Source organism: Pipistrellus kuhlii, unplaced genomic scaffold, assembly GCF_014108245.1.
Source record: "Pipistrellus kuhlii isolate mPipKuh1 unplaced genomic scaffold, mPipKuh1.p scaffold_m20_p_4, whole genome shotgun sequence".
Lineage (NCBI taxonomy): Eukaryota > Metazoa > Chordata > Mammalia > Chiroptera > Vespertilionidae > Pipistrellus > Pipistrellus kuhlii.
In genome coordinates, this window is record NW_023425540.1 from 88,329,394 (window position 1) to 88,451,310 (window position 121,917).

The window sequence follows — 121,917 nt, forward strand, 5'->3', positions numbered from 1 at the left end:
GGTGTAGATAAGTAAAAATTTATCTGTATAAATACAGATATACTTTCTGAAAGGAGACTAGAAACTGATAAAAAATAAAAAAAAAGAACAATTTGCCTGGGAAAACTGGTGGCAAAGAAAAAAGGATGGAAGTCTAACTTTTCAATGTGTACCCCTGTCTAAGACCATGCATGCTGCTCTAAAAAAAAAAAAAAAAAAAAAAAAAAAATATATATATATATACCATACACTATATGGCTTATAAATAACAGGCTAGAAGTCCAGATTAAGGTGCTGCAGATTCAGTGCCTGGTGAGGACCTGCTTCCTGGTTCATAGTTGGGTCCTCCCTATGTCTTCACATGACATAAGGGCCAGGGAGCTCTTTGGGGTCCATTATAAGAGCATAAATGAGAGCCACACCCTCATGACCTAATCATCTCCCAAATGCTCCATCTACTAATACCATCACATTGGGGGTTATGATTTCAACATATGAATAGGGAGTACAAACATTTAGCAACCCCTTTGTACCTTTTGAATGTTATGCCATTTGAATGTATTGGCTAGTGAAAACAATAACATTTCAGTTAAAATAAACCTCCCTCCATTACCATAGCATATAGAGTTTCAAGGTTCAGATTATTTAAATTGTATCATTCAAGAAACATAGAAATAAGAGTGATCACTACCCAGAGGTTGGGGCTCATGAAAGACCCCTGATATCTGGAAAGGAGAGACAAAAATAGGAGGAAAATCTCACTAGGTTTCATTGGCTATCTGGCATGCCCAAACTCAAAGGGACTCAGCCAAAGGCCCCTTTCAAGATGACCCAAAAAGAAAATTTCTTCCAAATAATATGTAAGCCCATATTACAGACCCTCTCCAGTCTCCTCTAGAATTCCCTCCCAACACACCCCAAATTAGCTGGTGGAATAAGCTTCGATGCCGCCTAGAGCATGTCCTTCAATGCTTCAATCAGGCACCAACTAGACTCTTCCACACTCCTCATTCTAACTTTAAAAAATCCTCAATTCTTCTGATTTTATATATCAGCTAAGAAAACAGTGAAAGACTGTAATAGCCCCAGGCAAAAATAGCTTCCAGACCTAAAGTGATTAGCTTTGTGGAAGCCATTATGCAAATTTATGGCCATTTCAAAGCTATTCAGCCTTGAGGAGACCTACCAGAGAATGTGGAGTAGAACTGAAAAGTTTTTGATTATCGAAGTTCACTCAAATTCTAATTTGAACATTAAAACTCGCTATGATTACTATGTGGTCCCTGTACCATCAGATCTTTTTAAGTTTTACTCATCTTGTGCTCAAATTCAGGGCTGTGGAGAATTGAAAATAGTGATGACTCAAGGAGCAAAGGTTGATCCTGGTGTCGCCAATCTTTAGGGGGTTTCTCCTATCTCACCTTTGTACCTGGACCACAACATCAGCCCGATATTACCACTTATCTCTTGTTCAACCTGGATCAGGCAACTGAGGATACACCCAAGGCCAAAGACTATGAACCAGGATCCAGAATGAGATCCTGACAACTGAGAAAGACAGGGAAACATTTGCTGAGCACTGTTAGCAAACTGTCTCACTTGCATTAACTCCTTTTGTCATCTCAGCAGCCCTAGAAGATCAGTACTGTTATTAGCAACCAGATTTGCCAAATAAGAATACTGAGGCACAGTTGACGAGTGGCAGAGCAAAGGTTCCATCCAGTGATTCAACCTCTCTGCCACACAATCTTCTAAGAATTTGGGATTTCTTAGGTATGACATATCCTACTTGGATAGACAGGGATCTGGATAGGATGGGATCAGGCTTGGGCTCTGGGTTCAACCTTGGCCCTCACAGTGCTCTCTATGTTGTTGCAAATGAGAATCTTTTTTTATTTTAATTGATTTTAGGGAGAGGTAGAGAAAGAAAGAGATGAGAGAGAGAAGTGAGAGAGAAACATCAATCAGTTGCCTTCCACACGCTCCCTATCTGGGGATTGAACCCAAAACTGGATATGTGTCCTGGCAAGGAATTGAACTCCTGACTTTTTGGTGCACAGGACAACGTTCCAAACAACTTGAGTCACCTGGTCAGAATTTATTGTTTTATTATTATTGTTGTTGCTGTTGTTATTATTAAGATACTAGAGGCCTGGTGCACAAAATTTATGCATGGGAAGGGGGGTATTCCTCAGCCCAGTCTGTGCCCTCTCTCATATGAGACTCCTTGGAGATTTCAGACTGCTAGTTTAGGCCTGCTGACTCCTAACCACTTACCTGCCTGCCTGCCTGATCACCCCTAATTGCCCTCCCCTGCCAACCTGGTTGCCCCTACTGCTCTTACCTGCTGGCCTGATCTTGCCCCCAACTACCCTCCCCTGCCGGCCTGATTGTCCCTAATTGCCCTCCCCTGCCAGCCTGATTGCCCCTATCTGCCTCTGCCTCAGTGCCTGCTACTGTGGCTTTGTCCGGAAGGACATCTGGAAGGATGTCTGGAAGATGTCTGGTCTAATTAGTATATTACCCTTTTACTAGTATAGATGCTTCACATACCATAATATTCATCATCTTAAAGTGCACAGTTCAGTGGTTGTTGCTTTTTTTTTATTGATTTTTTTTACAGAGAGGAAGGGAGAGGGATAGAGAGTTAGAAACATTGATGAGAGAGAAACATCTATCAGCTGCCTCTTGCACACCTCCTACTGTGGATGTGCCCGAAACCAAGGTACATGCCCTTGAATGGAATTAAACCTGGGACCTTTCAGTCCACAGGTTGACGCTCTATCCACCAAGCCAAACCAGCTAGGGCTAGTGGTTTTTAATATATTCACAAGATTGTGCAATAGCTACCATTCATCAGTTGATGAAAATTTTGGGGTATTTCCACTTTTTGGCTATTATGAATAATGTTTCTATGAATATTTATGTAGAGTTTCTGTGTGGCCCTCCAGCTCCAAGGCACAACTCAGAAATGTATGAGAGTGGTCAGCACTTTCTCTCATGAGCAGAATCTCTAGAGCGTAAACCCTGCCTGATGAGCCCTGGCCCCCACACCCAGCTAAGGGCTTGAATGTGGCAGCCTCAAACTGGCCCAATCATCCCAGCTCTTTTCTTAAGAACCTTCAGTGTCTCCCCATTGCACAAAGATGAAAATGCATGCATGACTTTCCACAGTCTTGCCTCGCCTATTTCCTTGAATGATCACTTATTGTTGGAAAGATTCCAATTACTTTAGATAAGCTCCTCTGAACTCAAGCAGATGTGGTATCTTCTTGTGCTGTTGGTGTGACCTTGAAAAACCACTGTATCCCTAAGCCTAAGGATCCCCATCTTTATATGACTCCCTTTCAGTGCTGTGGTTATTAAATGAGAATATAATTGAACAGTGCTGCCATAGTTCCTGGCATACAGTAGACCAGCGTTTTTCAACCGCTGTTCCGCGGCACACTAGTGTGCCGTAGGTGCAGACAAGACAAGAATTTTATAATTTTTCACTATTTTGTTTACTTAATATTTCATAATAAGGTAATTATAAAATACTTTCTTTGTGTTTATTTGATTCCTATTCAAGAGAATTACTTTATATATAGTCAATATAGGCACAGAGTTAAATTTTTTAACATTTTCTAATGGTGGTGTGCCTCGTGATTTTTTTCATGAAACAAGTGTGCCTTTGCCCAAAAAAGGTTGAAAAACACTGCAGTAGACCAAGGGTCACCTATTTTTTTAAAGGGTGGATAGTAAATATCTTAGATCTTGTGGGCCATATAGCCTCTATCACAGTTACTCGAGGTTGTAGTTTTAGTGCAAAGGCAACCATACACCTTATGTAAATTAATGTGTGTGACTGTGTTACAATAAAACTTTATTTATAAAACAGGTGGTAGGCCAGTTTGGGCCTGAGGGCTCTAGTCTACCAATCCCTGCAACAATTAACTATCTCTTGTGTTCACCCACAATGTTCTATTCCTGAGCCACACCTGATTCCTCAAAGTCCTTTGCATACAACCCTACAGCCTCACAGAATACCTCCACTCAAGCTAGTCCACCATCCTAGAATGTCAGCATGGACATCCCCCCTCCGGGATACTTGGTACTGGCTTCCCCATGCTCTGCCAGTTCCCAGAGCCCATACGCCCTTATCCACTCATGTCCACATCATCTCATGGTAAACTATTTACAATTCTCCCTTCCAAACTGCCCAGGGAATATCCATAGTCTTTATATTCTCATGGCCCAGCTCAGCATACGGCTTTTCACAGGTGATCAGTAAGTGTTCTTGGGAAAATCTCAGTACAGATCTGCACAAGGAACATGAAGGAGTCTCACAGATGTGATGTGTGAAAGCCAGACAAAGAATTTCTACCAGATGACTTCAGCTTTACGAAATTCGAAAAGAAGCAAAAATGCATCAAGGTTGTTAGAAAGCAGAACAGATGGTGACCTTGGGTAGAGAAAGAGGTTCTAATCAGGAAGGAACCCAATGGAAACTTCCAGGTGTTGAAAGGTTCTGTGTCTTCATCTCAGAGATAATTACACTGTTTATCAGTTTGCTATGCTGCCATAATCAAGTGCCATAAAGTGGGTGGCTTAAGACCACAGCAATTTGTTGTCTCGCAGTTCTGGAGGCCAGAAGTCCAAGATCAAGGTGTCAGCAGGGCCACACTCACCCTCTCTAATGGCTCGAGAGGAGAAGCCCTCCATGCCTCTTACCACTTCCAGGGGTTGCCAGCAATCTTGACTTGCTTAGCTGGCAGAGGCACCATTTTAGGCTGTCCCTTCTTCCCATGGCCTTCTACCTGTGCGTGTGCCGGTTTCCAAATCCCTGTCCTCTTACAGGGACACCAGTCATGTTAGACTAAGGGCCCACTCCAATCCAGTGTGATCTAACATTAACAAATTCCATCTGCAGCAACCCTGTTTTTAAATCAGGTCACATTCTGAGGTTGAGGGGGTTAAGACTTCAGCATAACTTTTTGGGGGACACAATTCAACACACAACAATAGGTGTATTCATGTGTAAAATATCGAAGTGCACATTTAAATGAGTGAACTCTACCATATACATATTACATCTCCATAAAACAAAATGAAAGGAAAAAATAAGCAATAACCAACAAGTCACACATCCTTGTTAGGATCTGAGAAACAACACCAATAATAATATCCTCTGCTCACGGATAAGGTAGTGTGTGTGTGTGTGTGTGTGTGTGTGTGTGTGTGTTTTAATATATTTTATTGATTTTTTTTACAGAGAGGAAGGGAGAAGAATAGAGACCTGAAACATCGATGAGAGAGAAACATCAATCAGCTGCCTCCTGCACACTCCCTACTGGGGATGTGCCAGCAACCAAGATACAAGCCCTTGATTGGAATTGAACCTGGGACCCTTCAGTCCATAGGCCGACACTCTATCCACTGAGCCAAACCAGTCAGGGTGAAGGTAGTTGTTGTTTTTTAAAATTGTTTTTCACCCTCACTTATGGCTTTGGACATGCTCTCCCTCCCCATAAAATCTTCCAGGGCTCCTGGGATCTGCTTTTATGGAGATTGGGGAGTGACCGATGGTGAAGCAGCCGTCACTTTCACAGTGAAGCTGCCTTGATATTAGCAGGACCAGCCAGCTGCTCACTTTCCATCCTCACGTGCCGCCCTTGGCAGTCGAGAAGGAATTTTTAAAGGCTGATTACACATTCTTTTTTATTGGTGCCATGTAGTATTTGCTGTCCCCAGCTGGTGCCACAGTGGGTGATGTAAGAAGATGTATGAATAATGGATACAACAGCTCCAGAGTCATCAGCGAACCTCACTGCCAAAACAGGAAGGTAGAGCAGGCTGAGATGGATGAGAGGGGGAAGTGGGAGAAATGCACATTCCTGCCTAGATTTCCCTGTGGGCTGTGGTTGGCTTGAATATGAGCAAGTGGGATATGCATCAGGCCCTAGAAAAAAGCTCAAGAACTTATGGAGTACTCAAACACAGCAAACCCACAACCAGAAAGCTAACCTACCAAAATAGTCACAGATGTATAAATATTTATGGACAAGGATGTTGATTTCAGCACTATCCTAATTGGAGAGAAAAAAAATTTTTTTTTAAATATATTTTATTGATTTTGTACAGAGAGGAAGGGAGAGAGATAGAAAGCTAGAAACATCGATGAGAGAGAGTCATCGATCAGCTGCCTCTTGCATACCCCCTATGCCCGCAATCAAGGTACATGCCCTTGACCGGAATCAAACCCGGATCCCTTCAGATCCCAAGCCGACGCTCTATCCATTGAGCCAAACCGGTCTCGGCTGGAGAGAAAAAAATTTTAAAGCTACTGAATTAATAGTGTTTCTCCATAAAGTCCCCCCTCTTGAGGCATGAGTCTTTCAAATAAAAGCTGCCTGACACAGTCCCTAACACGAGTTGATACACAAAGGTCTTGAGTGGTAAACGAGGTGATATCTTGTTGCAGTGAGGTAGGTTGAATGTAGTGGAATAGAAGAGTATAATGGATAAGTTGGTGATTTGTTTGGAAAAGTAGGAGGATTGTTTGTCCATGGGTAGAGGCCTCTTCTCAGCTCTTTCTTTCTTGCCTCTGTCTACAGAGACTGAATAAAAAAAAGGCGCTTAATTTCCTGGCCTCCCTTGCAGTTAGGTGGCCATGTGACTCAGTTGTGACCAAGGAGACATAAAGGGAGATCTCCTGGGAAAGATATCTTCTTCATAGGAAGACCAATGTCTCCCTCCCACCATCTCTCTTCTTCTTTTCTCCTGCTCCTTCTCTTCCTCTTCCTTCTCCTCCTTCTCTTCTTCCTCCTCCTCTTTCCTTTTCCTCTTCCTCTTCCCCGTCCTTCTTATTATCCTTATCCTCATCCTTCTCTTTCTTTTCTCTCTCTCTCTCTCTCTCTCTCTCTCTCTCTCTCTCTCTCTCTCTCTCTCTCTTTCTCTCTCTCTCTCCCTATCTCTCTTTTTCTTTTTCTTTTTCTTTCTCTCTCTCCTGGTGGTGTAAAGATTTCCTGCTTGGGTCATAGCAACCATCTTGTAATCATGAGGTAAAAGGCAAGAAAAGTGCAAAATCCCCAACCCAGAACCCTAATATCATGGAGCTGCTAAACCACCCCAGAAACACCAACCTTCAGTTCTCTTGTGAATTTCCCCACTCACCTACTGAGAGTTGAGTTCTCAGTTGCTTGCAGGTGGATGCTCCCTAACTGCTCGGTACCTAGCCTATACTGCCTGAATGCCACAGTAACACCTAATGAGCCTCCAAAATCCCTGGCCTTTTGCCTGGGGCAACTGAAAGTATCAGGACACTCTCTGTAGAGAGCTGAAATGTATCCCAAAAAAAATCATGTCTAGCCCAAACCTTAGGATATTATCTTATTTGAAAATAGATTCTTTGCAGATATACTAAGGTAAAAACTGAGATGAGATCTTTAGGGTGGGCCCTGAATCCAATGAAAGAAAGTGTCCTTATAAGAAACAGAACAAGACATACAAATATTCAGGGACGAAGCCCATGTAAAGGCAGAGGCAGACTGGGTGATGTAACCACAAGCCAAGAATGCCAGCAGCCACCAAAAGCTGGAAGAGGCAAGGAAGGATTCTCCCCCAGAGCATGACCCTGCCAACATCTTGATCTTAGACTTCTGACCTCCGGAACTGTGGAAGAACAAGTATATGTTGTTTTAAGTCACCCAGGTGTGATTTGTTGGGGCAGCTCCAGGAAATAATACTCAAGTCTGTTCTCAGGTCCTAATACTTGCTGGGCCCCTTTGGTGACACCAGTGTGCCTCCCTAACCCAGTGGCCTGACCCACACCCTTCTTGGGCCTCTCAAGAGGATGACCTCCCTGCCCCACACCTCATGGCCAGCAAACCTCATCCCTTCCTGCCCAGCTCAGAGGCCCATCTCTTCCTTCCCGGTGGGTCTGGAAGCAGAGGAGGTAGCATTGAAACACACTTTTGTTTTACTCAAGTCTAGAGAATCTGTGCCCCTTTTATTTTTTTTTCAGAGAAGGAAAAAAACCAAAACTTTCATTTAATTCCACATTCACAACTAGAACAAAATGCATCTTTACCTCCTAGATTAAACACAGCTGAAATGTCTATGAATAGGAGATAGGCTAAATAAATCACGGTATATTTATAAGTGGAGTATCATATAGCAGTTAAAAAGGAATGATGCAGCCCTAGCTGGTTTGGCTCAGTGGATAGAGCGTTAGCCTGTAGACTGAGAGGTCCCAGATTCAATTCTAGTCAACGGCACATGCCCAGGTTGTGGGTTCGATCCCCAGTGGGGGGGCATAAAGAAGGAAGCCTATCAATGATTCTCTCTCATAATTGATATTTCTATTTCTCTCTTTCTCCCTTCCTCTCTGAAATAAATAAAAATATTTTTTTAAAGGGAATGACATGTGCTGGTACATTCATAAATGCAGTGCTATGGTGTTTGGGATTTTCTTCAAAATAATGTGGAAAGGAGGGAGTAGATGGGAGGAGTTGTCCTCATAAAATGTGTTTGGATAGGAGTTGGCAATTACTGAAGTTGGTTGAAGGGGGACTCATTTTACTATTCTATTTTTGTATAGTTTGAAAGTTTCTGTCATAACAAGTTTGTTAAACTGAGGCAGTCTTTATGTACTCTCTTGGAAAGTCATCCATGATATAATCTAAAGTAAAATAAATAGCTAGTTTAAAAATAATGTATATAATATAATCCTATTGATTTGTGTATTTTATATAAATGTAAGAATGGATGATAATCTATAATTATTATTACAGATAATAACTATAATATCTACAATGACTTCATTATGTAATCTATAAATTATATAATAATCTATATAACAAACCCAATAATGATTATAAAATTTGCCCAGCTGTCATTCCCTCTCATATCACCATTTCTTTTCCAAAACATTTCTTGTGTCTGTAGTTATACATTCACAGGCCTGTGCATATTAATCACTCCATAGCTATTTAGCTAGTGGGTGTCTGACTTCCCTTCTTCCCACCTGAGGAGTCAAGAACTTGCTGAATTCATCAAATGAACAAGGGAGACCCTGGACCTAAGAGGCTCTGGAAGTTATTACCATTCCAGAGCAGTTTGTTATTTATTCTTTTAAACAGAAATTCTACTCTTGGCAGAATAGCCTGTGGGCTCAAGTGCAAAATTATAACATGAAGGCAGACCTTGGGAACAACCGGGACAGCCGCGAACAAGATCATATATTTGAAATCAATCAACACAAAAGCCCTGGAAGGCTCTCCCACCAGAAAAAGCTTATTTTGAAAGAAACGTTTCACTGGGACCCAGAGATCAGTTCACAGTGGGGTTGGGGAGTTTTTGCTAAGGCCAGGAGCAGTGGGACAAGGGGACATGCCACCAAAAAGGATCTGTCTTGGTTGGAGTCCACTCTGACAAGTTCAACTCAAGTTGTCAAAAAGTTAGTATAAGCCAGGGCCAAGGTGGGCATGTTGTCTCACAATAGCAGCCACATCTGAGGTCAGAGTTCTAGCCTTCTCTACCTGTATTGCAAATTTAAAAAGGTGCATCATGAACACCCCTCTCAATTGGAATGGGAGTAACAAGAGAAGAAGGAAAGTTCCTCCAACCCAAACACACATCACCTACCAACTACCACTTATCCATAAACTTCACAAGTATAAGATACAGGCTGAGCTTGACCATTGGTGCCAACAGACCTGGATTCCAGGTCCTGGCTCAGAAACTAACTTGGTCAAATAGCTTCAATTCTTTAAGCCACAGTTTCCTCAACTATAAGAGGGAGCTGATGATGGTTCCTCTTGGACAAGGCTGATGTGAAGATTAAATGAGGTAATATGCCTAAAGTAGTAGAAGTACATGATGTCCCAGAAGCAGAGCCCCTCTGGTAGGAATTTGGGCACAAGTAGGGAGGTGATCCTAAGAAGCATTGATAGGGGAGTAGAGACATGAGATAGTGACATCAAGAAGCCAATGCTGGAGGTCTGATGAGCAGGTCTCTGCTATTGGCATCTGAGGCTCAACTGCACTGGAAAACTCAGAAAGACTATGTAGATCATATTCCAGAAGCTTCTCTCCTGAAGGGGAAGGGAGCTGGGGGTTATCCACCAATACCTGTGGTTGGCTAGGGACTGCTCCCAGTGAGGTAACTCCCTAATATATCTGATCTACCCCATGCACTGGCTGAGCAAACAGGTGGTCATGGGTGCAGGAAGGAGCACTGTGCACAAAGGAGTGCAAGTACTGAGCCCTGGAGCCAGGCCCCAGAAGTCTGCTAAGAGAGCCAACCCTGAAGCCAGGATGCCAGGGTGGAATCCTAACTCCACCACCTACCAGCTGCAGGGCCTTGAGGCAAGGGTCCCCAGATTATAACCAAGGCTGTTGACAGTACATGAGGAAATGAAAGTGGGCAACAAATGTCAACATACTTGGCCACGGTGATCATTTAAAAAGTCAACCCAGTGATCCCTGAGAAACACAAGTGCTTTGTAATATAAAGCATAAGTATATTGTATACCCAAGACAACCACCCACAGATAGGTGGAATGACCCAGCTGACATGCAGAAAGAAACCTGTGAGCCTCGGATTCTCCAGACTCCCGTGCACTAGGGTCACCAGGAAGAGTTGATAAAAAATACAGACTCTTGGGCTCCAGCACCAGAGAATCTAGTACAGCAGGTCCCCAGGGCCCAGTAATCTGTATTTTTGTAATCTCCAGTTACTTTGACGCAGGTGGGCAAAGGACAGTGTTTGGAGACATTTGGTGCTGATAGAACCCAAGGCATTGGTTTTTCAAATCTCCTGGCAACACCAAGTAGGTAAGAGACACCTTCGGGGAGATGTCACTATTGGACATTTAAAACAAGTGCACACATATGAATACCCACACCATGCACATACATGTGCACATCAACAATACCAGCAAATAGGGCTTGGATCACCAACTATGTTCACTCAACAAAAGAAATGACTCTGCTCCCAACATACTCCAGAAATTATCAAAGAATAGTGCATAAGCTCTACGACCACCACAACCACCACCACCCTCCCCACCAAAAAAAAAAGCCTCCTGAGAACAGCCAAGGTTAATGAGGCTGGTGGTTAACTGCTGAGTAAGTGCTGGCCACGCAAGTTAAACTGCCTGAAGGCAGATTCAATTTATGGGTCCAATTTTTCCAGGAACACAAAGAAAAATGCATGAGAAGAGAGGCCAGATGCCGCAGGCCTGGGTGAGAGGGAGCGACGGCAGGGCTCCACCAGGCTGTACTTGGAATTTAGTCCAGGGAGAGCATCTGGCTCTCCAAATGCCTTTGTTTCCTCCCTATCAGACTGGCTCTTTTCCCGCTCCATCTACTGAGCCAAAGGCAGCAAGAGGAACCTCTTCAAAGCTTTTTGTCACATTGCTTCTAAAGGTGAAGGTAGCTATGGTTCCCACCTGACCTGCTTAGTCCCCGATCCACCCCCCAAGGCAGTGGGCAGACTGGCGGAGTTCAATAAGTGTCAGCTAGAGAATTTCTCTTCTGTTGTGCATAGAGGTAGCACAGATCCTTGAAAACTTTACTGCTCAAAGTGAGGTTCTCAGCCAGCAGCATGGGCAGCGGCACCAACTCAAGAGCTCTTCGGGAATGCTGTACCTCAGGCCCCACCCAAAATCAGAATCTGCATTTTAATAAGATCCTTGGTGACTTGTCACACACATTAAAGGTCCTTGGTGTCCTCCAAAGAGAACCTGACATGCTTTCCATGTGTAGGGACACCTGCCTTAGAAAGTATGGGTGGGGAATCACAGACCTTAGCTGTCTCTGTGACAGTCATTCTAGGTCCCCCCAGAGACAGCACTCTGTATATATTTATTTTAATACTAATGGGAAATTGGTTATTTTAGTACTGTCCTAAACCAAACATAATTGTGTGTGGCAATTTACAGCACTGATTTTAGTTAATTTAAACTTTTCTCATGATGTCTCAAATGGTTAGATCACAGTTTAAATCAGGGCTGCAACCTCATTTGGTTTTGCCTGCACAGTGTTTTTACATTTTTGTTAATTAGTTGCCCATATTTTTAAATGAGGATTTTCCACAATTTTTTTTAATTTGCTTGTTCTTTGCCAGTGTAGCTCAGTTGGTTAAGTGAAGTCCCATGCACTGAAGGGTTGCTAGTTTGATTCCCAGTCAGGGCACATACCCAGGTTGTGGGTTCAATCCCCAGTTGAGATGTGTATGGAAGGCAACTGATCAATGTTTCTCACATCAACGTTTCTCTCTCCCTCTCCCCTTCTCTCTAAGAATCAATGAAAGCATATTTTAAGAAACACTTTAAAAATAAAAATTAAAAAATCTGATAGCTAACTTCTAAAAAAACAAAACAAACAAACAAAAAAACAGAACACAGGGCTCAGTAGCTGAAGCTGAGAGGTGACTGTTCCTCTAGATGAGGCCTCTGTTTATCCCTCCTCCCATCCAGCCCCTGAGGACAATTGAGTCGGCAACCCCAGTTATTACCACATTTCTGGTGTTTACCCAGCTTTCTGTAACTGAAGGAACATGTATGTCCCTCCCACATATTGTATCGCCCTGTGTTAATGTCCTGTGGCTGCCATAACAAATTACCACAAACCAGCTGGCTTAAGACAACAGAAATTATCTCCCAAGTCTGGAGGCAGAAGTTCAAAGTCAAGGTGTCAGCAAGGATGGGCTGTCTCCAAAGGCTGTAGAGAAGGACCTTTCCTCTCCTCCTCCTGCTCTGGTAACTCCCAGCAATGCTTGGCATTTCCCGGCTTGAGGTTGCATCACTCTAACCTCTGCCTCCATCATACATGGCTGGCTCCCTGTGTCTGCTCTGTGTCTCTACCTAAATCTTCCTCTGCTTTGTCTTGTGAAGACACCAGTCATTAGATTAGCCCTCCACACTACCAATGCAGTATGACCTCATCTTAACTTGATTGCATCTGCAAAGACCCTATTTCCAAATAAGTCTATACTCACAGGTACATAGCTTTTAAAAGGACCCAATATAACCCACTACAACTCTAACTACACTCACCTTTAGCCTCATTTCTTACACTTCTCCCTTCCATCCCAGCTGTCACACATGACCCTCATAAGCTCCACTCTGGCCCCCATGCCTTCACAGGGATGCTTTTAAGCATATTTCTCTGGCCCCATCTCCTTCCTGCACATCTTTCAGTCCCACCCCAGCCATCACTTCTCTTGGGAAGCCTTTGCCCTGGCCCACCCACTCATTTAAGGGCCCTCTTCTCTTCCCAGCTCATACCCCATACCTTGAAATTGCCTTTTTAAGCATCTCTCCTACCATTCTATGTAAACTCAAAGAGAGAAAATAACTGTGTCCATCTGCCCACCATTTTAACTCTAGTACTTGTACTTTATAGATATGTAGCAAGTACTGCAATATTTGTTAAATGAATTAATGAATGAATGAGCAACAGAATGAATAAAAGGGAGGAAGGAGGGAAGAAGGGGAGGAGACAGTAGCATATCTCACACCTCAGATTTACATGTATATATGCTATGGCAAGAAATACTTTAAACAAAACTGGTCAGTGCATTTTATTTCTTCTCTTAATCAATACTGCCCAATCTCAGTGCTGGCTCCTGTCTCATTAACATTCATCAACAATACTTGATGATATGCGGTCTTTGCAATTGTTTACCGACTCTGGATTTTAGTTCATCTCACAGGCAGACCATTTAGCATCAGGCGAGGACAGAGGCTGCTTCTAATCTGTATCTCATTGAGCTTGCAGTCTTCATCAATGTCATTCCAAACCCAGGCTGGCTGACGCTCTTCCTCCCTTTTGGGAATTATATCAATTCTAAGAATCCTTCACAATCCAAGCTGATGCTCCATCTTACTCTATCATGTCACCTTTTTTGTTGACAGGGGAGGGCCCTGCTCTATCCTGCCTGGCAGTGATGTACAGGCAAGTGATTCCCATCCATTCTGTAGTGCTAGTGTTGACAAGTATTGAGTGCAATTTCAGAGTGCAGAATGGAGCTGCATCTGCAGAGGGAGGGTCAGGGGTTCCCGGGCAATTTCCTCCACTGCAGTCCCATTAGGGACCTGTGGGCATCTGTCACAGGCCTCTGAAAGGGGTCTCAGAATTACCATCTCAGTTCATTCCCTGGAAATGGCCTTGTTGTGCACAAGGCTTGGCTGAGAGGAACCTGGATTCCTCAAGGTTGGTGGCTTTTTGTTGCTAACCAACACTAATTTCTATTGTGCTTGTTAGCAAGTACCCCTGACCCTGTGAACAAGAAGAGACTGTTTTCTGGCACAGGTGGTTGGTAATTTGGTTCTCGGTACATCACACCAGCTTCTCTGGACCTCCTTCTGCAGAACTGAGACAGCATTTGTTTTGCTTCAAAGAGCCTCTGACATCTGGCAGATTTTTTAAAAAATCACCACCTAAAATTTGTTTTCTCTCTGGGTTTTATTTCATTTGAGGTTCGTTTTCCTGTGCCTTCAGTTTATGAAGCCATTGGGAAGAACTATCTTGATATTTCTTTATTCCCATGATCCCACCTATTACTCACATGCATCACTGATCATGACGCCTGGCAATTCCAGCTCACCCCTGGTGGATCTCAGAGTGGGAGGGGAAGGGAAAGTAACTGCAATTGTCAGCCTCAGGAGGGAAAAAGAGGAGTCTAAATGGCCTGGTATTACCTTGGTCTTGGCTGGTTGGGAAGGTACAACCCCATCAAAATGGACCAAGTTTTTCACACTTGCCTCTCAGTCTCCTCCATCCTAGCCCAACTCCAGGTTGTTTCAACCTCTGGGCTGTGCTCATCTGTGTTAGCTTCCCTCTCCATCTGCTCTTATTGGAAGGAATAAGTTGTCTTAGAATTCTGAAATGGATGCCAAGATCCCCACTCCCCAAGTGTTCATGCCTGTACAATCTCCTCTCCTTGAGTGTGGGCAGAACCAGCCATTAGGTTACATAACAAAGGGGAAGGAATTTTCAAATGCAATTAAGGCCCTTAATCAGTTGACTTGGAGTTAATCAAAAGGGAGATCAGCCCAGCCAGCATGGCTCAATGACTGAGTGTCAACCTATGAAACAGGAGGTCATGGTTTGATTCCTGGTCAGGGAACACGCTGGTGTTGTGGGCTTGATCCCCAGTGTGGGGCCTGCAGGAGGCAGCTGGTTAATAATTCTCTCTCATCATTGATGTTTCTATCTCTCTCTCCTTCTCCTTCCTCTCTGAAATCAATAAAAATATGTTTTAAAGGGAAATCATCCTTTTAAAAACATGGGCCTATCCTCATCAGGTGAGCCTTTTAAGAAGGTGAAGTTTCAAAAGAAAAGAAAAAAGCAAAAGAAATAAAAAATAAAGAAGGTGAGGTTTCAGAAATTCAACTCTTGGCCTCCAAAGAGAAGCAGGTAGCCATGCTGTGAGTTGCCTATAGAGACAGGCAGTTCCTAGGAACTGCGAGCCTAAATCCAACAACTACAAGAAACTGAATTCTGTCAACAAACTAAATAAGCTTGAATGAGGACTCTGCACCTTGGATAAGAAGACTCACCAACTGATTTTTTTTTTTTCAGGGGGAATATTGTAGTTTATTATTATTTTTTTTTTTTGAAAAACTGTAGAATGGTAATACATGTTCATTATAACAAACTTAAACAATACATATGTGTATAAAGCATGAAACTCTTCTCCCCCCCCCCCCCACTCCCCAAACAATCTTAAATCTGGCCCACACATTAGCAGTTTGGTTTATATTCCTACAGACATATCTCACACACACACACACACACACACACACACACACACACACACACATACATTTTGTTTTACCAAATTGGGAAATTCTTAAAATAATAAACAAAGAGAGACACAAAGAAAAAAAAGGAAAAAAAGAAGTAGAACAAGCCATTAGCTCCCACCCATATAACCCCTTTTGGAATTTTTTAAAGTCATACTCATTTATTCCTAAGGCAGTAAAATTCAAACTCTAGAAAGATACAAAATACAAATTAAAGACCCTCTGCCCACACTTGATTCTCTCTTCTCAAATGCAACCACATTAAAAGTGGGAGATATGTCAGACAGAGAAAGACAAATACTATGTGATATTTCTTATATGTACACCAACTGCTATTTAATTTCAGCCTTGTGAGACCCAGGTAAGCCCTGTCTAGACTCGACCCATGGAAACCATGAAATAATAAATGCATGGTGTTTCAAGCCACTGAGTTTGTGGTAATTTGTTACACAGCAATAGAATCTTCATATAGAAGTTAACTAACACTTTTGAACAACAGTGGAAGTTATTGCTATTCCCTCTTCCTTAATCATCTTTATCTGAGTCCTGAAAAACAAAGTGGATGCTATTAACCCCATTTGTTACTGATGAGGCTGAAACCCAAGGAAATGACAATTTAGCAAAGGCTGCCCTGCTATCTGGTGCTTAACTAGAATTCAGCCACAATCTTTAAAATACCTCACTCAGCCTTTTTTCCCCTCACTCAGTCTTATTCTTCAGAAACCTGTTCCTTCAATGACAGATACCAATTAAGTGTTAAAAGTTACTCATAATTTTGACAAAATTTAGTAACTACCTACCAAAAATAATAATAATAATAAGTGGTATTTTGAACCAATATGTTTTAAGCACGAGGCTATTCCTATTGGGATAGATATTATTATTGTTGTATTATTATTGTTGTTGAAACTGAAGCATGAAATAATAAAGAATCTTGCCAAAGATCACACAGTCAAAAAGCAATAGAAATAGCACAGCCCTGCTTTTAACCACCACACCATACTTTCCTCTGATAAGACTCAAGTCTGACCTTCTGAAACAAAATTGGGCACCATTTTGTTTGTATAATAGCTTGGAAATGCACATATCTTCTGAAAATTATCAGATTACAATTCACTTTAGGAAAATCACAACTAAGAGGCTACATTAAATGAGTTCTTCTGATAGGAGTATAACTGATAGGAGTAGTCAACAAGGCTATTCACAAACATTTTGATTGGCCTTCCAGGCACATGGAAGTTGGGCATGACCATGTGATCTATTTTGTCCAATGAAACATGAGCAAAAGTAATTTGTTTCACTTCCAGGTGGAAGAGTTAAGAGACTGCAACTTACCACATTCCCTTTCCCTGCAAAGTTAATCAAGAATATGTACACAGATTTTTTCAATAGCCTGGATTCCTGAGTGTCTAGAATGAACAGACCACCCCCACAATGCCCAAATACACAGTCAACATGGAACGTGACCAAGAATAAACCTTGCTGAGTTGAGCCACTGAGGTTGGGTATTGTTGTTACAACAGCATAACCCAAACCATCCTGACTAATACATTGCCCTAACTGGGGCTTCTTATCAAAAGCAAAGGCATTTTAAAATATGATGAAGGCCTGGGGAGTAGGGGGGTAGTTAGTGGAGGAAGAGTAAAGGGGGGAGACATCTGTAATAGTGTCAGCAATAAATAATGACCCAAATAAAATAGCAAATGCCAATATAATCTGCCACTTTGTCAAGCTAACAAACCCAAGCAAAGCCATCAGCCATAAGTTAAAAGAAACAAATCATTAGGTTGAAAATAGAACTGTCAAAACAGGCACAACTGACTAATCTAGTGATTGGTGGTGAACATCAGGCAAGACACAGATGTTATAATCATCATTTATTGTATGTCTAATTGCACATAATGTCTGACTAAGAAAAACACAGTGTTTAAGCTCATTGTCTGTAGTTCAGAGAAGTAATTCTCCATTCATTTATCCCTTCATCCTAGATTTATTTATTAAGCAATCATTATGTTTCAGGCATTATGCTGGGTGCTGGTGATATAATGATAAACAAGATAGGCATGCCCCACCCTCAAAGACCTTATGGCTATTGGGGGAGACAAGGATAAAAATAAATAAATAAATAAATAAATAATTAAATAAATAATAAAGATTCAAAATGATAATAAAGAAATATAGAATTTTAAAATAGAAAGTCCATGAAGGGAGTAGCAAGAGGCTAAAATAGAGAATAAAAAGGGTCATGAAAGACCACTCTGTGTAGACATTTAAGCTGTCTTAAAGGGTATTAAGAAGCATATCTGGGGAAGAGCAAAGGAAAATCATTCCCTGGGAACAACAGGTCCTGAGATGGGAAAGAACCAAAAAAGGCCAGTGTAACTGAAGAGGTGGAAAGGTGGGCAGGAGCTGGCAGGTCTTGGTTTTTCCCTTCTATGCAAGGGAAGCCAAAGCATGGACCCTAAGATCACTTTAGCTTCCAGGTAGGAAATGTACTGCTAAGGGTCAAGAGTGGAAGCATAAAAAAAAGTCAGCAGGCTGCTGCCATATCTGGCTGAGATATGGTTGATATCCTGGACTAAGACAGTGACAGTAAAGATGGAGAGAATGGATAACTGAAGATAAAGTTCAGAATCATAGGACTTGCTTATGGGGAAAGGGCAAAGAGAGAAATGCTTGGCTTTCTGCCCTGAACAGCTGGGTAGATGGCTGTATCATTTAAGGAATGGAGAAGGCATGGATGAGGCACAGCTTTCCTGTGTTTTTGGATGATGTCCATTCTGATTTTAGGTGTTGTTTTGATGCAGCTGTTTTAAGCAGCTTAGATGCTTACCTAGGCCGCCATCTTGGTTCTCCCTGCAAAATGATTTCAAATGCCCTGCCCATAGTATGTTGGTACTCATCCTAGTTCCACCCAAGACAGAAGCACCTCGTTTTGGCCTTCCCTTCCTTGAATCACTTCCCCACTCCCCTGTTGGTGCTCCCTGAGATCATCCCCCAAATAAAGCACTTGCATGCCCATCTTTGTTTCAGGGTAAACCAGACTAGAGCATGGTCCCTTTTCTTACCTACACTAGTAAGATTCAGCCAAGAGTTCTATTACCTCCATCTGGGATGATTCCTGAAATGTTTGTGGAATTTCCCCACCTCCATACCAGTGAAATATGTAGGTTTATTAACAAAATTGAATGGTATTCTTTGATCGATCTTGAATTTCACAAATTTGTTGCACTTCTATAACAGTTCCCCATGACTGATATGTCAGTCATGCAAAAAGAAGGTCAGAGTCAGAGACAACTCTACTGGACTTGTAAGGAAGAGTCTACTTCATGGTGGCACTGTTGGGACATGCTTTTGGCACTCTGGGACCCTCAAGCCTGCATGTCCCACAGGTGAGTCCTGAGACAGCTTGAAAACACACTGGCAGAAGAAATTTACTCTCCTCCATATTTTATCCTCTGAGCTCTCCGAAGTGCTCAAGAAATATTTGCTGCTGAAACAGGTTTGGCTCAGTGGATAGAGCGTCGGACTGAAGACAGAAAAGTCCCAGGTTCTATTACGGTCAAGGACATGTACCTTGGTTGTGGGCACATCCCCAGTGGGGGGTGTTCAGGAGGCAGCTGATCAATGTTTCTCTCTCATCGATGTTTCTAACTCTCTATCCCTCACCCTTCCTCTCTGTAAAAACTTAATATATACTTCGCAAAGAGTCAAATAATTTAGTACAAGTATTCATTTTCCTTCAGAGAATTTACACACCAGGGACTCAAAGTTCTCTCCAGACCAAAGAGTGCTTGGCCTTGGACAATCTCAATCCTGGTATCAAGAGCAACTCTCCCCTGGGCCTGGCTGTCTCAGAGCAGCATCAGCTGTTCATTGTCACCAAGGGCATCTAGGGACCCAAACTGAAGATAATGATGTTATTTATTGGCCTTTAATCGTCTGTCCCTCCCACATGCTGGAAGGAGTGTCAAGTCAAATTTGTCCATCATTGACCTTATCAGATCAGATAATGAAACTATCAGTAGTAATTTATCATCATACTAAAAGTAACTAACAGTACCACTTTAAATAATAAATAATTTAGATTTAAAAAATAATAATAAAAGTAATTAACATCTTTTGGTCAATTCTAGTACTAGGAATCAATGTAAGCACTTAACATGCTACAATAGTGAGGATAAACTAGGTTACGCCACAGTAACAAATTAACCTCAAAATATCAGTGTCTTGGCAACAGAGGTTGACTTCTCACATTCCATGCCCACCATGGGTTGGTTGCAGACTGTGCTCTCTGTATGGTTACTCAGAGACCTAAAATGATAGAAATTCTTCATCTCAACATAAAGCTTCCATAGTTACTGCAGAGAAAGTGGAGTGGTTATGCACCAACCTTTGAGAGCTTTGGGCTAGAAGCTGTATAAACATGTCACCAATAGGTTTTCTACTCATAGCACATTGGCCATAAATTACAAGGGGTCTGGAAGATGAGGGGGAGCACATGGATACCCCATGAGCAGTAAGTGTTCCTGCCAACATGCATGATCTAATAGGAGCCTCCCAACCTCAGGAAACACATCGGCATTCCTTCTTACAGAGAAGGAAACAGAGGCATAGAGAGGTTGTGGGACTTGCCCCAGGTGTGATAGAAAATAAGTGGCAGAGCTGAGCTGTAAACCCAGGCCTGGCATGCTTCAAAACATTCCCCAACCATGATGCTGCATACTCATCACAAAATCCTACAAAAATCCCTTATATAGCAAAACACCATGCTAATTAATTATAGCAAAACATTGTGCTAACAACCCAAATTATGCAACTACAAAATGGAGCTCCTTTGACATGCCACCTCTTCACCCCAAAGATTCAACCTAAGCAAGTGCCTGGAACAGAATTCTCATGCCATTTTGCAAGAGGGAAATGTTTGATCTCATCTGAGTCTGACATCCAGCCTTCATCCCAATCCCACCATGTCAAGACAAAAACCTTACAAAAGCCTATAAAAACCTTACAAAAACATGAAAACCCAGACTACTGTTATACAACTGAAAAGTCTGCAGAACTTTCGAAAAATGCAAAGGTAGGTTCTAACTGATTTGGCTCAGTGGATAGATCGTCAGCCTGCGGACTGAAAGGTCCCAAGTTCTATTCCAGGCAAGGGTATGTACCTTGGTTGCAGGTGCAGCCCCAGTAGGGGGTGTGCAGGAAGCAGCTGATCGATGTTTCTCTCTCATCGATGTTTCTAACTCTCTATCTCTCTCCCTTCCTCTCTGTGAAAAATCAATAACATGTGTTTTAAAAAAAGAAAAGTGCAAAGGTAAGTATCACCCACAGGAAAAGGCCAGAGGCAGGGGGAAAGACTGTGGTCATATCCAAATGAGTGGCTGAGTGAATGTGCTTCCAAGAGGCAAACTTCTCCCAGCCTGCAAAACTCAAGTCTAGCACCACCTTCTCCAGAAAGCCCTCCACTGCCCAGCTTCTCAGGGTTAGGATCTGCTCCTGCATCACTTCCCACATGAACCTCCAGCAGGGCCCTTCCACTGCATGTAACCCTTTCTTTGTTCCTGGACTCTGAGATATACAGGCAACCCCTGTATCTATGCCTCTGTGTCTCCTGCACAATAAATGTGGAGTGGATGGGAACATGCTTATACGTGTTCTCTTGGGGAATTTAAACCCCCTGTGCCCAGCAAACATGTAGCCAACTATTGAAACTATAGTTCTGGCCTCATTTGTGCTATGTGACCTTGAAGTGGTCCCGTAGCTTCTATGAACTGTTTAGTCAATAAAAAAATTAATAGATAAATAAATAAATAAATAAATAAATAAACACCCATGCACTATAAAAAATAAGTGGAAAGCAAGATTATTCAAACCAAACCCTGTACACTAATGTTCACAGCAGCACTTCTCACAATAGCCAAAGGACAACCCAAATGTCCATCAGCTGGTGAACAGATATATAAAATGTAAAATATCTATACCGTGGAATATTATTCAGCCATAAAAAGGAATGAAGCATTGATTCATGCTACAGTGTGGATGAGCCTTGAGAGCATTATGCTCAGTGGAAGAAGCCAGTCACAAAAGACCACTTTATTGTATGAGTCCACTTACATGAAATGTCCAGAACAGGTAAATCTGAACTGATAGAAAGCAGTTTAGTGGTTGTTGGGGACTTGTAGGAGACAGCAATGAGGAATGCCTGCTAATGGTATAGGGTCTCTTTTTGGGATGATGAGAATATTCTAGAACTAGATAGTGGTGATGATTGCACAACACTGAATATACTAGATATCAATATATTTGTATATTTGCAAATAATTAAAATGGTAAATTTTATCCTATGTGTATTTTACCACAATGATTTTTTAATTCTTATAGGGAATTTTCAACTAATAACCTTCCTAAGATTTAAAAAATAATAATGAAATGGACACTTATGACAATGCTGGCTGTTTTCATAATCTAAGGAATGATCGTTTATCTTCCCTATCAAAATAGAATCTACTGAGCAAAAGAAAGAACCAATCTAATTTGTTCTCCTGTACCACAGTATAGGAATTAGTATGGAAGTCCAAAATATTTCACATTTGACTTTTCTTAAATTTATTTTACTTTATTGTGTTTGTGTGTGTGTTGTTGTTTTTTACAGAGAGAACAAGAGAGGGATAGAGAGTTAGAAACATTGATCAGCTGCGTCCTGCACACCCCCTACTGGGGATGTGCCCACAACCCAAGTACATGCCCTTGACCAGAATCAAACCTGGGACCCTTCGGTTTGCAGGGCGATGCTCTATCCTCTGAGCCAAACCAGTTAGGGCCATTTGACTTTTCTTATCGGAATAAAATACATACAACATAAAATTTACCGTTTTAAAGTGTACAATTCAGTGGCACTAAGCGTGTCCATGGTGTTGTGCAAACATCACCTCTATGAATTTCCAGAAGTTTTTCATCATGGAACATGTGCCACACTCCAGGCATTTTGATCCTCAGCAGAGCTGGGGCAGAATTATCAATGTGGACTTTGTTCAACCGTAGATAAAAAAGGTAGAAAATGGGAGCGGGCCCAGGAACTCTGCCATGTGTGAGTATAAGGTGCTCACAGTATGACAGGGCTCAGAGTCCTCGGGCTGCTGCTGCCCATCCTACTGGATTGGGCCAGCGGCCACCCCATCTCCGGGAGGAAGAGCTTCAACAAGCTGCTGCTCATCTCGTTTGATGGCTTCCGCTGGAACTATGACCAGGATGTGGACACCCCCAACATGGACCGCCTGGCCCGGGAGGGAGTCAAGGCCAAGTACCTCACCCCACCCTTCGTGACAATGACCTCCCCATCCCACTTCACCACAATCTCAGGTAAGTTCCTCTCTGCAGCCAGTCTGCAAATGCTAGTGGAAGGTCCGGCATCTGCCATTCCCTGAGGGAGAGCCCATTCTGGCTCAGCTCTGTGGAGATGAGGCAGCTCATGCAACTTGGGCTCACTCCCTGGAAGAAGTACAAACTTTAAAAAGTTTGGAATCTCAGGGCTGTTTCTAGAACCCTGTGGGCTAAGAACCCTGACCTACAGGCAGGATCAGAACTAGGACTGTAGCCTCCTAAGGGACCTCTGCACTCCCAGGTTCACTTTACCCTCCACCCTGACATTCACACTTTGGCTGGTGATCTTTTTAAAAAGTAAGTCAATAGCCCTAGCTAGTTTGGCTCATTGGATAGAGCATCAGCCTGCGGACTGCAGGGTCCTGGGTTCAGTTCCAATCAAGGGCACATGCCCGGGTTGCAGGATGGCTCCCCAGTAGGGGACATGCAGGAGTCAGCCAATCAATGATGCTCTCTCATCTTTGATGTTTCTAGCTCTCTCTCCCTCTCCCTTCCTCTCTAAAATGAATAAAAATATTATTTTTAAAAGTAAATCAATAATCAAATTTTATAAAAATAATAAAATCTTAAAGTTTACAGAATTCAATTAGATCAGGCAACTTCCCTGCTTAATGTTGGTGAGTAAAAGGGGCACCAATGATCTTCGAGAAAACGCAAATGTTGCCTTTCTGTAGCCAGAAGGTCCCCACAGCCTGGTCCCTAGTCTCTCCTGGCCTTTCTCATCTCTCTTCCCCTCGAGTGCTTCTGTGCATATCACGAAGGCCTCCTACCTGTGCCTCTACTCAGCCCCACCTGCCTCAGGACCCTCGCCTAGTGCTGGTCTCCTCAGCTCATCGGGAGCCTATAGTCCACTGGGGCAGACAGACATCAGACTAGCACACATTCTAATAGATCTCATTACAACTTGGAGAGGCACCAGGAAGGAAGACAGCCAGGGTGAGTGGATTTGTAATTAGAGAGGCAGGAAAGTCTCTGAGATGGGGCTGTTGAGCTGCAAGGGAAAGACACCTCAATCGACAGGAGGAAGAAAAAGTATTCCAGCAGAGGGAACAACATGTGTGGGATCTCTGTGAGAAGGAACATGATTGTTCCAGAATCCACATTGCAAAGGACTCCATTATGATAAGAATAACAATAACTCCCGTTTCTCCAACATGGGCTTGATGTTGGGCACTGAGGTGCTTTCCCTTTTTATCTCCAATACAATATTGCAAAGCAGTATTGTCCCATTCCATAGATGAGAAAACTAAAGCTACAGTCACTGGGCTGGAAGTGGGAAAGGGAGGAACCAGGCCTGGACCCAGGATGCCACACAGCACTGGTTCTGCCTAATTCTGAGCTATGAATCCACAGACCTCTCTCCTGAGGCAGGGAGAGGTGTCTGGCAGCAAGAGCCTCCCCTCTATTCTGAGAGTCATTCCCTGGGAGTTCAAGGACAGTTCAAGGAACCTCTGAATGACATGCAAACTGCTAGCGCCATTTTGGGGGGAGAGGGTTTTATCGCTCCCATCAGACTCTCAAAGGAGCCCTCAAATCAGAAACTTAAAAAATAAAGCTGAACATCCACTCAGAAGGAGATTTGCTGAAAGAGATTTTCCTACATGTAAACTCTTCAAGAGGCTCGTCACTTGGGACCTATTAGCACCAGGAATCAGGAACTAAATAGCCCTTTTCTGGAGAAAGCAAATGCTGCTTTCTGGCGGCTTTAACTTCATTGCACTTAACAAGATCTCCTGCAGACAGATTGGGGGCGGTGGGGTGGGGGGGTGGTCCCTGGACATTGAGAATATGATGGGCACAAAATATTATAAGGCTCGCCCATGACTTATTTATTCCCAGAGGACTTTGATGAGAAGATATAAACAGTGAGAGGAAACTTTTAAAATTACAAAATTACTGAACTCCTCTTCTATGTTCCCTGCCAGTGGGGAATGGAAACAGAACAGCTCCAATGGAGGGTAATTTGGCAACTTCCAACACGATCACGAATGCAGGGACTTTCTTATTTGGCAACAGCACTTGTAGGACTTTATCCATCATATATACACACTGAGTGGCCAGATTATTATGCGTTCAGAGATCATAATAATTGGGCCACTCAGTGTGTGTGTATATATATATATATATATATATATATATATATATATATATATATATACTAGAGGCCTTATGCACAAAATTCATGCAAGGGGCTCAGCCCTTGCAATCACAGCAGCTGCCTTGGCCCTCGCAGCCCCAACTTCATCCAGAAGGTCATCCAGAAGGACATTTGGAAGGTCGTTTGGCTGTCTGGTCTAGTTAGCATATTATGCTTTTATTATTATACTAGAGGCCCAATGCACAAAATTCGTGCAAGAGTAGGATTTCCTTCCCCTAGCTGCCAGCACTGGCTCCCTCTGGCATCCAGGACCCGGGCTTCCCTCACAGCCCTGGCTTCATCCAGAAGGATGTCTGGTCTAATTAGCATATTACACTTTTATTTTGGTAGAGATATAGAGATATACTAGTAGATAGAGATAGAGATAGAGATAGAGATAGAGATCTGCACATTGGAAAACCAAGTATTTACAGTTATTCATTACATTAGTGTCTGAAGCCACAAAAGATAATATCCAGATAGACATGGCTAAATAAAATATACCCACAGAATGGCATACTCTGTCACCTTTAAAAGGAAAAATGAGGAAGGTCTTAGTGCCCAATTAGAAGCTATCCCCAAGATAGATTAAGCAACAAAAAGATAAAAAGAATATGTATAGCATGTATATAATACATAAGTGGGTATATGCACATACAATTGCTTCTAGATGCACAGAGGACCTCTGGATAAATAAACTGGTTCCTCCAGGGAAGGGGTTGGGTGGGAGGAAACTTCAGACTGTATGCCCTGTGTACCTTGTAGATCTTGGACCATGTGAACATATTAACTATCAAAAACCAAGTGCTATAACACACACACAAAAAAAATTTTTTTAATTCACCCTTGTGGAAAAAGCATGTCCCTGTGCCCCCTTATTTATAACCAGCCGCTTCTCAATTGACGTTTGGGACCAGATTGTTTTGTGGTAGGGCTGTCCTGTGCACTACTCCCATAATGACAACCAAAAATGTCTCCAGACATTGCCCAGTGCCCAGTGCCCACGTGAAAAACCACTGCCTTGAGTGGTTGAGCCCAGGACCCGGCTTACAAAATGCCCAGCAGGTACCACAATTATCAGGACCTTCAATTCTCATAACACTGATATGAGAGGTCAAGATAGTTACCCTCTTTAAAGGTGAGATATCCAAGGCTCTTCAAATATACAAATATTCCCTGGGGCAGGAGCAGGATTTGAACTCAGCCCAGAACAGTTCAAACATTGGGTCTTCAATCCCTTCCCCAGTCTGTCTATAGCCCTCTGATATCTTTGGTTTAATTAAACAATCAATCCAAACCCCTCTGAATGTTGCCATCCTCAGAGTTTCCAGGTAATGTGCATATATGCTAAATACATTGTATTAATGAAAGAGAGGCCATCCCAGACCCAACAAAACCACTGGTATTCATTTTCATGTGGTGGGCTCAAGCTGACCTCTGTCTGACTCCAATGTGGAAAAGAATCATCTGTAATCAGAAAAATAATGGATAAAAATTGGTGCTGCCAGCACCCAAAGACCTCATCAGATTCCAGGGGGTCGGCCTGACACAAACTATGATAAAAGATGCTCTCTTGGCCCAACAACTAATTCACTGGTGTTCTAGGAACACCTCCGGGCAATTTAGCACAGGAGAAAGGTGATGATGGGGAATGTTGCTTCACTGCTTCACATCTCAGCTGTGAAGTAGTATGGCACAGCTCCAGCAAGGGCTCAGGTCTGAGAAGCCACATGGCCACCGCTCCTAGCGTCCTAGATAGAGTCCAAAGAACCAGGGCCAGGTGCCCCAGGCAGGGAGTAAGGCTGGAGGGGACATGCCCCAGGCACAGGGCCCAGGAGCAAGACCCCTAAAACATAGCTGCCCAAATCAGAACCCTGGGCTATATCTGAGAAGCAGATATATCTGAAGCTGCCAGCTGTGCAGATACCTCAGCCTTCTCCAGAGCCAGGATCTCAGGACCTTCATTATTTTCCCTACTGCTGGTGAAGAAGGTCTTCCATTGCACAGTGTTTTTGCAGTGCTCCCACCATATGTATTCTTTCATGCGGCGATTATTGTTTGAACATCTTCACTGGGCTAGACAATAAGGACAGTGGCAACTAGACACATGTGTCTCTACAGTCTTGCCATCTTTCCAGGGCTTGTCCTACCACACAGATTCATGTTCCCTGTGCTCCAAGATCCCACAGACCATTTGGGGGACTTGCTTCTGTTTCTCTGTAGTTCAGTGAGGGAGAGAGACAAAGAGCTGCTTTCGTAGGGATCCATCCACCTCTGCTTCCTTTCTCTGAAAGCTCAGGGCATCAGACTGGGAATCTTTGTTGTTTCTCAACTGTGTCCCCCCAAACCGTTCTCTGCACCCTAACTCCCCTATGGCACCCATAAGGAATCAAGCTTGTGACACTCCAAAGCCAGAGGAGTCTCTGCCTTCTACCCTTTCTTGTATGCCATCCTTTCCTTGCGGCATGGAGGACAGGAGTCCTGGCTGTTTGAAGGAGGGAAAGGCTAAGGGAGAGATAATTTTTTAATGGGTTATTCAAACTATCCCACTTTATCATCTTTCTATTCAAGAAAATCTTTGCATCCTTACAAAGAGGGTGTGTTTTTCCTTCAAGTATCTGCCTCCCAGAACCATCTGCAAGAGGGGGAAGTGGGACCTCTGTCTGGGATCAAGGATTCCAAGTGCAGCAAAACCTGACTGTGGGGTGACATTCTCACTCCAGCTCCCCAAGGCTGAGCACTGGGTGGGCCTGCATATCCATTGAGCTCCTCCCCACCATCCTCGGATGGGCCATGACTTCCTCTAAGATGATTTTCTTCTTCCCACCTCGCTCCATCCTCTTACTCTTCCATCTGCCCCACCCATCCTCCCACCCCCATGCTACACACATACAAAGCAGGGCTTGGCCACAACACCTGAAAGTTCCTTAAGATGTAAAGACACATTAGTTTTCTTTTCTTTTTTTAAAAAAAATAAATATATATATATATTTTATTGATTTTCACAGAGAGGAAGGGAGAGGGACAGAGAGTTAGAAACATCGATGGGAGAGAAACATCAATCAGCTGCCTCCTGCACACCTCCTACTGGGGATGTGTTCACAACGTAGGCACACGCCTAGGACCTTTCAGTCCTAAGGCTAGTGCTCTATCCACTTAGCCAAACCAGTTAGGGCTGCATTAGTTTTCTATGGCTGTGTAACAAGTTACCATGAACTTAGCAGCTTAGAACAATAGCCATTTGTTATCTGTTTCCATAGGTCAGGAGTCTGGGCATGACTGAGCTCTGTCCTCTGCTCAGGGTCTTGCAAGTCTGCAATCAAGGTATCAGCCAGGCTGGGATCTTCTCCCAAGCTCACATGGTTTTAGGAAGTCATTTCCTTGCAGCTTAGAAGTCACAGCAGTTTGCTTCCTAAGGCCAGCAGAAAAGTGTCTCTTTCCTCGAGACTCTCTTTTAAGGGCTCACCTGATTAGATCAGGCCCATTCCAAATTCCTTCCCTTTTGATGAACTCAAAGTGAACTGATTAGGGGCCTCAGTTACATCTGCAAAATCCCTTCAACTTTTCCATGTTCTATTGGTTAGAAGCAAGTTGCAGGTAACCCCCAGGTGCAAGGAGAGAGAACTAAACAAGGTGCGCATATGAGAGGGCAGGAATCTTGGGGCCATCTTGGAATTCTGTTTACCTCAAACAGGTCCTTGATGAAGCTCAGTTTTTGTTTAAAGGCAACAGAAAGCATGGGATAGTTCCCCAGGGTGGAGCTCCGGAAAGCACTCAGAATTATGGTTTAACTTCTGAGCCCCAGAGGTCAATGCAGGAGGGACAGTGAGTGACCACAGAGGCTGGACTCCCCACATCACAGTTTGTCACCACATCAGTATTGGATGAAGATGAAAATAAATATGGTGATGACTTTGAAGAAGAGAAAAAGAGAAGGAGAAGAAGGAGAAAGAGGATTGAATGCATCACTACAGTCCTCCATGCAATCTGCGGAGTTCTCCCTGCGTCATATGGCTGTCTTCTCATTAGGACATGAGTCACTTGGATAAGAGGGCCATCCCACTCCTCATCTCTATAATGGCCCTATTTCCATATATGGTCACATTCTAAGGTCTAGGGTTTAGGACTGCAAAGTATCTTTTTTGGGGAACACAATTTAACTCATAATGGTCATTTAACACATAATTCATTGATAATTTCAGATACGGCTACATCTTCAAATTATATCATCAAAATGATCCCCCTCTCTATCCTTCTCCCTCTCCTCTCACTCTTTTTTTTTTTTCCTAAGAGTGACCACAAAGTTCCCAAGATGACTCTTATTAGGCCAATCTGCTTCTCAAAACCAATTGCTATGGCCAAGGGGATGGAATGGTGCTGAACACCCAAGCTGGGCCTGCATGCCACAGGTTAGGATGGCAGGTAGCAAGCACCACACAAAGTACATGGACTGTGAGTGGTGGGCTGGTGGGTCCCCAGGAAAAAATCAGGGACTATTATCAGAGGAAGAAATAAGGGAAGAAAAACTGTCAGAAATGACAAAAGCCCACCTCACTAGCCCAGGCCTGATGGTGCAGGGATGTGGATTTGCAGTCCTGCAACGCAGTACTCAGTCCCAAGAAATCATACCTGTATCAATGGGGCTACTCATGGAGCATGGATTCAGTGATCACATATGCAAAGAACCACCTCCCAGCACTGTTCCTCCATCTCCCTGAACTCTGTCGTAATTCCCCTCAGATCTCACCAAAATGAAGAGTCATTCTCTGAGGGTTAGCAGCTCATTGTGCTAGTTGAAATCAACCAATTCCCTCTCTATCTCTCTTGAGAAGCCTGTACTTACTGTTCCATCACTAGTAATGACAATGAACATTTTTGCAAACTCGGTTTTTATTGCAAAATGACTGAGGAGCAGTAAGAGTAAGTTATGCTACTGAAACTAAGGAAATTCTGCTAAGCAAATGGTGGGTGGATAGGAAGTCCTACGGAGGCATTATAAATATATTTTCTCCCCCAAGGAACTGACTGAACTTAAGAAGCTATCACCACTATGTTTCAGACAAAATATATCAACAGCATAAGCCATGATATTGTCATTTGACAATTTTAGATCTAGTCAAATGGATATGGCCCCAGGGTAAAAAGGAGCTAGATTATGGTCACAAATAATAAAAGTGAGGTCTTCTTTGTTCAACATTTTCTCCTTCCTTGAAAGGACCCTTGATGGTAGCCTCGGGGCCCCTGCTGGCCAGATATTAAGTCTCTCCCAGTTCCAGAACTCTGCCCCAGGCAACCCCCAAATCAGAGCCACCACTTACAGCCATATAAATAGTGTACAGCCCAATTCTAGGGGGTTGCTTTCATGAATAACATGTGGGTGATACAAGGCACAGCTTGCACAAATCATCAGTCACTTATATTCCATCCCCAAATCAATTTATAGTAGGTAAAAATTTCCCACAGATGTAATCAGTCATTTGTCCACCTTGCCTACATGAGACAAGAGCAAAAGAAGTGTGGTCAAATGTACCTGGATGATCTTTAAGACTAAATCAGAATTTCTCAACCTCGGCACTATCGAAATTTAGGGCCAGATCATTCTTTGTCTTGAGGGGTTGTTTTATACATTGTAGAGTATTTACCAGCATCCCTGGACTCTACCCACTAGTTGCAGCAGCATCCCTCCCTCAGATGTGACAACCAAAATTGGCTCCAGATATTGTCAAATGTTTCTTGCAGGGGAAAATCACCACCTAGTTGAGAATCCCTGGACTAGATATACCGTATTTTTCGGACCATAAGACGCACTTTTTCCCCCCAGAAGTGGGGGGGGGAAAGTCCCTGCGTCTTATGGTCCAAATATAGCCTACACATATACTTTTAAAAAAAAGTTTTTTTACTTGCCCGGCTCTGTGTGGTCTCTGTGTGCTTGCCCGGCTCTAAAATGGTTCTAAATGCTGCTGTTTACTATTGTTTACAGGGTTGATTACATGTGTTTATGACTGTGATGTTGGGTTTTAATGCACATAAAATATTTTAGGACACTATTTGTTTCAGAATCTTTTTTTCTTCATTTCCCTTCTCTAAAAACTGGTGCGTCTTACGGTCCGGAGCGTCTTATGGTCCAAAAATACGGTATAATATGCAAGTCACATGTAAATCTGAGAGTCAAAGGTCACACATATGACATTCTAGCCAATAGAGAAACAGTCTGCAAAATGTAATGGAGGTAGGAAAAGAGAAAGAAAATTAAATTCCTGCTGCCAATAACAATACAAGCCCAGCAGATTTGTTGGAAACCTAGTTAGAAGATATTGTAAACCTTAATCTGATCCCATAGGTCTCCCTCAGCAGGAGCTCCCCGCTAAAAAGTCCTAGAAGTCAACAAAGCCCAAAGCACAGGCAAAAAGAGCAAAGAAACCACAGATTGAGACAAAAAGATGCCCCTCCAACACCAGTCATTTCCACAAAGGGAGAAAAAAATGCAATCTTGTAAATAAAGACAGCTGGGAAACCAACGTATCTTGTAACTTTTCATTACGGAAATTTCTGCAAAAAAAGCAGAGAAAATTGCACAATGAACTGTCATGTACCCAGCACCAAGCTGCAAGAAACTGTTCACATTTTGCCAACCTAGTTCCATTGTCCCTACCCAATGCCCTTTTCTTCCTTCCCATCTTCCTTCTCTCCTTCCTTCCTTCCATTCTGGAATCTTTTAAAGCAAATGCCAAACATCATGTCAATGCATCCTAACACATCAGTATGCATTTCTAATTTAAGAGTTTGGCTTGGTTTCTACATAATCTCCATGCCATATTTAACAGATTTAACTTTGAAGTAACTAGAATTCTTGCAAGTGGAGAAAAGATCTAATTGTCAGCTCAGAATCTTTCCTACCAGTGCTATTCAAATTTGAACTTGTCTATGAACTACCTAGGGATCTGGTTAAAATGCAGATTCTGCTTCAGTGGGTGTGGGCTGGCCCTTAAGAGTCTATATTTCTACCAAGCTCCCAGGTGATATTGACACTAAAGGTCCATGGACCACACAGGAGGAAGGGTCAGCCCAAAACACCACAGCAACCAAGCAAAAAATCATGACTGCTCTGGATTCCAAGGCTTTGAGTGAGAAGAGAAGCTGAAACCACTTGAGACTGACAGCACAAGTGTATTAGTTTCCTGTGGCTGCTGTAACAAAGTACCATAAGCTTGTGACTTAAAGCAACAAAATGTCTGGAAGCCAGAAATCCAAAATCAAGGTGCCAGCAGGGCTGTGCTCCCTCCGAGGTTCTAGGCGCAAATGCTCCTTGTCTCTTCTGGTGGCTGCCAGCATTTCTTGGCTGGTAGCAGCATCACTCCAGTCTCTGCCTCCCTGGTCACATTGCCTCCACCTGTCTGTATCCTCTCCTCTTCTGGTTTTTTTTTTTTTTTTTTCCTCTTCTGCTTCTTATAAGGTAATTTTTTATTATTATTATTTAGAGCCCATAAAGGTAATCCAGGATGATCTCCTTATCTCAAGATCCTTAACTTAATCACTTTTACAAGTCCCTGTTTCCAAATAAGGTCACGTCTGCCTGTTTAGGGATAAGAATGTGGTCATATCTTTGGAAGGAAAGAGCTTATCAAAGCGCTAAGAGGAAAAAGTGAAGTGAGGAAAAATGCGGACGCAAGGACAGATCCTGTCTCTGTGACAGTGGCTAGTAAGTCAAGCCCCAAGTATAACTGTGCATCAATAGGGTTCCCACTGAAACTCAAGGGCAGCTCATCTGCTTCCAGCTTCTTGAAGAGAGACACTTCTATTTCTGACAGCAAATTAAAGGAAAAGGCAGGGGTGAGAAAGCCCATGGTCTCCTGGCCTAGTTCCTAAGGAAGCCTGCCTCTGCCTTAGAGCCAGTTTCAGTCTTATTCAAAGATAAAGTGGTTTATTGATGGCCATAATTAAAAAGCAATGTCAAAAAGAAGCAATGTCAGCATTTCTCATTTGCATTTACACATGAGCAAAAGCAGCTTAGTAAAATGATTGCATTAGGGTTTTGTTTTCTCCATCCAGAGAAGGGCTGCTATAATCTGGTGCTAGTGTTGGGGTCAAGCCTCATTTCTAGAGCAGGAGTTGATAAAGTGTTAAATTTCTATTGTGCACTAGGACACCTGTTCTCATTTCAATACTTTAATTATGTTATCAATAAGTGGTGCCCCCCAATACCAGACTTGGGATGAGTGTGGTTTTGAAATCCCATGTGGGCTGTTTTTCCATCAGTGTCTTGGCTGTGGTTTTGAATGAGCTTGTCTGCTCAAAACTGGAGCATTGGTTTGATTTAAGGTGATTGGTTGACTTGATATGGCAGTTGTTCTTCCTTGCTGATTTCATACTAGCAGGTTAATAAGATATTTTCTTCTCTGGTTTTGAGAATGTGAACTTAATGAACACTGGACTTCACAAATAAGAAGGAAAATTAAGATACATTTATAGCTTATATAGATTTAGTAAATGTCACATAGTAGGTCCTCAAATTACTAAATAAGTAAATGCATGAAAGTATGTCAATGCCCAAATGGACTATGTACAAATATAGTGTGCCCTCCCAAAAAAATGTGTTCACATTTTGAATAAGTATAAAATAAGTGTTTACTCAAGTACATTTCATTTTCAAAATTTCAAGTATATATACATTTTTTGGAACACCCTATATATATATATCCTATTACACCTGAAAATTAGTAGTCAGAAGCTGAGGAAATGTTGGGAGAGGGTGGATTTTATTGAGTTCTTAAATTATAGCATGGTTTACTTTAATCCCACTAAAGTATTTTTTTGCCAAATGGACTTTGGACTAAATAAAGTTCTGCCTTCTATTTGTTCAGATTATACCTAACCATCTGCAAATGGAGCAGGGGAGTGGGGGGGAGTTTATTCTATTAAATTCAACAGATATCTATTGAATGCCTTCTCTCAGCCTTGTCAGAGAAAAATGGTTATAAGAAACAGAAATCCATTCATGCCAGCTCAAGGGGAAGGATTGCATTACATGGCTCTAATAAGCAAACTCATGGATCTGAGAACCAAATTAAAGGCAATTAGAGAAGGAAGACTTCCTCTTTCTGGCTCTCAGCCCCATGGACTTTATCTCTGCTTCTCTCACTCTTGCCATCTTTCTCTTTTTGCTCATGGCCAACCACTGGCTGATTAGCTACTGTGTCTCTTGGTTCAAGTCTTGAGAAAGAGAGAACTGGTTTTCAGGTCAACCAATTGAATATAGGGAGGAGACGTCACATGGTAAAAATATGGTGCCTAGACCTGCCTTTCAGCAGTATTTGTGAGTAGGGGGATTGTGGGCACTGCAGACACTCCAGAATATATTTTTTCTGTTTTAAACTTTCTCCCCTTTTCCGTAGCTGTAAATACCTTGAAACAATCTAGGATAGTACTTAGCTTAAAAATATTTGAAATAGAGGAGAAAGAAAAAGTTAGACCAAACTCTGGATTTCATAGTTTCCTAAATTCACTCTGCAAGTTTGAGAAATAAATGTCAGTTCCTGAGAACCAACAGCAAAACATGTTCTATCTGGGTTTGTTCCCAGACATGAAATGCTCCGCTGGGTGAATTTACCCACACCTTGCATAACTGATATGGTGTGGGAGTCTGCATTGTACCCTGATTAAAACAAAATTAGCTAGCAGCAGAAATCTCATTCATGAGGATAGCTCATCCTACTTCCTACACTGCATAATTACCTGTATCACCAGACATTGAAATGACACAGATGACAAACTCTCCATATGACACAGCCGAAAAGGCCCTTGGAAATCATTATCCTGGCTTATTTTACAAAAAGGGAAACTGAGGCTCAGAGTGAGCATGAGGACTACAGGAGCCAAGACCTCTCCTCCAGTCCAGGCCCCCTTGTGCAGCATCATATTGCAGTGAGGTCAGCACCCCTATCCCAAGTGAAACCTACTCCTTTGCAGCTTCCAGAACTCCAGGCACAACCCACAGGGTTTCTTCACGTAGTTTTTCCAGCCAGGTCTCTGGTTGTCTCCAGAGCAGAAAATGAAATTAAAGTATAATGTGAATGCTGGTCCCTACAGCTGTTTGTTTCTCAGCTTTTCTTCTCCTCTGTCATGTTTCACCCACATTCCAGAACTGGCCCTTGGCTGGGATAAAAAGGCTCAAGCATCAGGAAGGAAGAATCAAAGGGAGAGTGGCAACCTCTGCTGGGTCATTAGTGGTCCCCAGCTGCTGGATGGATTTAGAACATGCTTTTAAGTGTCAGGGTGGAAATAACCCAAATATCCAAGAGACGGTTCTCTTTGTGCAATTACTGAGACTAGCCACGCCACAGAATGAAAGGGTCATGCTTCCTGAGCTCATTTTAGCTTAGTTGTTTGAAACTTGGGTAACATCGCTTTAAGGGGGAAATGAATTATATTATTGGTTCCCAGACTAGTCTACTTAACTGAAATTAGAATTGACCTCTGGATCCCAGGGCATGCAAACAGCAACCGTAAGGTATAGCAGGGGGAAGTTTCTTTATCCATGGCATCCTTGCTTTCTCCCATTCCTTCTCCCAATTCCTCCCGGAGACTCTAGACCCCCGAAGCTTTCCCAGTTACTGGGATGAGCCAGGTTTTGATGGCTGCCTGCCCTCCTCCTGGTTCCTCGGTAATGGGACATCTGCTAGAATTAATGCATGTATGTTAATGATTAATACACATCTGTGAATGATTAACAGTCCCTGCACCAATGGTTCTGCCATAGTCAGTGGGTACTAAAACCACCTGGGGAGCTTGTTAAACGCAGATTCCCAGACCCCATACCAGAAGGAAGGATTCAGCAAGGGCCAGAATGGGGCCAGGGAACCTAGGGGGAAGTGTTAATATATTTCTATTGATTTCAGAGAGAAAGGGAGAGGGGGGGAAAGAGGAGGGAGTCAAACAGTTATCTATACATGAATGTTCATAGCAGCATTATTCACAGTAGACAAAAAAAACTAAAATAACCCAGATGTCCATCAACTGATGAATGGATAAAAATATTCTGATCTTTCCAGACATAGACTATTATTCAGCCATGAAAAGGAATGAAGTACAAAAACATACTACAGGATGGATGAACCTGGAAAATATTGTGTTCAGTAAAAAAAAAAAAAAAAAAAAAAAAAAAAAAAAAAGGGCACAAAAAGCCAATATTGAATGATTTCATTTCTATGAAGTGTCCAGAATAGACAAACCCATAGAAACAGAAAGTAAATCAGTGACCGACAAGGGGCAAGGGGATGGAAGAATGTTAATATATACAAGGTCTCCTTTTGGGGTGATGAAAATATCTTAGAACTGGAGAGAGGTGATTATTTCACAACACTGCGCAAAATGCCACTGAATTTGTACATTTTAAAATGTTAATGGTTATCACTGGGCAAAGAGATATCTGATTGGTGGTGTTGCTCTCATATCAACCAGGAGCAAAGCAGATAAACGGTCCTTTGTTCATCCTAGCTTGATCCCTGTGTCGGTGGCCAAAGCTGTTTGAAGCCTGAGCCACATAAAGTTATAATTCCTAGGTCTTGGAGGGCAAAAGATCAGAAACACTGGCCTCATAATAAATAGACTGTTAATATTAACTGAGGCTTAGGAGGGGATGTAGTTTTAAAGTTTGTGGAGATATTGTGATTACTCTAATAACTTCTAGATAACAGTAAGTAGGTACCCTGTTTCCCCGAAATTAAGACAGTGTCTTATATTAATTTTTTCTCCCAAAGTTGCGCTAGGTCTTATTTTCAGGGGATGTCTTATCTTTCCATGCGCTAGGTCTTATTTTTGAAGGATGTCTTATTTTCAGGGAAACATGGTAGTTCTAGCACAACTCCATTAAGAGTGAACATGTCACCTACCAGTTTTTGTAGCAATTGTTCAATAAGACATGGATATATATCATTCTGCACATAAAACTGGATGCTATGAGAATAATAAGTGGGTCACTATTGGCTTTCAGAAAATTGGGTGGAGGTCTAGTATAGCAATATTGGGATTATTTTAGAAGGCAGTTACTGTGAATCATATATTCTCAGGAACCAGAAAGTGTTCAAATCCTGACTCTCTGCCATTTAATTACCAGTGTAGTCTTAGATGCATTTAACCTGCCTGTTTCTCACCTGAAAAGTAAGTTATAATGATAGTGCTTGTGAGTTGTTGGAAAAAAATAAAACATGAAAAGCACCTCAAATGGGGCCTGGCACAGTTGTAGGGTTTAGGGGGAATTTTTTTTAAATAAATAAAATGTTAATGGTTAATTTTAAATTATGTAAATGTTACCTGAATAAAATAATAAAAACTCATTGGTAATAACCAAACCTCCAAGGTTCAAAGCCTGACTCTGCTGCATGACCTAAAGCAAACTTAGTGCTTCAGTTTCCTATAAAGGAAGAAATCTCTAAAGGGAACTATAGAAATACCCATTTGCAGGCCTATTAGAATTGCATGAAGTAATGTCCCAAAGACTTGGGAGAGATGATGCATAGCTCGTACATGTGTGCCATGATTTCATTACACAAACCCTACCCTATTACATAGGCAACCACAGCCAGCATGGGTAGGGGCTTGTTCAAGTTCACACAGCAAGTTCAGAAGTCATGTCGGAGTGGCACCCAGCTCTAGGTCACTGCTCTTCCTCTGCCAACAGTCTAATTGGGTCCCTGACCGAGAATTTTGACCCCAACCTCTGGCAACAGCACAGATTCTTTCCAGTGTGGCTGGCTGGCCTACCTACTAGGCAGAAACAACTGTTTAAAGCTTTATAGCAACAATTCTTTTTGCATCTTCCCAGGTGAAAACCTTGGCCACCTGAGGGGAATTTTGGCCGAGTGGTGACTGACCCAAAGGAGAGCTTTTCCCTTCCCTGTTCCCATGACCATGAATGTCCTGCCTGCCTCTGTTTACCTTGGACATAAGAGAAATCTTCACTAACTTATTAAGTCAGTAGAGTCATCGAGGGTCTTTCTCTTCCAGGAAACAGGGAAGAGTAGGAGCTCAGTTCTACCCTTACACTGTTTTCTATGTGCACTCCCCTTTTCCCTGGTTCACAGGGATTTTTCAGACTCAGTTCAATTTCTATGTCTTCAGGAACAATCTAGCTTACTCAAGTTCTCCAGCATCCACCTTCCTCCCTCAAATAGAGAGAAATAAGTATATACCTATCCACACCTAGAAATCCTCCTGATTCCATTGGTTCCCTCAAACAGCACAGCCCATGAGAGTCCTAGGAGAAGCCCTAGGAGGTTTGTTAAGAATCGGGCTGACTGGATGTTCAATATTGAATCAGATCATCACAAGCAGAAGATAAGAGAAATAATCCCACAGAAAGTGACCAAATCCTTCTGGGTGCATAAATAACCCAAGGAACCTGGCCTCCCTGTGCCCTGCCTTCCTTCCTTCTTCATCAGCTTCCACAGCCCGTGTCAGCTTCCCCTGGGCTTTGAGGTCTGTTCCTGAGAGCAGATCCAATCTGGCATGAGTGAGGTGATGAGTCCTTCCAAAGTTTGCACTTCCAGAAAAACAAGTCTGAAGCCCCTAGGTGGCCACCTGGAGCCATAGTCCACCAAAAGATGTAGGCCAACCGGAAGGTGCTGGAGGAGGTGGTCTTAAGATCACATTAATACTCATAGCAGCACCCATTCATAGAACTTATACCTTCCCTCCTTTATCTCCAAGGTCGCTGGATTGAAGATCATGGAGTCATACACAACATGATGTTTAACACTGAGACAAAATGGAAGTACTCCTTCAAGACCACACTGAACAAGACTGAGTGGTGGGACAATGGTGTTCTCCCCCTCTGGATCACAGCCCAGAGACAGGTACAGTCAGAAATCCTAGGCTGGCTTGCAGGGATGTTGCCTCTCATTCTAAAGCATGTGGGATGGAGATTAAAGACTGTGTGACCTTGGGCAAATGACTTAGCCTCTCTAAACATGTGTTTCCTTAAATGTGAAGCTAGGGATCATGATGGTGTGCTTATTTAATAGATTTGAGGTAAGGATTAAATGGTATATGTGTGAAAGGGAGTGGGCACAGAGGAAATGATCAGTAATTTTCAGCTATTATGGATGAACAAGTCAGAACATAGACTGGCTTAATCATGATTGTATCTCTAGGGCTCTTCATAGGGTCTGGACCCAGCAGCTCTTTAATAAATATCTGTTTGTACACTTCCTCAGACTTAGGCATAAAATCCCTTGGGAATGAATTTGACCATTTAATGCATCTTCAGACCATGAAAAGCTCTTATGAGAACATTCACTTGAAAGGATTCCAATGGCCATTTATTATTGCTTTGAAAAAGCAGAAATCAGAGCTGTGTATTCAACTCCAGCCCGAAAACCTGTTGCCAGTTTGCATTTTGTCAATGAGCTTACAGTCGTCACTGTAGAATAGGACCTTTTTCTTCTTCCACATGACACCAGCCATTGCTCCAAATCTATCCTAGATACCAAGGCTGCATCTCTGTGCTCCAAGCCCACACTAAGCATGTCACATGGGAAGATGGTGTGATGTAGCAGCTCAGAATGCAGTTTGTGGACTCAGATTCCTGTAGCAGGATATCAGCTGCCTCCACCCTCTCCAGCTGCATGACCTTGGGCAATGACTTCTTCTCTGTGTTTGAGTTGCCTCATATGTAAAATAAAGATTGTCCCTGCTTCATAGGGTCATTGGGGGGATTAACTGAGATACTGCCTCTAAGACACATAAATCTAAATGCCAAAAAACTGTCAGTCATGCTTATGAATGGAGCTAAATGATTTTAACACTTTCTTGGCTGGTCACTACAGCTCTAGATCAGAACTATCCAATGGAGCATTCCATGATAATGGACATGTTCTACTGCACACAGTCCAATATGGAAGCCACCAGGTGTATGTGGTTATTGAGCCCTTGAAATGTGGCTAGTGAGATTAAGCAACTGAATTTTAATTGTATTTAAGTTTAATTAATTTCTTTCATTTTTAATCTAAATACATGAGGCTAGGAGCTGCGATAATGGACAATTCTCTAGTCTAGAATAATCACAGGGGGTGGCCAATGATCCTATCCTACTTCAGGTTCATTTTTTCCCTAGCTGTTGGGCCTTAGTTCCTCCTTCTTCTGTCACATTTTTAAACTTTAAGAAATAGATCACACAAATAAATTCTGTCCTCCCAAGAAAATCATGCTCATAACACTATGAGCCAGGCACTGATTTAAGTGCTTTACATATATTAATGTATAACAACTCTGAGGCAGGTGCTATGATTATACCCATTTAACAACTGAGTAAACTGAGGCTCAGAGCAGTGCCAAACTTCTCAAAGTCACAAAGCCAATAAGAGACAGGACTGAAATTTAAACTCAACCCTGCATTCAGTAACTCTTAACACTTAATCATGACATACTACTTCTATGGCCAAAACATTTAGCCATGGATTTCATAATAAATCTTCTATTTGCCTAGCTGCTAGGGAGGTCTGGACAGTCTTCTTTAATTCACTATTCGAAACCCAGGGCCTCTTTAGTCTCTTGCCAAGGTATTTGTTCACTGGCATGGGACCTCTGGTAGCATTCCCCTTTTCTGTTATTTTTCTTATTCACGGTTCATATCTCATTGTCATTTATTTGCAGAACTTTGTTTCCTTCTGCTCAATTCATCATCAGAGTGTTCTTCCTCTTTGCTGAATTCATAAGTGGTTATGCAAAAAGAGGATCTGGTGCGGGGCCAGGCAATTGACAACACGCCAGTTGTTTGGCAAGTGAATGTCCAATTGGTATATCTCGTTCTGCCACAGGCAGTTCCTGCCGTGGGACAGGGCCATCAGCCAGCTCCCTGAGAGCCTGACAGAAAAGCCGCTGCAACCAGATCAAACCTGTGGCCCGGAGCCAGCACCCCAGCAGCAGCATTCCAGCTGGCCCCAAACACCATTCAAGGGCACATCTGTGTTTCCAGGCAGGGCTGGAGGAAGGGGGCCTACCCCGTATCCATCACTGGGAAAATCCATCCTTCTCCCAAGTCTCCTCCTGGTGAGCTTTGTGGAGATTGATACATGAACCTTTAATATGACTAAAATGTTCTCCTCAGTGACACTAACGCTGCCTGAATCCATCAAGATGCATGAGAATGACATGCCTTGGTAGATGATGCCTAAAAGATGGGATTCCTGCCCACCTATGTGTCCATTACTCAAGCCCACAAGCACACCCACATTCCAGCAGGACTTTACTAAAGGTCAAGGTACAAACTGAGAGGCTCCATTTGGAACCTTGGATTTTTGATGAGCACCCCCAATAACTGAACTTGATCAATGATCAAGGTACTTCACCTCATTCACAAGTCCTAATTCTCCGAGAAAGGCAGGCAGCCATAACTGTATGACCTAGGAAAACTATAGGATATGCTCCCCCTCTTTCCAGAAAAGCTATAGAGCGTAAGCAGTGAGAAGGCAGAGCATGACCTGAGTGAGATTGGCATGGTGCCAAGAGTCTGTAACAGGACTACAGTAGGCGAGCACTAGGAGGGGGTTTGGGAAGAGAATGGGAAAGCAGCTTGGTTCTCAGTGTAAGCCAAACTTGGAAGAGCTGTGAGCAGGATCTGCCTTGAATAGCAAGGTAATGCATCCCAATATTGGCCCAAACTGTGTCTTTATTATGCATCATAGAGGATCTAAGAATAACAATCTCTCCTCCAAAGGGGTGGAAGGGAGAAAACAGAATCTTGAACGTAGAGCTGCCTTCTGTTCAGTGGTTCCTCCTAAGCACAGAAAGGCAATGAAAATGCTCAGAACCAATTTTGACTTCTGAATTTTAAATACATGGGGTCCATCTCTTCTCACTCGACCATTCCCTCAAATCAGTATGGAACTTGTTTCCCTAAGCCACACATATTCCCCACCAAAGCACAGGGACCTTCATAAAATGTGTGCCTTGTGACATTAATTATGTCACCTAAGGGAAGAGACAAGACAAAATGCAAAACCAAATTGACTTTTCCTCTAATTATTGGTTCTGAAGAGTTTGGTGAATCTGTACAAAACCCAATAGTCAGGATTTCCCTATGAAAGTACCAACTCTTGTTTTTAAAAAGCAACTTAAAAGTAATAGCCACATCAATGCAACACTACACTAAGGGAGAATAATGAACCTAATAAAACTAGCGATTTTGCAATTGCTATTGCTACTAGAAACACTGATTATGCTAATTAAAGGGTAGAATAGTAAATACCAACTCTTTTGCATCCAATTAAGTGCTCAAATTATTTCTCAGAAGTATTTGTTGAAAATAGCACTTTTTATTATCATGGGTCCCAAATAAACAGAGTCAAGTGTGTGTGTGTGTGTGTGTGTGTGTGTGTACATGCACACTCACACACATTTCTCTCTGGAGCTCATTTCACAGAGCAGCAAAACTCCTAAAATTCTTATGGGACCACGTGAGAAAAATCAGTTTCCTAAGACAACAGCTTGGAATATCTTTAAAGAAGGTGTGTGTTGAAAATACAACACACAAAAATACTTCAATTTCAAGATGGGAACAACTGAGATTTAACATGCAAACATCAGGAATTCAACTGGATATGCAGGGCTGCCTAAGTCCCTGGGAATTTCAATGTCAATTATTCTAAATAATAAAACAGCTGGTCAAACTACATTCTACAAAATGTTAGAAGTGTCATCCTTCCAGTCAATTCCATACTTCAGAGCAAAGTCAATTTATATGTAAGTTAAACAAAGCACTGTTGCTAAAAACTGAGAATTATGTCGATTGCCAATCAGAAATGCAATAAATAAATATTAGAGGATTTGCAAGTTAAATCAACCATAGAAATTCTATTATCAGAAAGAAAATGTGTTACCTACAGAGGTTACAAATAAGATGCTAGAACCCAAAAGAGAAAGAAATTCTATAATGATTTCCATAAGTTAATCAGAAGAGATGATTCATGCATTCATTCAGCATGCATTTATTCAACAGCACTTACTCTGAGCCAGGCCTGTTTTGGGTCCCAGTGAAAGTGTGGTCAATAAGAAAGACATGGTCCCTGGTCTCCTTGAGCTCACATTCTAGAGGAGAGAAATAGACAATAAATAAGTAAACAAATTAAGATGATTTCAGATTGGGGAAAGCACTTTAGAGAAAATAAAGCTGGATCGCATAATAGAAAATGAATGCTGGAGAGTAGAGGGGATAATATTTCACCTATAGCTACAGATAGCAGAGCTCCTGAAGCCTTGCAAAGTACGGTAGTTAGTATTGAGAATCTTAGGTCACATTTCCTAAAAGCAAAGCCTGAGGCAGGAATTCAGTGTGGGTAATGCATTGAGGGAGAAGTGTCAAGAGAGGGGAGTAAGGAAAACTGACAGGCCAGGGGAAAGAGTTAAGTGAGATGTGGTCCTCGCTGGAGACCAGCTTCAGCCTGACCCCATGGGGAGCTCTGGAACATGAACTGAACCCCAATGTTATCCCACCCTGAGGCCAGGGAACCTGTCTTTTGTCCTCCAGTCAATCACTCACCACAAGCAGCTGGGTGTGGAGGAAACACCTTCCCAGATGAGACAGGTCTTGGCTACTTGGTTTAGGGTAATTTTCTAGATGGTGAGGCAGCTGAGAATCTCACAGAAGTGGGTGTGGGTGCATTGGTCCAATAAGAGAACCTGGGTGGGGCACCAATAGCAACCCCTACAACTTCCAAATTGCTTTCCTACTTCTCAAACATACATGTGAAGTTTTGGCATCATTCTTGGTTGTATTTTTCTGCTCATTTGTTTACAAAATAGCCATAACCTAGGGGCCATTATCCCAAAATTCTTTCCTAGTAATTTATTCTCCATATTATCAACATAGTCACATGATCACCATCCCTTGGTTCCACTGAAACCAATGAACTTCAGAGTGTTTTTCAGAGCATCCAAAATCATGGGTGATACAAGGAGTATCACAAAACAGCCCTCAAGGTAATTGTTTAGCAGAAATGAAGAAAAGCACTTGCTCCCCAAATAATAAGGCCATTCATTCACTGAACCAAAAATCTATTGAGTATCTACTATGTGCCTGTTCCTGATTGAGGAGCTGCTTTGCAAAAGTAGACCTACTTAGTGAGATGTGTCCACCTCATTAATAATACATTGGTTAGCATACAGAAAATTATTTTCTTTTCCTAACTATTTTACCAAGCTTTGTCCAAAACCACCTTTCTGCAGATCACTTAAGAATATTTCCATGCCCTGGCCAGGTAGCTTAGCTGGTTAGAGCATCATCCTGATATGCTAAGGTAGTAGATTTGATGCCCAGCGCAGACACATACAAGAATCAACCAATGAATACATAAATAAGTAGAACAACAAGTTGTATTTTTCTCTATATATATTTAATTTTTTTAAAGAATATTTTCATGACTTCGTAGTCGCCTATTTTGTTAAAATAGCTCCATTTCTGAAGAATCAACTCTGCTCATGGTAGAACCTTCATCTCAAATCCAAGTCAAATTCTCCTTCCCAGATGCCCCACTACCCTCTCCATAGACCCTGTGGTGGTCCCAGCAGCCTAGAGTAGGAGCATGGCCTGTGCTCTACTCTTTCAGATACATACACACCCTTCCCTGGTTTTCTCTCTGGAGACAAGAAAATAAAGAAACATATAGGCTCTTCCCATGAAAGATTGCAGGAAGGCCATGACCCTTTTCCTGTTCACTGTAATTTGCTGTTCTACCTAGTTGCCTGTGGTCTCACATAGAGGAGTGAAGGTAACCAGGCCTCACTAACAAGAGTCTCAGTGTCAAGGAGCAACCTCAGGCCTCTCTGGGGCCTTGCAAGACTCAGCCATATTTCATAGCTAAGTCCTCTGTTGTAAAGAACTCGATGCCCTATCCTACAGTCATTTCTGCCACTACTGAAGTCCTCAATCTCACCTTCTCTCTGCAGTCCCAAGCCCTGTGATGTATAGGCACATCCCAGAAACACCTTCAGTTCCCTGCAGAAGACAGAAACTAGAGGGAATAATTGTTGTTCCCCCTTTACCTGACCATGCTACCTTGCCCAATGCTCTCTGTCCCTCTCCAGGAAAAATAGAAACCAAGCTCGTTAGCTTACTAATGTGTTCTACATGCATTTAGTCCTCACAACTACCCCATGAAGTGGCATAATCATCTCCATTTTACAAATGTGGAAACTGATGTGGAGGGCATGAGTAACATGCATCCAAGTGGTGGGAAAGACTATCACCAGGCAATCCAGCATCAGAACACACTTTTAACTGCCATCCTGTTCTGTCTCTGAGCGGGGCATCAGGCCCAGTGGTTGAGCAAACTGCACAGCAAACAAGATAGTCTCCCCTTCTTGCAAACACCCCCAAATTTTATAAGCATTAGATATGGGAACCAGTAGGGCAGTTTCTCCCCTCTCCAACATCCCCAGAGGAAGTCCCATGATTGTATCTTATTAGTTTGGACATGAGCCCAAGGCTGAACCAACTACAGTGACCAGAGGATGCAGTGTCCTCTATCCAAGCTAAAGCCTCAGCCTATATCTGGAGCCAGAAATGGAGCCAACACATCCCAAACCTGGCATGAAGCCAGGGCAGAGAGAAGAGTCTCCAGAGAAAGTCAGGAGACTCTAAACCAGTAGACAGGGGAGTGGGTGCTGGGCAAGAAAACATATTAACTGTCCACTGCACACATTGGGAAAGACCTGTGGTGGCTTGTTATATTTGGAGGAAAAGAGTGCCTACTATGTGCCAAAACATGATGTCCAACATTTTACCTTAAAATTAATTGGCTCAAACTTCATAAAAATTCAACCTACTTTTTGGCATTTTACATGTAGAAACACTGAAGCATAAGAGATTAAACAACACTATCACCAACTTAAAGCCATTTTTCCTCCATTCTAAGAAGTTTTATTTTTATTTTTGCCATCTCCGAAGTTAAGAGTATATCTTCCAATCCCTGGTGTATCGTGTTTTAATTGACATCATTGCTTTTCCTATCAGTGCATAAAATATTGGCATGTCTTTCAGTTAATGGAGTTTTAGATTCAATGAAATTGTAGTGAAGCCAAGAATGAAATCCTCCCCCATCTAACTCCAAAGTCCATGTGGTTCCTGGACAAGGGTAGGGATGTTGATCAGTTGGGCTTTGCTTGTTATGAGAAATGGCTTGATAGAATTTTCTTCTTGTGCTTGCAGGGGAGGAAGACGGCGTCATTCCACTATCCTGGGGGAGGTGCTAAATACAAGGGTGAAGCCGTCCAGAGGTCCCTGGTGGAGTCTTACACTCACCCAGACAGCAATGAGACAGAGTGGAGGGAGAACATTGATATTGTCATGAACTGGTTCACTAAGGAAGACTTTGACTTTGTGACTCTGTACTATGGAGAGCCAGATAATGTGGGACACAAATTCGGGCCCGAGACAGAAAACAGAAGGGTAATAATTCAGCAAATCGACAGAACCATTGGGTACCTGGTGGAAGCCATTGAGAGACACCGCTTGACTGAGCACCTCAATGTCATCATCACATCAGACCACGGCATGACTACAGTAAAAAAGAAGCCCAATGTCACTGAGATCCTCTTGACTAACTACATCAAGTACAGAGACTTAGTCAAGTTTGATATTGTGGACTATGGAGGCTTTGGGATGATCCTGCCCAAACCAGGAAAAGAGGAAGCTCTTTACGAAGCGCTGAAGAATGCACATCCACACCTCCATGTCTATAAGAAGGAGGAATTTCCAGAACGCTTCCACTATGCTAAGCATGAGCGGGTCCTGCCAATCCTGCTGTATGCGGACTCTGGTTACAACATCAATGGGGTGAGTTGATTTTTAAATGAATAAAGTCATCTTGGATCTGGGAGAGAGCCACTAGGGAGGGACAGTTCTGGAAAACATCAAAACATAAGTGCAGCCGAAACCGGTTTGGCTCAGTGGATAGAACTTCTGTCTGGGGACTGAAAGGTCCCAGGTTCGATTCCGGTCAAGGGTTGAGGGCACATCCCCAGTAGGGGGTGTCAAAGAGGCAGCTGGTCGATGTTTCTCTCTCATCAATGTTTCTAGCTCTCTATCCTTCTCCCTTCCTCTCTGTAAAAAAATCAATAAAATATATTTTTTTAAAAATAATAATAAAAGGAACAAAGAACTGATACATGCTACAACTCAAATAAACCTTGAAAACATTATGCCCAGTTAAATACAAAGGACCACATATTAATATGATTCCATTTAAATGAAATATCCAGAACAGGCAAATCTATAGAGATAGAACATAAGATTGGTGGTTGTCTTGGGCCAGAGGTGGAGAGGACTTGGGGACGAATGGGGAGTGACTACAGAAGGCCACAGGGTTTCTTTTTGGGATGAAGGAAATCTTCTAAGCTGGTTCTGATAATAGTTGCACAACTCTGTGCATACACTAAAAATCAATGAATTGTACACTATAAATGGGTAAATTGTATGGTTTGTAAATTTTATCTCAACACAAATTTTATTAGACTTAAATAAGCAAAATCAATGCTAATTGTGAGACATAACTGAAATGGTTTGGTTTTTCTTAACTACCAACCACTAATTCATGGCAGAACAAAGTTGAGGTGATATTTAAATATCACATAACAGAAGACCATCTCAGGTATAGCTTGACAAATCCCTTTCTAAGGCTGTGGACAGGGCCAAACATAATTATGTTTGCAGTCTGTATATCCTCAGCTTGCTACAGGTCTTGAAAAAAATTCACTAGGTTATTGTGTAATGGTGGTGGAAATATTCACAATAAAGTGTAACAATTTATTGGTCTTTTGGAATCCCTCAAATAGCCCAAACCTCTGAGGATGCGTACCCAAAGCTAAGGCCTCTTCAAGGAGAGATTCCAACGTCAGTGGCCTCTTTGTAACCCTAGTTCATGATGTAACAAGTTGCAAGTATGGCCAAGGCATTTAATGAGACAGTCACATTCCCAACATGACCAACAGGAGTTTGATGGAATAGGATGCTATGATCAGTTTAATCTTCTGGAAAACTAACAATTAAACAGAAAATCTTTTGGTCTCAGTATATCTCACTCAGATTTCCATTCAGCTGCCTGCCTTGAGGTGCAGAGTAAAGTGGATACTACTCTTCTCTCTTCAGGAACTAAAGAGCTTGCAAACCACATGAGGGCGTCACTGGGGCACTTGCTCTTGATGGGCTTCCCTATGGCCTCAGAGGTCATTGGTCTGGTTTCTTTAGGGTGGGGGAGCCTCAGCTGAGTTACAGGAGCTTTCTGTAATCACCTGGCCAAATATGAGGCCAACTTTCCAAAGCACAGAACACCATATTTCTTACCTGCTGGAACGTCTGTTGGTCCTAAGAAAATATAAACAGTGTTGTGATTGATGTTAATTAGTTATTTGAAAAGGGGCACAGATCCTACTGGCATTCATTAAACAATTACCTACAGTCCTTATTCCCTCCTCTCCAAACTCCCCCCAAATATATATATATCCTAATAAAGACAGAATATGCAAATTGACTATAATTCTGTGACCATGATCTTTGTCACAGAATTATAGTCAATTTGCATATTCTGTCTTAAGAATATGCAAGGAAATATGCAAGTTGACATGACAAGGCAACAGGCGGAAGGTGGCTCTGGACAGAGTGAAGACAGGTGGAAAGGCAGCGCTGGGCCTGAGCAAAAGCAGGCAGAAAGGTGGCTCCAGGCCAGAACTAAGGAAGGCAGAAAGGCTGCTCCAGGTTGGAACAAAGGCGGTGCTGACAGCCAGGGAAGGAAGGCCTATTCTTGCACATATCTTCATGCATCAGGCTTCTAGTATATATACATACACACACACACACACACACACACACACACACACACTCATCCTCACACATACTTTTATGCCACAAAAAACATACTTGGCTCTAGAACCATACAGTCTGGGTTCAGACACCTGCTCTAAACCTTGCTACGACCAATTCACTGAAAATCAGTTGGTGGGATGTCCTCAGTTTTCACATCTTCAAAATAGGGAAGATAATAACAGTGCCCTTGCTGGGCCACTGTGAGGGTAAAAAGAGTTAACATATATTTGTAAAGCATCTGGAACAACTCATGGTACATAATAAGCACTCTATGCTTGAGATTACTGTCATTGCCAGTATTGTTATCATTATATTCTTGCTGTTTCTAATGGATACGCTTTCTAACTTATTCTATTTTAAAGATCTTTCATTCTTCGCTCCTCTCTCTGCCAGTGTGGAAAGCAGTGTCCTTCCTTGTCATTTAAATTTTCAAACATTTCATGGATCCGATAAGCATATTAACTAAGGGGCAATATTCTTTCAGTGAATTGGGATCTAAAATGGGTTTTTTTGTTGTTGTTATTTTTCAGCAACTTATAATTTATTTCAACAAAGGAGACCATGGCTTTGATAATGATCTCGAGGACATGAGGACCATATTCAGAGCTTTCGGGCCAGATTTCAAGAAGAATCACCTGGCTGAGCCTTTTGACAGCATCCATATCTACCCACTCATGTGTAAGCTCCTGGGGGTTACCCCTGAGCCCCACAATGGCTCCCTGGCAGTCACCCAAGAAATGCTTGTGGACCAGCAACCAGGTGAGATGCAAAAGCAACCACCAGAAAATTGGCAGTTGCTTCCTGTCCTGAGAAAGAATGGATTCATAATGGGGTCTCCTGGGGAGGGGTGAAATCAAGCAGAATAATCCTGTTTCCCAGCAGCTTCAGCACCCCCAATACAAGATATCAGCAGCTCTAAAAAGATAGCAGAGGAGGTAAATGTGCTAGTGACATTTTACACAGTGCTTCAGGGGCAAAGGGAATGCTTTCCATATAGGAAGTCAGAGGATAATCCTACTGATCATCAGAAATTGTGTGCAGTCTTCCCCTTGTAGATACCAAAAATCAGCCTTCCTTCCTCAACTCCATGCAAGTTAGCGCCTGGAGAAAAGCTGCTAATCATTTCACTCATTGCTGAAGGGGCAAGGGTTCTGTAAATGAGGTTGCTAATTCTTTTTTCTTTTTCTTTTTTTAATATATTTTATTGATTTTGTACAGAGAAGAAAGGAGAGAGATAGAGAGTTAGAAACATCGATGAGAGAGAGTCATCGATCAGCTGCCTCTTGCACACCCCCTACTGGGGATGTGCCCGCAACCAAGGTACATGCCCTTGACCGGAATCGAACCCAGGACCCTTCAGTCCCCAAGCCGATGCTCTATCCATTAAGCCAAACCGGTTTCGGCAGGTTGCTAATTCTTAAGACTTCAAAATCCTAAATCTGGCCCCTGACCAGGGGCTCAGTTGATTGGATTGCCTTCCAGAACACCAAAAGTTGAAGGTTCGATCCCCATTCCAGGCTTGTGCAGGAGGCAATGAACAAACCAATGGATTTTTCTCACCTCTCTCTCTCTCTCTCTCTCTCTCTCTCTCTCTCTCTCTCTCTCTCTCTCTCTCTCTCTCTCTCTCTCTCTCTCTCTCTCTCTCTCTCTCTCTCTCTTTCTCTCCCGTCCCTCCTTCCCATCCTCTCTTTCTAAAATCAATAAACACATCCTCAGGTGAAGGTTTTTAAAAAATCCTGAATCTGGGTGACATGAAGGAAGAAAGATATCATCTCTGGGAATTCAGTGTTTGCAAACACTGGCCAGCTTTTCTTTTGCAGGGAGAGACTTAGATACCGCCTGATGATTTATTGAGTGCTTAGAGCAACCATACTCAATCAAAACAGAGTATAAAAAATAGCTTCCTGCACCCTTTTCCTTTCTTCCAAGTCACTGCCCACGATCTTCTTGTGAACTTACAGAAAGCAGGCCGTTTTGCAGAAAACTAATTAAGTAAATGACCACTTCACCGAAGTATTGAGGACTTTTAAAAACCCATTAGAATCTGCTCAACTATTTGGACCCCACTTCTGTCCCATAGCACACTGGGAGCTGGGGTAAGGTGTGTTTGACCATCAGTTATTGATAAGCAGTGGACATCCCATCAACTGATTTTCAGTGAATTGGCTTCTAGCAAATTGGTCATTTGGCAAAGTGGTCATTAGGCAAATGGGTCATTTGGCGAATAGGTCATTTAGTAAATCGTCTTTCAATGACTTGCCCTGTGAGATTTCTCTACAGTGAGCACTTTTCTTGGGTTAAATGTACATTTCATTTCCATAATTAATATTCACTAGCGCCTGGATGGGAAACTTCCCACGGACTCTGGAGCATCTGGAACAGCCTCTTAGTAATCGGACAATTAAAAACCATCTGATCTTTTTTTTTTTTCTTAACAGGAGCAGAGATGCAGAGGTCATCTGCTCTCCAAAATACAGCAATAGGTCTGGGGACTACCACAGGAGTTCTTGCAGTTCTGTTTGTCACTGGCGTGACATACACAGCCATTCGTCGGAAAAAGAAGTGAGTGGCCTTTGGGTTTCCTGCACATTGTAATCATCCATTTCAATCATGTCCTGCCACAAGGGGTCCAGCACACTGAGACCCCAGCAACCAGAGCCAGCTTGGGCCCAGGACTCAGAAGAGCCCCCAGCTTGGTTTAATAAGCTACTACCACGGTCTCAAAATTCTTAACAAGGACCCTGCATTTTCATAGTGCACTAGGCCCCCAAATTGTACACTAGTTGTACTAGTTTTCTAGGGCTGCCATAACCAAGTACCACAAACTGAGAGGCTTAAAACAACAGAAGAGTATTGTTTCATAGATCTGGAGGCTAAAAATACAAAATCAAGGGTTGGGCAGGGCCATGGTCCCTCTGAAACCTGTAGGGGAGGGTCCTTCTGGGCCTCTTCTAGGTGGTTGCCAATAGTCCTTGATGTTCTTCCTCCAATCTCTGCTTCCATTGTCACACAGCCCCTTCTCCCTGTGTCACTGACTTCTAAGAAAACCAGTCGTGGGATTTAGGGATCGATGTAATCCAGTATGACCCTATCTTAATTTAATTATGTCTGCACCCTATTTTCAAATAAGGTTACATTCCTAGGACTTTTACCATATCTTTTGAGGTGAGGGGAAACAATTCAACCCATAACATTGGTTCTACCACCCATCAAAGCATTATATGAGCTGGTGCACTGCTTTCTACAGCTCAGTAGTTTGTCATTAGACTGAGCCTTCTGTATTATTGCACCCAACCCTGACCATTTTTCTACTTGGACACAGCATGGGGACCTCCCAAATACTATAAACTACCGAAAGGCAGAACTTTACTTAACCTTAACTCCATTTCAAAGCCCACAGTTAACGTAATTTCTATTTAAACTATAAAATTTTCCTGTGAGCTGAAACATGACCTACAAAGGTCTCTACACCCTGCAGCAACATTTTAGAAAGAAATCAATTGGTCCTTTTTTGCAGAAACCATTAGCCATAAGAGAGATACAGGAAAAACTGCAATGTACTGATTGAATTGCCATGCCCACAGCATAATTTCTAAAAGGCAACCATTCCATACAGTTAAAATGCATTAGGTTTTTATTATTATTACTATTAATGAAAGCCTGAAATCCAAAAGCTGAATCACTAATTTGGCATGTGCTCATGCACATCCCTTTTGCCTCTGGAAGGACCACTGGGATGTCCTAATGCTTCTCTCCATATCAATACCACCTGGAATTTTTATTTGTGCTAAACAGTAGTCCTAAACTTCACTTACACCTGAACATACCACATCTTTGAGGGCCATAAAACCTTAAACATCCCTTCAGTGCCTTGATCCTTCCAGATTCAGACCTGAAATGTTATCACTTTTGTCCCTCCTGAGAGCCCTCACACAAAGATGAAGGTTTCTTCTGGGTGTAGATCAGTGCTGCAGCCTACTGAGGGTCTTCCCAATCTGCTTCCCATCTATGGCATTAGGTAAGGTGGGACCAGCCTAGGTTTATTAATATCTTAGTATAACATCAGACAGTGTCACTCTGGCATTAACTGTACATGTCCTTTCACTCCTCAGAGGAAAGATAATAGCTATTATGTGTGTTCCTAGAATAAGTCCTGTATTTATGAGTTTAACTGACCTATTGCCATTGATTTTCTACTGCAGGCAGAGCGCTGATCAAAACAGCAAAAGTGAACCAGTGCACCTGAATGAAATCCCAAGAGTCGCCCTTTAGGACCAAGACTCAAATCATAGTTAAGACTCATTGTTGCCCTACCCATTTGGCTCAGTGGATAGAGCATTAGCCTGTGGACTAAAGGGACCCAGGTTTGATTCCAGTCAAGGACATGTACCTTGGTTGCAGGCATATCCCCAATAGGAGGTGTGCAGGAGGCAGCTGATCAATGTTTCTCTCTCACTGATGTTTCTAACTCTTTCTCTCCCTTAGTCTTTGTGTAAAAAAATAAATTAAAAATAAATTTAAAAATCAATAAAATATATTTTTAAAAAGACTCATTGTTGTATCACTGATGACTCTATCTCCGAACATTGTGGCTAGGAGGATTTTTGCAACATCCCGGTACCTGAAACCATGAATTCCATGTGAAAACACAGCAATCGCCATAGCGCACCTTCTTTCTTTAAGTCAACAAGTGTTGAGGAATGAAAGATAAGCCATTTTTGTGTCAGATCCTGTGCTCTCTTGGTTGTGGGAAAAGCACAACAGATATGAGAGAATAAATGCATTCAATAAGAATTAATTCTCCTCTCTAGTTCTCATAGCTGAATGGGGCTCCAGTGTCGCTCATCCAAAGGGGGTACTGAGATTTCATCTGTCCTCTTATCTGCCTTCCGCAAATTAGCTCTCAAGCTGCTTCTAAGTAGAGTTTTGTGAGAGATTTGTGAAGTTAACTGTGTAGACTTTGAACACAGTTCAAGCTCCAGGGGCAGCACTGGTAAGTTGGGAACTATCTGCCCTGCCTTTCACTCAAGACATGATTATGTCACACCGAAATAATTCTTAATTTTCTTCCATATCCCTACCTCTGTACCACTCCACAACACCCCAGAATCCCCTTACTCTTCTTTCAGACTCCTTTTTCCTGCATAGTCTCACTCCCACTCTGCTCTGAGTTCGCCTGCCTGGCATCTAATGCCATCATGCTTCTGCATTTAGGTGTGGTGATTACTTCAATGTCCCCTTCCCCACAAGAGCCCCTGAGGCCCCGGGGAGCAGGGACCACGCCTGATTTTTCTCACTGCTGCATCCCTGGTGCCAAGCATGTAAGTGCTAATAAGCATTTGGTAAACAAAAGTCCCCACTGGGTTAGGGACAGACCCAAAGGCTGGGGGAGCGAGAGCTCCTGCCTTCTGTGGGAGGAGGTCATGAAGAGGACGTGCCAGCGGGCCAGGGCAGGTGGAGGCGCCTCACCACTTTACTGCCCGCGGTCCCCAAAGAGGAGCGGGTTCTAGGACACAGCCTTGAGAGAGAGAGAACTGTGGTGAAGGACCACCTGGACTTGAGTACGACTGAAGGCCTCCACGGAAACTTTTAAGATTCTGGCGAGTAGCGCAGAGACCTACTCCCCTGGAGACTTCCCAGACAAGACTCTTAAATAAGTTCCCTCATTAAACCTGCCACCTACCCACCTGCCTGCCTCTCTTCCGTTTCTCTTCGCCCTCCGTGTGCCAGCCAGTTTGGAAACCAACACTTTGACTTAAATGCTCTTTTCAAAGGAAGGAAAGGGCGGCCATGGCCGGAGCCCATGGACCCGGGGCCCGAGTTAGGTACCCCCTCCAAGGGCATAAGGGCGGTCAGGGTCCCTTTTGCTCATTCACACAAAGTGGCGCCGACGGGGACAGGACTAGGTTAGGGAGGCGGGGGCTGCCCCCGACACACACACACACAAAAAAAACCTCGGGAAAGTTCGGGAACTACGGGAATGTTTACCGGCATCCCAGCCTCAGGGGACTCTCCCAGGGAGCGCACGCGGTTTTTGCCAAGCCTTGGTGTGACGCCAAACCCTGGCCCCGCCCCGCTGGCGCCTGGCCCCGCCCCTTCCGACCCTGGCTCCACCTCCCAGATCTCAATCCCCGCCCCCTCCGGCCCGCTCTGGCCGCCTCAAGCCCCGCCCTCGGCCTCCCCGCGAGTCGCCTAGGATTGGTCCCGCCTCCTCCAGGCACCTCCCCGCTTCCGCCCCGCCTCCCGAGCAACGCGGCGGCCCCGCCCCGTCATGGCGCCGGAGGAGAGCGTGGAAGCCTCACCCCTGCTGCAGAGTTTCGAGCGCCGCTTCCTGGCGGCGCGCGCGCTGCGCTCATTCCCCTGGCAGGTGGGCGGCGGGGCGTGCTGAGTGCCAGCGGGGGTGGCAAAGGACTGGTGAGGGGGCGCTATGGGCTCCCACTCCCGCCCTCCCCGCCACTGGACGGCCTGGGCTTTCTCGGGTGTCGGGGCCTTACCTCTGGTGCTGGACCCGGGGCTGTGCTGGACCTGGGGCTGGGCCGCGCGCCCCTGGGAAGCCCACCCTTCACCCGGCCACGACCTCCTTCTCCTCTGGGCCCTTCCCCCCCTCCGCTCCCTTTGCTGACTTGGATCCCACGAATTTAAGTTTCTTCCCAACTACCTTTTTCACTCAGATTTTTAGGGTCATAGACAGTTCCCAGTAATTTTCATGACTTTTTTTTTTTGAGCCAGTTCTCCCGGTCATGAGAAACAGCTGCTGCTGCCCATTTTAATAATTGTCTACGGCCTTGGTACATACAGCTAGAGATCAGGTTGCAATGAGCGCAGTGACCAGATCACAGACAACCCCCGCACCCAGTTACAGATACAGGCCCCTAGGTGTTTTCATCTTTGTCATCAGTTTTGGACAAAATCGTCTCAGAGGCAACTTTGAGGCTCTTTAAGTCTTGGAAGGAAGTGGCAGGGAGAAACAAAGTGGCCAGAAAACAGATGATAAGAGGTCTCAGCTCCCCTGCCCTGGGACCTGCCACTGCACAGGCCGATGGCGTTCGACAGCTTCCTTCTGCCAAGGAGATTTCTAATGACATTGCCTCCTTGATAATTCATGTGCAGTGAGCTCACTGGGATGACTCAGTTTGGATATGTATTCTTCCCGGGTCTTCCCCTTCTTAGTCATTTGTATTTTATTGACATCAACCATTTAGCATTCTGAGAGCTCATTTCCAGACACAAAGAAATATGTACATTTTTAACCCAAAATTTAAACCTTTCTAACAGCATCTGTGAGACCCATTCCATATCAGCTAAAATTGTTCACCTAAAAGTGCATACTCTGTACCAGGACCATGCTATTGATAAATGCATACCTAGGCTGGCCCACAATACCCATGTGGTGGGTGCTATTACTATTATTGTGTTTTACCACACAGGCTGACTAGAAGAGAGGTAGAGTGCAGCAATGGAGAGCTCAGACCTGAGAAACAGCCTCCTGCTTGGAATCCTGGCCCAATCCCATACAAGCTGTGTGACCTTGGGCAAGTGACTGCACACTTCTGGGCTGTAGTTTTCTTATTAGTAACACAGGATGCTTCCCTCAAAGGGCTGTTATCAGGGGTGCATGACAATGAAGTGTCTGAGACAGTGCTCATGGTAAATGGATGTAAGTGTTAGCTAGTATTTTTATTCCATCCAAATGTTTACTGGATGCCTCCCATGAGCCAGGCACCAGGATCAGCAGCACACAGATGAGGCTTGTTCAGATGGGAGAGCCAGAGAATAACCACGTAAATGAATAAGAAAGTGCCACGGGATAACAGTGGCTATAAAGTCAATAAAACAAGGAAATGTTTCATCAAAGTAGGGGAATCTGGGAAGGCCTCCAAGAGGGGAAGTTTGAGCCATGACCTGAACTGTGGGCGGTCTTGGGGAGATGGGAGTGCAGAGGCTCTGCCAATGAGAGCAAGCTGCTGTGAGGAGGCCAGTGTGGCTGGAGTGGCATGAGCAGAGGTGAGATGGATGATGGCAAGTGAGATGAGAGAGAGGCCAGGGCCAGGTCTTACAGCATGTGATAAGTTGTTCTGGAGAAACAAAGGGATCTGCCCAGGGTCACACACCCGCCAGGCAGTCTGCCTGATTCTGGAGCCTGAGCTCACTACCAGGAGTGCCCTGCAGGAGAGGACAGTGTATACGCTGGGCCTGGCAGCTGCACATTAACTCAGATGTCAAGTCCAAGGCAAGCCCATTGGGCGCTGATGTCCTGGCTAACTGTAATTCCTGGCTGACGAGGGCAACCGCCAAGCCAGTCTGTGACCCAGGCGAGGCTTAGCAGCCAGGGCTAATGCAAACCAAGAGTCTGTCTCCTAATAGTCTTTCTCCGACTCATCCAGGTAGAACCTGGGACTTGTCAAGGTCAGGCTTTCAGCCGCCTGTGGCTTCTACTTCCAGTTCACCAAGGTCCCTGGGGAGAGATCACTTAGCACTTTGCCAACATGTCCTATTGCATGTTTAATGTTCCTGTGAAAATGTCTTGCTTTCTCTCTCTGCCCCCCACTCTGTCTCCAAATAGAGCCTAGAAGAGAAATTAAGGGACTCCAGTTGTGAGCTGCTGCTGGATATTTTGCAGAAGGTAAGAATCACAGAGTCACTGGGACGCAGTCACCAGCCTCTTGACGTGCCCAGGAGGACATGACACCAGTACAGTGCCTGTGCTGTCTCCTTTCAAAAGAAAGACACTGCATTTGGGTGGGAACACCTCAGAGAGCTCTGGCTCTTTTGCTTTCTTAGGTGAAGATATCAGAATATGCAAAAACTACTTTGAGGGAGGAAGTCTGGCAGATGTTTTTTAAGCTGTCCACAGAGAAAACAAGTGACAGCTGTGGGAACATCGAGCATTTGCTAGCTGTTCAGAGAATTTCTTCTTTACATTTAAGGGAAAAATAAAGATGCAAGTCTTGCCCATGTGTGTCTCTCTTCTAGATGTGGGTGGACCCCTGCTTTTTGGAGTTGAGTTTTGGATTCTAAGATGCGTGTGGGTGAGGATATATGTGGAACCACCACTGTGCCTGACCTGCCCTGGCCAAGTGGATCAAGTGCAGATTACACTGCCTCCTGGCCCTCAACCCTCTGAAGCACATGTGTCAAACACAAGGCCCGCGGGTCAAATCCGTCCCGCCAGGCCTTGCAATGTGGCCCGCACCGCGCTGTCATCACTGCACTCCGCAGCGTTTCCATCACAATGACAGTTTATGACTGTTCAGTAAACCATTCGGCCCGCGATTTAGGCTGGATTTTAGATTTTGGCCCCTTCTCTGATTGAGTTCAACACCCCTACTCTGAAGGGTCATGAACTCTTCTCAAAACCCAAAGCTATGGCTCTCCCCCCAGAAAAAAAAATGCATCAGAATACATTTGGAATACAAATTCAGGGGAGTCACAGATCCTCCTCCCACCACTAAGACCTTCAAGGAACCCAGATTAAGAATTCCTGCATGGCCCTGGCAAATGGGGCTCAGTTGGTTGTAGAATAGTCTCCTATATCAAAAGGTTGCAGCTTCGATTCCTGGTCAGGGGACATACAGAAGGCAACCAATGATCAATATTTTCAATGTTTCTCTCTCTCTTTTCCTCTCTCTTTTCCTCTCTCTCTCTCTCTCTCTCTCTCTCTCCCCCTCTCTCTCTCTCTCTCTCTCTCTCTCTCTCTCTCTCTTTCTCTCTCTCTCTTTCTCTCTTTCTCATCCTCAACTCCTGTGTGGAGGATGAACTAGGAGTAGCCTTCTGACCACCAAGCAGGGAAGGTGGAGCTGTACTAGGAAGGACTTCAGGACAATCTAGTATTTAGGACTGTGAGCTCAGAGATGTCCAAGTTCATTGTTCCTTGTCTTGTAGGCTACTCTGATTCTCACCCCACATAGCACCAGCCAACTAGAAAGCCCCTGAGCAGTGTGTGGGTATTTTATTGCCTTTGGGTAAAATAATGTCCCTCCAGCCAACAGGCCCCTGGAACTGGCCCCTACTCTCATTGCTCCTGTCACCCTGCCCTTCTTCCAAAAATGCCAAGCTGTGGCCACCTTGGAGATCTCTGCCTAGAACTCCTTCCCCTGCTTTTTGATTCTCTAAGTTTCCACTGAACTGTCACCCCTGAGAGTCCCCTTCCCCCTCCTCCATGTCCCAGGCGGAGTCCCCATCTTCCTCTGCCCTGGCCATCAGAACACTCATCACAGTCTGGCTCCTGCTCATCTCCTTGGCTGGGCTATGAGTTCCAGGAGGACAGGTGCCAAATCTGCCTTGGTCCACCATTTGGGCTCTTGCCTCTTCCATGGAGCCAGGCAATTCACACTTGTCCTTACTACAAACTCTCTTTCATGCTGGCTGTCCTGGGAAGGGGTGTGTCTTAGACCAGTCCAGCTGCTATAACACAATACCATAGACTGCATGCCTTGTAAACAACAGTAATTTATTTCGCACAGTTTTGGAGGCTGCAAAGTCCAAGATCAAGGTGCCAATTTTAGTGTCTGGTGAGGGTCTGCTATCTCGTTCATAGAGGGCCATTTCTCATTGTATCCTCATATGGTGGAAGGCACAGGGGACCGCTATGGGGGGGGGCCTCTCATATAAGTGCAATAATCCCATTCTTGGGGTTCCACTTTCATGACCTAATCACCTCCCAATGGCCCCACCTCATAAAACCATTGCATTGGATGTTAGATTTCACATATGAATTTGAGGAGATGCAGACATTCAGTCGATAGCAGGGTATTCTCTTGGGTCCACATGCCTCCCATTCCTGCTGAGAATGGAAGCACTGCCACAATCTGTGCTGCTGCAGTAAAGAATTGTTGGGAAAGACCTTATTCTGAAAGACTTACCCTTTCATATGCATGAGAATCACCTAGAGCCAGAACCTTTGTGTCTATATGTGTTTGCTGAGGGATTGGGTAACTGGGGTTTGCTGTGTAAACACTTAGAGCCCATGGGAGACTTAAGGCCGGGTTTCTTCCCCAACTCACATGTGTCCTTTGTCACAGACCGTAAAACATCCTCTGTGCGTGAAGCATCCGCCGTCTGTGAAGTATGTCCGGTGCTTTCTCTCGGAGCTCATCAGAAAGGTCAGTGGTGGGCACTGTGTGCCCAGTAGCCAGACAGTGCCTGGCTCTTGGCTAGCTCTCCAGAAGTGGTCCCTCTGCCAAGCTTTGCCTATTGGAGCTCAGATCCGTCCCATACCCTTTGCCTCCTCTGCAAACCCTTTCTCCCTTTTCCTGAGGGATCGTCAGAAGCAGCTGCATCTCCTCTGTGGTCCCTGTGCGAGTTGTCATTTCTACCAGGCAGCCCTGAGCATTGTATCCCCATCTTCTCCTTCTGTTCTGCCACCTGAGGGGTTTTGACAGTTTCCTGATGTTGCCAGCCTCTGGATTGCTGCACTGTCCTTGTTGGAGGTTTTAGATCTTGCAATGCCTTTATAATTAGTTCCCTTTACTACCTTCCCCGCAATGAACTACCTTGAATAGCTCTTTTCCTGACTGATACAAGATGGATTTTAAGGTTGAACCCAAATTTGCTGAGTTTCATGTTAGACCGGAGTTCAGGAAGACAAACCCTCAGTGATTAGTAGCAGGCCTGACCTGTTTGGCCTCTGAATACAAGGGCTGTGCCTCACCCACGCTTAGCACATGGGGTGATCCCTTCTTCTCCATTGCCACCATCCCTCATTCTCACCAGCATGGCACATCTAGCAGTCGCCAGTAGGTTTCTTCCCTTCCACTAGGGGGAGCAAGGTCACCGGATGCCGCCCCACTCCACCCCCCACCCTCAACCCCCACCCCCAATGGGATGCAGGACAGGCTGCCCAGCTGATGAAGCCACACTCTGAAGTGTGGAGTGCCCGCCCTGTGGCTTTTGCCTGGGCCCACCTAAATGCACCATTTGTTTTCTCCATCCAGGACATCGTGGTCGAAGGGCAGAGCTCTCTGTCCGTCAGCTCTCATGCCATTCCGTTTCTGCTGCCATAGATTCTCACCTTATTCTCACCCTCACCCTCTCTGTACCTATTTGAGATACCCAGGTCCCCCCACTGAGTGAAGTATTTATATGCCAGGTAGCCCATGTTATGTCAATCCATCCCAATCTGCCCCTCCATATTTGGTGAAAATCCTCTAGCTGTTTTTAGAACTCAGTGTAAAAGCAAATAGACAGGACCTTTGTTTGATTCATGAGGGTCCATATTTAATGCTCTTGCTGAAACTCTCCCTCCATCACCCCCAGCACGAAGCTGCTCATGAAGAGCCTTTGGACGAGCTGTACGAGGCGTTGGCAGAGATCCTGACAGCCGAGGAGCCCCCTCAGTGCCACAGGAGCTATCTGCTGGTAGGAGCCATGCGCCTTCCTCCCCACACAGGCCAGACACCCGCCTCTGCACAAAGATTTACAACTCAGGCTCCAGCAGCCTCCCATGGGTTCAGATCCTGACTCATCAGCTCTGTGGTCTTAGGTGGAGCCAGTTATCCGCCCCTGAGCTTATTTCTTCATCTGTAAATCAAGCACTTTGACAAATAATAGTACCTATCTTATGGGGTGGCTGGAGTTAAGGTATGCATAGTATTTACATAGCAGGGATATGGCACTCAACCCCCAATAAATGCTTGATGAGTGGATGTTATAGGACAGCAGTCACTTCCCACTCTCCCCACCACTATCCTCACCAGCCTGGACCACTGTCGCAGCCTTCTGACTGGTCTCCCAGCTTCTTGCTCCACAAAAATCCATTCTGTACACAACAGTCAGAGAGATTTTGGATGTTTTTGTCTGTTTTTAACCTTTTACCATAAAATAAAGCATAGATACAGAAAACCACACAAAATAAATATACAGCTTATTGAATCATTGCAAGGCAGCTACCCTGTTAACTGCCACTCCAGTCAAAAGACAGAATTTTGGCAGCCAGCCCACAAGGCCCCATCTGACCTCTCTCTCTTCTAGCCCTCAACCCCTGCAAAAGTAACCACCATCTCCCTTTCAGACTAACCACTCTGAGGTTTTATCGCTGCCCTTTCCACCTATGGACACTAGCATTTTTGTCTTGCCGATTAACTAGCTGTGGCTTGAAGTCTCCCTTCATGCACAGGTCCCATCTCCATTCCGGCTCTCTCTTCCCCCAGCGGTGCCTCTGAACAGCCTTTGTGGTTTGGCTTCGATAGCCTTCCACAGGCTGACTTCTGGTGGCGCACACGTGGTGCTATTCAACTTGGTTCCTCCATCCTCTGTTTCCTAAAAATTGGTGTCTGGATTCAGAGGCCCACTCAGGTTCACATCTGTTTCGTTGCTTTGACTAGAACACAGTATGGGTTTCTAGGAGGAACATCATATCTGTTTTTTCTCCTCCGAATTACAGTAGTTATGAATGCCCGATGCTCAGGCTAACTCATTCTCTGGAGGATGCACAAGGGCAATTTCCTGATTCTATCATTTTGTTTTCATTCATTAACTGGAGAAATTTTATAAGGAGGTGCCTCCCTTCACCCACTATTTAGTTACTCATAAGTCCAGCTTGTAGAGAAAAGGCAGGATATAAGCTTCATCTTTCCTTTTCAAGACAGTGAATTTGTCTTCTATCATCCCCAGAAGGGGTTCAAGCTGAGCAAATCATGTCCTATTGAAGCTCAAAATGTGCTGTTTTGTGGCACTTCAAATAGGCTTCTGAGCCCTTTTGACATTACCCTAATCGTTTTCTTGCTTAATTTAAAAAAATATATAATTTTATTGACTTTAGAAGGAGAGAGGGAGAGAGAGAGAAACATCGATGTGAGAGAGACATCAATTGGTTGCTTCCTGGATGCACCCTGACTGGGGATCACACCCACAACCTGGGTATGTATCCTGACTGAGAATCAAACTGGCAACCTTTGGAGCATGATGCGACACTCCAGCCAACTGAGCCGCACAGGCCAGGGCTCTTGCTGTATTTTTTGTCAAGCTTTTCCAGACTCATCTTGCATATTTCCTATCCCAGATCAGGAATCAGCCATGTCTTCAACAAGCTCTGGTTTCTTTTAGTGGGAAATGATATTTAGAGACCACAATCTGGGCATTAGGGTGCTCATTGCTACCAATGTAGGCCTTTCCAGTGAACAGAACTGGAATATGAGTGGTGATATGTATATCCATACTTTTTAACATAAATACCTCATAAATCTGTATTGACATTTCCAATTCAAAATCAGAACTGCGGGGTTTCTTTTTGTGCGTAATTAAATTTTTGGGATGACATTTTTCACAAAACTACAGGTTTTAAGTGTAAAATTTAACAAAGCATTGCTTTGGCGGGGTAGCTCAATTGGTTAGAGCGTCCGCAAGGATGTCGGTCTAATTAGCACATTATACTTTTTATTATTATAGATTCACAGAAAGCTGCAAAAATCATACAGGGAGGTCCACATGCCTTTCCCCAGTGTCCCCCAGCGGAAACACCTGACACAGCATCATAGCCAGGACACTGACATGGCACAGTGTATGTGTAATTCTGGGTCGTCCACCACATGTGGAGACCTGCACAGGCACCACCACGGTCAAGACGCGGAACTGTTCTGTCACAGCAAAGACCTCCCTCAGGCCACCCCTTCATAGTCACTCCCATGCCTTGTTCCCATTCCTACCCCAGGGAGCCCCACCACTGATCTTGAGAAGTTTAGCTAAATGGAATCACACAGCATGTGACCTTCTGAAATTGGCCTTTTTCATTCAGCATAATACCCTTGCAATTCATCCAGGTTGGTGCTTGAGTCAGCAATTCTTTTTTTATTGCTGTGTGATATTCCATGGCATGGGCATACCAGTTTATTTAGCCATCCACCTGCTGTGATTTTTTTCTCTTTAACACTAGCTTCTTGTCTTCTGGTGGCTGGATTATCTCTCTACCTGTCTCTATCCAGCCTTCCGGGGACTCGGTCACACTCTCTGAGAGCCTAGCCATCATTTCCCATGGCACCACCGGACTGGTCACATGGAATGCCGCACTCTACCTTGCAGAATGGGCCATAGAGAACCCAGCAGCTTTCACTCACAGGTGACCTTGGGGCACAGGGTAGGGTACCAAGGGGAGTTTTCCCCAGCACAATTTCGAACACGTGTCCCCTTCTCCCACTCAGGACTGTCTTAGAGCTTGGCAGTGGAGCCGGCCTCACAGGCCTGGCCATTTGCAAGATGTGCCATCCTAGAGCGTATGTCTTCAGCGACTGTCACAGCCTTGTCCTGGAGCAGCTCCGAGGGAACATCCTTCTCAACGGCCTCCTGTTAGAGTCAGATGCCACTGCCCCTGCGCAGCACCCAGGACACAACACCCACAACGCAGAGAGCCCCAGTGTGACGGTGGCACAGCTGGACTGGGACATCGTGACGGCCCCTCAGCTCGCTGCCTTCCAGCCAGACGTCATCATCGCAGCAGGTGCCCTTCAGCCCCATGTGGCTTCCATTTGTGGCTCCACCCACTCTCGGTTCAGGGAAGAGGACCATGGGCTCTGGAAGGGTCACTGTGAGCCTCCAGAGCGACATCAAAGCACAGGGTGTGCCTCTTGGTTGCTCTAAAGCACCTGTTTGATCAAGTGGCTACTTTTGCACTCCCATTGTAGTGGTCCCATCAGACAAATGAACCTGGCTCTTGCCCGCAAGGCCTGGGATGAGCAGAGCAGGTCCCAGAGCACCACGGTGGTCTGACCTATTAGCCCCACCTTTGTGTCCCCCTCCAGAGCCTCAGGGAGGCCACTCAGTTGCCATCTGGAACATAAATCAAATAGTGAGAACAGCTGCATCTTCAGGCAGATGGGATGGGAAATGGCTATGGCAGCCTTGTCCTGTCAGGGCCATAGGAACAGCACAATATTCCCAGGACTGTCAGTCCTCTGTGTGTCGAGGGCACCCATGGGCTCAGGGTGGAGTCCAAGTCAGGGCTCTAAGTGCCCCACCTCTGTCAGCATTGGCTTCCCTGTGCTCTGTATCATCGTCACATGTCTGTGTGGCCCTGAGGGAGCTCCTGCTTCTGTCTAACATGTACACCGTGTCTTTCGTAGACAAGTCCCCACGGAGGGGACTACCCAAGTCTAGTGCAAGGACAGGTTCCTTGAAAGAAGGAACATTTGGTTTGGCCACCGACAGACCCCTTATCCTCCGCCAAGCTCACCTCAGCCTCTGGCTCACAGAGCTCTCTATACCTCTGGTCCTGGGCCACAGCCCTGAGACCCAGAGGCACACAGTGGCCGAGCACAGAGCCCAAGCAGCACACCCCAAGGTGGCACCATCCCTGTAAGCCTGGCTATCAGGCAGGAGTGAGCTGGTTCTCACTGCCGAGAGCAAAGAGGCAAGAAGTCTGAAGCAGACTCAGGTTTGTTTTATTAAAGAATTTTTATTTTTTTTAAAGGAACATCAGTGAGTCCTTGATATTTTTCAGTTGCCTTATCTTTCAGCAGCTTTCATTCTCCTAAGGATTTTGTTTTCTTTTTTTTTTTTTTACATATATAACTTTCTTTCCATCTAATAGAACTGCTGCTTTCCTGGCCCTTGGCCTGTTGCCAGGGTTGGCACAACCCAGCGCTCTCCATTCTGGGGACCTGAATCCTAGAGGGAGTCCCTGTCCGTGACCTGAGGTTTTTCATTGCAGATGTGCTGTACTGCCCAGAAACTGTCCTCTCACTCGTCAGGGTCCTGCAGACACTCTCTGCTTGCCAGAAGGACCAGCAGGCTCCTGACGTCTACATTGCCTTCACCATCCGCAACCCGGAGACATGCAGGCTGTTCACCACTGAGTTAGGTGAGCCCATGACAGGCTGAGAGGCCGTCCAACCTGCAGGGGCCACTGTGCTGGCCCCACACAGAACTCCAGTGAGGCAGAAACCAGGGAAGTGAGAGAATGGGGTCCTAGCGACAAACCAGGAGCTGGGCTGGGGCAACAGCTCCCGCCCTGAGGTCAGCAGTGGGGAGAGCAGGCTCCAAGGGACAGAGCGCACACCATGACCCTGGAGGCTGGGACCAGCAGCCCTGCCATGTGTGTCTAGGGCAGGTTTCATTGGCTGTAAAGTGGATAGGATGGCAGATGCCAGTGGTGTCAGGGTAGACCAAGCTCAGGCCACATTGCCGTCAGGCACAGGCTCTGGAGTTGGTTCCAACACCCTCCCTGGTGGAGCTGGGCTGGCACTGCCTCCGGGGCATCTTCAGCGGAAACATCCACCTGAGGTGGAGCAGGATCTGACTTACAGGAACGCCCAGGAAAACAGGAGCTGCTATTCCTGGATTAAACTCGCAGTATATGGAAGAACAAGGGGGAACTTTCAGAAGGGAAAGGAGTCTGCCTTTTATTGCCCTGAATTGGCATTGCTGCGGACCAGGCACTGTCCCCAGACCTGAAATGTGCCAGCCCCTCTAGCAGCTGGAGGGGTGTCATCCTCTGTTGCCCATGGAAACATGGGTGTAGGGAAGATAAGTAATGGCCTGAGTTCCAAGGACTGGAGCCAGACAGCCAGCTCCTGCTCTCCACCCCTAATCTTGCACCCCACACCTACTGCCCTGCAATTCCCACCACCTGCCAGGCCCAACCAGGCCTTCTAACTTTAAACCTGACAACAGTGCAGGACCCATTTGCCCCAACATCTGCCCCCAACACCCGCCCCCAGCAAAGCCCCACCTTCCAAACACAAAGACCACCTAAACACGCACCCACATGTGCCCATGTCCCATTGGCCGAGTACTGTGAGCCTCGGAAAGAATGAAGTCCTTCTGGAGATGGGACGAAGTATCTACAGTATATATTTTAATATTTTTTTAAATTTACAGTTGACATTATATTAGTTTTAGGTGTACAACCCCGTGATTAGACGTTTATATAACTTAAAGAGTGATGACTCCAATAAATCTAGTACCCATCTGATACCATAGTTATTACAGTATAATTGACTATATCCTCTTTGCTCTATTTTACATCCCCATTACTACCAATGTGTAGTTCTCAATCCCTTCACCTTTTTCACCTATCCCCCAACCCCCTCCCATCTGGTAACCATCAAAATCAACAATATATTTTAAGTGAAGAAAGCAAAGTGCCAAACAGCATAAATAGTATAAGCTAATTTTTATTTTAAAAAATAATCACCTTTATATTACTATTCACATGGGGGGAAATCTGGAAGAATAGACACTAGTTGTTATACTTGGACAGCAGGATTATAGGTGCTTCTACACTTGTATGTCTCATTTCCTTCTTAAATATTAATTTTTCATTCACAATAAAACTGACAAAATGAACCTCACCAATGGCTTTTCAGACACCTGTGCTCCTGAAGAGAACGGCTGCCCCTCCTTTGTGAGGAGGCACCTGATGACCAGTCAGGCAGAGCGGGTTCAGATTCTGGCTGCACCTGGTGATGAGGTGTAGGACAGGTGCAGAGCTACAGGGAGCCCAGACAGGCCATGACCTTCTGAGGATGGGCATGGCCGATGGACAGAGACAGCAAACCTGGCTGTCATGAAGTGTTTCAAAACACGATTCCTGGTCCTGCCCCCAGAGGCTAACTCTAGATGTCTGGATGAGGCTTGAAAATGTCTATACACTCCCTCACCCCTCCACCACCCCCAGGCCTGTCCTGCAGCCTTGCACTAACAGGTGACATCCTGTCCGCAAACCCCACCATCCTGAGATACATGTGCTCTGTTTCCAGGCAAGGCTGGGATCTCATGGGAAGCGGTGCCTCGTCACAACCAGAAGCTATTTCCCTATGAAGAGCACTCGGAGATGGAAATTCTGAAACTCATGCTGTAGGTTTACAAATGTTTGGGAAAATTAAATCACTTGGGAAAGAATATGTGGAAAAGCTGATAAAACTTTCATTGGACTTAAATGTTTGAAGAGTGTTAAATTCTCAATCAGGAACCACCAACTGTTCTAATGAAATATAACTGTTCGCCGAAACCGGTTTGGCTCAGTGGATAGAGCGTCGGTCTGCAGACTGAAGGGTCCCAGGTGTTCAAGGGCATGTACATTGGTTGTGGGCACATCCCCGGTGGGGGGTGTGCAGGAGGCTGCTGGTTGATGTTTCTCTCTCATCAATGTTTCTAGCACTCTATCCCTCTCCCTTCCTCTCTGTGAAAAATCAATAAAATATATTTTTTTTAATAAAAATAAAAATAAATATGTAACTGTTTAAGTATGGGGGTGCCCCTTTCTGTCAGCAGTTCTGGTTATAAGCCCATCACCATAAATCAGAAATGAAGATTTTGGCTGAGATAAGCATTTGTGCAGGTAAAAACACATATATCGATATGTTTTCCTCCATTCTGGACACACATCCCACAGTGCACATGGCACATCTGTGCTCACAGTGTGGGGGCCGCAGTACCCATGTCAAAGCAGGAATCAAAATATTAGGGACATAACAGCAGATGCTGAGAGAGGCAGACACCAGGAGACAAAAACAGGGACAAAGAGATGTGGAATAGACCACAGGCTACTAACAGAAAAGTAATAAACGAGAGGAAAGAAAAAAAGAGAAGTGACTCGAGGCTGAAGTAGTTTCCTGGGCCACAGATTCCCAGTCATTAGAATAAGTTCATTCCAAGCCAAAGGCTGGCCCTTCCTCAGCTTGTCTGGGAAGCCTGTTTCTGGCTGTTGAGATGTGCCGACCACCACATCCCCTGCTACACGGATAGCCTCACACATAGAGCCATGGAAGCTCCCTCCCAAAGTTTGAGGTCCGAGAGGGACACCTTCTTTCCCGACTTTAGGAAGAGATGTGGGACTCATACTCCAGGGCTCTGTAAAGATTCTCTTATTACAAATCCTCTCTCCTTAACTGTCCCAATCATCCAAACCCTTTTACCCTTCATAAAGCATGAAGAGCAATGAAACGGTCTCTGACAATATACATTGGGAACTGGCACTTCACTTGGTAGACAACCTTCTCCATCCTATTGAAAATTTCATTGGTGGCCCTTTGCTTTGGGATTTCTCCTCCATTTCTGATGTGTTAATGTTGTTGACTGACAGCCCAAGGCACATAACACACTGAGCACAGGCCCACCGCCTGGCTGTCTAGAGGTATTTAAATCATTCTCAAAGAAAACAGGAAGCGAGGAGACTTCCAGCAGATTCTGTGTGAAGTGGACGTCCCAAAACTGGAGCAGCCAGCGTGAGAAAAACACACACCCCGTCATAGAGGTGCAACTGAGTATCCCCAGGGATGGGAAGGCATTGATACCAGTGCCAATTAAGTGAAAACTTTCTTGTTGCCCTCACCTCTCTGTCCTAAATTTAGGCTGTTTGGCAACTTAGAAATGACCATACAATTTTTTATTGACCAAAATGGTCATGAAACTGCCAAAATTCGCCTTCTGAATAAAGTTTAAAGCAGCGTTTTTCAACCGCTGTTCCACGGCACACTAGTGTGCTGCGAGATGTTGCCTGGTGTGCCGTAGGTGCAGACAAGACAAGAATTTTATAATTTTTCACTATTTTGTTTACTTAATATTTCATAATAAAGTAATTATAAAATACTTTCTTTGTGTTTATTTGATTCCTATTCAAGAGAATTACTTTATATATTATAGTCAATATAGGCACAGAGTTAAATTTTTTAACATTTTCTAATGGTGGTGTGCCTCGTGATTTTTTTCATGAAACAAGTGTGCCTTTGCCCAAAAAAGGTTGAAAAACACTGGTTTAAAGGAAAGGGGGAGGGGGAGAGATAATTTCATTCTATGCGTGGCACCTGCTGTCCTTTCAACTGCCATCCACTGGGAGGCGCTGCTCTACACAGTTTGTGCAGGGAAGGGACAGCAGCTGGAAGAGGCCGGAGGAGGGACATGGAGCACGGTGCTGGTGGGAAGGCTATGAGAACAGGAAGGGGTTTGCATGAACCTCAGGGTCTTCCTCTTTGTGACATCCAACACCAACACATGCTCAGGGGGGTTCAGTCTTTGGCCCAAGGGGTCATGTGTCCACAAGCAAAGGGAGAACTGTCTGTTTCCAGCTTTCATCCCAACGAAGCTGCTTGGACTCCCGAAGATTCTTCCGGAACTGGTTCAGTTTGCCAGCAGGATCAGGAAACTTTGAGAAAAGCATCTAGAAGAAAAATGACAAAAAAAAAACTTCCCTCATCACTGCTTTCCTCCACCCCCACCCCGTTCCCAGCAGCCTGGACCTCTGTCTCACCCCAAACACAGCTGTCCGGCCAGTGATTCAGAAACCCTCCCTCTGTGGCCACACCATCCCCACCGGTGGCTAGAAGCCTCCAGTGGCCTCCCTGCACCAGCCTGCCCAGTTTCCACAGCGTGGGAAACTGGTCTCAAACATCTCTGAACCTGACCTCCCTGGCCTAGCCAGCCCCTCCCTCACTGGGCTTATTGGACCCCTCACACCCCAGCCATGTTCCATTTCCTACTCTCCTACTCGACAGCTAGCCAAGCTGCAGCGCTCGCCATCCACACACTGACCTGCAGTAGCCCCCAGCCTCTGCCATGCTGTTCCTTCCTCCAAGAGCACCCACCCCCCAGCCTCTGCCCAGCACCATCCAGCCCATGGGCTAGGAACAAGACAATGTCTGTGTTCTTTCCAGTTTCACTAAGTCAGGTGTCTGCAAACTGTAGCCTGTGGGCTGAATTGGACCTTCCACTTGTCTTTGTAAAGAAAGCTTTATTGAAACACTGCCACACCAGATTTTTCTAGCTGGACCTTGCAAGAAAGTTTGCCACCCATGTCTCAACTATCAAAAATGATGATATATGACTTTTTGTAATAAGAAATAAGTATCCTTTGAAGACTCCCATCCATCTTGTAAGGCTGGTCTAGGAAGCTCCCTTCACTCCTCACTCTCCCTCCTGATATCCAGTTGCTCCCTAAGTGGCACACAGTCCACCTTATATCACCTACGTGGTATAAGCTCCATAAACCCAGCAGCAGGTGGGGTATGCCTTAATTCCCCTGGGCCCACTGAGGCCCAACCTCTGGGACCACTGCTGCCTCCTGCTGCCTTTCACCCAGACCCAGCCCAGACCCTAGGAGTACAGGGGCATGGTCCAGTGCCAGCCTGAAGCCCTGCAAGCCCTGGCATGAGGGGAGACACACTACCTGCAGCTGAGAAGCCAGTTCCTCTGCGTCATCAAAGACCAGGCCATTTTCCTCATGTTTCACAAGCTCGTGTAAGCTGCAGAGAGAGTCAAGGGAGGCCTAAGCTGCCTGGAGAAGACACCAGAACTCCATGGTGCCCACCCAGCCCCCCACGCTACCACTCCCCACCCACAGGCTAAGCTAGGGGTCAGGAACCAGTCAGTCTGGTTCCCATGAATCTGGTCTTAGTTTTGATATCTGAATAGAAAACAGACCTGGGAAGGTACATATCAAAAATTCAAATCAATGGGGGGGGATGGGGCAACGAACAGGGACCTGAGCCTTTTCTGCTCTATACTCTGCAGTGAGAACACACTCAGTGGGTTCTGCTTGTTTTTTAACCAGACGGCAAAGTAACAAGGTAAAAGGCAACCCCATTGGAGGTAGGCTCGGCACATTACGGGTGACTTTTCTGGGTAACCCCAGAGTGCAGCGCTCAGCTCACTCATGGGTCTAACATCCCGATTTCCGTCCAGAGGCTGGCTCCTGAGTCCATGGGAGAGCCATTTCTAGAGCCTCTTCTCACACTGTCCTCTCCAAACCCCCATCTTTGCCAAGAAGAGCGGAGACAGAATTACACTCATTTGACTAATTTGAATAAAAGTAAATGAGCTCAGACAAATAGGGAAGAGAAATAAAATCATGTAAATTGTGCAGGCGGTTCCAGCCACCACTTTATCCTTTGAGCACAAGCTCCGTTGAGTACTGAGGACAGGTAGTTCTCCTTCAACATGAGCTCTAAGTGGAGCCAACTCCTGCAATAGGCCTCAGCCCATCCGAGGACTCCCACTCCCCGGGGCCACTGGGCTGAGCTGCACAGATCGGGAGGTGGAGCCTTTCTCTGGGGCAGCTCTGACCACAGCGGTTCCCTCAGCTGCTGATCTGAGAACCTAAGTCCCAGAAGATTCAGTGTCCGCTCCTACCACCGGAAGTTCACAGCACACACGGGCAGGCAGCATCCAAACATGTCCACCACCTTCATGGGCAGGTCCAGGCCGCTGGAGGACTTGTGCAGGCAGACGCCCAGGTCCGCTGACCCTGCAGGGGGAGGGGCCATCAGAGCACTGGCCATGCTTCCTTTGACCACACATGCTGCAAGGACTGTGGATCGACACCTCTGGAGGGGAGTGGGACGTGGGAAACACTCCCAACCCCACACAGAACTGGCTGGAGCCGGCCAAGCATCCTGGTGCAGGGTGGGGACACAGCAGTGTCCAATCCTGGCCACTCAGCCCTATCTGAACACTGCCTATCACTAACATTTCAACTTAAAAAGACTCCCTTTTCCTACTTAACCACCATTTATTTTAAAAAGAACCCACAGCAATTATGCTGAATGGGTTCAGAGTGTCTTCTTGGGGTGATGAGGCTGTTTTGGAAACAGACAGTGGTGATGACTGCACAACACTGTGGACATAACTCATGCCTCTGAGTTGCGTGTACATGTAAAACGGGAAAATGTTTCAAATGGCAAACTTTGCTATATATATTTTATCATAATAATTGGAAAAATTTTGAACCCACAGGGGACTCAACAGAAAACCAGCTGTCGCTGTGAAAATAAAGCCAAATAAACAAGCTCACATCACTAAGTTCTGGCTGGAAATGCCTGCCCACATAGGCGCTCTGCCTGGGCTGTCACTGGCTGCCGGAAGATGAGTCTTGGAGACGCATCAGTACCAACTCTGCCCTCCCCCGAGTAATGAAGAAGGGAAGAGAAGGGGAGGGCATTCTCGAAGGGAAAGTCAATACTGCCTAACCTTCATCTCTTCACTGCCCTCCAGCTCTTGGGGAACAATGAGCCCCAACCCAAGCCAGCTCAGCCCTCTCACCTAGACTGAAGAGCAGGACTGAATTGAGGGCGTGGAGGCTAAGAGGACATAAACCTCTTACAATCCCTGGCAAACAGCACCTGAGCCCACGAAACAGGAAGGAGTTGGCACACCAGGAAACAGCCTTCCTTCCTGGAGTACAGTCAACAGCTCCTCTGACAGGTTCCTGGCAAGCAGCATCTCTGTCCCAGGTGGCCCCTGGAGAAGGCCCACGGCGAGGCCCAACCCAGCCTGAGGCCGATGTGTGTAAAGGCCCTTGAGCTGAGAATGTCTTTTAATTTTTAAAGGGTTGCAAATACAAATGTGCAACAGAGGCCAGTAAAATATTTACAATCTTGTCATTTTTAGAAAAAGTCTGTCCTCCAGCCCTAAAGGATTCCTTTAAACCTCAGCCCTGCTCCTCTCCCCACCTCCCTCAGATCTCCAGCCAGGCGTCCTTACCTAGGAGCAGGGGGTAATCCTCAGCCTCCAGCCATGGGGTACAGACCTGGATGTGCTGGAGCTGCTTCTGGATAATGAGGTGGCTGTAATGCTCCTTCAGAGGCCCTTTGCCTGGCAGAGAAAATCGGAGTTACTGCTCTGGCCCACCTCTGGCTCCACCCATGGCCCAGCCCTGAGAAGCCCCTGCCAAGGTGTGAGCAGGAAGCCGACACTCCCCAGCTCCAATCAAACTCCCATGGTCCCTTCCAGAAACAACTCTCCAGGGGTGTGCACCCTGACCACTGAGGCCATGGCAACCTGCGCCCAGCAGACTGTAAGTGTGGCCAGGATAAACTCTGGCCTGGCGCCAGAGGGCCAATTAGACACCGATTCTCACATGGACGCTCTGTGCCTCGCCAGGAGTCCCGGGTGGTGGGAAGGCATGTGCAGTGGGCTCCTGCAACCCTGGGCCGGCCAGGAGGAGGGGAGTGCACACGGTGTGACACCTGGCCCAGGACCCTCCTCCTCTGACCACAGCTCTGCTTCTCTTCCCACTGGGCTACTTTGGAAGCAATTTTATGTCAGACAGTGGCCTCTTTAAAAAAAGAAAGAAAAAAAAATAAACACCAGGCTCCATGCCCTGCTGTGAGGCCCCGTTTCCCCCACTAGCAAATAGGTGTAGAAAAACCTACGTCAGAGAGCTGCCGTGCGGATTAAGGGAACAAGGAGCATTACGTGCCTGACGTAGGAAAGGCACACCAGAAAGGTAGATCCCCCTCCTTGCCCCCAAGCCAAATACAGGAACATGGAGGGTCCCAGGCAGTACCTGTTATCACACAGACCAAAGAAGGCAAGCTTTCTCCATTCAGGATCAGCTGTTCAAACTCTGTGTTCAAGAAAATACGTCATGATGACAGGATCATCTACTCAGGTGAGGGACGGGTCGGGGAGGGGAATGCGGAGGGACAATTCCAGACACGGGGTCACTCTCCCAGAGATGGCACTTCAGTTCTGGGCCTGGTCACTCCATGACCCAAATGGGGACTCAGAGCCACCACCTCCACCACCCAAGTGCCCAGGCTGCCCACCCTGCAGCCCTGGGGGGGAGGGACACTCTGCAGAGGACACCACGCAAGGCTCAGTGAGCACCTCACAGCTCAACAGCCCTGACAAGCCCAGCTCCTGATCACAGCCACACACCTACTTTCTAACGCTGCCAGCAGGATGGAGAAGTCTTCATCCTCTACAAGAAGAGAGAGACAGTATCACACTGGTTTCTAAATGTTTCCCCTGGCCCCCATCCCACCCAGCTCAATGCCCTTCCCTTTCTCATCAGGGCCTCAGGGCACCCCAAATATATGTGAAGGGGAGGGGGGGCACAGGCCTGGCAGAAAGAAGAATGCCAGCTCAGACAGGTGCTCGCACAAGACCCCAAGTGCGCAGGGGGATCCTGAGACCTGTCCAGCTCGTGCTGCTGACCAACAGGGCCGGCCGCCCACGAAGACGTGTCACCATCCCGCTGTTAGCATCCCGCTCTGTGAAGGCCGACCTCTCCGTGGCTGGGTCCAAGGGATCTGAGCTGAAGGAGCAGGGACAGAGCCTGTAAGATGCCACAGAGCAGGCCCACAGGACCCAAGATGGCCATCTCCCACCAGAGCAAGGCCCAGAAGCTCCCGAAGGTCAGGGTATGGCCATGTCAGACACATTGAGCCAACCCTACAGCCCTGGGCCGGGCACAGACATGGGCCTTGCTTTCTGTATCAATATTGACTTGTTGCTAGGTGCTGAGGTCACAACAGCAGGCAAGACTGACTCAGCCCCAGCCTTCACCAGCTTCCTGTTCTTAGCATTCCCTCACTTAGGATGAAGATGCTGAGACCTCCCACCTGGCTCCCGGGTTACTGAAAGGAGCGAACAACTGGTGTGTGAACTGCTGCTCAAAGGGCCTTTCCTGAGCCCTGGGAGACACCCCACAGACCACACAGGTCCACAGACGCCGCCATGGGGTCAGAAACCTGCAGTCAGGAGGGTAAGATGCCCACAGCCTTGAGCAGGACGAACATTTCCTTAAATGGCCAGAGAATAAACACTTCAAGCTTTTATTTGATCTCTTTTGTAACAGCTCCACTGTTGTAGTGTGAAAGCAGCCGTGGACAATGCATAAATAAACGAATGTGCTGCATTCTAATAAAACTTTTTTATGAACAGGTAGTGGGCCTGGAGCCATAGTTAGCCACCCAAGTCTGCAGCAAAGCGACGGGGGAGAAGCCAGGACAGAAGTGAACACAAGAGAAGATGGAAGACAGGAGACCTACCTGGCCCCGAGTGCAGAGTAGGTGCGGCCCAGCTTCATAAAGAGACGGTGTTGCAGGTCCAAGGGCGTCTCTTTAAAGAAAGATGCTGGCTTGTCGTAGACAGTCACAGCTCTGCAAAGAGATCAGTGGGAGGTTCTAGGAGTGGAGAGGGGCCTAAAGAATCGAAGACCCAGGAGGATCTGGAAAAAAGAAGGGCCCTTGGGGGAATCTAAGTCTCAGACAATGACAATACCAAGCTATGATTACTCGGGTAATCAGAAAGAGAAGTTCTAACAAAACTGCCTGGACCAGTCCAGCTGGTGTGGCTCAGTGATTGAGCATCCACCTATGAACCAGAGGTCACAGTTTGATTCCCAGAATATGCCTGGGTCGCTTGATCCCCAGTTGGGAACATGCAGGAGGCAGCCAATCAATGATTCTCTCTCATCACTGATGTTTCTATCTCTCTCTCCCTCTTCTTCTCTCTCTGAAATCAATCAACATATATATATTTAAAAACTGCCTGGGCTATCTGGCTGGCTGGGAAAGAAACTCCAACCTTCTCCTCCCTCACTCCTCCTCCCCCAGCTTCACAAGACAATAACCATCTCTCAGGCCCCTGGATATTTCCAGATGCCTTGCCACCATGACACAGCAGGCACTGCCGCTGGGACCAACTGAGCTGGGGCCCCTTGCCCCACCCGAGGTCCCTACTTGATGCCCCAGTTCTCTGCCAGGTCTTCCCGCATCTCACTGGTCACACACAGGTTCAGGTGGGAGAGGCGGCCGAAAAGCTTCTCGTACCTGGAAAGACACAGGGTTGCTCAGCCCGGAGGCCTGGCCAGGCCCCACGGCCATAACCACCATGTGACTGGAAACTTTCCCGTACAGAAGAGGCTGCAGAGCTGGGGTCTCCAAAATCGGGTCTCTGGCAAGGTAACTTCCCGGGATTTGTACTGAGTTCCACCTTTGCTATTATTTCCTTCACATCTTTCTTTACATCGTACCGCTTTTCAGCCTAAACACAATTACTTTCAAAGAAAACAATATATGCCACCGAAGGGAAAACCCAGTCTCTCTTGCCGTAAGAAGAAATACAATAAAGCCCCCGTTATTAAATTTTAGCTACCTTGCACTGTTCCCTATAAAGGCTGCGGGGCTGAGGATGCTCTCCATGTATTACAGAGGAGTTTAGCAAATGATAGAGAGGCGTTAACAACATATTTGCTCCAAATGGAGGCTTGCAACCTGATGATAGGGCAGAACCGAAAGAGAACCAGAAAGGGGGAATGAGACTCAGGTGCTGTTGGTCTATCAGGGCTTGTTGCCAACTCAGGATGCAAAGAGCTCTGGAATTGGACAGCCTGGGCCTGAATTTTGGTCCACACACTTGTTAGCTGTGAGACAAGAGACATAATGATTCTCGGCCTTGATTTCCCAGCCTGTAAAAGGGGTTCAGTGTACACTGAATGGGATAAAGGACTGGGACTGAGCCTGGCATGCAGCAAAAGCTCAATAATTACTGCTGCCACCGCTGCTGTTACCACCATCAAAGAATTATCCATCAGGGGAGGCTGTAAGTCCCCACTGAGGCAGGAGTTGTACACTGCGGCTCAGAACAGACCAATTCTTCCTGCCCCTGGTCAAACTGCTACCACAGGCCCTTCTTCCCTCTCATCAGCTGCAGCAAACCGTGGCCTGTGTCTCTTCCAGCAAAAGCCTGTTTTTATTTGGGAATCTGGTCTTGGCATACCTAGGAACCAAGCTCTCCCAGAAGCACCTGTGCCAAGCCTGAGGCACTGAAGTGCTACGGCTCCTGGCCTCTGTGGGAGGACACAGGATGGCAGGTGCCAATCAGAGGCTCACTCTCTGCAGAGCCTGACAGGGTGAGGCTGACAGCAACGGGAGCTCCCAGAACCTGAGAAATACCTCCCAGAGGGAGTGTGGAAAGAGAGATGAAAGGGGTCCTTGATAACACCCTTTTGGAGTTCAAGTCAGCCATTTCTCTGGACTTTTCTGTTTCGTAAGCCATCAGATGCTGTCCTTTGCTTGGGCCTGTTTCCATCACTTTTAACCAGCATCCACCCAATTATAGGGAAGCAGCTTCACTGAGTCTCCGCCCTTCTTCCTACCACAATTTAGGGAAGGTATCTGCACCATCCTTCCAGACCCTTACCACTTGGCCAGCAGAACGACCCAGTGTCTGGGGCCATGTACCAGACCCATAATGGAGTAGCCATAGTTGTGCCAGTCGATGACGAGCTTGGGCCCACAGAGGCAGGCCGCAAACCAGCAGACAGCAATGGCAGGCAGGCCAGGGGGGTTCTGGGAAAAAGGGAGACTTGGATGAAGATGAGGAAAGAAGACTATCATAGACAATAAACTGCGTGCAACATACATGATCGATACCCAGAAGTCCCTCTTTTTCACTAAAAAATGTATAAAAAGTCATAAAAGAAACAAACTGACCAACCTGAAAAGTCCAAGGTCATGGAATCAAGGAGGTGCATTTAGTTAAATGGAAATTGTGTTGGGGAAAGGCATCCCCTTTGGGAGAGGGGACAAATTGGCCCTGCCCTACTCTAGGTCTATCCAGTAGCACATCACACATTTTAAAGTGCATCAGTTTTGACCAAGCACTTCCACTCCTATGAATTTATCCCAAGAAAGAGATCAGACTCGTGTAAAAATATATATATTCACTGATACTCTTTTACCATAAAATAAGACTAAATAAATAATCAGGGTACATCAGCCAAGTAAATGAAGGTACTTCTACCCAGCTGGTATGGCTCTGTGATTGAGTGTCGACCTGTGCACCAGGAGGTCACCGGTTCGATTCCTGGTCTGGGTACATGCTTAGGTTGTGGGCTCAATTCTCAGCAGGGGGGCATATAGGAAGCAGCTGATCAATGTTGATGTTTCTCTCTCATTGGTGTTTCTATCCCTTTTGCTCCCTTCCTTTCTCTCTAAAATCAGTTTAAAAAAAATTTTTTTTTAATAAATCAAAAAGGTGTTTCTATATGTTAAAAAGTGAAGGGAAGAGGTTAAGAGCATAACTCCGGAGTCAGACTGACTACCTAGTTCAAATTCTGCCTCCAGCCCTAGTTGGTCTGGTTCAATGGATAGAGCATCGGCCCACAGTCTGAAGGGTCACAGGTTCAATTCCACTCAAGGGCACATACTTTGGATGCAGGTTTGATCCCCAGCCCCGGGTCAGGGCCCATGTGGGAGGCAACCAATTGCTGTTTTTCTCTCTCTTTCTCTGTCTCTCCCCCTCTCTTCCACTCTCTCCAAAACTCAATAGAAAAAATACCCTTGGGTGAAGATTGACAAAACAAAAAATTCTGCCTCCAGCACCTCCTAGCTGTGTAACAATGGGCTACTTATTGAACTTCTCGGGATGTAGGTCTCCTCAACTCTTAGGATTATTGTCAGAGATTAAATGAGTTAATACATGTAAAACATTTAGATGTGTAATAAGTACAATATTAGACTTTTGTGTAATGACATAGAAAAATAAACTGGATGGGCACCATAAATAGAATAGCCACATACTCTATTCTCCTACTCAAATTCTTAAAAGTTTATGCACACAGATGTGCAATTTATTTACCAACCTATGCATTTTTTAAAATATATTTTATTGATTTTTTACAGAGAGGGAGAGGGATAGAGGGTAAAAACATCAATGAGAGAGAAACATTGATCAGCTGCCTCCTGCCCACCCCTCACTGGGGATGTGCCTGCAACCAATGTACATGCCCTTGACCAGAATCGAACCTAGGACCCTTCAGTCCACAGGCCGACGCTCTATCCACTGAGCCAAACCGGTTAGGGCAACCAATGCATTTTTAAAGACTGGAAAGTAAGGAGAACTGTTAACAGTGATTCTCACAGAAAGAAGCAGGGCTGACATATACCTGGAGAAAGATGTAGGCTGCTGGCTCACAGCACATCAACTTCCACAGCAAGTGCACCGCCTGAAATACAACTTTGACTCCATACTGAAGAATGTGTGGCCCAACTGCAAGTCAGAAAACAGCTGTCACTGCCATGGGAGTTCTTGGCAATTACAGACACCACCACCCCGCCAGAGCGCCCTTCTCCCCCCCGCACACAGACACACACACACAAACGGAGTCAGAGAAATCCGGAGTGGGCTGCACCCTACCTGCAAGTCTCTGAAGTTCTGTCAAAGGCACAATCCGAATCCTGTCACTCTGCAAGAGCTCATCGTGGGGTTTGGAGTCTGAAAAGAATGTTCCCTTTAATGAACCAGACAGGGCAATCAAATTTAAAGTCAGATGATCTGCCAACTCAGGCAAAATAGCAGAGAGTATTTTGGAAAGGAGGACTTTTCCAAACAGTTCTCTGCTCCTCAATTGCCAGAACAAAGAATGAGGCCAATTCTTGTCCAGATTCCACTGGACTGCCCAGAGAGGAGGGGCCCCGAATCTTATTCACCTTTAGGTAACACAATACTTGGCACACAGTACCCCTCAAACTGATATAGATTCCCTGGATGGTGGAATTATCCCATCACAGGAAGACCCCTATGAAGTCCCACTCCAGCCCCTCACCCTCAGAGAGCAGACTCTAAACAGAGACCAAAAGCAACCAGTGCTCTTATTGCTGCTTTGCACTGATATAGAATGAGCTGCCCTTTAAAGATGTTAACATGGAGGAGGATGGAGGAACAGACACACGTGACGCTGCACATTGAGGGGAAAAGTGGACATGCTGTGCAAATGAAAAACATTTGTCTGCAGAGCTCTGCAAAGAGGAATGCAGAGGAGACAAGCTGCCTGTCTCCTCGGACGCAGCCTGACAAGAGTAGCCGCAGAGATGTGGTTACCAATAATGGCCCTGGTGTCACACGCACCTAGGTCCCAGTCCGTCTTTCCACTTACAAGGAGGATTAAGTGAGAATTGTGCAATGAATTCATTAGCTTAGCACTGCCCTGGTATACGGCAGGCGCTCGTTTACAGCTTGTTTAGACTGTTCATGCAGACCCACCCAGCAGAGCCTGAGCAGAAACCTGGCAACAACTGTCCAGGACGACAGTGGGCTCGTCCATCTCGGGGAGCTGCCCAAGGGAGGAGAGAGAGAAGGAGCATCCTCGCTCCGGCCCCTTTGAGATGATCAAGCTGAGAGAGCTGCCTCCTTCCCAGATCCCCGGCACTCACTGCAGAACCCCAGGAGGGTCACGGAGAAGCCACACTTGGCCAATGACTGCGCGTGGTACTGCATTCGGGGGCTGCGGCCCACGTCGCCCAGCACCACGACGATGGCGTGCCCGGCCGAGCGCCCCCGCCGCCAGCGCGTCCACGCGATCAGCAGCAGCAGCAGCAGCGGCAACGATAGGGACAGCGCTAGCACAGCCACGCTGGAGGCAGCCATCTTGGCCGGCTGGCCGCAGTCACGTGACCGCGCTCCCCTGGCGTGCAGTGCGCAGCCGTATAGCGAGCCCCCGAGGTGGGCGGGGAGAAGGCCGGGGAGGGCGTGGTTTCCTAAGGGGCGGCCCGCAGAGCCCGCGGAGAGTCCCTGAGATCCAAGAATTAGTTGAATGAAGGTCTAGTTTTTAGCACGTTTTATTTCAAAAGTTGGAAGACAATTCGGATGACTCTCTAAACATAATATTGATAAAAGAGGCCGGACGCCAAAAAGTAAATGCTGACTGGTTCCATTTATATACAATGAGAATTCATCTTTCTTCTTTCTGGCTTTCAGTCAGACCCGCCGGAGATTCTTCTGAAAGTAACATCATGATGATTACCCAGGGAGAACCCCAGGTTCAGTTCTAGCTTGTGTTGGTTGGCGATGATGGGACTGGGAATACTCCATTGGTGAAACTCGTCTGGTGAGTTTGAGATGGAGCCACCTTGGGTGTTGAAGTCCATCCCCTCCTGTTTCACACCAAAAGAGGGCACAATAAGTTCCATGTGTGGGGTACACGGGGCCAGGAGAAGTTCAGCGGACCGAGACAACTATTACATCCAAGCCCAGGGTGTAGTTATAATGTCTGATATAACTTCGAGAGGTACTTAAAAGAAGTTGCCTACCTGGCATAGAGATCTGGTACAAGTGTGTGTGAAAACATCCCTATCCTGTTGTGTGGCTACAAAGTGGCTATTAAGCCCTGGAAAGTTAAGGCAAAATCAGTTGTATTCCACCAAAAGAAGAACTTCTGTGCTATATTTCTGCTCAAAGTATTAATAACTACCCCTGTATCCCTGAAAATAAGACAGTGTCTTATATTAATTTTTTCTCCCAAAGTTGCGCTAGGTCTTATTTTCAGGGGATGTCTTATCTTTCCATGCGCTAGGTCTTATTTTCGGAGAATGTCTTATTTTCGGGGAAACATGGTAACACTTTGAAAAGCCCTTCCCCTGGCTTGCTAGAAAACTAATTGGAGAATCTAACTGGAAGTTTGCCACCATGCCTGCTCTTGCCCCAACATAGGTTGTCCGGGACCCAGTGCTAGCAGCACATTATGAGCATGACCCGGAGGATGCCCAGACCACTGATCTCCGGATGAGGATGATGACCTGGGAGGAAGGGAAGCTGGAGCCCAATGTCAGGATTCTAGTTTTATAGTCACCTGTCCTGTGATGTCAGTGTTCGCCGCCTTTATGATGGAGCTAAGCGGAGCCTGTGCTTGACCTTTAGGATGCTGAAGGAAATAAATGGGCTTCAGAGTGAATGTGGCAGTTAAAAAATACCTTCAGCCGAAGCCGGTGTGGCTCAGTGAATAGAGCGTCGGCCTGCAGACTGCAGGGTCCCGGGTTCGATTCCAGTCAAGGGCATGTACCTTGGTTGCGGGCACATCCCCAGGTCGGGGGTATGCAGGAGGCAGCTGATGGATGTTTCTCTCTCATTGATGTTTCTAACTCTCTATCCCTCTCACTTCCTCTCTGTAAAAAATCAATAAAATATATATTTTTAAATACCTTCATTTTTTTGAACCTGCACATTTAGCTGTTGGAATCAGTTGTTTCCTTTTTAAGCTTCAAATATAAAAGTGCTGCAGTCACATCACAATATTCAGTGGCAAAGCCTTATATATTACTGTCATTCCCATTCCTTTTTGTTTAGAATCAGAATTAAGTTGTATTTCAAGTTATCTAAAAAATAAAAAAAATAAAAATTAGCCGGGACAGGTTTGGCTCAGTGGATAGTGCGTCGGCCTGCGGACTGAAAGGTCCCGGGTTCGATTCCGGGCAAGGGCATGTACCTGGTTGCGGGCACATCCCCAGTAGGGGGTGTGCAAGAGGCAGCTGATCGATGATTCTCTCTCATCGATGTTTCTAACTCTCTATCCCTCTCTCTTCCTCTCTGTAAATAAATCAATAAAATATATTTTTAAAAAATTAAAATAAAAAAAAATCTTTGCTGTCAGAAGTCAGGGGAATGACCTCTTTGGAGAGTCAGGAAGTGCGTGGGAAGGGGTCAATGGGAAGGTGCGGTGTGGGGCAATAATGTTCTGTTTCTTGGTCTGGGTGCTCCTAAGATAGTGTGTTCCACTTGGGAAAATTCATCCAACATCACACTTATTCATTTTTCAGGATATGTGTTGTACTTGAATAAAACATTTAAAATATAAAGAGAAATGGAAGAGGAAAAGGACAAAGAAGAAAGTAAAAGCCATAATGATTTTAAGTATCCATAGTATTGAGGGAAAATTCTTCCCCCCCCCCCCCCGACTCTCCAAAGTCACCACCAAAGTAGTCACACTGTAGAGCTTAGTGTGTGTCCACGTGACAGCTTTTTGACTTTGAAAAGGGTCCCCTCACAGAGGAACTTCGAGAACATTCACAAGTGTATCCATGGGGTGGATTTCAAGAAGCATGGCCCTCAGACACTCAAAGAGATCGGGAAATCTGCCGTGAAGGAGATGGGAGCTCCAGAAGTGCACATTGACACCGGTCTCAACAAAGCTGTCTGGGCTAAAGGAACAAGGAATGTCCCATTCCATATCCCATGTGGTTGTCCACAGCACGTAATGAGGATGCAGATTGACCACACAAGTTCTTCTCATTGGTTACCTACATACCTGTCACCACTTCCATAAAGCTGCAAGCAGTTAATGTGGATGAAAACTAACTACTGATTATCAAATAAGGTTACAAAACTGCCCCCCAAAAAGAAAACGTGCCACATGAAAGAAGTCATATACAATGTGTGACACAAAAGGTCACACATTGTATAATTGTTTTATGAAATGTCCAGAATAGGCTAACTTATAGAAATGGAAAATAGATCAGTGATCTCCAGGGGGTGGAGGGCTGAGGGGGTGGAAGGAGTGGAAAGTGACTGCTAATGGGTATGGGGCTTCCTTTTGGGTGATGAAAATATTCAAGAATAAGACAGTGGATAGAGCTCAGTGGATAGAGCATCGGCCTGGGGACTGAAGGGTCCCAGGTCCTATTCTGGTCAGGGGCCCATGCCTGGTTGCAGGCTCCATTCCCAGTAGGGGGCGTACAGCAGGCGACCAATTGATGATTCCCTCTCATTGATGTTTCTGTCTCTCCCTTCCTATCTGAAATTAATTTAAAAATGTTAAAAAATTAAAAAATTAAAAAAAAACCAGTAGTGGTGGTTGCACAGCTTTGTGAACAGACTTTAAAAGAGACTGCCTAGCCCTGACCTGCTTGGCTCAGTGGATAGAGCATCGGCCTATGGACTCAAAGGTACCAGGTTTGATTCTGATCAAGGGCATGGACCTTGGTTGTGGGCACATGTCCAGTAGGGAGTGTACAGAAGGCGGCTGATCGATATTTCTAGCTCTCTATCCTCCCTTCCTCTGTAAAAACTCAATAAATATATATTTAAATAAAAGAGAGACTGCCTACATTTGATGTTATATGAATTATATCTCAATAAATCTGTTATTCTTTTTTTTTTTTCAGAGAGGAAGACAAACAGAGAGACATAGAAACATCAATGATCAGCCGCCCCCTGTACACCCCTCTTTCTGGGGTGGAGCCCACAACCTGGACATGCACCCTGACTGGGTATCATATTGTCACTCAACCACTGAGCCACACCAGCAGGGCAAATCTGTTATCTATAATAATAAAAGTATAATATGCAAATCAACTGAACAGCAGAACCACCGTCTGGAGGACCTTCCAGACGAAGCCGGGGCTGCAAAGGCCTACTCATGCATGAATTTCGTGCATCAGGCCTCTAGTTCTTAAATGTTCGGGGGAAATGTCTAAAAAGCCAGGAGTCAGAGATGTGGGGAAAGGCAAGAATGAAATTAAAAGATTGAGAAACCCTGACCTGTGAGCAAGCTCTAGCCCTCAGGAGTATCAGATGTACTTTTGTGTGGTGGTATTTTTATTATGTTTACAGATCTGTAGTCTCTTAATGGAAGCCTTGGATCCAGATATGCTTCTAAAATCAAATTTTTTTTAGTTTTGGAAAGGTAATATGACGTGCATACACGTGACAGTCGGGCAAGGTTTGGGGATAGCATGGAATTGAAATTTCCTCAGGGAAACACCTTCTTTCACACTGAGTGAGCTACCTGCGGGCTCTACCTCCTCGCTTCCTCACCGTCCAGTACAGAAGCACATGGGGCTATTGGCTCTTGAAATGTGGCTAGCCGAGTCGACGTGTGCCCTGAATATGAACACTCTTCCAGATTTCAAAGACTTCATACAAGAAAAATATTTTAAAAAGAAGGTAGCCCTGGCTGGTTGCTCAGTAGTTAGAGCATCATCCCACAGTTTCAAGGGTTGCAGGTTCGATTTCCAGTCAAGAGCATGTACTTTGGTTGTGGGTTTGCTCCCCACCCTCTGTTGGCGCACATTCGAGAGGCAACCAGTCGATGTGTCTCTCTCACATCAATGTTGTTGTTCTTTTTCTCTCTCTCTCTTTCTTCCTCTCCTCTCTCCTTCCTACTCTCTCTAAAAAAATCAATAGAAAAAATATCCTTGGGTGAGGATTTAAAAAAATCCCTGACATGGAGTTCATCATCGTCCACACAATTCTTTAAAAAAAAAAAGTAAAATTTAATCATTTTTATATTGATTAAGTTGAAAAGGTAATATTTTAGAACCACTGGATTAAATAAATAGGTTGTTAAAATTCATTTCACCTGCTCAGCTTTTTTTTTTTTTTAATGTGGCTACTAAAAAATGTGTAAGTGACCATGTGGCTTGTCTTCGTGGCTTGTATTCTGTTTCTATCAGACAGGTGCCCTTCCAAGGAATCCTGGGTCAGTTTGGGGCAGGTGTACCCTCAGATGAGTTTATTCCAAATGTATTTTTTAAAATGACAGCTTTGCATTTCAGTGTTTGGGGTTTCTGCCCTGTAACGGCAGTTGCTAGATCAAACATATGGCTTGTGGGCCTGGAGTCTCCGGTGAGAGTGAAAGGGTGGGAGCTCCTCTCCCCAGCCTTTGGCCAGTTTGCTCTACACCCAGTCCTGGCCTCACTGATGTGCCCCCAGAGCCCTCTGCCCAGGCCACCCCAGCTGCTGGGTCAGCCCTGCCCAGCCACTTGTCTGCAGCTCTGCATCAGGAGAAGGGGGAGGAGGCAGGAAGAGGGCGTGGGGGCAGGCTGGCCTGGGCTGAAGCACTCCACAAGCCTCAAGCAGAAGCCAGCCATGTCCAGCCTGGGACTCCTGCTCCTGCTCCTGCTTCTGGCAGGGCCGCTGACACCCTCCTCGTTGCCACCGCCGGACACCCCAGAGGGCAAGGCCACCATTGCCAGCCTCATCCTCTCGGCACTGGAGAGAGCCACCTTCTTCTTAGAGAAGAGGCTGCCAGACATCAACCTGGACAGCGTGGTGGGGTTCCGGGTGCTGGAAGGTGGGTGTGCTCTCGTTCCCCTGGACTGGCCGCCAGGAAAACCAGTTCTCAGCCTGTCACCTGCCTGCTCTGTGCCCTGGCTTAGTAACTAGAAAAGAGGACTTGCTTCTTTGGGGTGTCCGGGGGCCCTTCTGTTATCAGATATTTTATTTTATTTTTTTAAATATATTTTATTGATTTTTTACAGAGAGGAAGGGAGAGAGGTAGAGAGCTAGAAATGTCGATGAGAGAGAAACATCGACCAGCTGCCTCTTGCACACCCCCTACCGGGGATGTGCCCCACAACCCAGGTACATGCCCTTGACCGGAATCGAACCTGGGACCCCTCAGTCCGCCCTTGACCGGAATCGAACCTGGGACCCCTCAGTCCGCAGACCGACGCTCTACCACTGAGCCAAACCGGTTTCGGCTGTTATCAGATATTTTAGAAGCAGGGAGGATTCAAAGGCCACAAGAGAAAAGGTTAGAAAAGTATTATTTTCCTGGGAGGAAATGATCCCCTTGACCGTCCCTCCTGATATACCATGAACAAGGTGGGCACAGGGAGTGTGCCTTCTGAAGGGGAATTTATGAGAGGGTGGGCATGGACAAAACCACGGACTCCCCAGTAGGTCCCAGCCCCAGCGCCCCCTACTTCCAGCCAAAGCTACCAGGAGGCTCTGAGAAAAGAGCCAAGTGTTTGTTCAGCTTTGAGAAATATAAGATCCCCGAGGAAGGAACTGGAGACAGGCCAAGGCAAACAGGGAGACACCCCACACACACAATGAGTGGCGGTCAGTCCCTCCCCACAGGCCACTCTACAAGACAGAGCCAACTGGGTGTCAGCCTGGGGCTCTGGCTGGCCCCTCTCCCAGGTCAGCCCTCTGTGTACGTAGTCAGTGCAGCTTTCAGCCCACCAGGTCCCAGCGGGAGGAGGGGCTCTGGGACAAAGATATCTCCTCTCTTTCTGGCCACCACCCTTCTCTCCCACCCCTATGGGGCCATTGCTAGTCAGCCCATAGGACTCCTTTGTGAGAAGGAGAAAAAAAGCAATCCCTTCCTCAAGTCACTTGACTGCCATCTGCTGGAAAATTGTCTTAATACAGACGAGAACCCATAATGGGGACCTGTGTTGTCCTCACGCAGTGTACATCTTGCTCAACTGCACATGGTGGTTCTTCACCCTGCAATCTGAATCCTCCCTCATCTTTCTCTCCTGTACAGACACGCTATCTCCCTAATTCACAGGGATAGCCAAACTTTATTAAGTCCTCGCTTTGCATTATGGACAATGTTAAGTCCTCTCATGCATTAGGTCTGTTAATCCTTATAACTCCCTCCTTCAGGAAGGAAGGACTATCATTATCCCCATTTTACAGATGAAGAAAGCGAAGTGGAGAGAAATTAAATGACTCTCTGGTCACCCAACAAAAAAAGCATTCGAGTCAGGATTTGAATCCAGGCCCACCTCCAGATCTCTCAGCCACCTACAACCTCTGGCTCCACCCCCGTGGCCCAGCTCAGCCCCCACAGAGGCCTAATTCCCAGTAAGCTCAGCAGTCTTTCCCCCTCAGTAGCTGAAGGAGGCAGAGGCTCAGTAAACATTACCTCGTAAGGTCTTTTCCCGGCCCACACGGCTTGTCAGATGGTGGAATGTGCGCTCTCTGTTCCCTCGCAGTGCAGCTGAAAGGTGTTCAGGACGAGTGGGCCCAGGACCCCCGGCTGCGGCCGCAGAGCCTGCGAGTGGGGAATCTGATGCGGGAGCTGGAGCCTCTCCTCCACAGATCCATTTCCTACCTCAAGCTGAGTGACCAGCGGTACCTAAGAGGTAATGGCCCGGGGTGGAGTCCATTTCTTCAGGATCCCAGCCTCTGGGGACATTACTGAGACACCTGGTGTGGCACCTCTGGTACAAAGGGAGGGTTGAGGACGGCTCGTAACTACTGCGTCCTGTCGTCCTGTAGGCCCAGTGCGCCACAGGCTGGCCCTGAGGACTGTCTGTTCATCCTTGACTTCAGATCGAGACACCCTCTCCCACCCACATAGAGGGGGCGGGAAGTAGGGAACATGTCTCCTCTCGTTTGTTCAGCTTGTGCCCAGGCTTGGGGACGAGAGGGGACGGGAGATTGGAATCTAAATGCTAATTCAGCCCTTTGCACAGCAAATATTAGCATCTCGCTATCATCTGTCTTGTGCCCTATAAAGCTAGGAGTTCCTTCTCCTGGCCAGCGTTGAGTTGCCTTACAAAGGGCCGCATCCCATAAGCCTGGCCTGAACTGTTCGAGGGACTATAAAACCAGCCCATCATGCTCCTCTGGCCCTGTCTCCCAGGCCTACAGCACCTGCCAGGCCCCACTGCCCATGACCCCAGCCCAGCCCTGCCCAGCAGCCTGGCCTCCCACTGCGATGGAGATCCTCCACCCTCTCCCAGGCCTGGTCCCTGAGGCCCTGCCAGCTCATGTCACCCTAGAGAAGCCCCTTGGCTGGGTATTTCTGTGACAAGAGCTTTACTTTCCCAACGAATTGAAGGAACCAACTAACCCTTTTTATCTATCTCAAGCTTCCACAGATGCCATGGATTTAGCCAAAGCCAGTCCCAACATTGTTCTAGTTATTTTTATGGTGTTTGTTTGTTTGTTGATTGTTTTTGTTTTGTTTTTTAGAAAAAGAGCCTCTTGAGTGTTTCAAACGCAATGCCCAACCAGCGGGCAAGGCTTAGAGCCTGCGCAGACACCCTGTGGGCAGGGCTGCCCAGGGAGGATCACCCAGGTCCTGGCTCTGAGCCACAGGAGCTGGGGGGCCGTTAAGCACTGCATGGCTCACTGCGCCTGGGGCCCTCCCTCCACCCCCTTCTTTCTGCCAGAGTTCCAGCCAACCATCCAGCCCGGATTCTGGAAGCTCCCACACATCTGGACACACACCAACACCTCCATGGTGTACCCCATGCTGGAGATCCAGGACTCCTTCTCAGAGGAACACAGTGATGCGTGCCTGGTGCACCTGCTGGGAACCGGGTGGGCCCCCTATGCTTGCCCCCTTCCCGAGAACCCAAAAGTTCTCTCTCCCCCACTCCTCCCATCCCACTAGCTCTCCAGGTCCCAGGGGGTTCATACAAAACCAGGAGCAGCCTCCCCAGAACAACCCTGACACCACCCTCTCCCACCCCCAGCACCTGTGAGTTGGCCACACTCTCCACCCACTCTGCCAGCCTGGTACTGCCATGGCCACCGCCACCATTGCAGGCCCACCCTCACCTGCTGACTGGTCTCCCCACACCAGAGGGATCTTGTCACAAACCTCACTTGAAGCTTCCTGTTGTTCTCAGGACAAAGCTCTATCTCCTACACCTTTGCAGGTCCCCAGGCCCCTCTGGTCCATCCTGAGAGGCACCCTCCCATTAGAAGCCTGTCCCTTTGCCAAGAACATGCCTCTATGGGCCTCCTCCCATCCCATCCTCCACACCCCTGTGACTAAGTAACTGCTCACATTTGGGGACCAGCTCCAGAACCTTTCCTGACCCGACTGCATGTGCTGGCCTCCCATGATGGGCTGCCTCTCCTAACACCACGAGAGCCATGGATGCAATATACATTTGTTTCATGGTTCTGTGTCCCCACCAGGCTGTAGGTCTGGAGAGTGGGATCCCAACCTAGTTGAGCCCTCCATTTCGTCCTGCTGAGCCTTGGCCTCAGAGCATCTCCCCAGGGCAGCCCTAGATGCAGGGACCATTGGGCAGAGGGGCAGCAGATGCTTAGGCCTCCATCCTCACCTTCAAAGAGGTGCTTGGGCCAGGCCACACCTACCCCCTTTGCCCCACCTCTTTTATGGGGCAGGCCTGGAGGGGGACTGGACATGCTGGGCCCAGACCCCAGGCTGTCAGAGTTCCCATGAGCAATGAGAAGTTGCAGTCCCAGTGGCTCCTCCAACCAGCATTGTTCCAGGTCACCTCCCTCGGCTACGGACACCAATAAGCCAATCAAAACACAGACACCAGTGTCTTATCCAGCAGCCCCTTGTGCCCAGCTGGGTGCCTGGAACCTACAGGGCTCTGGTAACTAGTGGGGCAATCAGGACCAGGGAAGGCTCCAGGCCTTCGGACTTCCTTTAGGATGCCCTCAGCAGCCTGAAACCACCTCTCCCCAGGACAAACAGCAGCCGGCCCTGCAGGCTCTCAGACTTCTGCAGGACCCTCATGACCAAGCCTGGCTGCTCAGGCTACTGCCTGTCCCACCAGCTGCTCTTCTTCCTCTCGGCCAGAATGGTGAGTGCTGAGTAGGCCTGGCCACGCCCTGAGGGGGTGGAGGCTGATGAAAAGGGTTCATGGCCATTGAGGTCTTGTATGTGACACACTGGGAAAATCAGCAGGTTTTTGGACTGGTTGTTTTGGACACCCGGAAGGAGAAGTGAGAGTAGCCTGCCATCCACCGGCTGTACCAGTGGTCGGCAAAACGGGCTCCCGAGCCACATGCGGCTCCTTGGCCCCTTGAGTGTTCTAACAGCACTTCTTCCAAACAGACTCGCCCAGGCCGAAGTCTGGGCCACGAAGTTTCAATTGCATTGTACAAGCGTGCCCGCAGGTGGTACTTTGTGGAAGAGCCACACTCAAGGGGCCAAAGAGCCGCATGTGGCTTTCGAGCCGCAGTTTGCCGACCACTGAGCTATACAATCTAACCAACCTGGCTGGGGCAGGGCAAGGGGGGCTGTGGATTTGGGATTCCATTGGATAGAGAGCTCTGCATGCTGAACTGGATCGTAGGGCATCAGAAAAAATAAAAGAAGTCAAAGAGAAGCAGCAGAAAGAACTCAGTGAATGCCAACAAATGGAAAAGGACTTAGACTGGAGTGGATAGTTGCTGCCGGGAGCTGAAATCAAGACCAACCCAGCTTCCCCAAACCCCCACCTCACCCCACCCCCGCCACCTCTCCAGCACCCAAGCTCTTCCAAGCCCAAGAGCTCAAACTCTGCTAAATAATAACAGCAATCACTTTAAAACATCTATATTTCTTTATATAGAAAGGTAGGGCTCATTATTTCTATTTTTAAAATGTTATTAACTGCCAAGAGGTTTTATCTGAAAGGGGACTTGCTGGTTTTAGCAGATTCTTTTATTATTTATTTGCAAATCATCACGGACCAGTATTTTTTAAATACACTAAAAAACAGATTACGATGAATATTATTTTGACTTAGATTCAACAGGTAGAAAGTTGCCCTGACATTCTACAGAGGTTTCTAAAGCCAACCTCATCTCCTCTCCCCTCTCAGCAACTGAGGTCCACCCCCTGAGTAGCCCTGAAGCCACCAGCCCAGTCTGGAATCAGAATGTCCTAATAGCTGGTGCCGCCTAGTGCTGGGTATCCTGACTGGCACTTTCTAGTATACACCAAGTGGCCAGATTATTATGATCTGAATGCATAATAATCTGGCCAGTGTATATCCTATATAACAAAAGGCTAATATGCAAATTGACCCTTCGGCCAGGAGTTTGACCAGCAAGCAGGCCGGCCAACCACCCATGTCCCCTCCCCCTGACCAGGCTGACTGGACCCCACCATGCACAAATTCATGCACTGGGCCTCGTGTGTGTGTGTGTGTGTGTGTGTGTGTGTGTGTGTGTGTGTACTGAGTGGTCAGATTATTATGCGTTCAGAAATCATAATAATCTGGCCTCTCAGTGTATATCACCCGCCAGTTGAACGTCCTGTCCCTGCAGCTCCCAGTAGCATTGCCCTTTCCCTGTGAAAGGTGAAGGCTCTGAAAGGTTAACGTGGTGGACCAAGGTCACACAGCTCCTAAGTGGACCTTGACGGAGGCTGGGAGTGTAGGTGGGGAAGAAATTCTGGGAAAAGGGGAAAGACCTGACCCAAAGGTAGCTACTTCAGGACCATCTCAGAACTGCAAGTCTTTTCCCCAAACAGATGGCACACCTGTCACCTGTACACCAACCTCCTTTGTCCCCGCAGAAGGGATGCACGAGGGGGCTGTTCCGCCAGAGCCAGCGCTACATGGACCTGTTCTGTGCCAACATGATGGACATGAACCACAGGGCCGAAGCCATCGGATACCCCTACCCCGTCCAGGACCTCTTCATGGAAAACAGTGGGCATTCCTCTCTGGGGACAGCACAGCAGGGTGTCCCCGGTCACGGGCATACGCACACCGAGTAGGGCTGCCAGGGTTAGCAAACAGAAGTACAGAATGCCCAGGTAAATTTGAACGTCATAAAAATAATGAATAACTTTTAGTACAAGTGTATCCCAAACAATGCATGGGCTGTACTTATACCTAAAATTTTTCATTTGTTGTTTATTGGAAACTCAAATTTAACTGGGCCTCCTGTGTTTTATCTGCCACTGTTTTGACTGCTTCCTGCCCCCCAAGGCTGACCCAGTGACAGAGCTCTGCATGGACGGACTGCCTGGTCAACAGTTAGTCAAAGCCTTAAGAGATGAAGCCGAAAAGAGGGTCCTGGGTGGCCACTTCTTGGCTTGAGTGTCCAGATCCCTCTCCTGATCCTGACTCTAAGCTCACTTTGAATAAGGCCCTAAGTAGGAGGCAGGACCCAGGCCGGGAGCCTCTGCTCCTAATGCAGAAACTCAGGGCTGCCTCCTCCTGGCCACTGTGTTGAGTGCCCACCTCCTGGCACTGCCTGGCCCTGGTGGGAGGAGGGAGATGGCACTGCAGTGGCCTTGGGGAGTGGGAGGAGGTGGACCTGTGGGGGCAGGGCTGCAGAGGGTCCCCTGTGTTTGCTTCCAGTCATGCTCTGTGGAATCGGCGGCTTCTCTGACTTTTACAAGCTTCGGTGGCTGGAGGCCATTCTCAGCTGGCAGAAGCTGCAGGAAGGATGCTTTGGGAGACCTGGTGAGCTGCCCTCCGGCCCTGATTGGGAGCATGTTCTGTGCCAGGTGGGGAAAGGGACACAGTGGTGTTAGGAATACAGGGATCTGCAACACACACACACACACACACACACACACACACAGGAGTGGACATGGCCTTGGAACTTTGGAAGCGAAAACCGTGCAGGACAGGAGGCAGTCGTGTTGAAAGATATTAGCCCCCTGCACCTGCATTAACAAACTCATTCCCTGAGTATTCTCTGAGCACCTATTGTGTGCCAAACACTGTGCTAGGCTCCAGATCAACTAAGGCAATGAGAAAATGAGACAGATTCTACCTAAACAAACCAATAAGTTAAATAATTTCAGTTCTGAGAGGGCTCTGAAGGAGAAACAGGCTGAGAAAGAAAAGAACTTCATGGAAGGTTCTTTAGGCGGAGTGGTCAGGGGAGATGTCTGGGAGGGGTGACATAGAAGCAAAAGGTGGAGGATGCAGTCCCTTTCCATCTATGATATGGTCAGCTGGTCCTCATTGGAATAAGTTGCTTTGCTTCTCTAAGCCTCAATTTCCTGTCTATAAATAAATGGGCATAATTCCTTTCTAAACTGTGAGGAGCAGGTATAATGCATGTGAAACCACCTGACTGGGTACAGAGGAGGCTCCCAATCAATGCTGGTGTCCTACATGAAACTATTATGATGCTCAAAGAGGCACCGCTTTTGAAATAAGAGACTCTGGCCGAAACCAGTTTGGCTCAGTGGTAGAGCGTCGGTCTGCAGTCTGAAAGGTCCCAGGTTCGATTCCGGTCAAGGGCATATACATTGATTGCGGGCACATCCCCAGTAGGGGATGTGCAAGAGGCTCTCTCCCTCTCCCTTCCTCTCTGTAAAATATCAATAAAATATATTTTTTTTAAAAAGAGAGAGTCTGGTTTTGAAACAGAGGAGTTTAGGAAATGAAGATTCTCAGGCCCCCAAACTGATAGATTCAGCAGGTGGATCTGGGGCTGTGGAACCTGCATTTTAAAAATGATTTTTTCCAATTTGTTTTTCAATTGCAGTTGACATACAATATCATATTAGTTTTATGAACCTGCATTTTTTAAAAAATATTTTTTATTTATTTCAGAGAGGAAGGGAGAGGGAGAGCAAGAGATCGAAACATCAATAATGAGAGAGAGAATCTTTGATAGGCTGCCTCCTGCATGCCCCCGATGATGGGGATCAAGCCCACAACCCAAGCATGTGCCCTGACTGAGAATTGAACTGTGACCTCCAGGTTCATAGATGAATGCTCAACCACTGAACCTGCATTTTTAAGGCACTCCTCTGGCCATTCAGATGTGGGTGATTGGGGACCACAATTGGAGAAATACCAGTAGATGACAAATTTAGGCCATGCAGAATGGTCTGCAGACAGGTGCTCCGGGGAACTTCCGGAAGAGCTTCCAGATCCAAGAGGTTGTAAGGGGAGGCTGTTCAGCAAGTAATGTTTTAAAACCCATCTTGAGAAGTTCATCTTTCACTCTTCTCCCAGATACTGAAGATGCGGGATTCTCCAACGCCATCCAACACCAACAGCATGCTCCGAGGAGAGTAAAGAGGCGAGAAAAGCTCTTTGCAGGTAATAAGAGTACCAAAGGGACCTTCTTGGTATGAAACGGGGATGTCCAGAAAGGAGAACACATAGGGCCCTCTGTGGAAGGCAGGCCCAGCACCCCTGAAGGGGCTGATAAAAGGGCACTGTGTTCGGGTGGAGAGGGGTGAGGCTAGGAGTCCCTGCCCCCATCCCCTGGGAACATGGTGACTCCAGAGATACCGTCTCAGTGAAAGGAGCAGAAAAGCAAAGCTTCCGGGTAATACTGAAAACTCCGGAGTTAAACCCTCTCCACCAAAGTCTAACCTGGAGAACAGAATCCACATGTGAACTTCCCCAAGAGGGAATCAAATGTAGGGAACCTTCCTGCTGTTGGTAGGCAAGGCAGCCTGGGAAGTGTAGTGTGAAGAGGTCAGTGCACTGGGATTTGGAGAATGAAAGGTAGGGAGGGAACCTGGGAGCCAACACACGAGTAACCAGCACAATCCCAGGGGCCACATGTCCTGGCGTCCCCAGCTTACACCAGTTTTTCTGGTGCCAATTTGAATAGTGGCCCTTTTCCTCCCTAAAGTGTCCTGGTTGACATGGGAAGTTATGTGGTTAGCTCACCCATTCAGGGAGACTGAGAATAGGATATAACTATATTGGAAAGAAAAGGAAGGCAAACTATAACATGGAATAAAGGGGCGGGCGGAGAGAGGTAGAGAGGGAGGGAGAAAGAATAAAGACAGAACTTGATCTCAATCTTTTTATTTATTTTTTAAATATATTTTTATTGATTTCAGAGAGGGAGAGAGGAGAGACAGAAACATCAATGATCCCTAACCGGTTTGGCTGAGTGGATAGAGCGTCAGCCTGCGGACTGAAGGGTCCCAGGTTCGATTCAAGTCAAGGGCATGTAACCTGGTTGCAGGCGCATCCCCAGTAGTGGGTGTGCAGGACGCAGCTGGCCGATGTTTCTCTCTCATCGATTTTTCTAGCTCTCTATCCCTCTCCTTTCCTCTCTATAAAAAAAAAAAAGAAAGAAAGAAAGAAAGGGAAAGAAAAGAAAGAGAAAGAGAGAGAGAGAGAGAGAGAGAGAGAGAGAGAGAGAGAGAGAGAGAAAGAAAGAAAGAAAAAAAGAAAGAAAGAAAGAAAGAAAGAAAGAAAGAAAGAAAGAAAGAAAGAGAGAAAGAAAGAAAAGAGAAGTGGAGAAACATCAATGATGCGAGGGGATCATTGATTGGCTGCCTCCTGCATGCCCCACACTGGGGATCGAGCCCACAACCTGGGCATGTACCCTGATCGAAATTGAACTGTAACCTCCTGGTTCATAGGTTGATGCTCAACCACTGAGCCACGCTGGCCGGGCTAAATCTTTTTGTTAATAAAAAAAAATAAGTAAACTGCAAGGCAAAACCAGGAAGGAAGGGGAGTAGCCAGCTCAGAGTAGATGTCCAACATACGCTGGGGGATGATTTCAGTAACTAAGCGTGTCACCATCAGCCCCACTACGGCCTCATCACCTACCTGCAGGTAGACAAGAGCGGGGAGTGTCATCACACATCAATGGGTCCGTTTTATAGCTGCCCCAGGGGTTGTACAGGGCAAGGAATTCTCTCAGGAGACTGACTCCTTGAGGCCCCTCCCTGGCTGCTTCCTAAACACTGAGAGCTGGGGCGGGAGCTGGAGAAACGCAGAAGCCCTAGCCCTAACTTGTGCCCCTGATGGCTGACCAACAGCCTAGAAAACACCCAGGAGGGAGTGACATGCTCCTTCCTTCATTTATGACGCACAAACGTGGAGGTTAGGAGCTGTCTGGGTTTGAATCCACTTCTGCCTTTATTCACTGTGGGGATCACTCTACCTCTCTGAGCCTCAATTTCCTCTATAAAATTGGGACCAAACAGTGTGTCCTTCATATAACTGTTGGAGTTAATATCAGATCCTTGTGCAAAGCACTCCTCATGGAATTTGGTGTACGGTAGGCCACAGATAAGTGTGGAATTCCAGGGTGACTCATTAGGTTCCTTGAAATCTTCATTCTCCTTCCCTCCAAGGGGTCTGGCTGGGGTTCTTCTCTTCTCCAAGTTTGTGGGAGGAGAGTAGAGTCTTCGCTTCTCTCACCTTCCCAGAAACTAAAGGTGACCAGCCCACTTTGAGTTCATTTCAGAGAACTAAAGAACATCTAAGGAGTTCCTGCTTCAGGCAGGTATCATATGGGACCCACAGGCCCGAGGTGGCAATGAGGAAGGCTGTCAGGGTCAAGAAATAAACTGTGGGATTGCCAGGGCTGGGAGCTCAGCTCTGCTACCTGCGCCTCAGTTTTCCCAACTGTAAAATGGGGCAATGGGGTGCTAAATGTTTCAGAAGGCCTTAGAGCAAGGGGAACAGGAAGGAGCTGGACAAGGGTGCCTGTGGCCTCAGGTCCGACCCCATGGGAGGGGGCTCGAGCTGGAATTGCATGGCAGAGTCACACCCCAAGACATGGGCCTGGCTTTTGAGCCCCTATATTACTAAGTCATTGGGACGTATAACCTCCCAGATGGCTGAAGACATTTGTCTGGAGGAGGAAGCCATTAGCAGCCAATACACACACAGCAGCAGGTGGATGGGTGCCCAACCCAGCTGCGGGCCCCAGGCTGGCTGGGGGAGTATCTGCAAAGCACTCTGATGGGACTGTGGCCCCACCCAGCACTCATGGCGGGACTCTGTCTCTCTCTCCAGATGGCTGCTCCTCCCACAACACAGCCATGGCCGTGGCAGCCCTGGGTGGCTTTCTCTATGCCCTGGCACAGTACCCTGCAGCAAATGGAGAGCCGTGGCAAGCCACACTGGCACCACCAATGGCCCCTGTCTCTGACTCCGGTGGCTCCGTACCTGTGGTCCCCAGATGAAGCCCACGCCTTTCATCCTTCCTTCCTGAAGTCCTGGGCCACACCCTGAGAAACAGCTGAGAGCAAAGCACCTCAGCTTTGTCCCCTCAGGGCGCAGGACCAGGGGAGGGGGTCGGGGGGATCCAGGTGTGGCAGCAGGTGAATAAACTCAGAGCGCAGCTGAGTGGGAGTTGAGCCTTGTTTCTCAGCCTCTTGGACAACATCTTGGACCGTGTTCTGAATCTTCAGCCCACTCAACACAAATACTAGAGACCTATAAACTCGAGTCTTAAAGCAATTTGATCAGGTGTCAACGGCTGCGTCTCCCCCACTCGGAGACATAAGGGTCTTAAGAAATAGGTTAAGTCGTGGCCTAGAACTCAGAGAGGAGCATGAAAGGCAGCACATAAAATCTCTACATCCTGTGCAGAGATCTCTGCGACCTCAGGTCACATCCTGTCACAGTCACGTGATTTTACCAAAGGCTGTGCTGCCTGATGGGAACCGCGTATTCTGTGCCCTGGCTGCCTGAGTGCAAGGCCCAGTGGCCACTCGTTAGCACAGGGTCCCTGGGCTGGGTCATTTAGTGTCTCTGTGACTCTATGTCCTCACCAGTTGGGATAATTTGTGCACCTACCTCAGTTCTGGCCCCACTGCTGTGAGAGTTAGGTTTGCAGAGAGCTGAGGATGGTGACTGTGACACAGTAAGTGCCAGGTAAGTATTACCTGCTACCACAACAGTGGAGATGTCAGGTCATGTGGGGACTTGTCCCCAAGCCATGGAAGGAACAGCTGACTGGCCAACATTTCTCTTATCCCAGCAGGAGGCTCTGACCCCCATGCTCTGCCTCCCTGTGAGCAGAGCCACACGTCAGCTGGGGCTCTGACAATAATCGAATGTTTGAGGAAAGACCTTCCAGAGCCTTATTATGGGGCCAGGCCCTGTCTGTGGTGCCGATTTCAAGCTGGCATCAGATGGGTAGAAAAACCAGCTAAAAACCGTATCCTTGGGCTGGAAGGCTCTGAGTCCATCGTCTTACTTTGCTTCACAGTGGGAAATCGTAGCCCTGGCTGATGTGTAGCTAGATGAGTGTCCTCCCAGGCACCAGAATGTCACTGGTTCAATTCCCAGTCAGGGCACATGCCTTGGTTGCAGGCTCAATCAATGTTTCTCTCTCACATCGATCTCTCTCTCTCTCCCTAAAAAATAGACAAAGTGGTGATTACTGCTGATCATCCTTAAGTGACAATTTAGTCATATTTGATGATCTGAATTAAAATACCTGGAGAGGGAGTGGAGTTCTTCTACATCTTTCCTTTAGGAGTTAGCCTCCTCTGTCGATGCCTCTTTGCTGCAGTCCCTGGAAACTTTCCCGAAATTGCTCGGAAGTTGTGCGTCAGGTCCTCACAAGTCAGGCACACAGCCAGATTGGGGAGAGGCGTGCCTCCCTCCCCGTTCTTCCTGAAGTGGATGGATTAAAGGTACGAGCTCATGCTTCAGAACCAGCTGCCTCATCACAGCCTACCCCTCTGTGCCTCCATTTCCTTTTCTGTATAAAGACAATTTAATAATACCCACCTACTAGGATCCATGAGGCATCCAATAAAATGGTGCAGGTTAAGCCCCCTGCACAGAGCCTAGAGTTTAGATGAGCTCAAGTAGCTGTTGGCTGAGTTTTCTTATAAAGCCAGCATCCACAGCACCTCTGGGTTTTCATCAGTCACCAATTAGACCTAGCAAATGATGTCATCCCTATCCATTTGTTCAATAAATACTGATGGAGAGCCTGCTGTGTGCCAAGCTGTGCTCTGGGGCATGGGGAATGCAGCTGAGAACACAATGACCCTGTTCCCATCCATTTACTCAAGAAATATTGTGAAGTGCCTACTGTGTGCCAGGCATGTGCTAAGTGCATTGGGGGGTGGGGGGGAAGCAGTGCTCTCTGCCCTCATAGATGTGACAGCCAAGGTGGGAGAGAGACATTAGAAAAGAGTTTCAATCAGGCAGGTGGAGCTTTTAGTAGGGAAAGACTGGGTGCACAGCTTAAACATTTTATTCTGTCCTTCAATTCATAATCACATACCAGTGCATTGATGCTGTTCATGTTCTAGGTAAGTGGAGTAAACACAGATACTTGCTGTATCCTACACTCAGTCAGAAAGCCTGCTACCTGCATGTAAAATCTCCACAGCAACTGAGGAGCCTCTTCAGGAAAGGTGCGCCCAGCCCTGAACTGGGGGAGGAACTCAGAGGCTGGAGCCCATGGCTGAGGGGTCAGGGAGGAGCCTACAACCCTGCCATCCTGTCAGCCTCAGAATTAACACCCTCCCTGCATTTTGCAATCACTCCCTGTCCCACCCCCAGCTCCAGGCAACCACTAATCTGATTTCTGCCTGCAAATTTGCCATTTCCAAACATTTAATACAAATAAAACCACTGGATAAAACTTGAGGGGGGAGAGGGGTGGTTAAAATGTCCTAAAAGTGCACTAAGGTGACGCTGAGAGATCTCTGTACCTTTAAGTGTACACTTAAAACAGGTAAATCTTACCTTATGGTATGTAAATTATACCTCAACTAAATTGTGTGTTGTTGTTGTTTTAAACTTTTAGTGGCTTCCTATTTTGTTTGGGCTAAAATCCAAACTCATTTGCCTCAAGCCCTATGAGATCTGGCATTGGCCTGGCCCTCCCATCTCAACCCTCCTCTTGCTCTGCTCTCCTTGTTGACTGTCCTCCTCCCGCCAAGCTCTGTCCCACCTCCAGACTCTGCAGTGCCCTCTGCCTGCAAGGCTCTGGCCTTTGTCTCCCTACAACTGTCCCTTCTTTCCTGTCCTTTATGTCTCCATCTAAATGGGCTCACAGAGGCCTTCCCTGCCAGTGACACTGTTCTCTCTCCTTCCTTCTTCCCAGCTCTCACCATGCTTGCGTTGTTAAAGTGTCTATTTCATCATTAAAATCTAAGATCCTGTCTGGCCAGGCATGGCTCAGTGTTTGAGCATGGCCCATGAACCAGGAGGTCAAGGTTTGATTCCTGGTCAGGGCACATGCCTGGATTGTGGGCTCTTTCCCCAGGAGGGGGCATGCAGGTGGCAGCCAACCAATAATTCTCTCTCATTATTGATGTTTCTATCTCTTTTTCCCTCTCCTTCTCTGAAATCAATAAAAATATATTTTTTTAAATCTATGATTTAGGAGTGCAGGGCTAGTCTGTCTGTTTCATTAGCATCTAACACATAGGGGAGCTCAAGCCGTTGAATCCTCAAATGATGGTAGAACTTGGATGAGGATGCTAAGAAGGGACCAAGGTATTCCAAATGAAGAACAGGTGTGGGCAAAGGAGAACGCCATGAGTCAATTAGAATGCCATGAGTCAATTAGAACTGTGGATTTGGGTTTGTGAAAAGATAAACAAAGGCATATTTAAAAATGAGTTTACTTAAGTGAAAATCGATTCAAATCAGGCAGGACCAACATGGAAAACTCCTACGCAGAAAGGGGGGAAGCAACAAAAGGAAACTGATTGGCTATAGCTTAAAGCTTAGCTAACTGTTTATGATTAGCTGTTTATGATAGCACTTCCATTTCATAACCTTGAGGCATTGCAGGTTTAGGTTTTGGTTTGCTTATGTGGTGGACAGCCATCAGTCTAATGGCCTTCTTACTGAATCATTGTAACAGGCTGCTCAGTTCAAATGGAGAATTTCTGTGGCTCTTAAAACTTGGCAAAGGAGTAACAAATACCAAAGCAGGAAGAAGACAAAAGGTCAGAACTCACTGGAGACTGCCTGCTACTTGCCACCTCCTAGTTGACATAGGGAAAAGAGGACTTCAGAGACACGGAAGCTGGCGGCAGGCCTTGGCTTGCCTGCTGGTGGTTTTTGGCAGCCTGGACATAAAGAACAGAAAGATCTAATCCTTCCACAGAAATATATGTGCGTCGGGGGGGTAATTTAATTCCCGAGAGGAGCAGTCGCTTTGAATGTGGTTAACTGAGGTGAACTAACTTTGGTTCCGCCACGGGCCTCAGAGACGCCCTTGGGGCCCATTTGAGGTCACTGATTGTTAGTTCAGAAATTCAGGTGTCAGCAGGCCTCCAAAGCCTTACGGGAGAATCCATCCCATCCCTCTCTCCTAGTTTCCCGTGGTTGCCAGCAAGCCTGGGCATTCCTTGGCTTGTAACTGCCTCACTCCAGCCTCTGCCTCCCTCCAGCCTCTTCACATGGCCATCTTCCTCTGTGTATCGCTAGGTGTGTGTCTTATCATCAGGACACAGGTCAGTCCGTTCTTAGGACCCACCCTACTCCAGTATCACCTTATTTTAACTTATACATCTGCAAGGATCCTGCTTCCAAAGAAGGTCACATTTTATGGTTTGGGGAAGGACATGAATTTGGAGGAGACACTATCCAACTGACCCTGAGTGGCTCTAAGGAGTAGTGGCTCAAACTGTGGTCTGAGTTCAAGCACTAATTGTACAGACTGTGGACAGAAAGGACTGGACTCCTAGGTGCACTGGCACCAATAGGTGCCAGCTAACCCTGGACACTGGCCTGGGTCAGAGGCCTGAAAAGAATATCCTCTCCGAAGAATCTTGAAGTACATGCTACAAAATAACAGGCCAGTTTCGTGGGCTTCCAACTTGTGTTGGTGCATAGGGCCTGTGCACAGAGGCGTTCCACACTAGCTTTCATGCTCTGCTCTCAACATGTTGAAAGTCTTAATGTTTTAACTCTTGTGGGGTCGAACCCTGGGTTCAAAATAAGACCACCAGAGGCTGATGATTGATTTAAAAAAGCAGGCAAGGATTTATTGAAAAACTGACCAGGACGGCCGTGAAAATACCACACGCAGGTGGAGTCCACACGACCGCACTGTCCCAGGTGTAGGCAGTCTTTTTAAAGGTTCAAACCACAGGAATTTTCCTTTGTTCTAAATTCTAAAGGCTGGGAACATTGGAATGTGGCCCTATCTTGCCGATAATACAGAAGCAGAATTCAGAGGTTGATCTCTAAAGGTTAGCTATAGTTTCTACCCCTGAAGCTACTGAGTCAGTGGGAATCAATCTCCTATAACTAACCTATTGTTTAAGCAAGTAAGCGAATGTCGAAGTCAAGATAGAAGGGTTAAAATTCAAACAGCAGTTTTTACCCAAGTATGGTTGCTACCATATTTCATTAACAAGGATCCCTGCAAATTATGCAGCTGACCTGCCTGCACTCTTCCAAAATATTAACTCAGTTGGTTAGAACATCATCCCAATATGCCAAAGTTGAGGGTTCAATCCCTAGTCAGGGTACACGCAAGAAGCAACCAATGTTGTAGAACACAACAAATCAACGTTTCTCTCAGTCTCTCTTTCCTTTTCTCTCTCTCTAAAATCAATCCAAAAATTTCATAGCCCTGCCTGTGTTGCTCAGTGGTTGAACATCTGTTACGCCCAGACTTCGTGATCCCCAAGGACCACCAGGGAGCTGAGTCCGATGCAATAAACAAAAGAGCCTTTTCCATGCTAGCATGGGCTCCGTCCCACTCACATAGACAGCATGGCGGAAGAGCACGAATTTCGCTAAGCCCTAGGCAGGGGTCCTCAAACTTTTTAAAGTGGGGGCCAGATCACGGTCCCTCAGAGAGCTGGAGGGCCGGACTATATGAACTACTAATTCCTACTGTAACACCTCGGCTGCGCTCACTGCCCAAAAAACCTGGCGGGCCGGATCAGACTCCTCTGAGGGCCGCATGTGGCCCGCGGGCTGTAGTTTGAAGACGCCTGGGGGTTTTACTCCGGTGGTGATGTCACTGCTTTGGCTGACCCCGAATGGGCTAGGGTTCAGCCAATGGAGGATAACTCCACCCTGCCCCACAGTGGAGCCAGGAGTTTTATCCTCTCCCCTCCCTGCCCTCTCACATCGACCAATGAACCAAGAGATCCCCTGTACAATTCCTGATCAGAGCACATGCTTAGGTTGCAGGCTCCATCTCCAATAGGGGGCTTGCAGGAGGCAGCTATTGATGATTCACTCTCATCAATGTTTCTCTCTATCCCTCTCTCTAAAAATAAGTATAATTCTTTATTTTTACAAAAACACCATGAAAGACAAAGAGAGGCTGAGGAACTGTTTCAGATTTCGGAAGACCAAAGAGACATGACAATTAAGTGCAACTACTAGATTGGATCCTGGATGTGGGAAAAATAGCTACAAAGGACTGTTAAAAAATTAAGCTATGTAAATTTGAGGATCAAATTGGTTTTATTAAATGATTCTGAAATCAGGCAGGACCCCATCTGGCAATTAGAAAGAAGATCCAAGGAGATGTACAAAATGAAAGGCTTTTCTGGGCAGAAGAGTGAAAAGTGTGGATTATTTCAGGCATGATCACCTCCTTCAAGAGACAAAAGGGGTCTATCAGGCAGATGTCAATAAAAGAATGTCCAAACCTCTTGAAGCCGGTTTGGCTCAGTGGTAGAGCGTCAGTCTGCAGACTGAAAGGTCTCAGGTTCGATTCCAGTCAAGGGCATGTACATTGGTTGCAGGCACATCCCCAGTAGGGGGTGTGAAAGAGGCAGTTGGTCGATGTTTCTCTCTCATCGACGTTTCTAGCTCTCTATCTCTCTCCCTTCCTCTCTGTAAAAATTCAATAAAATATTTTTTTTAAAAAAAAGAATGTCCAAACCTGTAGAGAATTTTTATAATAATGTCTTTGAGCCAAACAGAGAATATGCCTATAAGCAAGATCTCAACAGACTGAGGAAAATGCTTCAGAGAATAACAATTTGCAGATTCTTTTATGCTATTGAGATTAAGGAGGGATCATAAGGAAGATTAAATGAAGATGGGAGAAAGTAAGCAAGGATTAATTGAATTATGGGATAGTTAAGACTCGTGCTCTCTTGAAGAAGGGGGCTGAAAGAAGGAATTTCAAACGTGTGTTAACCAAGCACAGAAACAGTAGGCATGGCTTGCTTAAAGCAAAGATAAGCCTTTTGCTAGGGGCGTTATATGCCTGGGGCATGACTACCCACCATGACCAGCCCAGTTAAGAATTTGTGATCAGAACCACTTTTTTTGTCTACACACATTGCCTCTGTAGTGCTGACCAGGAAAATCCAGACTGACAGTTTAAGATTAACTTCCTGAGAGGGGCTGCAATTGCAATTTGGTGATGTGGAATTTAGCACAAGTGACTCTATTTTGGGCCTTTTGTGTCTTTTTATTTTATTTTATTTTATTTCTCTTGTGCCTTTTTAAATGGACATTATAAGGACAGTTAGAAAAACTCGAATATGAACTGTGGATTAGTTCATAGAATTCTACCAATATGAAATGTCCCGATTTTATTGGCCTGTGGTTATGTAAGAAAGAAGACATAGAGGGGATACATGGTGATGGAAAGTAAATAAATAAAGTTTAAAAATATATCCTTGTTGGTAGAAGATACATAGTGATTTATTGAGGGGAAGGACCATGATGTCTGCAACTTGGCTGTAAATGGTCCAGAGGGGGGGAGGAAGCATATGAATAAAGTACAAATACTGAAGCAAAAGAGTCAAACATTAACAATTGGTGAAGGTAAGTAAAAGTTATAACAAAGTTTTTTCTATTCACCTTGCAATTTCTGTGGGTTGAAATTACATCAGCATTAAAAGTTCCGCCACCACCCCAACGCCACGTCCCTTACGAAGCACAGTAAATTACCTGACCAGATGCCACCACACCCCTACGAAGGAAGGTACTAATTCTGTCACAGCTGGCGGCAGCCTTCAGAGGTCGAGAGTCACGTGGGTTGAGCCCACGTGACCGGAGGCTCGCGTCCAACATGGCGGCCTCCATGGGTTGCTGGCTTCTCTTCCTTATACTCCTCAGCTTCCTCTGGGACGCGTCCGGCGGCTTGGGTTGGGGGTGAGTACAGCTCCCGGAGATCGCGGGAGAGACAAGGTGAGCCAGGTTCGGGGGTCCCCCGCCCGGGCCACAACCCTCCAAGCTCACCCTCACCCCTTACCCCGCAGGGCCTCCCTGGACGACGACTTGCTGCTGCCCTACACCCGCGTGCGCGCGCGCTCCGCCCGGGACTGCGCGAGGGTGCGTGTCGGCCGCCGCGAGCACGAGAGCTGGCCGCCCTCCCCGGCGACCCCCGGCTCCCGCCGCCCCGCAGCCCGCACCTTCGTTTCGCACTTCGCGGGCCGCGCGGTGCCTGGCCACCTGACGCGGGCGGCCGATCCCCTGCGCACCTTCTCGGTGCTCGAGCCTGGCGGGTCCGGCGGCTGCGCATCGAGGCGCCGCGCCACCGTGGAAGAGACGGCGCGGCCGGCCGGCTGCAGCGTCGCCCAGAACGGCGGCTTCTTCCGCATGGACACCGGCGAGTGCCTGGGCAACGTGGTGAGCGACGCGCGGCGGGTGAGCAGCGCCGGGGGCCTGCAGAACGCGCAGTTCGGAATCCGCCGCGACGGGACCCTGGTCACCGGGTGAGGAGGCGGGGAAACGCCGTGACTGTCGTGGGTAGAGGGCATGAGATTGGGGTTGTGTCCGTACTGCCAAGTTCAGCTCACCTAATCAAGGTGAGCCTCCGTTTCCTCGTCTGCAGAATGGGTGAGGAATACCCTCCTTGCAGGGCTTAGTTGTCATCCACTATCATTGAGCTTGTTTGTAGAGGCAGTGTGCTGTGTACTGGAGATATGTGGAGCAGTGACGAGTACACACAGTCTTTGCCTTCACGGACCTCTCCTATTACCAGGAACATAAAAGCCAGGAAGATCATTAAGATGAATTCAGATTGTGTATGTGTAGTGAAGCAGGAACATGGTGAACCGATTGTAAATAGAGTGTTGGTTTTAGGAAGGGAAGCCTTATTTGAGAAGGTGACCTTTGAGGGGAGGCCTGAAGATTAATCACAAGTCAGCCAGGGTCAGACCTGGAGGTAGAGCCTTGCAGTCAGAAGGAACAGCAAACGCTAAGGCTCAGGGGGGTATAGGGGTTTGGTGTGTATGCGGGACAGAAGGAAAGAGCAGAGTACCAGAGGATGGCAGGACTGACTTTGAGACTAGACTGGAGGGCCATAGTGAAAGCAGGGAGGTCGTTTAAGAGCTGTACAGGCAACGGGTGTTAGCTTGGCCAGGACGACGGCCTGGGAAATTGAAGGTTGTTTCTTTTCATTGGCGTGCAGCCTGGGCTGTGTAGACTGTTTATAAGGCTTCGTTTGGGATTAGGTCCAGGCAGCTTCCTGAGGCAGGAGGAGAAATCAAGCAGTCAGGCTGTTGGGGAGGGGGGTGGGAAAGGAGCCCCACTACCCACAGCTGCCCCTGCTGGTAAGTGAACCTCACACCTTCCCTGTGTCCAGGTACCTGTCTGAAGAAGAGGTGCTGGACACTGAGAACCCATTTGTGCAGCTGCTGAGTGGGGTCGTGTGGCTGATTCGAAATGGAAGCATCTACATCAATGAGAGCCAGGCGACTGAGTGCGATGAGACACAGGAGACAGGTGGGGTGGGGGTGGCAATAGTGCTCCTGAGAACCAGTACCGGAGGGGTCGTGGGGGAAGTCTTTCCATCAGTACTATTCTAGGTACTGGGGGCCAGGGATTAAGACAGATAAGGTGCCCACTCAATATATGAGAGAGAAAATAGATACATCATTTGCTTAAAAGAAGTAGCAAATGCTAAGAGAAAAATAAAATTAGGAGAATGGAGATAAATGGAGGAAAGGGACTAGGGGCAGAAAATGGAGAAGTGCTGCTAAAATGTTTGTGGATCAGCAGCATCTGTGTCACCCAGGAGCTTGTTTTATTTTTATTTTTATTTATTTTTTTAAATATATATTTTATTGATTTTTTTACAGAGAGGAAGGGAGAGAGATAGAGTTAGAAACATCGATGAGAGAGTCATCGATCAGCTGCCTCTTGAACACCCCCTACTGGGGATAGGCCCGCAACCAAGGTACATGCCCTTGTCCGGAATCGAACCCCGGATCCTTCAGTCCCCAAGCCGACGCTCTATCCATTGAGCCAAACCGGTTTCGGCTTATTTTTATTTTTTTAATGTATCTTTATTGATTTCAGAGAGGAGAGGGAAAGAGGGAGAAACTTCATGATGAGAATCGTTGATCTGCTGCCTCTTGCACGCCCCCTAACGGTTCATAGGTCAGTGCTCAACCACAGAGCCACCCTGGCCAGGCCCAGGAACTTGTTTTAAATGCAGAACTTCAAGCCTCCTTCAAATCTACAGGATCCGATTCCCTGGGGGTGAGGCCCAAACTTGTGTTTTACCAACCCCCTGGGTGATTCTGATAGACACTCAAGTTTGAAAACCGCTGGAGTGTGGAATGCTGGGGCAGGAAAGGGACCCCATGGCCCTAATGTGGAAATGAGCTATTTTAGACGGATGGCCTCACTGAGGTGGTGTAGATCAGGAGGAGCAGGCTGTGGGAAGAGCTGAGCAGAAGCGCAGTCCAGCAGAGGGAACAGAAAGTGGCTGCAGGGTGATGAGAGGGAAGCCCCAGGAGATGCAGTAGGAGAGAGGCCAGGATGGTCATGCTGGGCCTTGGGAACCTGTTTGGATATTGCTCTAAGAACAATGGAAGCCGTAAGAGCTTTTCAGCTGGAGGCTGACATGACTTGATGTACACTTAAAAGTCCTTTGGCTCCTATGTGAGACACACTGGGGCAGGGGGAGGCAGGGAAGCACTGGATGGCATGGAGTGGCAGGAAGTGGCAGACAGAGCCCAGAGGCCTCCTGGAGGGCCAGTGATCAGCCCAGCTGCTTCTCTTTCAGGTTCCTTCAGCAAATTTATCAATGTGATATCGGCCAGGACGGCTGTGGGCCATGACCGGAAGGGGCAGCTGGTGCTCTTCCATGCAGACGGGCAGACGGAGCAGCGGGGGTGAGTGCCAGGAAGCAGAGCCTCAGGGTCTGGGCTGAGTCTGCTTTGGGGAACTTGCACCCACCAGTGGCTGCCCTCTGACCGGGTGTCACCTGGGGATGTTCACACCCATCTGTCCCCTGCCTTCCTGTGTTCTGTACCACTTCCAAGAACTCATCATCCTCCACACACTTCCTCTCAGTCTCCGCAGTTTACATCTCCCCCCTCTTGAGTCTCAGTTGGGGTGAAAGGAAATGATCACAAAGTTAGCAGGGAGAAGACCCGGAGCCCAGTCCAAGCTCAGCTATCTGCTAGCTCTGTGGCCATAGACAAGTCACTCAACCCCTCTGGGCCATAGTTTTATGCTCTGTAAAGAGAGTGCATTATTGTGCTATTGCTGTGTAAAAAATGAGCACCCATTTGTTACATCATAGTTCTGTAAGTCAGGAGTCCAGAGGGCTCACTGGGCTCTGAGTTCAGGTCATCCCACAGACAAAGAGTCAAGCTGTTGGCCAGGCAGAGCACTTATCTGGAGCCTCTGAGAAAGAACCCTCTTCCCAGCTGATTTACGTTGTTGGCAGAATGCAGTTCCTTGCAGTTGTAGGACTGAGATCTATGTGTCCTTGTCGGCTGCCAGCTGGGGCCTCGGCTCCTACAGCTGCCCACATTTTGCCTCATGTGTACCCTCTCCATCTTCAAGCCCGAAGAGATGTGTCAAATCCCTCTTATCCCTCGTGTTTCCAATCTCCCACCACTGCTTTTTTTTTTTTTTTTTTTTTTTTTATCCTCACCAATTGATTTTTAGAGAGAAAGAAAAGGGGAGAGAGAGAGAAAGAGAAACCTGAATGTGAGAGAGAAACATTGATCCGTTACCTCCCGCACACACCCAAACCAGGGAGCAAACCTGCAACCTAGGCATGTGCCTTGACTGGGAATCGAACCCACAACCTTTTGGCATATGGGACAATGCTCCAACCAACTGAGCTCTAGCCAGGGGTCTGCTTTTAAGGGCTCTTATGATTCCATTGGACCCACCCAGATAATCCAGGACAGGGTTCCCATTTGTTAACAGCTATGCCATGTAGTGTAACAATCTTGGGAGTGACCTCATTATATTCGCAGCTTCTGGGATTAGGATGGCCATCTTTGGGGGGCCATTTAGAAATTTGCCTGCCACATGGACATGAAACCATCCACCACAGGAAGTAAGAAGAATTGAACTGAAATGGTGGTGGGCACTGTCAGCAGTGCTGCTCTTGTGTTGCAGCATTAACCTGTGGGAGATGGCGGAGTTCCTGCTGAAACAGGATGTGGTCAACGCCATCAACCTGGATGGAGGGGGCTCTGCTACCTTCGTGCTCAATGGGACCTTGGCCAGTTACCCGTCAGATCACTGGTAAACACACCAGAGTCCCCCTCCGTAAGGTCTAAGTCTCATCCTGTCCATGTCTCATCCAACAAATACTGAGTACCAGCAAATACTATGTGCCAGGCCCTGGGGAATTCAGCAGGGAGCAGGAGGAGCTGAGATCCCTGCCTCTCGCTGCATACAGGAAGTACACATAGTGTACCAGTACTACCTCAGCTGGTGAAAGGGGGTTGATTGGTCAGGAAAAACCTCTCTGTGGATAATGAGGCATGAGCTGATATCTAAAGGAAGAGGAAGGGGAGTAATGGGAGAGGCGGGGAGAAGAACCTTCTGGGTAAGAGAACAGCATATGCAAAGGCCCTGGGGTGAGAGGGACGGGGTTGGGAACCTATAAAAGTCTCGAGATGGGACAGTGGAGAAAGGCAGCACTCTCAGGCTGCAGTAAGGGGTTGGCAGGGGGGCGGGGGGGGAGGGTTGGCTGGGGATGGTCAGTACCCCAGCCTCTTCAAACACTGTGTCCCTTGCAGCCAGGATAACATGTGGCGCTGTCCCCGAAGTGTGTCCACCGTGGTGTGCCTGCATGAGCCCCGCTGCCAGCCGCCTGACTGCAATGGCCATGGGACCTGTGTGGAGGGGCACTGCCAGTGCATGGGGCACTTCTGGCGGGGCGCCGCCTGCGACGAGCTGGACTGTGGCCCCTCCAACTGCAGCCAGCGAGGGCTCTGCACCGAGAGTGAGTGGAGGCAGCTCTCACCCGGGCTCCCAGCTCTCCCTGCCCGGCTCTGCCTGGGCCCTCACCTGACCTTCTCGGTCTTGTCTTGGCAGCTGGCTGCCGCTGCGAAGCTGGATGGACAGGGTCCAACTGCAGTGAAGGTAAAAGCCACAGGCCAGCACGCCCCAGCCCCCAGGCACATGGGGAGAGGGTGAGAGCATCAACTGCCTTCGCCTTCATCCTCACCTCTCGGTGCCTCTTGCTCTCACCTCACATGTAAATCACGGCATTGTTGTCCTGGGGCTGCTGCAACAAATTCTACAAACTGGGCAGCTTAAAACAATAGAAATTCATTCTCACACTTCCAGAGGCCAGAACTCCAAAATCAAGCTGTCCTCAGAGGCATGCTCCCTCTGAAAGGTCTAGTGGAGGATCCTACCTCTTCCAGCTCTTGGTGGCTTCCAGCATTCCTTGGCTTGTGACCTCATCGCTCCAATCTCTGACTCCATCTTCGCATGGCCTCCCTGTGTGTTCAGTCTCCCTCTCTGTTATCTTACCAAAGACCCCTGGTCACTGGATTTAGGGGCCACCCTAAGTCTAAAATGATCTCAAGATCCTTAACTTAAGTGTATCTGCAAGGACCCTATTTCCAAATAATTTCCATTTACAAGTTCTAGGAATTAGGACGTATCTTTTAGGGGAACACAATTCAACCCACTACAACTATCTACAGCTTAAACCCTTCAGTGATTTTTCTCTCACACTTAGTGAAAAACCCGAACTTCTCAGGGTGACCTGCCAGGCCCTGGGTTTGCTAGCCTCTCTCACTGTGCCCTCTGCTCCTCTCTAAGTCTCAGCCTCACGTCATGACCCCAAGGACCTCCCACCACCACCCCCTCAGCGGTTTGCTGCTGCCAAGAGGTCACAGCCACGTGGTGCTTGTCCTCACTTGCACTTTGACATTTGCTCTCTAGCGTGCTGACCGCCTGCCTTCCTAGACTCAGAGCGCCATGACGACACAGTTTCAGGGGGAATATGTGAGCCTAAAGGCCACTCGGGGTGACTGAGGTCCACTTGCCACCTGTTGGTCCATCTGGGAGGGACGGGGCCAGCTTCTGCAAAGACCTCCCTTTCTCCACCCCAGCTTGCAGCAATGGCTCCTTCGGGGAGGACTGTGCCAAGAAGTGTCAGTGCCAGAATGGAGCTGCCTGTGACCCGGTTCGGGGGACCTGCACCTGTCCCCCTGGCTTCACTGGAGACAGCTGCGTTCAGGGTAAGCTAGATGGCCCCCGAGTCAGCCGGGAGGGAGCACCACCCTGGGAATGTGCGTGTAGCGGCTCCACCTCCCAGTTAGCCGGGCTCTGCGCACACCCTGGGCCTATCCTGTCAGTTCAGGGAGCGGCCCTGCCACTGGCACCTCCACTTCCATCTTCCTGCCACCTCCCTGCAGAGTGTCCCCTGGGCTGGCACGGGCCAGGCTGCCAGAGGCCTTGTGAGTGTGAGCACCAGTGTCCCTGCGACCCTCAGACCGGCAACTGCAACCTCACCCAGGCTCCCAACCTGAGCAGCACTCTCTCCCAAGGTACAGTCCCTCCTGATCCCTCCTCCCTCCCACCCCACCGCAGACCCCCCTGGGCCCCCAGCCTCACCCTGGTGTCTTACAGTGAAGCAGTGTCTCCAGCCATCCCAGGTCAGCGTGCAGACGAGAGAATTCTCCCTCCTCACTGGGTAGGTGCTCTGCTGGGATCTGGGGCAGGGGTGGGAGGAGACTCCTCCCTCTACCTCCGAGGGACTGGGCAAGGCCAGCAGGTGGCAGCTGGGCACTCAAACGATAGTCCTCCAGCGGGAGGACAGGGAGAGTCACAGCGGGTGCTCAAAGGGACCTCGTGAGAGGGAGCCCGGTCAGCACCCCAGTGGGAATGGAGGGGGCCAGGCGTGGGCTTACTGTCCTTGGTCGCGACACGACTTGTTCTCAGCTCCTGGTCCGGAAGCACCAGGCCCCACGGAACTTGAATTATTCTTCAGGCACCGGTGTGTGCTCAGGCCTGTGTGGAGGCCTTGCTTTCCAGCCTGACCTCAGGGAAGAGGGTGTATCCACCCCCAGAGTGTCTGCCTCAGTCGGTCTGGGGAGGAGCCCGAACATCTGCATTCCAGGTGATGCCAATCCATGGTTCTCACCTCCCATGGCCCCAGCCTGGGTGCCAGCCTGACCCGCCCCACTCAGCCCCCTCTGGGTGTGGAAACAGGTGTGGGTACCAAGGAAGAGCTCCCCAGCCACGTTCCAGCGGCAGCCCTGGGAGCTCATCAGTAATGCAGATGCTACCGTGTTTCCCCGAAAATAAGACCTAGTGCATGGAAAGATAAGACATCCCCTAAAAATAAGACCTAGCGCAACTTTGGGAGAAAAAATTAATAAAAGACTCTGTCTTATTTTTGGAGAAACAGAGTACATCCCTTCCGGGATCCTGACCCAGCGTGTCTGGGTGTGGTGAGGCCTGGAAAAAATGAAAAATGTGCTTTCAAAGTGTGCCAGAGCAGGGACCGGAGCTCCAGCCCCTGGCCTGAAGCTCAGGCTCCTGAGGGGTGAGATGAGGGCCCTTCCCCGCCCACACCTACAACCCCCTGGGGAGCCCTGGGGGCTGACGGGCATGGCTGCAGGCCCTGCACCCAGCAATCTACCAGTGTTCGATTTCACCTTGAGAGCTGCAGCTGAAGATTCATAGGAAGGAAAAAAGAGGTTTGATACACTCCGCCCTGTGCCGCCCTCCCTGCCCTGGAGGAAGGGTTCTCCCTGCTCCTGCTCTGAGGGCCTGAGAGAGTCCAGCCTCTGTGGTCAGCAGGCGTCTCGTGGAGCACAAGATGCAGGCTGATGCCTCCCAGGCTGGATCAGGTCATTTGAGTTGGTCTTCACAGTTCAACATTTTTAAAAGATTTATTAACATCTGAAAATCAGTAACATTCATGGAAAGCCCCTTTTGTTAATGGCTTCTTTTGAAAAACCAGTGCGCGGCAGCCCCAGCTGCATCCCGCACAGCATCTATCCGCACTGCTCCCTAAACGTGTGTCTGGGTGGGCCTCAGCCCGCAGGCCCATTTGCTCCTTGATATAGTCCCTGTGTGGTCCCTGGAGGCCCCACCCTATGCCCCTGATAGGGGTGGAAGAGCAAAGTAGGAGGATCCCTCCAACACTCCCCGGCCCTGAGTCTGCCCCACAGGCCCCACTCAGGATTTCTCTCCTGTCCCCAGGACCTCCTGGCTGGCCCTCACCCTGGCCCTGGCTTTCCTTCTGCTGATCAGCATCGTGGCGAACGTGACCTTGCTCCTCGGTTCAAGGGCAGAGCGGAGCCGGCACCTGGACGGGTCCTACGTCTATCACCCGCTGCAGGAGATGAACGGGGAGCTCTCGGCCGCCGAGAAGGAACAGCCGGGTGATACCTGCAACCCCTTCAAGGACTGAAAGCCCCAGCTGCCCACCTTGGCCTGTTTGGAGGCTCATTTCGACGCTGTCTGGCTTCTGCAGGGGATTGTCCAAGGCCACTGACTCGAGGCCTCAGCCCCAGGGCCAAGCCAAGCTTCTGATAGCAGGTGTGCCTCAGCCCCTCACCTGGCCCTCGGCCCGCTCGCCTGGATGTCTGCCATGGCAGGAGCAACCTGTGCAATAGAGTGTTCCCGAAAGACTGCGTCCTTCCCCGCCTGCCTGTGTCTGCTGCCACGAGGCCCGTCCCCCAGGGCCTCTGCCAAAGAGCTTCCATCCTCCCGGGACCGGCCACCAGTGAATGGAACTCACCGAGACCGAGAGGGGGGTGCCAGCCAGCCCCTTGCAATGGGGTGGATTAAAGAGACAACGGCCACGTCACGGGACCCTTTGCTATAGACCTCATCACCGCATTTGCCAACTAGAATTCAGTTTCCTATCACGGGAAACTCCTTAGAAGGGACGGGGGATGAAATCATGTTTACAGGCTTTCAATTCTATCATCCTACCACCCCGAGGGTTTTTATACCTCTTGAATAAATTTATATAATTGAAGGAGTGCTTAGGCAGTGGCTGAATTCTGAATCACGGACTTCCGAGTGCTCCTGGGTCTTCATAGGCAGGGCTGCTTTACGGAGTCAGGAGCCCAGAGCAGGCCGCCCCCAGCACCTCCAGCTCCCCCAATGTATCTGTTTATTTCCTGTGCACCCGAGGCACCTGCAGGCCTTATTCAAATGCAGATTCCAGGTGGTGCCGAGGCTGCCCCTGACCACACTTTGAACGGAAAAGGCTTAGTGCACATTGTATCCTAATAGAATTTAAAATAATTACCAGTGTTGTAGAGTCAGAGAGAGGGGTAGTGACCAGGCTGATGCCCTCACAAGGCAACAGCTGGCCAGAGCTGAGAATGTACATCCCCATCTGGCCCTCCACTCATCGCAGCCCCCGCAGCCAGCTCCCCTCACCTGTGACCTCCGGCCTTGTGAGTATCAGATCTGTAAGCCGTGGCCATGAGGGGCCTTCAGGAAGCCTGGCAGCCCTCCTCCTCCTCCCCTGTCCCATGAAGTGTGCTTAGCAATGGTTCTGGGAGGGGAGATGGCGGGGCCACAGCTTTCAGGAAGTCTTCAGGTAAATCCATGTAGGCGATGGAATGCATGTTTGTGTTGTTGTCCCCCAATTTCTACGTTGAGGCCCTAACCCCAGTGTGGTGGCATTAGGAGGTGGGGCCCGTGGTGTGGGTGGGCTTGTGAGGGTGGTGCCTTCCTGATGGTGAAATGGGAAAATTGAACTGGAACTCATGGTGTTCCTCTGGGCAGGATGGCTCCCAGATTCTTGTCTGGTGGAGTCGAAGAATGAAACCACAGACAAAAGGTGGTATGGTAAAAGGTGGAAATTTATTGAGAAACAACACAGACTCCCAGGTGGGGAGGGGAAAAGAGTCCCACAAAGTCCCTTTTTTCCATGGTTTCTAAAGGCTGCGGTTTTCTGTGCCCAGATATCCCTTCTGAATGGTCACTATCCCTTCTGATTAGTCACTGTATCAACCTGAGAGCTCAAACCTCACGTGAGATACCTGAAGTTCCCTCCTCCCTTATTCTTATTCCCTTTGGGCTTTCCTCTTCCCTCTGAATGAGGGGCTTCCTTCCCTTTATTGTGTAAATGTGTACCTTCTGCAGCTCCCAGCTTCATTCTGTAGAAATATACTCTCTGCAGCTCCCTGCTCCCTTATTCTATGGAAATGTTCCCTTTGCAGCTCTGAGACCCTGTGCTTTGTTCATGGACCCCTTAATTCCTAAAATTTTCTAAACCTGCCTATTTCACCCCTAAAAACTCCTTTTACTGGGAGTGGCACCATGACAAGAGGAAGAGACCAGAGAGCACCTTTCCCCCCACCTGCTCACACGAAGTGAGATGGCAGCATCTACTAGCCAGCCTCCCAAGAACCAAATGTTCCAGCACCTTGACCCTGGACTGCCAGCCTCCAAACTGTGAGAAATGTGTCTGTGGTTTGTAAACCACCCAGTCTGTGGTATTTATCATGGCAGCCCTAAGACATGGTAATAACTGTGGTATTACCTAGTGCAGCCTAACCAGTCCAAAACTTGGTGGCTTAAAACAACAACCAGTTACTGCTTATCATGAAAAACAATTATTTCTCACGATTCTGGGTCCACTGGGTGCTTCTGTTGAGCTGGGCCAAGGACAGTGATTTCCCCAGGGCTCACCTGTGAGAGCGGGGCTGGCCTGGGAGGCTGGAGCTGAGGGAGACATGTTCCAGGTGGGGCCTCGCCCTCCAGGAGGCTGGCCTCAGCTTGGGGATGTGGAGGGAGACGATTGCAGAAGAGAAGCATGCGAGGCCTTTTGCAACCTCGGCTCAGAAGTGGTGCAGCCTCGTTTCCACCACATTCTCTCAGATAAAGTCCCCAGGCCTGGATTTCCGGGGAAAGGAGACAGACTCCACCTCTTACTGAGAGGAGCTGCTAAGGGACCGGAAAGGAGCCCATCACTGCGATCGAGTTGCTATAAAGCGGGTCTATTTCACTTTCAAAAGGAGGAATTCAGAATGGCTGGTGTGGCTCAGTGGTTGAGAGTCCATCATGAACCCAGTTGATTCCTAATCAGGGCACATGCCCGGGTTGCAGGCTCAATCCCTGGTACGGGGAGTGCAACCTATCAATGATTATCTCTCATCATTGATGTTTCTCCCTCTCCCTCCTTTCCTCTCTGAAATAAATCAAAACATAAAAACTGGCCTATAACAGTTCTCAGCCTCTTGAGTCCCTGGAAGGATGTGTGTGGGTCAGTGGGTCTGTCTGGCCCCGAAAGATGGGGATAGATAAGCAGGGAGCCCCTGTGCCAGCCTGGGACGTTCCCTACAGGCTGCTGCGTTCCAGTTCGCGGCCAGAGCCATTGATCTTTGGCATGTCAGTCAGGTACCTGGTGAACCCACAGCCCACAGCTCTCCAAGCTACTGGCGTGCCACCTCCTCACAGCCCCTCGCCCGGTCTGTGCCCCAGGTTGGAGGGAAGAAAGGGAAGGCAGCAGGGCGATCTCAGCATGCCCGGGGACTTAGGATCAGCCACTTGTTCAAGGAACCAGATGCTGCTGCAAGTTTTAATTCCTCCTGGGAATGTAAGCAAAAATGCATTCCTCCAGGGAGCTTGTGTTTCAATGCCTGGAAGGTTCATTTTGTATTTTGCTTTCTTTATCTACCTAGCAGCCCTGGGCTGCTTTGATGTTCAAGAGTAGGACACAGTGGCAAGAGCTCAAGCCTGTTCCCAAGCATGTTATGATCATTTCGGCATATTCCTCAGGCACAGTTCCCAAGCCTGGCTGCCGGCACAATGTGTCCCCAGGAATGTTCTAGGATTGCAGACTTCTGGACCCCGCCCCAGGCCCACGGAGACAGAATGTCAGGAGCAGAGGGCTCCGGGAACCTACAAGGAGCACCCCAAGGCTCTGAGGCAACCGGCTATGCAAGGCCTTGTCCTCCAAGCGCTAGCCTCTGCAGGGGCTTCTCTATCCGTCCTTGGCTGAGTTGGAAATGACAGTTCTGTGCACAGGCTTGCTGGACTTCAGGCTCAGGGCAGAACCCCAAGAGGGCTTGTCATGGGATGCCAGAGGGGTCCCTGATTCAGGGACATTCCTTCCCTGTGGCCCCAAGGATTTTTTTTTTTTAATGTGTGATGCGAGTATCTATTATCTTTGCCCACCATTCAGCCCCTCTTTTAATATCTGCCCCATCTGAGGCTGGGTCCTCCCAGCAGCAGAACCTGAAACAAGGATGTGAGTGCAAGTAGAGTATTTGGTAGGTGACCCCAAGAATCCCTGGATGAGGGGAGAAGGGAAGGCAGCCTGTGCACTAGTGAGCAGCTCCCTACCTTGGACAGCCAGGCTCATGGCTGGGGCTTCTAGGAAAGGGGGAGCTGGTGTGTTTATGATAAATCCTCATTTATCATGGGTTGAAGGCTGCTCCTGGGGTTAATTGGCATTTCCTGCCTGCTCTACGAGGGCCACAAGCTTTTGTCAAGTTGCTTTGGGGCACTACCTCTTCCCCATTCTCCATCCTTGTAGTTTGGCTGGCACTCCCCACCTGCAAGTCCAGATGGCAGCGAATGGTTGAGACAGGTCTATGTCCCAGTTGGCCAGTCAGAGTTCACCCTGGAACTTCTGCAGGGACCTGGGGGAGGGGAGGGATGACTCCACTGGGATTACCCAGCTTCCAGGATATGGGCCATGTGGAGGAGGAGAGCAAAGCCAACATGGAGAATCGAACCAGGAAAGAAGGGGGATATTTGAGCCCCTAGATCCAGCTATACCTGAAGCCAGTGTCATTCTTGGAGTTCCCAATTATGTGGACCCATAAATCCCCATTTTTGCCTGAGGCGGATTGTATTAGATTTTGGAGTCTGACATTCCTGATGTGTCATTCCAGGAGAGGCATGTTTTGAGCTGGGGCATTTGTAGAATTTACATGGGACGTGGAGCAAGAGGCAGAAAATGTCTGAGATTCCAATGCCAACCTTTAGTGGTGCAGGGACACATGTGACATAAACATACAAAGAGCTAAAGTCATGAAGCTTCAGGGTTGTGAGCTGGGGATTAACATGGTCTAGTTAGGGCAATGCAAGGCCCCTCCCCATCTCATGGTAGTGATGGTCAGACTTGAAATGTTGGGAGTCTTGTGTGGGCAGTTACCAAGGTGACACATAGCTCAGCTGGGATTCTCTTTATAAAACTTTAGCATCAGAAAAGACTCCAGAAAAAAAGCTTCAATTCCAGAACCAAAGGGTGGGCAATGGAAAGAATTCAAGTGCAATGCCACAGCTTTGAACAGATTCTCAAAGGGGTCTGTGTCTCAGAAAAATCTGAGCTCCAGAAAACTCTTAAGTCAGAGGTTTTAAATTGTGCTTTCTGGGGACCTCCATTCCTCAGAAATGCCTTGTGTGTGAAGAGGCACTGAAGGGAGGGGGGGAAAGGGGCTGGGAGAACTCTAAAAGCCACAGCTGCCTCTGCCGTCCCTGAGGGCCACCCAGCACCTTCCTCTGGCTCTTCCCAGCTCCTTCCAGGCCCTGCCCCAATCTCCCACACCAGTGCCCTGAGACCCCTCCACAGAGGCCTTGGAGGTCTGGCCTTGTAGGAAGAATTGGTCCCAGAGGCCGTCTCTGGGCCACAGGGAGCCCCGGCATGCTCTGTTCTCTCCACACCCAAATCCCAGCGGACTTCTGGGAGGCAATCCTGTGGAAACAGGTCAGCGGAGACCAGCTCACCTGCTCCAGGGAACCCTGTCTTTCTCAACACCAGCCACACCCCTGAGTCAGCTGGCTGAACCACTCTACAGCAGCAACCCACAGGTTAAGAACCACTAGCAGGGTCGCCTAAGACCATAGGAAAACACAGATATTTACATTAAGATTCATAACAGTAGCAACATTACAGTTATGAAGTAGCAACAAAAATAATTTTATGGTTGGGGGTCACCACAACATGAGGAACCGTATTAAAGGGTCGTGGCATTAGAAAGGTTGAGAACCACTGCTCTAGAGTCTTAGGAACAACAGCTGGGCAATTCTTGAGCAAGCCCAGGGAAACATCCAGGGTTTTAGGAAGTAGACAGCAGAGGTATGTCCAAATCTATTGTAAAACATTTAATCCTTCCGGTTGGAGCAAATATCAGGCCCACAAGAAACTCCAGGGTTTGCTGGTTGAAACAGACTGACAGGGAAAGAATTACAGTATTCTCATCGAGCATTCATATTACAGGGGGAGAAATCCCAGGGAGTGCCACACCCCTTCATGTCAACCTGTGGAGAAAACAGTCTCTAGCTGGTTGAGGGAGACACCATTCCAAATGGTAGTTCTACATGAGTGGATTTGCCCCCACAACATACCAGCAATATCTGAAAGGGAAAGATGAAAGGAGATAATAATCCAACAACTACTTTTCTCCGGATGCACCTGGTGCTGAGCCTTCTGTCCGTGAAAAGCAGTGGCAGGCATCTTCAGGAAGGAGTCTGCAGCCTTTGGAAATAACCAGAATAACTGCTAACTTTTCTGTGAGCTGGGTGCTGGGCTGTGGACTTCACAATGACCCAATGAATGAGGTAGGCACTGCTGTCCCCATTCCACAGATGAGGGAACTGGGGCACAGAGAGGTTAAGTCACCTGCTGGAGGTTGCACAGCTAGGTCTGAACCCCACCCTGTCGAAAATGTAAGACCCGGGCTCCTAAACTCGGGGCCTGGGCAGGTCTTGTTGCAAGTGAGTTGTTTCTGTCCCGGTCACAACAGGTTAATGAACTGGCTGGAGAAAAAAAGCCAAGCCAAGGAGCTTCCAGCCCTGGGGGCCGGGGAAATTTAGAGGCCAAGAGCTTGGCAGCCCTTCTTGGTTTTTTTAATTCTAAGCCTCTCAAGGTAAAAAGATGGCGTATTGATTGATGATGTTCCAAGGTGAGCCCCAGAGACCTTCAGCACAGAACCGCAGCAAACACCACTGTGGCCATCTGTTGCTTCTCTGGCTCAGCTCCCTTTGTGCTGGGTGACTGGTCCTCCCTCATGCCACTCTTGCTTCTGGAGAGACTGTCAATCACAGATTTCCCGCCCCCCTGACCGGTACATCCACAGGAGTGAGCAGGGCCAATCTGAGCCCTCTGTGGCATTGAAATGATCAGTGTCCCGCCCGGCCTTAGAGACGGTGAGCCCTGAGGTTGTAGGCTACAGGATGCTGGCAGCCAGCCACTTCCCACCAGACAGAGGAGAGGACTAGGCCGGTTTGCAAAGAGATGCAGAGCCAAGAGGCCTGGGTGAAGCAGAGAGGGAGAGAGGGGGAGCTCTGAAAGGGAGAACTGAGAGGGTCTGAGGCCCCTCGCTCCTCCTGCAAAAGCTGGACTGTGATGGCAGACCTTCGTCTCTTGAATCAGCTGATCCAGGTTCCAGTTATCAAAACCCATTTCTAATCCCACGCCAAGGAAAGGCCTCTCTCTCCTCCACTGGGTTCTAGGCTTACCCTGTAGGTGTGCAGGGAATGCTAGGACAGCTTGCCCCAAAATGCTTCCTGGATAGCACGTAGACTTTAGGGGCAAGCTCAAAACTCGTCCAAAGATAGTAAGGCAGTTCGAAAATAGCTCTCAGCCATAAGTGCCTGGTCACATGGCAGCGATTCGCTTTGAGAACGTCTCCAGTCTCCCTCCCTGCCTCACCCCCTCACACATGGGCACACACGCCCTGAGGCAGGATGCAGGTTTGGCTTTTGTTCCTATACCTGAGAAGCAAAGGAAAACTAGAGAGGTGGGCGAACGAAGGATGTCTCCTCCCCTGGGCTCCAGGTTTGGGACTGAGGTTGAGGTGGTGCTGGAGTAAGCTTGCCCTTCTTGCCCCATTGTGCCCTGTCTGCAGGGAGACCCGTCCCCGCGGTTATAAATCCACCCCTTGGGCAAGGCCCAGGGACCTTACACCCCAACTGTACGCAAGGTTACCAGATAAAGGTAACGCTGGGCCTCTGGGCCCCAGACAAGCCCGGCTCCCTGCCAAGCCCCATCAGTGAGGCCTCTCCCAGGCAGGCAGGGCAAGTGAGTGACGAGGGGTGGGGTTGGTG

General features: G+C 47.0%; 5 protein-coding genes, 1 long non-coding RNA gene and 1 pseudogene across 24 annotated transcripts; 6 read left to right on the plus strand and 1 right to left on the minus strand.

Annotated features, from left to right (window-relative positions):
- The first annotated feature begins 22,838 nt into the window (after positions 1-22,838).
- Positions 22,839-53,942, plus strand: LOC118703589 (ectonucleotide pyrophosphatase/phosphodiesterase family member 7-like). Of its 3 annotated transcripts, none has more exons than XM_036410683.2 (7): positions 22,839-23,138; positions 39,001-39,146; positions 46,496-47,122; positions 49,678-49,906; positions 51,586-51,709; positions 53,350-53,455; positions 53,707-53,942. In XM_036410683.2, the coding sequence occupies exons 1-6, from the start codon at positions 22,889-22,891 to the stop codon at positions 53,417-53,419; spliced, it is 1,446 nt and encodes a 481-aa protein (XP_036266576.1). In that variant the 5' UTR covers positions 22,839-22,888; the 3' UTR covers positions 53,420-53,455; positions 53,707-53,942. The 3 variants fall into 3 exon arrangements, with proteins under 3 accessions (XP_036266576.1, XP_036266577.1, XP_036266578.1); XM_036410684.2 differs by having other exon boundaries at positions 53,350-53,440; positions 53,692-53,942; XM_036410685.2 differs by lacking the exon at positions 51,586-51,709 and having other exon boundaries at positions 53,350-53,440; positions 53,692-53,942.
- On the plus strand, positions 36,697-36,839 carry LOC118704025 (annotated as a pseudogene).
- Positions 53,943-55,356: 1,414 nt separating the features above from the next.
- On the plus strand, positions 55,357-73,452 carry EEF2KMT (eukaryotic elongation factor 2 lysine methyltransferase). 6 transcript variants are annotated; one of them, XM_036410696.2, is made up of 8 exons: positions 55,357-55,514; positions 57,711-57,770; positions 60,169-60,249; positions 61,403-61,504; positions 64,066-64,199; positions 64,282-64,577; positions 65,787-65,936; positions 72,806-73,452. In XM_036410696.2, the coding sequence occupies exons 1-8, from the start codon at positions 55,419-55,421 to the stop codon at positions 72,835-72,837; spliced, it is 951 nt and encodes a 316-aa protein (XP_036266589.1). In that variant the 5' UTR covers positions 55,357-55,418; the 3' UTR covers positions 72,838-73,452. The 6 variants fall into 6 exon arrangements, with proteins under 6 accessions (XP_036266589.1, XP_045427267.1, XP_036266586.1 ...); XM_036410693.1 differs by lacking the exon at positions 72,806-73,452 and adding an exon at positions 67,837-68,080 and having other exon boundaries at positions 55,358-55,514; XM_036410691.2 differs by lacking the exons at positions 55,357-55,514; positions 72,806-73,452 and adding exons at positions 56,784-56,804; positions 67,837-68,080.
- Positions 69,812-81,260, minus strand: ALG1 (ALG1 chitobiosyldiphosphodolichol beta-mannosyltransferase). Of its 2 annotated transcripts, none has more exons than XM_036410688.2 (13): positions 81,016-81,260; positions 80,009-80,077; positions 79,749-79,861; positions 78,002-78,150; positions 76,540-76,629; positions 75,847-75,957; positions 74,989-75,110; positions 74,736-74,774; positions 74,358-74,417; positions 73,553-73,663; positions 72,203-72,317; positions 71,241-71,316; positions 69,812-70,235 (listed from the first exon to the last, which is right to left on the minus strand). In XM_036410688.2, exons 1-13 carry the CDS (start codon positions 81,227-81,229, stop codon positions 70,104-70,106), a joined length of 1,401 nt encoding a protein of 466 aa, XP_036266581.1. In that variant the 5' UTR covers positions 81,230-81,260; the 3' UTR covers positions 69,812-70,103. The 2 variants fall into 2 exon arrangements, with proteins under 2 accessions (XP_036266581.1, XP_036266579.1); XM_036410686.2 differs by having other exon boundaries at positions 79,749-79,852; positions 80,000-80,077.
- On the plus strand, positions 81,214-81,948 carry LOC118703594. Its single transcript, XR_004983087.2, has 2 exons — positions 81,214-81,401; positions 81,560-81,948. It is a non-coding gene; the product is annotated as an uncharacterized LOC118703594 (long non-coding RNA).
- Positions 81,949-86,386: 4,438 nt separating this feature from the next.
- CUNH16orf89 (chromosome unknown C16orf89 homolog) lies at positions 86,387-98,103 on the plus strand. The gene is made up of 8 exons (XM_036410702.2): positions 86,387-86,648; positions 88,306-88,455; positions 89,491-89,641; positions 90,771-90,888; positions 92,592-92,727; positions 93,385-93,489; positions 95,005-95,091; positions 97,771-98,103. Exons 1-8 carry the CDS (start codon positions 86,444-86,446, stop codon positions 97,938-97,940), a joined length of 1,122 nt encoding a protein of 373 aa, XP_036266595.1. The 5' UTR covers positions 86,387-86,443; the 3' UTR covers positions 97,941-98,103.
- A 7,569-nt stretch (positions 98,104-105,672) lies between these two features.
- Positions 105,673-115,069, plus strand: NAGPA (N-acetylglucosamine-1-phosphodiester alpha-N-acetylglucosaminidase). 11 transcript variants are annotated; one of them, XM_036410661.1, is made up of 12 exons: positions 105,673-105,819; positions 105,927-106,382; positions 107,255-107,394; positions 108,683-108,791; positions 110,038-110,166; positions 110,667-110,872; positions 110,965-111,012; positions 111,996-112,124; positions 112,302-112,433; positions 112,495-112,579; positions 113,045-113,171; positions 113,299-113,578. In XM_036410661.1, exons 1-11 carry the CDS (start codon positions 105,737-105,739, stop codon positions 113,160-113,162), a joined length of 1,635 nt encoding a protein of 544 aa, XP_036266554.1. In that variant the 5' UTR covers positions 105,673-105,736; the 3' UTR covers positions 113,163-113,171; positions 113,299-113,578. The 11 variants fall into 11 exon arrangements, 8 of the variants coding, with proteins under 8 accessions (XP_036266554.1, XP_036266551.1, XP_036266556.1 ...); XM_036410663.2 differs by having other exon boundaries at positions 105,674-105,819; positions 112,516-112,579; XM_036410656.1 differs by lacking the exons at positions 113,045-113,171; positions 113,299-113,578 and adding an exon at positions 114,097-115,069 and having other exon boundaries at positions 105,674-105,819.
- Positions 115,070-121,917: the final 6,848 nt, after the last annotated feature.

What these genes read in the sequence shown, in the direction of transcription:
- LOC118703589 (XM_036410683.2), top strand. Translation starts at nt 22,889, where the DNA reads ATGACAGGGCTCAGAGTCCTCGGGCTGCTGCTGCCCATCCTACTGGAT. An exon ending in GCTTGTGGACCAGCAACCAG is followed by an intron (nt 49,907 to 51,585) that starts GTGAGATGCAAA and finishes TTTTCTTAACAG; the next exon opens with GAGCAGAGATGCAGAGGTCA. An exon ending in GCCATTCGTCGGAAAAAGAA is followed by an intron (nt 51,710 to 53,349) that starts GTGAGTGGCCTT and finishes TTTCTACTGCAG; the next exon opens with GCAGAGCGCTGATCAAAACA.
- EEF2KMT (XM_036410693.1), top strand. Translation starts at nt 55,419, where the DNA reads ATGGCGCCGGAGGAGAGCGTGGAAGCCTCACCCCTGCTGCAGAGTTTC. An exon ending in TGCTGGATATTTTGCAGAAG is followed by an intron (nt 57,771 to 60,168) that starts GTAAGAATCACA and finishes CCTTTGTCACAG; the next exon opens with ACCGTAAAACATCCTCTGTG. An exon ending in AGACGTCATCATCGCAGCAG is followed by an intron (nt 64,578 to 65,786) that starts GTGCCCTTCAGC and finishes TTTTCATTGCAG; the next exon opens with ATGTGCTGTACTGCCCAGAA.
- ALG1 (XM_036410688.2), bottom strand. Translation starts at nt 81,229, where the DNA reads ATGGCTGCCTCCAGCGTGGCTGTGCTAGCGCTGTCCCTATCGTTGCCG. An exon ending in CAGCAGCACGAGCTGGACAG is followed by an intron (nt 74,775 to 74,988) that starts GTCTCAGGATCC and finishes CTCTTCTTGTAG; the next exon opens with AGGATGAAGACTTCTCCATC. An exon ending in GGATTACCCCCTGCTCCTAG is followed by an intron (nt 72,318 to 73,552) that starts GTAAGGACGCCT and finishes CTCCCCCTGCAG; the next exon opens with GGTCAGCGGACCTGGGCGTC.
- CUNH16orf89 (XM_036410702.2), top strand. Translation starts at nt 86,444, where the DNA reads ATGTCCAGCCTGGGACTCCTGCTCCTGCTCCTGCTTCTGGCAGGGCCG. An exon ending in GGGGTTCCGGGTGCTGGAAG is followed by an intron (nt 86,649 to 88,305) that starts GTGGGTGTGCTC and finishes GTTCCCTCGCAG; the next exon opens with TGCAGCTGAAAGGTGTTCAG. An exon ending in GGACCTCTTCATGGAAAACA is followed by an intron (nt 92,728 to 93,384) that starts GTGGGCATTCCT and finishes GTTTGCTTCCAG; the next exon opens with TCATGCTCTGTGGAATCGGC.
- NAGPA (XM_036410656.1), top strand. Translation starts at nt 105,737, where the DNA reads ATGGCGGCCTCCATGGGTTGCTGGCTTCTCTTCCTTATACTCCTCAGC. An exon ending in AGGGTCCAACTGCAGTGAAG is followed by an intron (nt 111,013 to 111,995) that starts GTAAAAGCCACA and finishes TCTCCACCCCAG; the next exon opens with CTTGCAGCAATGGCTCCTTC. An exon ending in TGGAGACAGCTGCGTTCAGG is followed by an intron (nt 112,125 to 112,301) that starts GTAAGCTAGATG and finishes ACCTCCCTGCAG; the next exon opens with AGTGTCCCCTGGGCTGGCAC.